The sequence below is a fragment of the Ochotona princeps genome, chromosome 2, assembly GCF_030435755.1.
Source record: "Ochotona princeps isolate mOchPri1 chromosome 2, mOchPri1.hap1, whole genome shotgun sequence".
NCBI lineage: Eukaryota > Metazoa > Chordata > Mammalia > Lagomorpha > Ochotonidae > Ochotona > Ochotona princeps.
This window is the reverse complement of record NC_080833.1, coordinates 40,680,681-40,794,985: the sequence shown is the minus strand read 5'-3', so window position 1 is coordinate 40,794,985 and position 114,305 is coordinate 40,680,681. Positions and strand designations below refer to the sequence as shown.

At 48.0% G+C, this 114,305-nt stretch overlaps 2 protein-coding genes across 4 annotated transcripts; one reads left to right on the top strand and one right to left on the bottom strand.

Moving 5' to 3' along the window:
• Nucleotides 1-20,891: 20,891 nt before the first annotated feature.
• On the top strand, nt 20,892-56,003 carry TTC39A (tetratricopeptide repeat domain 39A). Of its 3 annotated transcripts, none has more exons than XM_058654970.1 (18): nt 20,893-21,215; nt 28,041-28,145; nt 38,285-38,416; nt 39,047-39,123; nt 39,978-40,045; nt 40,869-40,933; nt 42,404-42,503; nt 43,043-43,108; nt 44,570-44,678; nt 45,121-45,188; nt 45,272-45,331; nt 46,102-46,263; nt 49,660-49,751; nt 50,452-50,572; nt 53,034-53,145; nt 53,817-53,931; nt 54,790-54,906; nt 55,515-56,003. In XM_058654970.1, the coding sequence occupies exons 1-18, from the start codon at nt 21,178-21,180 to the stop codon at nt 55,636-55,638; spliced, it is 1,731 nt and encodes a 576-aa protein (XP_058510953.1). In that variant the 5' UTR covers nt 20,893-21,177; the 3' UTR covers nt 55,639-56,003. The 3 variants fall into 3 exon arrangements, with proteins under 3 accessions (XP_058510959.1, XP_058510953.1, XP_004588724.1); XM_004588667.4 differs by lacking the exon at nt 20,893-21,215 and adding an exon at nt 27,652-27,798; XM_058654976.1 differs by lacking the exon at nt 28,041-28,145 and having other exon boundaries at nt 20,892-21,215; nt 55,515-55,721.
• A 7,635-nt stretch (nt 56,004-63,638) lies between these two features.
• Nucleotides 63,639-100,441, bottom strand: RNF11 (ring finger protein 11). The gene is made up of 3 exons (XM_004588664.3): nt 99,847-100,441; nt 67,862-68,031; nt 63,639-65,536 (listed from the first exon to the last, which is right to left on the bottom strand). The coding sequence occupies exons 1-3, from the start codon at nt 99,967-99,969 to the stop codon at nt 65,365-65,367; spliced, it is 465 nt and encodes a 154-aa protein (XP_004588721.1). The 5' UTR covers nt 99,970-100,441; the 3' UTR covers nt 63,639-65,364.
• Between the last annotated feature and the right edge of the window lie 13,864 nt (nt 100,442-114,305).

The following is a 114,305-nucleotide window of genomic DNA, read 5'->3' as shown; positions in this document are numbered from 1 at the left end:
TTCAGACATGGAGTCAAAGGGCTGTATATCTCTGCATGCAGACCTGAGATGGACTCCAGTGAAAGGACTGAATGTGCCCTAACAGGAAGCGGATGGACTCCGTGACAGTGTCCATGCCAACACTGTCGGGAAGCACTTCAATAAGAGCATGATGGACTTGTGGCTGTTCATGAAGGACATCCATTGTAAAACTAGAGGAGAGATTGAGGAGTGGGAGGGACCTTGGGGAAGGGCACAGGCAACCCCAGAACCTGGGGAACTATATCATAAAACATGTTAAAAATTTTTTAAAGTGAAAATAGCTAATTCATGTTGAGTGTAAAGCATTGTACTAAGCATTTTAGGTGTTTTTTTGTTTGTTTTCTAATTCTCTTATCTTTTATTTTAGAAATGGAGAGACAGGCTCAAAAAGGAAATAATGTCCTTCAAGTCATATAGCTGATTCATAAGCCAGAAGTTGAACTCTGGTCTCTGATTCTAGACATGATATTCTACAATGCTCTGTTTCATTTTAGGATTTAAGAAATGGGGCCGGCACAATGGCTCGATCAGCTAATCCTCCCCCTTCAAGCACCAGGATCCCATATGAGTGCCAGTCCATGTCCTGGATACTCCATTTCCCTTCCAGCTCCCTGCTTGTGGCCTGAGAAAGCAGTAAAGGATGGCTTTGGGCCCCTGCACCCACGTGGGATACCTGGAAGAAGCTCTTGGCTGTTGGCTTCAGATCAGTTCAACTCCAGCCACTGCGGCCACATGGGGAGTGAACCAGCAGATGGTCTCCTTCTCAAGATCCTGCCTTTCCAATAAAGTCTTTTAGAAAGAAACGATAGGAACAGAACATCGTAGTAACCGTATTGTGAGAACAAAGATCATTAAGCTGTAGGCCTGATCCTAAGTCCTTAATATATGTTTACTTAATCTTCATAACAGTGAACTTGAAAGCTTAGGAACTATTCATTTCACAGAGGAAGTCTTGACAATAACTCATGGTTATGCTGCTAGTAAGTGGCCGAGCTGGGATTTGAACCCAAGAGGCTTCTTTAGAGTTTTAAAAATCAGAAGCCAAACTGGAACTACAGCACAATAATTCACATCGCCTCTACTCTTGAGGATTAATGGAATGAGTACACTACATTACACATGTACATTTCATCTGTTAAAAACACATACTTTTTTGAAGACTTCAGATCTATCTGCTGGCTTACTCCCCAGAGGAGGCTAGAACCCCAGAACTTTATCCAAGTCTCCCACATGAGTAGAGGCCCAACTACTTGAGCCATCTGCTGCTGCTTTCCTAGCAGCATTAGCAGGGAACTGGATTGGAAATGGAGCAGCTGGAACTCAAACAGGTGCCCAACAGATGCTGGCACTGCAAACAGCCACTTCACTCACTATACTGCGGATGTTCCAGTTCATTTGTCCCTTTGATCAGATTTAGAACAGTTTTGACACAGGAAACCATTTAGTAATAATTAAATATTACTAATATCACCATAAGTGATCCTAATTATATAGGCAGAGTAGCCCAGCCAGTCCCTGAGTGATGCTGATCCAGGGAACTTTGAGAACTAGTTTGTTCAGGACACTACATCCCATGTCAGAATTCCTGGGATTGAGTCCTGCTCCACTCCTAATCCTAGCTTCTGGCTGGATGGCTCAGCTAGTTGGATCCCTGCCAACCATGAAAAAGACCTGGATGGAGTTCCTGGCTGTTGCTGCAAGCATCTGGGGAGTTGGCCAGTGAATAGCAAGTGGCTCCTCCCTTTCAAGCAAAGTAATGAAGGTGTTTTGTTACTGTTTTTAAGATTTACCTTCAAAGAGTTAGAAGGAAAGATAGGGAAAGATTATCTGCTGGTTCACTCCCCAAGTGGCCATACTGGCTACATGGCTAATCCAAAGCCAGGAGCTCAAGATCCCAGGCCATCTTCTGCTGCCCTCCAAGGTCACAAGCAGGGCGGTGAGTCAGAAGTGGAGCAATTGAAACTAGAACTGGCGCTCAGAGGGATGCTGGCACTGCAGGCAGAGGACCAGCTTGATAATGCCTCCATGCTGTCGTGGAGATTTTTGTTAACTGCCAGATAATCTGGTTCCAGAATCTATATTTAGTTATACTGTTGATAAAGATGTACGTTGAGATATTTTTCTGCATACCTCGACTTAGAGTACACCTTTACTGCCAAACGGCTGTGTATTGCTGCAGAGGACTAAAGCTATGCAATGTCATTCTCGTTGCATATTGACCTCTAAGACCTGTTGATGGAACCAGAGACAGAACATTCATGTGAGGGTCTTGCCACTAGAGTATAGTAAGGGAGATGGACAGCTCCTTAAATAAAATTCCGCACCACTGTGTGCTGAGGCTTTCCCTGTGTGTCCCAGCACATCCTGGGATAGTAGTTCTCTTATAGAGGACAGGGAAAGACTTTCCCTGGGTACAATACTCTGCTTCTGGGGCCAGCACTGTGGCATAGGGGGGTAAAGCCAGTTCAAGTCCTGGCTGCTCCACTTCCCATCCAGCTCCCTGCTAATCACTTGGGGAAGCAGCAGAGGAAGGCCCAAGTGCTTGCGCCCCTGCACCCACGTGGAAGAAGCAGATGAAACTCCTAACTTTGGTTCAGCCCAGCCCTGGCTGCTGCAGTCATTTGAGGAGTGGACCAGGGAATGAGGAATCTTTCCCCCTCTTAACTGCTTTTCAAATAAATCTTAAATATATACATACTGTTTCTTGCCATCAATAGCAAAAACATAAAAGATGATTGCTTATAATGTTTGGAAGTGCAAGTCCCACAGGCCACACTGCTTAATATTATGACTCTGTTGACTGGAAAAGGCCACCTGACAGTCTCAAGAGGGGGCCTCGTTACCAAGATCTAATGGTCAAGTTTAAAAAGATCATCAGTGAAAAAGAGCTCCTGTTAAGCAGATTCACAGAGGTTGATACGGAAAGCAGAATGCCATTTTCCAGTGAAAATAAAGTTGTGTAATGTACGGAGTGCACAGCTGATTAAAGCAGGGCTTCCCTGCCTCACAGGAACCTGGATGCCTCCTGCCTGCAAGTCTTGATCTCATACACCCCGTGATGGGATTTTACATGAATATGTTTAACCAGGTTACAGTGTGGTTTGGCTGGTTGAGCAACTATTATGTCTCGGGTGATATTGCATATCTTTATTTTGATCTGTTGTAAATTTTTCAGCAAGTTAATGTGCATCTTTTTGTTTTTAATCATGAAATTCACTGATGAATATGAACTGGATCAGAAGATGCAAGGTCTGAAAGTCACTTATATTTTTTAAACATTCTTTTTAAAAAGATTTCTTAATATTTGAAAAGGCAGACTTACACAGAGAAGGAGAGACCGAGAGAGGTCTTGCATCTGCTGGTTCATGCCCTAAATGGCCACAGCAGCAGGAGCTAAACTGATCTGAAGCCAGGAGCTTCTTCCAAGTCTTTCCGTGTGGGTGCAGGGGCCTCAAGGACTTGAGCTATTCTCTGCTACTTTTCTAGGCCCTAAATAGAAAGCTCAGAAATTGGCCTGGCGCGATGGCCTAGTGGCTAAAGTCCTTACCTTGAACGCACCGGGATCCCATATGGGCGCCGGTTCTAATCCCGGCAGCTCCACTTCCCATCCAGCTCCCTGCTTGTGGCCTAGGAAAGCAGTTGAGAATGTCCCAAAGCCTTGGGACCCTGCACACGTGTAGGAGATGGCAGAAGTTCCTGGTTCCTGGCTTCGGATTGGCGCAGCACCGGCCGTTGCTGTCACTTAGGGAGTGAATCATTGGACAGAAGATCTTCCTCTCTGTCTCTCCTCCTCTCTGTATATCTGACTTTGTAATAAAATAAATAAATCTTTAAAAGAAAGAAAGCTCAGAAGTGAATCAGCCATGACACAAACAGGTGCCCATAAGGGATGTTGGCACCACAGGCGGAGACTTAGGCTACTATACCATGGCACCAGACCCTGTTGCTATTTGAAAATATTATTAAATAAAAAATTAAGTTGTTAAATGTTATATATCCAAGTGGATTATATGACAGATTAGCTCATGGAGGGGAACGAGCATCCGTAGAAAGGCCCCATTGGTTTGTCTTTTCTCCCTTAAGTGTATGGTATGTGTTCAGCTGCTTGGGACTCAGGGCCTTAGTTTCAGATACTGTACTTCCTCTGGAGTCAGAACTAGAGAGGACTAAATGTAACTGTTGTGAGAAGGAGAAGGGACAGCTGACAAAGGGCCGTTTATAAGCCTAGCTCTAAGCGCTCACTATAGAAGGATGTTCGAAAAGTTCACGGAAAGGCTGGTGTGGCACAGCGGTTTTAGCCACCACGTGCAGGGTTGGCATTGTATATAAAAGCACTGGTTCAAATCCCAGCTGCTCTGCTTCTGCGCCAGTTTCCTATGAGTGTGCCTGGGGACACCACAGGAGATGGCCCAAGTGCTTGAGCCCCTGCCACCCACGTGGAAGGTCTAGGTGGAATTCCGGGCTCCTGACTTTAGCCCAGGGGCTGTTTGTGGATATTTAAGGAGTGAACCAGCAATTGGAAGATGGGAGGGTTGGGGAGCCAGGGAGGAGGGATGACTCCCCCTCTAACTATGCCTTTTAAATAAATAAGCTTTACAATTTTGTGGAAAATGAAAGATGAGTTTATTTTTGTGCCAACATTAAATGTATGTTCACAAGAAGCTTTCAAAGAGTTAATGAAAAAATCTGTGAAAAGCTTGTATGAGTTTCAATTTTTCTGGCATTTTTTTCCTTGTAAATCTCAGGTGAAGATAGTGCTTATATAGTTAATTCACTCCCCAAACACTTGCAACAGCAAGGCTGGCCCAATGCTGGGCCAAGGGTCAGAACTCAAAGTCTCCCAGAGAATGGCAGAAACTCAGTTTCTTGAGCTGCCTTTGTGGGCAGCCCTTCTCAGGATGCTAGAATCAGGAGTGGATCTGGAGCTGCAGCCCAGGCACTACCATGTTGGATGTGGGCTGCCAGCTGGTGTCTCTAATTGCTCTGCCAAATGCCCACGCCCTCGGTGTTTTTGCAAACAGTATAGAGAATGCTCCCAACCGCTATTTAGTCCCCAGATACCTGCAACAGCTGGGATCAAACTGGGCCTGGATCAAAGCTGAGAGCCAGTCATATGACCCAGATCTCATGCATGGGTGGAAGGAACCCAATCACTGGCACCAAACTGCTGCCTCCCAGCGTCCTCATTAGCTGGAAGCTAGAACAAGGAAGTCTGCAGTGGAGCATGGGCACCCTAGCAGCTTAACTCCTGAGCCGAATGCCTGCTCCAACCTGTCTTCCAATTCCATTTTTCTACACACTTTTTAAAGTGCTGTGTGTGTGTGTTATTTAATCTGCACAACACTCAGATTGAAAATACGAGATGGCAAGGTGGGAGCAACTTGGTCAAGATACACTATCTGTCCCAGAAAGGGTAAGCCAGGTTCCACGCAGGTGTCTCAGCTCTGAGACGCTGTGTTTCCAGCACACAGACTGACTGGTCCTGAACCCAGGACAGCCCTTTGAGTACAAGCAGTGGCAGCCCTAGGCCCTAAGCAGGAAGCCCTGTCAGCACAGAGCAGGCCGTGCGCCCCCTCCAAGGCTCTCCAGAACACAAGAGACCCTGAACCAAGGTGCATGTCACCCTAGAAGCCTCTTCATAGTGCTTGGAAATGTCCATACCAAGACAGCCCCACATTGTTCTCCTCCCACCTCTACTTTTAAAAGAGATTTACTTATTTTTATTGGAAAGACAGGTTTATAGAGAGAAGGAGAAATAAAGAAAAGAATCTGCTTGTTCATTCCCCAGGTGGCCACAACAACTGGAGCTGAGCTGATCCAAAGCCAGGAGCCAGGAGTTTCTTCCAGGCCTCCCATGTGAGTGCAGAGTTCCAAGGCTTTGGGCCATCTTCTACATTGGTCTCCCTTAAAAAAAAAAAAAAAAAAAAAAAAAGGAAAGAAAGAAAAGAAAATAAAGAAAAATAAAGAAACAAGGTTTACTTATTTTGAAAGATGGCTGCAACAGTTAGCATTCCTCCAGGCTAAAGGCAGGAGGAGCCAGAAACCTCATCTAGGCCCTCATGTGGGTGCAGGGGCCCAAATTCTTGGGCCATCTTTTGCTGCTCTTCCCAGACAGGTTAGCAGAGAGCTGGATTAAAACTGGAATAGTCCAACTTGAATCGGCAGTCATATAGGATGCCAGCATTACAAGCAGTGGCCTCCCCATTATACAACAATGCCTGCTTCTCTACCTTGTTCTCTTCTAGAGTGAGCCTGTAGGTGACTTGAGTCATGAATTAGAAGACCCTTCCAGAGTTCCGGCACTGAGGCATGGCAAACTAAGCTTCTCCCTATGGTGCCAGCATCCCATATGGGTAGCAGTTTCAGTCCTATAGGAGAACCAGAAGAAATTCCTGGCTCCTGGCTTCAGAACGGCCAACTCTGACCGTTGTAGCTATTTGGGAAGTGAATCCACAGATGGAAGTTATCAGTGTGTGTGTGTGTGTGTGTGTGTGTGTGTGTGTGTGTGTGTGTGTCCTTCTCTCTGACTCTCAAAGAAAAATGAATCAAGAAAGAAAGAAACAAAGAAAAAGGAAGGCAGGCAGGCAGGAAGGCCCCTCCAAACACTGTGGCCAATCCCATGCTCCCAGCTTTGATTGGTCCAGGACAGCATTTGAATCAAAATTCTGGCCCTGGAGGTGGAGCTGGTTATGGGTCCAGACCCTCATTCTCTTACAGAATGTCACTCTCTCCCGTTCAAGTGCAGGAACTGATGTTCTTGAAGAAAGCCATGATTACTTTCTGCTTCCCAAGAAGATTCCTGGCCTTGTAACAGGAACCTGGCCCTGGGAGACTCCTAAATGTGGGTCTACACTCGGGTGCTACTGTCTCCCAGCTGGGTGGCTGGTGGGATCTCCAGACCTCCCTGGCTTTCCATGGGGTTCACCGCTGTTCTCACAGTGTTGTAAGACTGGGAGATGACAAGGACTCTTGGCCTCTGTTTCATGGCAGATATTCACAAACATCTGGCACACCCATGTCTAAAATAGCAAAAAAGTCAATTTAGGAAATATCAGCATATCATTAAAGGTGATAGACACCAATTACCTGGGGAGTTCATGTGGATAAAACACCTTCTTTCCCTTTGGCTGAGAATAAAGCTGTCAGTGTAGGGGGTACCCCTAACAGACCCTGTGTCTGACATTGCCCTGCCAGCAACTCATTTAAGTCCCTACACAACCCTTGTCACAGATGCTGCAGCTGTTATTTCACTCATGAGCAACCTGGGACAAAGAGGTTAACTTGGCTGAAGTCACAGGTACCTGGCATGTGATGGGACCCCAGAGTTGGGGCGGAAGGGACAAATGGAACCCTCACCTTTGTTCAGAGATTCCAAGTAAGATAAGTTTGGGAATATGGTTCCTAGGTACTCTGTGCATTCTCTTCAGAGTCCCAACTCTGCTGCTTAACCCGTGCAATCTTGTGCAAATTCTGGAGCCCCTCTCTGCCCCTTACTCCGCCCTAAGAATGGAAAGGTAAAAGGACTTGAGTGACGACACTGTCTTGAGAACTAAATGACTTGGTGCATGTAAAGAGTTTTGAAAATACCCAAAAAAGTTCTGAACAGTTGAAGAGCCCTGGATTTGAATCCCAGCCCATGGGGTTATTTTAGGAGCATTTCTAAACTTCGGACACAAATATTTCTAAAATAAAATTGTCTGGATTGGAGATGGTAGAGTGTTATGGTGCCTCATGTGGGGCCTGCCACTGCATAGAGTCCCTTACGGGCATCTGCTGCTTGCCTAATGGGGGGCCTCTTCTGAGAAGTACATTGTTAGATGATATAGTCCCTGAGCACCATGGAGTGTGCTGACAGACTGAGGAGATGTGATCTTAGAAGACCACGGTTGCCATGCAACACGTGGCTATTGGTTCCTTTCTCGTGTCCTCAATACCCAGTGCCAGCTATGGGTGGCAGCAATGCCAGGCTGTATGGCAAACACGGGCATGAGACAGTCCTAGTACCATCGCAAGACACTGAGTTAAAACAGAAAAATGTAACCCCGGAGCAACCCCTCCTTTGAAGGCTTCCTGGAAGAGGATGGGCCTGGAGGTTGAGTGGGACCTGCTGTGGGCCTACAGGAAAGCAGGCTTCTGAGGCCCAGCGGGGTCTCGACTGCGTGCCTGGGGGACAGCAGGCTCTCCGCAGTGCCCAGTGTCACTGAATAACAGAAGGGTGTGGGCCCTCGTAACTGAAATTTCCAGATGTTGAGGCTCTTAACCTCATGTGGTCAGATAGACAGCATTCTCAAGCCCTTGTCCATCTGCCAAGGCCATGCCCTGGGTGCTCCGAGAAAGGAAGAAAGGCCAGCTCTTCTCTGCCTGTGAGTGAAGAAACTGCCTGGGTGGTTCCTGGAGTGAGACTCCAATTGCATGACCGCCAGCCTGCTGTGGATCCCTAGTGGGATGGGAGGGCAGCACGAGACGGGGCAGTCACGCCTGGGTTTAAGATCTTGCTCCACAGCATGCTCTCAGGGAAGTTTGCTTAGCTTCACTTTCATCAACTACAAAATGGGAATAAGCGAGATGAAGATATGCCAGAATGTGGGTCAAATGCCTAGCTCGGGGCTTGGCACCTCAGACACCTGACTTGTCAACATCCTACATGTTAGTGGGACAAGGTTTACCTTGTGCACGTGCCCAGGATACACACCCAGGCCTGAAGAACACAGAAGGGACCCCCTGCCCTTGTCCCATCTTAGCCCTTGCCATCGGAGGAACCTGTACGCCAACCCCCAAATCTGTGCTTAACGGGGAGCAGTCCCTCCCCAGAGCCCCCTCCAGACACCCTTGTCCCCTTGTCCTGAGTGGGGCATCCCATGCAAACCTGCACACTGGGCTGCCCTGGTTCTCTTTGCTCTACATCTTGTCCCATTTGTCAGAGATAATTTGAAAGAAAAACCGAAAACAAACACGACGGGGCTCCAGAAAGTCTGTGCTGGAGTCAGGCTGCGACTCTTTCTCCTCTACATCCCCCAGAGATCTGGGAGTCAGAACTGGAACACTTCGAGGTCCTGGCCCAGTGCCTGGCCTGACCAACCTGAAGCCTCCACTCTCCAGCCTGGGGAATTACTGGCTTCCCACCTGCACCTCCCTGCCAGCACCTCCCAAACAGCGCCCCTGCTCTTTGCCTTGCACTTGACCCAGTGCCTTCAGGCCCACACAGCCCTGGTAAGGAAACCAGAGGGGTCGCTGGCACCTGTTTGTCCTATAGAGACTCTACTACAGAAACCACCCCCGGGCTGCCCTGGGACAGACAGGAGGGATTCGGAACTGTGGCAACCCCAACCTCCGGCCCTCTATCCAGGAACCAGGAACCAGGAATCCCAAGCCCTATCTGAACACCTCTGTGTCCAACGCTGGCTCTGCGTGAGTTCCCAGTCCTACCTGATTCTGGGTGGAAATAGACTTTCTCTGGGACACCCACCGACGCCCTTGCGAGACCGGGAGGCACCTGCCTGGGAGGGGAGGAGCCGCCAGGCCGCCCCGCCCCGTCCAGGTACTGGTTCTGTCGCCGCCGGCACGTCTGTCAACCCTCCCTGCTCCAAGGGGCCACCCGCAAACCGCAAACCCGGTCCCTGGCCGAATCCAGCCGGAGCCCATGGCCTTTCTCACCGCCTGGAAGGGGACAGCCATCAGGAAAAGCGATCTCAGGTAGGGGGCAGGGACTACCGGGAGGCACGGAGGGAAGGAAGGGACCTGCGGGGTGAGGGAGACGCACGACCAGAGGGAGGAAAGGACAGCTAAGAGGACACTGCTGGAGGCTGTTGCATCCGGACTGTTGTGCGCTGAGGGCCCGGGAGAGAAGCAGGCTGGCCTCCCACGTCGTATCCCCCAGCAGAGACATGTCTGGGGTCAAGGGCTGCAGTGCCCCAACCCCCACCTCAGGCTCCCATCCCACCTGGACCCGCAGCCCGAGGGCTCAGCGAGAGCATCTTGAGTGACTGTCACTTATGGCAAGGCCAGTAGTTGGGTTTGGGCGCGCAGCTGGCCTGGACAGCCCAGGGCAGCCAGGTTGTCTGCTGAAGGGCTTGTGGATGCTGCATAGAGCAGAGGGCAGAGGACAAAGGGGTCTCCAAGATCCCACTTCAGTCTCTGGGGGAGGCATTCTGCACCTCCCAGCTTCTCCACCGTCAGCCTTGTAGCCCTCTCTGTGTTGCCTCCCCCGCTGTCCCCACCTCATGGATGAGCTGGTGCCCCCAGGTGTGCTCTGTGACAGACCCCAGTTGTGGGGACCCCAAGCCTTTCTCAGCGTCCTCACTTCCAAACCTGTTCCTCCTCCTATGTCCCCACCTCGAGGAATTTCTTAGTCATCCACACAGTTGCCCAAGCCTGAAACTTGGGAGTCATCCCTGACACTCACTCCCTCACCCCACCCAGGCCTCCCAAGACCTGCTCTTTTTACCTCCTGGCTGCCACTGGAAGAAAGAGTTGGAGCAGACAGAGAGCGCAAAAGAAAGAGACCGAGTCAGCGAGATTCCATGCTTCCCTGGGCTAGCTCAGCCTTTCCATCGTCTGCTTCCCCACACACCCATTCTAAAGAGCTAGCTCGGCTGTGTCATTTACCTGCTTGAAAACCCCTCCAGGAACTCAGTGCGGTAGCCTAGTGGCTAAAGTCCTGGCCTTGTACATGACCAGGATCCCATATGGGTGCCGGTTCTAATACCGGCAGTCCTGCTTCCCATCCAGCTCCCTGCTTGTGGCCTGGGAAAGCAATCAAGGACAGCCCAAAGCCTTGGGAACCCTGTGCCCATGTGGGAGACCCGGAAGAGACTCCTGGCTCCTGGCTTCTGATTGGCGGAGCTCTGGCCTTTGCGGCCACTTTGGAATTGAATCAATGGACAGACGATCTTCCTCTCTGTATATCTGACTTCCCAATAAAAATAAATAAATCTTAAGAAACAAACAAACAAAAAAAAATCCCTCTAGGGCAGTGGAGGCTAAAGTCCCAGAGCCCAGGGAAAAGGCTCATTTTCCAGCCTGACATCTGATCCCAACTCTGACTCAAGGTCATGGATTGCAGGACCCCAGCATCTTGGTTTCTGTCTCTTGGATCTCTGAGCCAGTCAACCTGTGGAACACTTCCCGCTCCAGTAGGGGCGCTGGACACTGCCGAGCCCTGAGTATCACTGCAGAAGCACAGGTCCCTGAGCTCAGGGATCGGTTCCAGTGGGGAGAGAAGGCAGTAGGTGCGCAATGCGTTGCCAACACCCAGAACAGGAGGCCCGCAGAGGGGGTGGGGCCTGGAGATGATGCCTGGGCGCATCCAGGAGGCAGGCAGGTGCAGCAAAGCAGATTTCATTGTGGTTTGGGAAACTACTAGAGGCTTCAGGCAGACCAATTACAATTTTTAAAAAATTTTATTTATTTTTATTTGACACAGAGAGAAATTTTGCTGGTCACGTCTCCAAATGACCACAGTAGCAGGAACTGGCCAGGCCAAAGCCAGGAGCCTGGAACTCCATCTGGGTCTCCCATGTGCATGGCAGGGGCCTCCAATGTGCTTGGGCCATCTTTTGTTGACTTATTAGGCACAATAACAGGGAGCTGGACTGGAAATAGTAGCCAAGGCTGGTGCTGTGGCTTAGCAACTTAAGCCACTGTTGTGGAGCCGGCATCCCATATGGGGACTAGTTTGAGTCCTGCTGAGCCACCTCCAACCCCGCTCCCTGCTGGCGCTTACCCCTCTGTACCATAAGGCTAATCCTGGATTTCAGCTTTGATGGGGACCCATGAGAATGATTTCCCAGGAAGACAAGATCTCCTGAGTAGGTGGTAAGGACTGGCTGTGTCCAGGGCTGTTTCCTGCCTGCCCAGGACCCTTTCTATGTTTTATGTGGCACCAAGGAGCTGAGTTTCCCATGTGTGTGTGCTGCTGATGTCATAGTGAGGTACTGGGCAGGAGGCAGCCAGACCAGAAGGAAGCAAGGCCTGATGACCCAGGAAAGCGATGTGGGCATGTGGAGCAGTTAGGACATGAACTGGCACCCATATGGGATGCTGGCACTTGGAGGTGGATTAGCCTGTTTAACCATGGTGCCAGTCCCTAGACTGGTGATTTAAGATCTTGAGTTTTGGGGTGAACATTCAGTCTAGCAACTCAGTTGGCTGCATTCCATGTGGGAGCACTGGGCTTGCAGCCCAGTTATGGCTCCTGATTACAGCTTTCTGCTAATTGCAGGTCTTGGAGCATGGTGGTGATGGCTCAAGGCCTTAGGTCCCTCTGCCTTTGTGGGAAGCCCCGACTGACTTCCCAGCCCCCAGCAGCAGCAGCAGCAGCCTGGCACAGCCTGGGTGTTCAGGCATCTGGGAAGTGAATCAGTGGATAGGAGGTCTCTGTCTCTGTGTGTCTCTCTCTTTGCCTCTCAAATTCAAAAAAAAAAAAAAGGAAATTTTATAAAATTCCAGGAATCTATGATACTAAAGCTTCTAATCTCGGGTCCTGGTCTTAGCCCAGGAGAGACCCCAGTGTAAGAGGCACAGGGTAGCCCCTCATATCTGTCATCGCTGCAGACCCTACTGTGGGGTGCCTCCAAGTAATCTTTATTCTGCTCTGTTAGCTATCAAAAGATCCAGGCCTGGATATTTTGGGTCCTCTTTGAGGTCAATGAGAAGTAGATGACTGGGTAGGTGCTAGCATGAGATAGAGTGGGTTAATCCGCTGCTGGTGCTGCTGGCATCCATTATGCATGCTGGTTCCAGTCCCAGCTGCTCCTCTTCTAATGCCTGCTAATGCATCTGGGGAAGACAGCAGAAAAATAGCTGAAGTGCTGGGGCCTAGGTGGGAGACCAGGATGGCGCTGCAAGTTCTTGGCCCAGCCTTGGCTAGGGTGGTCATTTTGGGAGTGAACCAGCAGATGAAACATCTGTCTCTGTCTCTCTCTCTCACTCTCTGTGTAGCTTTGTCTTTCAAATTAATAATGCTGTAAAAAAAGAGAGAGAAAGAAGAAAGAAAGAAAGAAAGAAAGAAGGAAGGAAGGCAGGGTGGAAAGAAAAAGAAGAAAGAAAGAAAGAAAGAAAGAAAGAGAGAGAGAGAGAGAGAGAGAGAAAGAAAGAAAGAAAGAAAGAAAGAAAGAAAGAAAGAAAGAAAGAAAGAAAGAAAGAAAGAAAGAAAGAAAGAAAGAAAGAAAGAAAGAAAGTTAGCTCCTGGGATTCCCACTGTGTCTTTGCCAGCATGCCACCTTTGCTGAGGTGTCTTGGAATCTGTGACTTCAGTCAATTTTTCCTTCCCTGAAATTCTTTGCTGCTCAGTGGAGTTTTGTGCTGTGGCCAGCTGCATTCTCTCCTAACACTCACCTGCTTCTCCATTCGGTGCAGGCCTGGGTGCTGGAGGCTTCCAGCATCCACTCCTGCAACTTACAAATTAGGGAAAAGTACTCCAGGCCTCATAAGCTGATTTCTTAAAATTTCATATATTCATTTGAAAGGCAGAGTAACACCCAGAGAGAGAGAGAGAGAGAGAGAGAATCTTCCATCTGTTGGTTCACTCCCGCAACAGCCAGAATTGGATCAGAATGAAGCCAGGAGCCAGAAGTTTCTTTCCAATCTCCCACATGGTGCAGGGGCCCAAAGACTTGGTTCATCTTCTGTTGCTTTCCCAAATCCTTAGCAGGGCATTGGATCGGAAGTGGAACAGCCAGGGCATGAATCGGGGCCCAGATGGGATGTTGGCGCTGCAGGAAGAGTCTTAACCAACTATCCCAACTGTTTCTAACACTCAGGATTGAAATCAGGAAAGTCTCAAGGGGTTCACAGACTCTTTTCCAGCTCCCCACCACCCTGTCTGGGGCCAGACTGCATGGTCTAAGGACCCGGTATGAGTTAGCAAGTAACAGAAGACTTGTAGCTGCAGGGCCTTCCTGCAGAGCACTTGGGCTCTGGGAATCCTTTGTGAGACCACCACTTCTGCTGAGCTCAGTTCCTGCTTTTGCCTGCTGCAGCCTCAGGGGCTCCCTTCAGTCCTTTGTGGAGTGGGCTCAGGGCAGCTGGCATGTTCCCATCTGCCTTGTGCGGCCAGGGCTCAGACTGAAAGGTCTTCCAGCATGGAGGAATGTGGGAATCATCTGCTGGTTCACTCCACCCATGGCTTCACCTCTGGGTGACTGGAGGACACACCCAGCCGCCTCCCTGAGCACAGGCCGGGCCAGTTTAAGGGGCTTAACCTGACTCCACAGCATGGCACTCAGAGCCTCCACCTCCTTGGCCTGTCCCGCTCCCAACAAGCCCCTGCCCCTCTCCCCCTCCACTCACCTCCAACCCAGCCGCAGGCTTCTGTGATCATCCAGAGACCCCAGTACTGAACCAGGTCCTTACCTCTCCCCAACTCAGGTCTGCCCAGGGGTGACGAGTGCGGCCCTGGCTCCCAGCAGGGAAGGTCAAGTGCAGACCTGAGTTCCCTGTTCCTGACACAGTATTCTCCACCTCCCCTGAAGGCAAGGTGACTTTACTAACTCCTCACCTCACATCTGCTAAAATACATGGACACAGGGGTTCCTTTTTGAATGTGGGATGAATACTTCTGTGTTCCGGAGTTTTCATTTTTTCACCCACCTTCTAGTAAATCCATTTATGCTGCCACAAGCATTTCCTGGGCACCTGATCTGTGAATAAGCAAGGCATATAAGTGCCACGTCATACTGTGAGCTCTGGGGGGAAAGGCAGGGCAAGAGTGGGGCAGGTCTCACCAAGGAGGTGACTTTGAGCTGGAAGGAGGTGAGGGGTCAGGACCTACAGGAAGAGCATTCCAAGCAGAAGAAGTGGTGAGTGCCAAGGGACAGAGGTGACAGCGTGCCTGGCAGAACTGGAGATGAGCAAGGAAGCCAGTGCGGCTGCAGTGGGAGGGACTGCAGGGACAGGAGGGCTGTGCTAGTCATGCTGGGCCTTGGGGGCTCAGGGGGAGCTCAGGTTCTGCCCTGAGCCATGCAGGAAGCTGCTGCAGGCTTGTGGTGCGCACTGGTCTCCGTGAGGAACCAGACACTAAGGGAGCAAGGATGGGGCTGAGAAAGCCGTCAGGAGACAACTCAGTAGTCTGGGCACACAAACTCTGGTCAACGCAGCCAGCGTTCACTGGGATCCACTGAACTAACCCTGGAGCAGGTGCAGGAGGCAGCTACTATGTCCCTAAATGCAGAACCTAGAAGTGCCTCTTCTGTGGACACCCTCAAGTGGCTCCAAATCTTCATGGGGTCCATTTGTTTATTGAATACTTCTATTAATTCTGTTATCCCTGCTCTATAGATGAGAAACTAGAGCCAAAAGCATCAAGAGAAGCCACTGTGCCTTATGCAAATGAAGGGCATTGCTACTATGAAGTTTCAGTCACTCACATCCCATATCAGAGTTCCGGTTCAAGTCCCTGCTGCTCCGTTTCCCATCCAGCTCCCTGCTGTTGTATCCTTGTAGGCACTGGCTTGAGTGCTTGGGCCTCAGCCACCCATGTGGGCGATCTGGGTGGAGTTCCAGGTTCCTGGCTTCAGGTCAGCCCAGCTCCAGCTGTTTGTGGCCTTTTGAGGAATGAACCAGTAGGTAGAAGTGCTTGCACACTCTCCCTCTCTCTCCCTTGCTTTCTCTTCCTATCTTTTAAGTAGACAGATAAACGTTAAAAAAAAAAAATCCTTGCAACTACGGATACAACTGGTACCACTGCAGTCCTATATCAGAGACATTTGTGGCGCTGGTGTCAGAGTGGAGTCACAGCTCTCATTCTGAAACCTGCTTCAGGGCCTGGCACGACAACATAGTGGTTAAGGTCCTCGCCTTGAACGCGCCAGGATCCCATATGGGCGCCGGTTCTAATCTCGGCAGTCCTGCTTCCCATCCAGCTCCCTGCTTGTGGCCTGGGAAAGCAATCAAGGATGGCCCAAAGCCTTGGGACCCTGCACCCGCATGGGAGACCCGGAAAGAAGTTTCTGGCTCCTGGCACAGCACCGGCCGTTGGGGCCACTTGGCGAGTGAATCATCAGATGGAAGATCTTCCTCTCTGTCCTCCTCTCTGTATATCTGCCTTTCCAATAAAATAAATAAATCTTTGGGAAAAAGAAAAAAGAAAAGAAGAAACCTGCTTTAGAAACTACTCCCTACTCTAGCTAAAGCCAAACCCATGATGAGGCTGGGGGCCCATCCAGAGCTTCTGGCTCTGCCCAAGCTCTGACCCCTGGCAGGATGACAGTCCATGTCGGACACCCCTCTCTAGACCTCTGACCCCGTTTTGGTCCCCTGTGCCTGTCCCCGGGGTTCCCAGAGAGCAGATTTGTGGAGAGAAACCCACATCTTAGAGTGGAACACACCAGGGCAGGCAGGGCCCTGGGCTTCTGTTCCAGCCTCCTCGCTCCCCTCACATGCTGTGGGAAGGGGAGACGTGGGACAGAGTGGGGCAGTGGCTTGCCCAAGGCCACAGAGCCCGTGCAGGCAGAGTCCCTAAGGAGGAAGGAGGCTCAGCCCAGGAGCAGGCCTGGTCCTCCTCGAGGGGCCCTGGTCAAGGACTAAGAACTGTAACGTCACTGCCCCGGGGGACGGGGCTTGGTGGATGTGCCTGTTCACTTATGAATTATTAACAAGCCCCAAACTGCAAGCTGCAAGGGTGGAGCTCACTCCGTTCAGGAAAACTTGCTGTGCAGTCAGCAGTCCAACTGAGTTCTGAAGTGAGGTGATTTGGACTGTCAGAGAGCATGGGGAAGGGCCAGGGTGGTTTGAGAAGGAGGAAGGCAACAAACTAGTCCCCTGGGCATTGGGGATTATTATCCCCAGTTTACAGAGGGGGAGACTGAGGTCCACAGGGGGCAGGACTGACTTCACCCCTAAGCTTTCTCCAACAGAATGGCATCACCTGTCACATACACGCACCTTCCCTCCTATTGTATCTGTGAACCCTCCCACTGCAAACTCCCTTCCTTTCTTATCTCCAGCCTCTTCCCCTGTAGGATAAGAAATGAAGACCAGGGTTCAAGTATGACTAGACCTGGGTCTGAGATAGCCTTGATTGGAACCTCAGTTTTCACATCTGAAAAATGGGAGGGGATGCTACTACAGACATTCTGGAGCATTCTGAGGAGGCTTCATATTGCGAAGCTGCAAGATGGCATTGGCAACAGCTGTCGTGGAGGTCCTGTGGACATGGACAGGAGGGGCCACCTGGGAATTTGTTTCCACAGGCTGGAAAGGAAATGAGGGAGGAAAGCAGCCTGGTACCCGCCCCCCCGGCAGGATAGAAAGAGGTTCAAGACTCTGCATGCTGTCCCATGGGATTCAGCTGTTGGCTCAAGGTGGGGACAGGCAGGTGACCTATGCAGGGTCACCTAGGCTGGGTGGCAGAAAGAATGTTGGTGACTCACAGGCTGCCCTGGGCTGAGGCTGGAGCAGGGGTCCTGGGGCCAGGGTGGGTGCCGGGGGACAGGTATAGGCACCTGCCTCCCTGTGGGGGTATAGGGGGAGCTCTAGCTCCCGAGGCTGCTCTGCTTCTTACCCAGCTGACCAAGCTCATCTGTAACATGGGAGGAGGGTGGAGCCAGTGCCCTGCCCTACGGCTGTCAGAGTACTGACAGTGTGGTGTCACACACTAGGTGACATTCTGGGCAGTTCACAGAGAGGAAATCTTTCTTTCTTAAGATTTATTCAGTTATGGGCCTGGCACGGTAGGCTAACAGCCAAAGTCCTCACCTTGCATGCCCCGGATCCCTTATGGACACCAGTTCACATCCTGGAGGCCCCGCTTCCCATCCAGTTCCCTGCTTGTGGCCTGGGAAGGCAGTCAAGGACGGCCCAAAGCCTTGGTACCCTGCACCCGTGTGAGAGACTCGGAGGAGGCTCCAGGCTCCTGGCTTCGGATCAGCTGCGCTCTGACCGTTGTGGCCGCTTGGGGAGTGAATCATCGGACGGAAAATCTTCCTCTCTGTCTCTCCTCCTCTCTGTATAATTTTCATCTCCCACATGAGTGCAGGGTCCCAAGGCTTTGAGTTGTACTTGATTGCTTTCCCAGGCCTCCAGGCCACATCCAGGTCTCCCCCATGAGTACAGAAGCAAAGCTCTTAGGCTGTCATCCACTACCTGCTTTCCTAGGTGTGTCAATAAGAAGCTGGGTTGGAAGCAAAGCAGCCTGGATGTGAACTGGCACCCATATGGGATGCCAGCTGTTCCACTCCTAATCCTGCTCCCCTCTAATGCGCCTGGGAGAGTCACAGGCAGTGGAAAATGGCTGGGTATTTGGACCCTGTCACTGACGTGGGAGACCCAGATGAGGCCCCTGCTTCTGCCTGGACCAGTGCTGGCTGTTGTGGCCATTTGAGAAATGAACCAGAGGATTGAAAAAAAAAATCTCTAACTCTGACTTTGAAATAAATACTTCTGAAAAAAAACGAAAACGGAAACTTAAGTGAGGCACTCCAGTGTATATGTGTGACACCCCTGGTGGCGTGTAGTAAGCTTTCACAAGCCAGCCTGGTTGCATTGCCTCTGAGGGAACGTGTGACATGTCTTGTCTGGTGAGTGATGAGTCAGGCACGGGGACACAGCGAAGAAAGCCAGCTCAGCTTCATCCGCGAGAAGCTCCCGGTCTGGGGACACAGCCGGTCACTCACCATCACATTGCTGCCCCTCACCCCCTCAGCACACATGCCACAGGCAGTGACAGTCCAGGGGGCTGGGGGAGGACAGAGGCCACCCAAGAGGATGGCCAGCTTCCTAGAGGTGGCGGCTTCTGAATTGAAGCCCGCAGAGTGAGCAGGAGTTCTGGCATACAGCAGGCTCTCCACAAACATAAAGATGGTCCTTGGAGTTCATGCAGTTTAAAGTTGCAGGATCCCCCTCTCATCTGGACCCTTCGGAGCCTCTGGGAGGAAGGACCCAGGCAATTTTATATTGTATCTTTTTCTTTCATCTTTGAAAGTAGCTATACATATATTGAGAGAGATCTTCAATTCACTCATTCACTCCCCAAAAGGCTACAATGGTTGCAGCTGGGCCAGCCTGAAGCCAGGAGCTTCTTCCGTGTCTCCCACATGAGTGCCGGGGCCAAGGACTTGGGCCATCCTCTGCTGCTTTCCCAGGTCATAAACAGGAAGCTAGGTAGGAAGTGGAGCAGCTGGGATTAGAACTTGTGACCACATGAGATGTTGATGCCCTTGGCAGTAACTTTACTCACTATGCAACAGCCTGTTGATAATTTTATTTAAAACATACGTCTCATTTATTTAAATGACAGAGAGACACACAGAGAGAGGCATAGATAATGAAATGTTTCATCTGTTGGTTCACTTCCCATATGGCCATCATGGTCCATGCTGGGTCAGGCTGAATCCAGTAAGTGCATCTAGCTCTCCCACTTGGGTGTCAGGGGCCCAAGCACTTGAGCCATCCTCTGCTGCTTTCCCAGACACATTAGCAGGGAACTGGATAGGAAGTGGAACAGCCAAGGTTCCAACACAGGTCCTCCAATATAGGATACCAGTGTCACAGTGGCAGCTTAACCCACCACACCACCACACCAGCTCCTGTGTCAGCAAACTTGTATTCCTTTTTGAAAAGAGGCCCACCACTTTTAAAAGTCTGGACCCACCCCTGGCTAAATGAGGGAATAATAAGTGCCAAGGGGCGGGGCAGCTACGTTCCAGGCTGAGGGAAGACCCCGTACAAGTGCCTGGAGATCTGATGGTGTGTGGCATGTGACAGCGCTCACAGCCTCATCACCCAGAACTCCTCCTCGGCACACACACTGCTCACCAGCGCCGGCTGTCAACAGCGCGCCCCTGCCCTTTCCGGTGGCCATGCTGGACCCCTTCTCAGCAACTGCTTTAACCTGGGTTAAATAATAGAAAGCTCAAGGGTTCCTACTTCCCCACCCTCGCCCACACACCCAGGCTCGCTCTCACTGGTCCCTCACAGATGCTGGTGGAGACATCCTGTAGCTCGCTTCTTGCAGTTCTCTCCTGTCTGGGTACCAGTTTCCCAGAGGCTGGCTGACTTTTGCAAGTGAGCATCCAGCCTCTGCACAGAAGCTGGCTGCTGCTCTAAGCCATCTGTTTGGATACAAGCAGTGATTCCCCCCGCCCCCTCCCCCTCCCTCCATACCACTACCTGGCCTCTGGTCTGAGTCCTTTGCCCAGCGTGGCTGTTCTTGCCAGCTGCGCTGCCTCCCCCTCTTACCCCCTCCTGGAGTTGGGGGCCAATCCAGGGGAGCTGGAGTCCCTCCCCCTTTCTTTGTGAAGGGCTAATGGCAGCCACGAGCTCTGATGAGTCACAGCTCAGAGCATCTGGGGCCTAGAGGTGGCAACAGGTTAACTCCTCATGGACCAGTGACGCTGCCTGCCCAGAGATCAGGCTGTCTTCCACCTGGCCCACCTCTGTGAGCAGACGGGGAGTGTTCTGAGGTGACACGCGAAGTTGGGGAATAAGGAGGCAAGGGGTTGGATCACGATTCTGGGGTCTGGAAAACTGGATTCCAGTCCTATCTTGTCACGTTTCAGGGGAGTGGTCCTGAGGGAGTCCCACAAACTCCACGCCTCAGTTACCCACATCTGTAAGGTGGCAGAGTGTTAACCGCCAGGCAGCTGGGAGGACTGTTACTTCCCGCCTTCTGGCAGGCACTCGTGGGCAAGTGGGTGGAATGGAACCCACGCCCCATATCCGAGGCTATGTTTGTGTCTGGCAAGGGCGTCCCCTGAACGCAGTGGGATGATGCACAGGTCCGGGCGGGGGTGAGGGTCAGATGGGCCCGGGGCGTGGCAGGCCTGAGAGAACTTTCTGGACCCTGATAGGGCGGGCGTCTGCGGCAGGCGCGCGCGGTCTGGTCCCGCCTGTGTCCGCGCAGGGAGCGTCCTGGCCCGGGCCGAGCCGCCCTCGACCGCCCTCCAGCGCGGGCCGGACAAGCGGGGAGCCCCGGGCGGCGCGGGCCGGGCAGGGTCTCTCCCGCCCCCGCTGGGTCCCGGCCCGGAGCCCGCCCGCTCGGGCAGGTGGGCCGACCGAGGCCCGGCCCGGCCCCGCCGCCTTCCCCGCCCCCGGCGCGCCCCTCCCCGGCCGCCGAGTCCACGGCTCGGCTGCACAGCGGCGGCCTCGGGGTTCCGGCGACAGCACCTGGACCGCGCGGCTGGCGTCCGGCGGGGACAGTGCCGCGCGCCCCCCTCGGCGATGACCTCGGCTGGCGCCCCGGGCGCCCAGCCCGCGGGGTAAGTGAGCGCTGGGGCGGCCCGTGGGGGCGCAGGCTGCGGCGGGGCGGGCTCCGGGCTCTGGGCTCCGGGCCAGGCCTCCCCCGCGCGGCCCGCACTGCGGCTTGCAATCCCTCCCCACCCGCCAGGCCCCCTTAGGGCCGGTAGATGCTGCGGCATGGGAGGGGCCGCCGAAACCGCCCCACAGAGATTGGGACGCAGGGACCCCGGGTGGGTCTTTCCCATCCCACCCTCCGACTTTCTCGGAGCCACCTCCCTCCGCTTTCCTCTTGGCTGTGGGTGGGCCCTGTTATATCATCACCCTGTTACAGCTGGGGAAACTGAGGCATTGCTCTTTGAGTAACGTGTCTGTGATCCCCCAGGAGGTATGAGTTTGGGTAGGGGTGTGAACCCACCACTGTTTGATGTCCATCATCTTCAGGGTCTAAGGTATGGCCAGTGAAGCCCTTGAGGCTCAGTGAGAAGCAGGTGGGAGAGGGGAGCGCTGGCACTGTGGACCCTCGAGAAGCCAGCAGCCCCACACTGGGTCACTGCTGGCAAGTATGGGCAAACTGCTGGGAACCCTGGTTGCCTGGCAGTTGCTGGGCAAGAGATCCGGCCCAGGTGAGCTGGGAGGGGTGCCCATCCTGCCCTGAGTCTCACCACCAGTGACAATATTTGCCAAGGGCCTGAGCCTGACACATGAACAGGGAGGTAACGAGGCTGGTGCCAGCTGGCAGCTGGAAGCAGCGGCAGGGCCTGCGTGGGCCCCTGGCAGGTGGAGGGTGTGGAGGCTGAATTGCCTCAGGCTGCTGCCTGACCGTCTTGGGGCCAGGCCTCCTGGGACTGCCCCCCATCTGTGTCTTTGAGACCACACAGCTCCATCTAACCCTGGGAGCAGAACTCAAGCAGAGAGACACTTAGTCACTCAACACACACCAGCCAGGTTTGCCCTGGGCCAGCCCTGAGCCTGGTGAACAAGCAATGCCTGAAATCTCTACCACTTTAAAAATTACGAGATAGTTTCAAGGCTTTGGGAGAATAAAGCAAACACTTGTAATGAGGTGAACTCCCTTATCACTCAGCTTTGTCAGATACTAACATGGCATCCTGTGTATTTCCTATTCTCCTATTGAAGAAAGAAACGGTGGCAGAGGCCACGGAAGTCCTGTTGAGAACCCCTGCCCCTGCCCAGAGACCAGCTTGCCACCTCTGTGTTGTTACTGTGTGCTGTAAGGAAGGTGCACCTTTCTCCTACAATGCTTTACAGCATGTGTCCTCCTGCACCTGGCCGCTCCTCACTCTACGACAGGCTTCTGAGCTTCACACTTCTTGGTCCTACAGCTCTGCTTCCTACTTGCCTGGTACATGCTTTCCCACCCCGAATATGTCCTTCCTGAGGGACATTGAGATGGTCTTGGATGGTTGGCATTTATGTATTTGTTTCTTCAGGGTACTCCCTAGTAATGACATTGCTGGAAGGTAGGACATGGATATTTAACTTTGAGAAATTTTATTTGAAAAGTGAAGAGGCAGAGGTCTCCCATCTGCTGTCCCCAAGGACTTGGGCCATCACCTGCTGCCTAGCCAGAGTGTACAGCAAAAGCTGGCCTCACTTCGCTCCCATTTGGGTGTGGGATGTGAGTGTCCCAAGCAGTGTCTAACTGCTGTGCTGAATGCCCGCCCCATGCACTCCTTTTTTTAAAGCTGCTGGGTTTCATTAGAAAGTCAATGCAGCTGTATGAGGAGATGATGATGGTGCAGTGTTAGAAGTCTGAGTATATCCTCTGGTGTTTTACACAGTCCCAGTCATTCTTTGCAAGGCTGAGAGGTGTCGGTTAAAGGCTTTTCCCAAGGTTATCCAGCATGTACTTGCTGAGCTGAAGGCCATGCTACACTGATCTGTACCGTGTGACGTTGCTCTGTGCGCGGTCAAGGGACACTCCAGAAGGAGACTCACAATGCTGTTTGCAATTTGGAAAGGTCTTTTTGGGAGGCAAGCGTTTGGGTCCATAGCTAAAGACGCCACTTAGGACACCCACCTGGACTCCATGCTGAGGTGCCTGGGTTCCAGTTCTGGCTCGGTTCCAGCTCCCTGCTACTGAGTCCAAATTCCTGCTGGTGCACGCCCTGGAGGCAGCAGGGGGACTCAAGCCCAGGTGCTTTTGATGCCCATGTGGGAGACCCGGATGGAGCTCCTGGCTCCTAGCTTTGGCCTCGTGCGGCCCTGGTGGTTGCACGCCTTTGGAGAGTAAACCAGTGGATGGAAATCCATTTCTGTCTCTTCCTCTGGGTCTCTGCCTTTCAAATACATTGAAAATAAAACACATTTGAGATAATGGTCACTTTGGAACCCACAGGACACATGACTATGCTCTGAGCCAAAGTGCTCGTTGGCATGGTGGTGTGGGGACCAAAAGCAGGCTCCAGGCTGCCTCTGAGGGCCTTGCAGCTTCCCTCGCTGAACTCCCTGGCCTGGACTCAGGTGGGTGGGACTTCTGTTCCCACCAGGAACTGAACATCTCCCAGCTCTGTCCAGCTCCGCCCAGGAAGCTCTAAGGTGGATTATGGTAGGGAAGTGGGAGGGATGGACAGAGTGGAGTAGGTGCAGACTACCTGCTACCCCGTCCACCCTCCAGCTGTCTTCCACTTGGGCCTCAACTGTGGGAGGGATCTAAGTGGGGGGAATCCCCCCCCACACCATTCCAGAGCTTTTGGGATTGCCCATTGCTCTGTTTCCTCCAGTGTGGCTCCTCCTGTCCTCCCAGGCACAGCAGAGAGGCCACCATCGCTGTAGGAGCATGTCGCTAGAGCCCAAGAAGGTGCTGTGAGCAGAAAGGCCTTGAAGACACAGGGCTAGCCATGGTTCAGGGAGTGGCAGCCCCAGCCAGGGCAGGGGAAGGGTTGGCACTGTTGCTTGTGCAGAAAGCATTTCATCCTGCTGCCAGCCTCCTGTCCTGTCTTCACTGTCTTCACTGCTTCAATCAGAAGCAGATAAGAGCTCCCTGGGGTTGGAGGCTGAAGTGCAACAATGCAGCCATCAGTTGAAATACAATCCACAGTGAAATTCTCTTGGTGGTAGGGCCGTTGTTCATGCTGTTATTAAGTCAAACAAGGCTGAGGTCCCTAGTCAGGGCTGGCAGCACTCTGACATAGTGGGTAAAAGCCACCACTTGCAATGCCAGCATTCCATGTGAACATGGGTTTGAGTCCCATGTTTCCCATGGGTTTCTGATTCATCTTGAAAAAGGAATGGAGGCTGGCCTAAGTGCTTGAACTCCTATGCCTGCCTGGAAGATCAGGAAGAAATTCCTGGCTCCTGGCTGTGGTCTGGCCTAAGCTCTGGCCGTTGCAGCCATTTGGGGAGTAAAGGAGGATTTCTTTCGCTGTCTCTTCTGTAGCTCTGATTTTCAAATACATAAAATATTTTTAGATGAAAAAGTTCCTAGCCAGCCGCACTCCGCACCCCCACCTCCATTTAGCTGGTCCTTTACCCTCCCTGTTTTTCAACCCTCCCAGACTTCTCATACTTGCTTATTTCATGTCATTGCCTCCACTACCCTTTGCTTCTTGGTCATTCTTGTTCCTAATTCCAGGCTGTGTTTTCCTGATGACTTCCTTGAAGGTCTAGTCTAGCCCTCGGGCCCCCATCCCAGCCCTCATCTTGTGGCCTCCACCGTCTCTGACTGCATCTGTTGCTCTTTAAGGATGTAAGCAGACCCAGGTCTAGGTCCTCCCTGTCCCTGAGCCCAGCCCCAGGCCTGATTCAGAGCTGGAGGGGGAGGTAAGAAGTAAACTCAGCCAAGGCCTGCTGCCCCCTACCTCCACACACACACACACACTTGGGGAGAGACAGGCCAGGGCTACTAGGGGAGGGAATTCACTGTTCTGCCCTAGCATTCATCAGGCTGAATGGCTTTTGGTCCTGGGAGACAAGCAGGCAGACCTCTTCCTTGGTCGGGCAGAGTGTGTGTGCAGACCCGGGAGGCAGGTTCTCGGCTTTGGAGTCGTTTGCAGATGCCATAAGCCTAAGCTGATGAGCACTTACCCAGGCAGAAGCTTGGGTTACAGCTCACACTGGTCATGTGACCTTGGCCGAGTTACCTGTCCTCGGTGCCTCAATTTCCTCATCTGCGGTGTGGGTGACAATCCCATCTTGGCTAGCAGTTTGAGGACTCCAGGAGAGAGTGGTAGGTGAATGCCAGAACAATTGGCTTGCATGGCCTCTTCACCAATGCATCCTACAGAGCTGCACAGCTTGGACAGTAGGCACAAGGCTGTGCCTTGGGCACAAAGGCAAGTAGATGCTGTCCAGCCTCTTGAAGAGAGGCAGGGGCAGCTTTGGAAGGGGCTTTCTAGGCCATGGCAAGGGGCTTGGGCTTGACCCTAAGAGAGGTGGGAAACCAGTGGAGGATTGTAATATTTATTTGAGAGGTACAGAAAACAGACAGCTCTCATCTGCTGCTGTACTCCCCAGATGTCCTCAGTGGCGAGAGTTGGACTAGGCTGAAAGCAAGAGCCTGCACCGAATGCAGGTCTCCCAAGCGGGTACCCAAGCACTCGAGCATCACTGCTGCCTTCCAGCACACACATTAGCAGAAAATTCAACTGAAGGGGGAGCCAGAACTCAAACCCACATATTTTGATGTAGGTGCAGGTGTCTTCACTACTGGGCCAGACACCTGCCCTAGGGAAGAATTTTAAGTGCAGAAGTAACATGGTCAAGTCTGGGTTTTATTAAAAGTAGTAAAGATACGTTTGGCCATTGAGGGGTTAGACAAAATAATGTTTCTCCCTTAAAAACAGTAGCTGGAGGCTGATCGCATAAAATATAATCCCAATCTGCTACAGAACTAACAGAGTCTCTCGGGCTGAGAAGGAAGATGCTGGTAAATGAGATAAAACCACAGCAGCCATAGGGATTTTTCAGATTCTAGAAACCCAGAGCTTCATGTCTTAAGTGGTTACTCAGGGTCTAGGCCTTGGGCTTGCACACAATGTGAGTTGGAACTTGGGACAAGCGTGGACCTCTGCAAGGGCTACAATCTAAGCCAACAGGAGGATTAGCCACAAAGATCCAGCCAGCCTACAAAGGGAGACAACGGTTCTGGTAGAGGAAAAAAAGACTTGTCTAGAAAAGTTAAATGTTGGTGTCTGCCTTCATACACTTTTAAGAGTTTTATTTCATGTACGTTTTTGGATCTGAGTACACAGTGCTTTTCCAGTCCCCAAAATATCAGAGAGTAACTTAATAGCTTAGTTGGTCTGTAGCAGTAGCGCCCAAGGTAAGCCAGGCAGGTTACTAAGCTTTCTGGAAGCCTGTGTCCTTATCCACAATGCCTGTAAGCACAGGCAAACATGAGTTCATGACATTACAAAATGCACATGAGCTAACTAATAGAAAAAAATGCACATGAGACAGGGCCCTGTGAGCAGCAGGCATCAGAAGCAAGGAACAGAATGGAAGTTCTCCCAGATCTACAAGGATAGGTCGATGCCATTGAGAGTAGAAATAATTGTGCTTCAAATGTGCACAGGAATTGGAGCAGGGAACAGAAGATGGCTCCAAAAGCTGAGCAGATTTGAAAGAGAATGAGTGGAATCTTAGGAACTGAAAAGTATGTCATTGGCATGAGAAGGAAACAGGTTGGCAGGCGTGGTAGGGAAGTCCCGGCCAGGACACTGAGCAGACAGGGCAAAGGAGCTGCAGATGTTGGGAAGCAGAATTAAGGGGATTTAGTGAGGAGTGGGTGGCAGAGGTCAGGGAGAGGGAAGGATCAAGGAAAACTACCAAACTCCTCCTGGCTTGAGAAACTGGGTGGAGGAGTTCGCCTTATTAGAATGGCACTGGTCAGGGAAGAGCAAGGCTGGGAGAAAGAGCCCGAGTTCAGTTCCAGAGAAGACACATCTTGGAGGAGGAAACCTTAGGGCTAAGCCTCAGTGTGCGGGTAGGAGTTTACCTAGTGGGAAAGGGGTTTAGTCTTAGCTTACTGTTTGGGGAATAAGATTTCCCTCCCGTGAGGTCCTTCTTCCTCTTTCTGGAACTTTCTTTTGCTCAAGAAAAACTCCTTGAGAACAGGCATTCTCAACCAAAGCATCAGATAGGTCTTCTGGGATGCTTAGCTTCATCTCATGGTTCAGACAGGAAAGCTGAAGCCAAAAATGGTTCCAGTCTGGGAACCGTTCCTTCATTGAATGAATGTTTCTTCACAAACTGCTTGGTGCCAAATGTTAGGGGCTGGCCACACAGCAGTGATCCCAGCAGGGAGTCCTGCCTTCTGGGAGGAGGCAGACGATAAACAGGAAAATCAGCAAAGCATAGCTGATGGGGGTGAGGTGTTGCAGAGACGCAGTGGGGAAGGGGACCCTTGAGTGGGTAAAGCCCTGTGAGTTTACTCTGACAAGCCCACCGCCTCCCAAAGCCCATTGTGACAGCATCTGGGGTTCTAGAATGCAGGCTGGGAGGCAGGAGGAGGCCTAGAGAAGGAAGAGTGTGAGAGGGACTCAAGTGAGACGTAGTGGGTGGGCTGTGTACCCCACCCTGGGGGCAGCAAAACCCTATGGGTCAGAAGGGCCAAAAAGACTGCCTTTTCCAGTGTGAAGGGTAAGACGACTTGTTCACAGACTGCCTCGCCCTCAGCCCTCTGTGGTTTTATAGATCCTCTCCCTCCCACCCTTGGAGACAGCAAGGCATGAGTCCCAGTTGTCCCTGTACCCAATGTGGACTGGGTAGCCCCAAGAAGCTTGTGCCAGCGATTGAACTGGGGAGGTGGAGCCGGGCTCTGAGGCTCTATTCAAGCAGGATGGGTGGGAGGCTCCTGAGTCAGGCCCCTGTCTCTCCCCCAGGACTCCTGGGAGCAGCCTCCATGAGGCCCTGGACCAGTGCATGACGGCCCTGGACCTCTTCCTCACCAACCAGTTCTCAGAAGCACTCAGCTACCTCCAGCCCAGGTGAGGCTCTGGCCCGGGAGGGGGTGCAGGCTGTGTGTGTGTGTGTGTGAGAGAGAGAGAGAGAGAGAGAAAGAGAGAGAGAGAGAGAGAAAGAGAGAAACTGTGTGTGTGTATGCATGCACACATGTGTACAGGGCTGGGGTGTGTGGAGACCTGGAGGACCAGTGGTTTTGTGTGAGAAGGGACCCTGTGTAGCTAACTCACCATGAGTTTAGAGAAATTCTAGGAAAATGACTCAGGCTCTCTGTTGCACAGCCTGTGCACAGTGAGACTGTCACCAAGATCACTGCCCCAAGGTTCGATTCTTAAAAATATTTGTTCTTGTTTTATTTGAAAGGCAAAGAGAGCCACATGAGGGACCAATACACAGAGGTCTTCCATCTGCTATTCATTTCCCAAATACCATCCATAGGTAGGGCTGGCCCAGGCTTAATCCAGGAGCAACTCCGTCCAAGTCTGTCACATAGGTGGTCAGGACCCCAGCAATTCACCCATTGCCTGCCACCTCCCAGTGTTAGCATTGGTGGGAAGCTAGATTGGAATCAGAGGAGCCAGGACTCAAACCGCTCTGATACAGATTGTAAGCATTCTAGGCAGTCTCTCTCTCTCTCTCTCTCTCTCCTTTTCTGAAGATTTATGTATTTATTTGAAAGGCAGAATTACTGAGAGAGAGATCTGTCATTCACTGCCTCACTAAATAGCTGCAGTGGCCAAAACCGGGTCTGGTCAAAGCCAGGAGCTTCTGATCTCCCACATGGGTGTAGGGGCCCTCCTCTGCTGCTTTCCTAGGCACATTATCAGGGAGTTGGATGGAAAGTGGAATAGCCAGGACATAAACTGGTGCCCATATAGGATGTTGATACCATAGGCAATGGTTCTACCTACCGTGCCCCTTTCTGATTCTCTTTGCATTCACTCAATGGCCCATGGGACATCAGTGGCATGCAGCCCTGTAATTGGTTGGATTGGCTTTTGGGTGATTTGGCAAAGAGTTGGCTCCAGGTGTCAGCAGATGGGGTGGTTTGGCATCCACAAAGAAGAGTCCTTCAATATTGGGCCTGGAGACTCTGGAGACAGCCACCCGGGTCCTGAGGTTGGGGCAGGGCCCATCCTGTCTGCTGCCTACCTTTCCATAGTTCCCTCCTCTTGGCCTGAGCTGGGGGCCTGTGCTGCCTTACTTGTCCCCAAGCCCTGGGGAAAAGCAGCTGCCGAGTGGAGCTGGGCTACCTGTTCTGTCTCTTGGCATTGACCAACCACTTTTTCTCACGGCTCAGCTCGTGCCAAGGGGTGGGAGTCCCTAGGGTGTGATGATCAGAGGGAGACCCCTGGCACCATCCCCATACCTTCCCACCCACTCTCAGGGGATCTGGGTATGACCTTGGCCAGCCAGGCCTGTGTCAGGCCAGCCTCCCCCACCTCCTGACCCCATCTCATCCTCTACAACCCAGCTCAGGCCAGGCTATACTTGGTGCAGCTCTAAACTGTCTAGCAGATGTGGAACCAGTAGCTGGAGTCAGAGCGTGGAAGAAAATGTTAGAACCAGATGCCATGGCTGCTCCCAGAGCCAGAGCTGCAGCCAGCACAGGGTCCTAAGAGGGCTTTTCCCTGGTCCCCCATGGCAGATGGGGTAGCGGGGGACAACACCCAGAGAAACCAGTCTTCACCTAAGCTACCTTTCCCAACCCAAGGAAAGAAGTGTGGCTTTTCTATCTCAGCCCACCCCATTCCAAAAGAAGGGATTCCTCCCTTACTCCCTGCTTGTTGAGCTTAAGAGCTTTCCTCCAGGCTGCAGTGGCACCCTGCCCCCTCCACCTGTGACAGCCAGAAATGACTCCAAACATTGCACAATGTTCCCAGAGGTGAAATCACGTCGCATCTTGTGACAACCCAGAAGTGTTTCCAGGAACTGCTGAATGTCCTCTCATGGCTGGACTTCTTTGAGAAGTCTGGTCTAGAGAGAATCTTTCTCACAGCCTCCTCTCCAATTGCGGCCTTGGGAACGTTAGAGCTACTGGGGTTCACCTGTGCTTGCCACTCCTCTTGGTGGGGCATGCTTGTTTAATGTTCCCATTGCCTCATCTAGTCAGTGAGGGCTGGAACCCAGGAAGTGACCTGACTTACCACACCCCCTGTCCCTGACACACCACTGCATGTCACTTCTTTGGGTGTCATTGGCATCGCGGATTCTGATTCGTGGCACCTAACAGTGTATCGGTCCCTGAGCACTGTCCCTGGAGCTAGAAGCCGCTGCCCTTGTTTTTTGTTGTTGTTGTTTTTGTTTTGTTTGTTGTTTGTTTCTGTTTTTTGATGACTAATTGAGTGTGCTTAACAAGTGACAGAGCTGGGAATCAAACCCAGGCCCATGCTGCCCCTCAACCCATGCTCTGACTGTTTGTGCTTGTGGATCCCCAATGGAGCCAGGGGCTGCCAGCATGGGGAAGGTGGCAGGGCTCATGCCTTTCCAAGGAGCACATGTAGAAACATAAAGGCTGTGCATGGAGACATGTAGGGGCCGGGATGCAGGACGTTCCGTGTCCTGGGATTTCTGAGGGCAGAGGCAGGAGTCTCATGAGAGGTGGGGTCCAGGCGGTGATGGGGGCGAGAGGAGGGGGAACAGTGTTTCTGAGCAGTGCAATGACTGCCAAGGCTTGGTCCTGCAGCCCAGGTGCTGCATGCTCGAGCCCTGCATGGTGCCAGTTGGGTGGCCCCCAGGCTGCCATTCCTAGCCAGGAGCCACAGCAAGTTGCAGGTTTGGCATCGAGTGCTTTGACAGAGCTGGAGTTGGTATGAAGGAGCTGAGTGGAGGGGACCAGCAGACAGCGAGAGGCTGGGGCAGCAGGAAGCAGGAAGGGAGGAGGCTATGGAGGAGAAGGGGGCATCCCAAGGACTTGGGGGCAGGGCCTATCTGTGTGACAAAGACAGGGTCTAGGTATGTCCCCGGGGCAGGTTGGTTGTGAAGCTGTCACTGGTTCCTTCAGCAGCACCTCCCAGGCACCCGCGTGTGGCTGGTGCTGTGTCAGGTACGGAGCCTGCAACACTGAACAAGATGGGGGCTGCAGCAAGGACACAGTGAAACCAGCACCAAGAACATGTGGTAAAGGGGCTGGCCATCAGGCTTTCTGCGCTGCAAGTGTGGTTGCAGGGAAGTGCAGGCCACTCATTCAATACAAAATTAATTTAAGTCAAAAGGCCAAGGTAGCAGACTAAGCCAAGTGTGGGATCCGTGTTGAGCAGCTTTGCATTACTGCTGCTAAGAGGGCTGAAAGGAGCCTCTTATTTCAGCTCACACTTTTGGAGGTTCACGTCCAAGATCCAACTGATTCGGGCATCTGGTGAGGCCACAGGGGGACAGACAGACATGTGGCCAGCAGAGACACAGGGCACACCCCTGCATGTGTCTCTCCTTATAGACATCAGGATTCCATCCCAGGAGCTCCCCTCAACAGCCCATCTCAACCTAACCACTTCCCAAGGCCTCGTCTCCAGGCACCATACCTGGATTGATTTCCACCTCTAATTCACTAACACAAGGTTCTGGGCCCCAAGCTGTTTACAGGGGGACCTCTGGGAAACACCCTATTATCCACTCCATAACAAGGCCTCATGCTGCCGCACAAACTACCCACATGCAAAGCTGGACCTAGCAGTGAAGTTTATGAGATGGCTGGCTGAGGAGCCAGCCGGATCAGTAGAGTCATTTCTGGACAGAGGGAATGGCTTATGCACAAGCCTGGCAGGAATGAAGGTCCACTACATTGGAGCATTGGAGACAGCCAGGCTGACTGAGCTGGGAGAGCTGAGGCCAGCCCCAGCCGGGAGGAGGCAGGGTGACACAAGGAGCCCCTGGAAGCAGCTGGGGCTGGAGAGGTGGGCCATGAGGGGAAACTGAGAGGAGCAGCATGACAAGAACACTCATGGTGATGAAGGAGTCGGGACTTGGGGAGGGAGAGGAGCCACCTGGGCAAGTGTGAAGCCCTGGGCTGGGACAGGGTGGAACAGGGTGGAACAGGAAGGAGCAGTGGGGTTAGGCCCAGATGGTAGTTACAAGGCAGGATAGGCTGGCTACCAAGAAGCTGGCCTGCCCCTTGGATGCTGGCTGAGAAAGAAAGGGCTTGAGGCCACTGGTGCAGCTGACCTGCAGGTGGCCAGGAGCCTTTGGCCCCAACACTGTTCTGCTGATGGCTTTTCTGGAGCCCTCCCTGTCCTGTCCGCAGGTCTGGGGCCCAAAACATGAGACCCCAATGGACACCATGTGCCAAAACTGGGTTCAGCTCAGCAGGGAGGGACCTGGGTGCTATGTGTGGAAACCAGAACTCATGGGGTGCAAAGTAAATAGAGTTTCTGATGTTTGGGATGGCATGCCTCTATGTCCCATTTTCTAGTCCAGTTCCGAGTTGAGGGGCTTCCAGGTGGCAGTCTGGGGAGGGGCCAGGATTCATAGCTACAGGTGCACGCTGGGGCCTGGGACCTCAGACCAGAAATTCCACTTTGTTTGCCAGTTGCTGGGTGGGGTAGTTCCTCTTCCTGGGCCCAGCAGCAGCAGCAGCTTGGGTTCTGCAGGTGGAACAGGGCAGGTGCAGCTGAGCTGTGAGGCTCAGACATGCAGTGGGGGCAGGAAGAGGCAGGAGCTGAAGATTGGGAGATGAGTCAATGTGCTGCTTAATTTTAGTGATTTTTAAATTAGTTTTATTTGAAAGTGAGACAGACAATTTTATTTGAGAGTGAGGGAGACAAGAGAGCCTCCATCTGCTGGCTGCCTCCCCAAACACCAACAAAAGCCAAAACTGGGCCAGGCTAAAACTACAAGCCCAGGCCTTAATCCTGGCATTCTGCAGGGCAGCAGGGACCCCCTTGAGTGGACACCTGCTGCTTCAAGGTATAGAGTAACAGGAAGTTAGAATTGAAACTGGAGTGGAGACTGAAACACAGGCACCCTGATATAGGACTCGGATTCTAGTTTTTAAGATTAATTTATTTTTATTGGAAAGGCAGATTTACACAAAGGAAGACAGAGAAAGATCTTCCATCCTCAGGTTCACTTCCGAGAGAGAGAAGGTGGGGGGGTCCTTCCAACCACTGGTGTGCCCCTCAAATGGCCATAATGGCAGAAGACGAGATGATCTGAAGTTAGGAGCCTGGAGCTTCTTCCAGGTCTCCTACATGGGTGCAGGATCCCAAGGCTTTGCGCTGTCCTTCGCTGCTTTCCCTGGCCACAAGCAGAATCCTGGATGCAAAGTGGAACAACTGGAACACAAACCACCACCCATATGGGATGTTGGCACTTGGAGGTGGAAGATTAGCTAGGCCATTGTGCCAGTCCCAGGATATGGATTCTGAAGGTAGTAACAATTTCCTGCTACAATCAACCACCCCGAATATACTTTTTTGCTTAAGATTAAAAAAAAAATTAAAAACAAAGTTGCTGAGAGGAGAGACAGATTTTCTATCCACTGGTTCAATCCCCAAATGGCTGCAATGACCAGAGCTGGGCTGATGCAAAGCCGGAAGCCAGCAGCGTCTTCTGGGTCAACTGGATGAAAAGGGTTATTTCCAGCAGAGGGAGGACTTTGACGTCCTCCACGACTTTCCCAGGCCATCAGCAGGGAGCTGAATTGAAAGTAGAGCAGCCAGTACTCGAACTGGTACCCATATGGGATGCTGGCACTGCAGATGGGTGCTTAGCCTATTGTGCTATTGTGCCAGGCTCCAGAATACACATTTTAAAATCACCTATAGGGCTTGGCGGCGTGGCCTAGTGGCTAAGGTCCTCACCTTGATCCCATATGGCCGCTGGTTCTAATCCCGGCAGCTTCACTTCCTCTCTGTCTCTCCTCCTCTCAGTACATCTGACTTTGTAATAAAAATAAAATAAATCTTAAAAAAAAAAATCACCCATAAACGAATGTTTCAAACTGGAAGCAAACCTACTTGACTTTTTATTTTATTTTTTTTAAGATTTATTTATTTTTATTACAAAGTCAGATATACAGAGAGGAGGAGAGACAGAGAGGAAGATCCTCTGTCCAATGATCCACTCCCCAAGTGAGCGCAACGGCCGGTGCTGCGCTGATCCGGAGCCAGGAACCAGGAACCCCCTCCAGGTCTCCCATATGGGTGCAGGGACCCAAAGCATTGGGCCGTCCTCAACTGCTTTCCCAGGCCACAAGCAGGGAGCTGGATGGGAAGTGGAGCTGCCAGGATTAGAACCAGCACCCATATGGGATCCCGAGGCGTTCAAGGCGAGGACTTTAGCCACTAGGCCATGCTGCCGGGCGTAACTTTTTATTTTTATCTATGCATACTAGCTGGATTTTGCTGCAATATCTTTTTCTTTTGTCTTGGATTTATAATACTTGTTGCTTTACAGATTGGGATTTTTTAAATTTACTTTGATTTGGAAGGAACTGAGACACAGACGTGGACTTTGCACCCACTGGTTCATCCTCCAGACGCCCACAGCAGCAGTGGTTGGGACAGGCTGGGAGCAAGCAGGCCAGAACTGAACCCAGGCTTGCAGCATGGGTGTCAGGGACCACACTACTGGGGGCATCACCTGCTGCCTCTCAGGTGTGCACTGGCAGGGAGCTGGAGTCTGAAGCAAAGTGTAGACACTCTGATGTGAGATGTGGCCTGCCCAAACAGCATCGCAACCCCTGTGCCAGAGGCCTGCTCCATGGAGGAAGCCTCGTGGAGAGATGTAACCCTCAGCCCAGGCAGGGCAGAGGACTCTCTCAGTGAGCACTGCTGTGTGGCTTGCCCCTGAGAAGGTCCTGCAGAGGCAGGTGCTTGGCCTCATAGATGCCTCCAGGGACACTCCCATCTCCCATTGGAGTGTACTGTTGGAGTTCTGATTGCTCCACTTCTGACCCAGCTGCCTGCTCATGCACCCGGGGAGGCAGCAGGCCATGGCTGAAGTTCCTGAGTCCCTGGCACTGAAGTGGGAGAACTGGATTGTGTTCTGGGATCCTGGCTTGGCCTAACCCAGTTCTGGCTGTTGCGGGCATTTAGGGAGGGAACCAGCAGGCAGACAATCTCTGTGTGTGTGTACCTCTCAAATACATTAAATACATAAATAAAATTTAAAAACAAACAATAAAAGTTCTAGATCAAAAGGATGACTATATTCATTTTATGGGGGAGAACATTAAGCTCAGAGAGGCCATGAAACGTACCAAGGCCATACATCTGGGGCTAGCAAAGTGAATTTTTTTTTGAAAGGCAGAGGTACAGAGAGAAGAGGAAGGAGAGAGAGAGAGAGGATGAGGGGGTCCTTCCAACCACTGGTGTATCCCCCCAAATGGCTGCAATGGCTGAAGGTGGACTGGTCCAAAGCCAGGAGCCTGGAGCTTCTTCCAGGTCTCTCACATGACTGCAGGGGCCAGAAACTTGGGCCATCTTCTGCTGCTTTCTCGGGTGCATTACCAGGGAGCTGGATTTGGAAGTGGAGCAGCTGGTATTTGAATTGGCACCCATATGGGATGCTGGCACCACAGGCAGAGGTTTATCTTGCCATGCCACAGTGACAGCCCCAAAGCCAAGATTCAACCTGCATGTAAGGGACTCTGAAGTTCAAGATCTGCCCCCACCAGCGGCAGCCAGCTCTTCCCACAGTTGCTGCCCTCTCCCCCGTGAAGCCCCTGCCACAGGCTTAGAGGTTTCCTGTCCACCGCTGGGGGGGCGTGGCTTTTATTCCCTTCAGAAACAAAGGTGGAAGCAGTTGCGGACACTTGTGTAGAGGAGCTTTACCGAGGGGTGAGGCAGGGATACGGGTCAAGTCACGTGACTGTGTAGTCACGCTGTCTGTAAAGTTTAGTCATCTCTCCCTCCCTTGACAATCCCAGCACTGTAAAGTTTAATCATCTCTCCCTCCCTTGACATTCCCAGCACATGCCTGGAGCTGGGCGTTTAGTAAATGATTAACGAGGGCTCTGGGGAGGGGAACAGAACACCCACACCTGCTGTGCTGGCCCGGGAGAGAGCCATCCATCTCCTGCTCCCTGGCCAGCACAACCCAGGCAGGTGGCATTGTGTTGCTTGCCAGAAGCCAAATCCTAGGCAACTTAGCCAAGTGCAGAGAGGATGGGCATCTGTTAGACTAAGCAGTCACCTTCCCTCCATCCCAGACACCATTCAGTTGAGCCACAGGGAGGCAGGGTACTCAGCTCAGGGTGCCCATGGCAGCAGCGCGGTGTCGCAAGCTCTGTGGCCAGAGAGTGGAACACCCCCAATGTCAGCCTGGTGTAGCACAGCCCCAATGGCAGACACTTGGCAGGCAGAGTCCCCTCTTCCCAGTGGTCTTGGAGGCCCTGGAGGGCCGTCATGAACAAGTTGGATGTTGAGGTCAGGGAAGGGAATTGCCAACCGAGGGAACAACACGGCCAGAGGCCTGAGAATGTGTTGGGTGCAGTGGCTCCCAGGTAGGGATGATACAGCAAGAAAGGAGGTGGGCATGCCCCCTCCCCACCTGGTGGAGCCAACAAAGCACCCAGTGAGTGACAAGGTCAGATGATGGGATGCTGGTGGCTGCAGGTGGCTTGTGAGAACATCCAGGCAGTGGAGTTGGGGTAGCCCTGAGGGTGCAGCATTGGATGGAAAGGCTCTCACTGACAGGACATTGGCACCCTGTTGGCCATGGAGACAGAAGCTGAGGCAGGCCCTGCTACTGGGAATGGCAGTCTAGGACTTTGCTGTGCTCACCACAGCCATGCTGCTGCCCTCCTGCCAAACAGATGTGGATTTGGGGAATCACTAAGCATCACTCGGCAGGAAGAAGAGCTGGGGAGGCTGGAAATATGGCAGGTTAAGAATCTGCTTGTGGTACTGGCATTCCACATGGGTGATGGTTTGAGTTCCAGCTGCTCCATTTCAGATCCAGCTTCCTACTAGTGTGCCTGGGAAAGCACTGGAGGACAGGCTAAGTTGTCGGACCCCTTACATCCATGTGGGAAACAAGGAAGAAGCTCCTGACTTTGAATGGACTCAGTTCTGCCACTGCAGCCCTTTGGGGAGTGAACCAGTGGATGAAGATCTCTAACTCTTCTCTCTGTCATTCTGCCTTCAAAACAAAATAAAATAAATCTTAAGGGAAAAAAAAAAAGGCCTAGGAACAGAATGTGAGATGTGACAGCACAATTGGCTAAATTCCCCCCTTGCAAGCACTGAAATCCCATATTGACACCAGTTTGTGTCCCAGCTACTCCACTTCCTATCCAACTCCCTGCTTATGGCCTGGGAAAGCAGCAGAGGACGGGACCCAGCACCCGTAAGGGAAACTTAGAAGAAGCTCCTGGCTCCTAGCTTCAGATCATCTCAGCTCCTGCTGTTGTGGCCATTTGGGGAGTGAACCAGAGGATAGAAGATGTTTCTGTCTCCTTTTCTCTGTGTAACTGCCTTTCCAATAAAAACAAATAAATCTTTAATAAATAAATAAATAAATAAATGAATAAGTAAATGTGAGATCCAGAACCCCTGGAGTAGTTTTGTTTTGTTTTGTGTAGAATTTAAATTTGTTTATGTGTTTTTAAAAAGATTTATTTACTTTTTATCGGAAAGTCAGATTTACAGAGAGAAGGAGATACAGAGAAAGGTCTTCCATCTGCTGGTTCACTCCCCACGTAGCTGCAATGCCTGGAGCTGACGATCTGAAAACAGGCGCCAGGGGTCTCCCACGCGGGTGCAGGGCCCCAAGGCTTTGGGCTGTCCTTGACTGCCTTCCCAGGCCACAAGCAGGGAGCTGGATGGAAAATAGAGTAGCTGGAATTAGAACCAGCGCATGTATGGGATCCTGGGGTACGCAAGGCAAGGACTTTAGCCACTAGGCTATTGTGCTTGGCCCTATTTGTGTATTTGAAAGGTAGAGTTACACAGAGGGAAAGAAAGATCTATCTCTTGATTCATTCCCCAAATGAAGCCAGGAGGTGGACCTTCTTCCAGGTCTCACACATGGGAGCAGGGATCCAGGGACCCGGGCCATCCTCTGCTGCTTTCCCAGGCACTCTAGCAGGGAGCTGAGTTGGAAGTGGAACAGCTGGGACTTGAACCCTTGTGTACGGGTTGCTAGCACCACAGGTGACAGTCTTACCTGCCTTGTCACCACTCCATGCCCACCCTGTGCTCTCAATGTCCCTTCTCTCTGACAGAACCAAGGAGAGTATGTACCACTCACTGACGTACGCCACCATCCTCGAGATGCAGGCCATGATGACCTTTGACCCGCAGGACATCCTGCTTGCCGGAAACATGATGAAGGAAGCCCAGTCGCTGTGTCAGAGGTCAGGGCTTGGGGTGGGGCCAGGGACAGAGCTTGCAAGAGCTGCCTTTCTGTCACTCTGACCTGTCCTGACACCCAGTGCTGCTGCTTTTGGATAAAATGTTGTGTCCCGCAGTGCCCGGGAAACTGTCTTGATACAACCTCGGGTAGGGCCTGTCCTGGACCTGACCTCCCTCCTCTTGAAGTTGGGTGTGATGACACACGTCCCTGAACTGTCCTGGGCACTGCCTAAGTACACCAGTCACTGAGGCAGGGTTGGCATCTGGCACAGTCACTGCTGAGAGAGCTGGGGTCCAGACACCAGCCGACTCACCGTTCACCTGGCAGCCCCTCGCTCCCTCGCTGGGCACTGGTGACTGAGGAAGCCATTGGACCTGTGCCACTTCACTGGCCACACCACCCGGCCAGGGAGACAGGCACAGACTCTCATGGCCTTGAGACTCTGAGCAACAAAGTGGCTTGTTTTTTGTTTTGCTTTTGTCAAAATTATGGCACTGTGACCCTTCTGACCCCCAAGCCTTTGTGTTGTCCCCTTAGTGCTGCTGCTATAGGACTTGGGTGGCAGAAAGGTGACCTGGGCTGGGCACGTGCTCACCATCCTCAAGTGACCTGCAGCCCACTTCCACCCTAGGCACCGGAGGAAGTCTTCCGTGACAGATTCCTTCAGCAACCTGGTGCACCGGCCCGCCATGGACCAGTTCACGGAAGGTGCGGCGTCAGCAGCAGCCTCCCACCCACTAAGCCCAGGCATCTTCTCCTGGCCACCGGCGGTGGTGGGGGTGGGAGGATGGGGATGCGTCACCCTCCCTGGCAGTGCCTGAGGGTGGGGAGGGTCAGGCTCTGGCCTCTTCACTGGGACCTGGAGGGGTCACACCTGGGCCCTTCTGCAAGTGCTGTCTGGCCAAGGAATAGGGGGTAGGTAAGATCTGCTTGTATGACAGGGACCCCAGTAGAGGAAAGGAGGTGCTATCCCCAGGCCCTGGACTTGGCTGCTCAGGCCAAGGGGAGTTTAGGATTATGTTATATCTGTGCTCGTGTGTGCCTTCAGAGAGAGTGTGTCCCAGAAGCTGACTCTGAGACAGGGCAGCTGATGGCAGTGACAGGGAAGGTATGGGCTGCTGTGGTCTCCAGGGTGGTGTCTTCGTGCCCTAAGCACATGTGGCAGTCAGTCCTGGAGGTCCCAAACTTGAGCAATTTGGGACTCTTTACCGTGGGGGAGGATGTTGTAGTCTGCTGGAGAGCCCTGAAGATCCCAGCAGCCAGTGCTGCACCTGCTGGTGCAGGAAGCTCTGCATGTGGCCTCAATAGCACCCAGACAGCCCCAAATCCATCCTCCTTAGCGGGAGGGAGCTGGCCAACATCCCTTGGGAGAGACAGGAGTGAACTTGGACCTGGCTGAGCACTCCAAAGGAGCCCCACCTACGTTTGGGGTACAAGTGGGGACAGGTGGCAGTTCAGGCTATCCTTGCTTGGGAGGAGGGTTGAGGGGGGCAGCAGGATCGAGCATGAGCTACCCACCTAGCATCCCAGGAGGCTGCAGGGCTGTGGTCTTCTCCCCACAGAGGAGATCCACGCGGAGGTCTGCTACGCCGAGTGTCTGCTGCAGAGAGCGGCCTTGACCTTCCTGCAGGTAGGAGCTCCTGCTTGCTGGGAGCCACAGTTTTAGCAACTGCCTCACCACATTCCCAGCCACAACCATCCACAACTATCTGCTTGAGGGCTGAGGCTCAGGAGCCCGCTGCCCCTGACACTGGGCAGGCTCTGACAGGCTTCCCTCCTCCCCCATCACTGAGTGCACTCCAGTTAAGCACCCCCCACCCCAGGGGAGGAAACAGTGGCTTGCCTTGCACTTGGTTTGGTCAACAGATGCTTGTGGCACCTACAATGTAGCAGGTGTGCAGTTGGTATGCATCACACACATTACATGTTGTCTTCACCTACCTTTTCATGTATTATTTAATCAGCACCTTGGAGGCCTGCAAGGAGAGTGCGTAGAGGATCCACTGGCCTGAGGTCACATGCCCAGCAATTGCTAAGCTGGGATGTGAACCCAGGAAGCAGTGGCTTAACCTGTTGTACCGCATACAGGCAAGCCTGGTGCTTTAAATTACAAATTGGATAAATACGCACTCTGTAAAAACAACAACAAAACTTCCAAGCAATTCTAATTTCCAAAATCAGCATCCATCCTCCTCTCCACCAACACTTCCTGTGACTCTGCTAACCAGCCTGCCTGTGTGTGTGTGTGAGGCTGGGAAGGAGGCTTGGGTGTGCCCTGGGTAGTTGTTGGCCCCAGGCTGGAGAGGTGTAACTTAGCTGATTGCCTCCACTCCCCAGGGGATCCCTTATGAACTTGGGCATGGGGGGCTAGATGAAGGCTCACCATCTGGCGTGGGTTGCTCTCGAGCCCACAGCTACCCTGGGATTGGCGCTCACTCGTGTCTCTTCTGCAGGATGAGAACATGGTGAGCTTCATCAAGGGTGGCATCAAGGTTCGCAACAGCTACCAGACCTACAAGTAAGTGGCCTGGTTGGTCGGCTGGTACTGGGACCCTGGGGCCACGACTAGTCAGAGGGCCTGGTTTTCTGGCCACAGCCATTCATCTGGGTCCCTGAGGGCCTGCTGGGCACCTGCCTTGTAAAGGGGGAGGTGAAGATACAGACTCTGCAGAAACAGCTGGCTGCTGGAGGAGTTAGGGAGGGGGTATGGGACGAGTCCTTTCAGGAACTTCTCCTGAATCCTTGCAGGAATAAATCTGTGACCGTCTCTCCCTCCCCCTGCCCCGTGGTGAGACTTTCTCGGAGACACTGGGAGTTTGGGGGTAGCTGTTGCTGGGGTCGAATGCGCCACACATTCTGTGCATGGCACTTGACCTGGGGACCCCTGCTGGGATTGTCCCAGGAAATCCAAAAGTGTCCCTGCCCCTCCACTTTCCTGCTGGCACGATGTCTCCACAGCACACACCTTGCCAGGTCACCTCTTGCCAGCTCTCTTGCTGTTTGAGTCAAGTCCTAAGTCTTCGCCATGTCACTCTGGGAGCTTTGTCCTGCTTTTCTTACTGTAACTCCCACCTTATAACACCTTGGACTCCCTCGGGGCCTTTGGACATGCCACTGTCCATTCTGTTAGAAATACTCTGTCTGCCCCTGACCACACCTCATCCCTCAGGTTTCAGCTCAGAGGCCACCTCTTCCAGCCAGGCCAGACCCCAAGGGGTCTTGAAGGCTCTCCCCACCCTCCACCTTCCATATCTATAGAGGTGTGCTTGGGAATAAACTCGTGTTCCTCCCTACTGTCATGGGGTGCTGGCCCAGAGAGGCCCCACTCAGTGCTTACCAAGAGCCCCAGAAATGCTCATGGCTCACGAGAGAGGCAGGTAATATCTTTCTCCTGCCCCAAGTGGGCCAGGAGCTGGGCTCTGGGCACTTCGTGGCCAGGAGAAAGCAGCTCAGATCCCAAAAGGTTCTAGGAAGGCTTCCCATAGGAGGGGGCATTTGAGTTAGCTCAGTGGTTTTTACCTGGGGTTGACTTTGCCCTCTAACAGAGACCTGGCACAGTCTGGAGACACTTTGGTGGTCTGGCTAGCTATCTGATGGGCAGAGGCAGGGGCATTGCTCAACACCCTGTAATGCCCAGGGTAATCCCTCTTGTCCGCGAAGAGCCATGAGCCTAAGATACCAGTGATGCGGGGCTCAGGTGCCCCCTCTGGACTTCATAATATCTCAAAGGCCCTGTGGTTGCATGAAACAGCGCATGCATTGGCGTGTGTGTGTGTGTGTGTGTGTGTGTGTGTGTGTGTGTGTGGTGGCAGCAGCACAGCATTTGGGGAGGCAGAAATTCTTCAGGTGTCAGCTCTTGGAATGGCAGCTGTGGCTCCAGGGGATTCACAGGCCAGTCCGGGGCGGGGGCCTTCTTGGGCTCAGCTGGGACAGCCCCAGCCCTCAGCCTCCAGCGTGAGGCTGTACCAGGCACACCTCTTTCCCACAGGGAGCTGGACAGCCTGGTCCAGTCCTCTCAGTACTGCAAAGGAGAGAGCCACAGGCACTTTGAGGGAGGAGTGAAGCTCGGCGTGGGAGCCTTCAACCTGGTGAGCGGGTCCCCCTCTGCGGATCTGCTTGACCCAACTCTGCCCTGCATTTGCCTGCCTGTACATTGCCTCTGCGGAGGCCTGGCGGGGCAGGCCAGGTTTCCCGTCCCATGGATGAAACCTAAGGTTTGCCAGCCAGCCATCAGGGGTCCTCCCTGTGGAGTGAGCCTTTGAGGTACCTGAATTTACCACACAATCTGTGCTCTGTTGCTCCATCACTCCCAAATGGCTTTGTTCCTAGAGAGCTAGCGCTTCAGTGCCGTCAGTGTCAGGGAAGGAAGGAGAGGCTTGCCGGGGGTGGGGGAAGTGCTTGGATCTCAGAGAATCCTAGGAGTGACCAGGTGGGGGCACTGCGGGGTGAGAGTGGACCTGCAAGGAGGGAGCACTCAGGGGGGTCAGAGCCCACACTTCCCCTCAGTGTCTGGGTGCCTTTCCCGAGGTGTGTGTGTGCGTTTGGGGAGAGAGATAAGCGGACCTGTTCAAAGAGCAGGTCTCAGGGTCCTCTGCACCCCTTACAACCCCTCACCCTGTCCCTACAGACACTCTCCATGCTTCCCACTCGCATCCTGCGGCTGCTGGAGTTTGTGGGGTTTTCAGGAAACAAGGTAACCACCTGCCTCCTGGCACCCAGACAAGCTGGGCTAGCCCAGGTGGGCCTGAGCTGCTGCAGGGCTTGGGTGCCAGTCCCAGCTCAGGCCCCACAGTGTCTGCGTGCCTCCCAGGGCGGGGTGGGGGACCCAGGGGTTGGGGGTCCAGGGATGGGTGTGTGTGTGAGAGAGGGCAACCTGTGCGGGAGTCTGAGATCACCTTCTGGGAGCCTGACAGGTGTGAGGAGCCTGGCCCTGCTCCTGTCAGCCACCCTCTCATGTCAAGACCTTGACCGAAGTCTTGCCCCCCGGACTAGTCCCTGTACAGCCTCCTCCCCTGGGAGATGCCCGCAGAAACCCCAGTGCCCATCAGGTGTTAGGAGAAGCAGAACTCAGCAGCCACAGGCGTCCTGGTTGAAGTTACCACCCCCGGAGAGCACCTTGGTAGAGGAGACTTTGTGAAGTGAGACAGAGTATTGGTGCATTAGCGTGGAACTGGATAGGAAGTTGAACCAGTGCCCACATGGGATGATGGCATTACAGGAGGCCACCTTCCTGGCTATACCACAATGCCAGACCATACAGATCTCTATATTGCTGTGTATAAATTACTGTTCTGTTAGGTGACTTGTAATTTATTAAAGAAAATGTTGTTACACATTTGGCATGAGAGGAGCCTGATTATAAAAGCAAACATGACAAAGCCAAGGCCTTTCATGAGAGCCCAGGGGGATATGGGTCAGCCAGGGTCAAGCCCAGGTTCTCTGCTGGGGCTGAGAAGGTAAAAACCCTCCCCTTGCTGGGACTCTGTTTCCTGTATGTGGGTCCTACAGTCTTGGTTACTGTCTGCAACTTGTGGCCTGAGCCTTAGGGAGCATGGGCTGAGGCCCTGAAAACCCCTTCCTATTTCATTTTGAGAGGGCCCTTGGGTCAGAGCCAGTGTGGCATCATTTACCTGGCCAGCTGGGCCTTCATCTTGGTCCTAGAGGCAGTGGAGGGGTGAGGCAGGCTGGAACCCTGCTTCAGAAAGGACAAGAAGGCCTTGGAGGGCAGATGGAGAGCACAGACAACAGGGGTCAGTGGGGGCTGCTCTTCCGGAAGCTGTCCCACTCCCAGCCCTTCTCCCCCTCTCAGCCCTGTCTGTGCCTGGCACCTGTGGTTAGGATTACCCGCTTCCCAACAGCCAGTCCCAGGCTGCCCAGGCGCTCAGGGCCATCATAGGGCAGCCCAGCAGGCACACACTGGGAGGCGTGGGAGAAGAGATAGGTGACACTGAGACCTAGCCAAACGTTTGCACTGGCCTCTCCAGCTGTCTCCCCTTGGCCTTGGAAGGGAGCTGAGGCTGCAGCCTCTGACGCTGGGGCCACACAGCCTGGGAGCAGCTGCCCCTGGCCTCCAGAGTTCGGGCCCCAACTCCAGCGCACCTCATTGCTGCCGAGTACCAGCTCAGGCTCTGCCCATGTCCCCCTGTTCCCCCAGGACTACGGGCTGCTGCAGCTGGAGGAGGGCGCGTCGGGCCACAGCTTCCGTGCCGTGCTGTGCGTCATGCTACTGCTGTGCTACCATACCTTTCTCACCTTTGTGCTTGGTAGGGGCCATCATGGGAGGGCCAGGGACTCCGGGGGTTGCCTGTCCCTAATGGCATGGGGCTGTGGATCACAGCAGAGTTGGGTCTGGTGTCTGGGGGTTTCCCTGCTCACCACCCACTACCTTGCAGTGTGACTGTGTTCCAGTCTCAGCTTGCATCTATGTATTAGGGTGGCTGTGCCCTCCTTATAGGGCTATGGACACCCACCCCGTGGGCCTGGGCATAGCCAGCGGCGACCATAGGCCCCTGCTTACCAGGGCCTGTGATATGCCAGGGACATTTCTGCAGCATCTTAGGGAATCTTCCTTTCATCCTGGAGTAGGAAACATCATCATCCCCATTTCACAGAAGGGTCCACAGAGGCCCAGAGAAACACCTGGTAGGCTGCTGAAAGGGTTGCAGTAGCTGATGGTGGTGACACTGTCCACCCCTGACCCTCTAGGTACTGGCAATGTCAATATCGAGGAGGCGGAGAAGCTCCTAAAACCCTACCTGAACCGCTATCCAAAGGTGAGCTCCCGCCATCTGCATGGCACCTCTGGGCCTGCCAGGTTGCCAGGGACCCACGGGGACCCACATGAATGTCGTTGCAGGGCGCCATCTTCCTGTTCTTCGCAGGGCGGATTGAAGCCATTAAAGGCAACATAGACGCAGTGAGTGATGGGGCTTTCTGGGGTCTCACAGGCCAGTAGGATGTTAGATTTACATAGATGCCTCCCCACCTCACCCTGGAACAGGGCTGGCTTCTTGGAGAGAGTGGGGGGCTCAGAGGACAGCCAATAAAAAAAGAGGGGCGACTCCCACAGTGGCAGCCTGGGAAGATCCTGGTGGGGGGGTGTGGTGGTTGGTAGGATCTTGACTAAGAGATGGAGATCTGTAGGATTTGCACCTGTGAGGGAAGTGCCTGAGGAGGGCAAAGGGCAGAAAAGGGCCACCTGTTCAGGTGAGGCTACTCTGGACTCAGGTGAGTGGAGTGCTGGTGTCAGGGCAGAGAGGGCCAGGAAGAGAGAGGCTCACAGTGCTGGCACCCTAGCATGAAGCAGGGGGCCAAGACAGACCCTGCAGCATGGATTTGTGGGTTCTCTAGCCCACCTTCCTAGTGATTTCTTCAGGCAGCAGGGCGGACAGCCCCAGCTCAGCTAACCTCATGGAAACTGTTGGAGCCTGTGGGGTTTGCTCAGTGACATGGGTGTAATTCTATTGCTGGGTTGTCCATTGACATTTGTCCCCTCCATTTGTCATTCCCTCCTTCCATCCCAGGAGAGGCAGGAACTGGCCTAGGTCCGGAGGTCAGCCCTCGTAGCTCCCCACCCCCATCTTAGCCATCCTGCCCAGAGGCGGCGCAGGGGGCGGGACAGGGTGTGTTTGAGAAGGTGGGGGTGTGAGGTAGCAGACCCCAGGCTAACCCAATGGGTGCTTGCAGGCCATCAGGCGCTTCGAGGAGTGCTGTGAGGCGCAGCAGCACTGGAAACAGTTCCACCACATGTGCTACTGGGAGCTGATGTGGTGCTTCACCTACAAGGGCCAGTGGAAGATGGCCTACTTCTACGCCGACCTGCTCAGCAAGGAGAACTCCTGGTCCAAGGTGGGCAGACACGAAGTATCAGGACATATTGGGAGGTCAGGCCAATCCACACCAAGAGGTCCCCACCAAAGGGTCAACTACCCCACCCAGCCAAACACGGTTGTGTCAGCTGGGTCTAAGAGGACCCAGTGCTGGAAGGCGCTGCAGGCTGGGAGTGTGGAGCAGAGACTTGTCAGATGTGATGATCAGACACAGGGACAGACATGGCTTGGGCTGCCTAGACCAGTGCTGGGCTGTAGGACCGTCTGCTCCAAGCGGGAGGAGGAGATGTGGCCTGTTTCCAAACAGTCCGAGTATAGGAGCTACCGGCCACACATAGGCCCTGAGCACTGGCCATGTGCTGCTTGCAACTGGGAAGCACTGTCTTACATTTTATAACATTTTATAAATTTTCATCATTTGAGTTGAACTCCACATGGGGCTGAGGGCCACCATATTGTACTATGCAAGTCTGAAACACAAAAGGCTCACTGGCTTAGATGAGTGGAAATCCTAGGCACGGCTGACTTCAGGGAGGGCTGGCTCCAGGGATTCAGATCCTGTTTGTCCTAGGCTGTGCTGTCCTCTGTGACACCTTTGTTGCATGGCAAGGTTCTTCTCTTCCTGTGATAGGGCAGCCAGGTGCTGTTCCTCTCCTGCCCCTTCTTTGCTTTCAACCAAAGTCCACAGTGGAGCCTCAATGACCTGACCTAGGTTGCATGTCAATGCCTGGGATGAAGGAATGGAATGATTCCTTGAGGTTTGGAAATAGGGGGCGGGGGGCTTTCCAGAAGAAAAATGAAGGCAGACACCTAGAAGTAGCATGGGGGTAAGATGGGGAGAGGACTACAGAGATGCTAAAGATAAAGAGATGCCCGTTCATGCTAGGTCTAACTCACCATGGTAACTTACAGAGTAAGTACTAGCCATTGTGGTCATAGCTCATCAGGGAACACCTGACCTGGTGTGTCTACACACAGAACCCACTTGCCTGTGGCAGACACTGCTAAACTCTCCCAGCATTCTCTAGTGAACCTGGCTGTGACCTCCCGGCTGCTGGGGGGGGCCATCTGCCTCGGCATTGTCCCTGCGTCCCATCCCTCCTGCTACAGTGCTGTGGCTTGGAGACAAAGACAAAGGGGACATTCTGGCAGTTGGGGAGGGACGGGGCTTTCATGAAGCCCTCGCCATGTGTGTAGCACTGTGCTCCCCTCACACTCTCCCAGGGAGGCCCATGAGGGACCCCCAAGCTAACAGAGGGTCTGTGACCTTGGGCCACATAGCTGTGAGTGACAGATGGCAATGGAAGGACAGTTCCATGGGCCTCAGAGGCCTCCCTTAGGGGCTGTGCTTGCCCTGGGACCACCCAGCTGTTGCAGAGGCTTTGTAGGCCTGTCCATAGGCCCTGGCTTCCGTTCCTGCTCACCACCAAACCCTCACCAGAACAGAGCTGCTGTGCATGGGTTTGTTCACCCACAAGGCAGAAAGGATGCCTGGGGAGACCACCAGCTGCTGTGAGAGGCAGGGTGGGCTTCCTGGAATCAGGCACTCCGGTCCCTCTCCCTGGAATGTGCCCCTCAGGTATCCTTGTGATCAGCCAGGTAGTAACACTCTGAGTTCTGGGGCCTTGGCTGTTCCCCAGCTCCAGCACTTGGGCACCACAGTGTCAACTAACTGCCAGTTCTGAAGCCACAGCCAAGGCCAAGGCCCAGGCCATGTACACTGTCCCGCCTTGCTGTTAGCCTGGACTGCTCAGAGTGGCTCCTGCAGGCCTCCGAGTTTTCACCAGTGCCGGCAGCTGGAGTGGCTCATGGTCCCTGCTGTAATTGGGAGCCTAGGAGCTCCAAGGGTAGTCCCGGGGGACCCAGCTGAGGAGCTGAAGGAGGAGGAGGCCTGGGAGGAGAAGGAGGCCGCCGAGGACACGAGGATGCGGAGGGAGCTGGGGCTTGGTGCTGTGGAGAGCCGCTGCTGGCACTTGCTGTGGCTCTCTTGAGGACAAGGCTGGGCTTGGCACAGATCTCAGAGGAGTCATCAGGCAAAATCAACCACGGATCGCTCAGGGGAGAGATGGCGGCCATCTTCCTTAGCCACAAGCCAGAGACATAACTTGGGGTGGCCACAGCTCAAGCTCACTGCATCCTCCCCAGCCCCCGGTGGCTCAGGGAGGGCGAGCTTTGAGAGAAATGCCCCAGAAGGGCATGGCTGGGGTGTGAAGAGCCAGGGCTGAGGGGAGCCCTGAAGGAGTAAGGGGGCGGGTCAGGGCCGTAGGGCTGCAGAGGGCGAGAGGGAGCCCTTGTGGTTTGGGCCTCCCTAGTGCCCGCTCCTGTACCAGGCTAGTGGCAACAAGAGCCCTAGTCAGGGGAGGGTGAGAAGCCCACCAGCCAGCCTGTGTCCAGACTCGGTAATGTCAGGGACCAGGTAGCGAGGGTGCAGGGCTGCTGGGCCCTGGGACGATGGGCGCACAAGTGCGCTGGGGATGAGGGGGGTTAGCTCCGAGGCGTGCGTGGAGATGAAGGGGAAGGGAGATGGCTTGTCACAGCCCGGAACAAGGGATCCCTGTGGGGCTGGCTGGTGTGAGGGGGAGCCTTCAGGACCACAGGCCTGCAGAGAGAGGATGACCGTGAAGGACGGCCTGCCGTCACACGGCTCGCGACTTCCCGTTTTCCCTCCTGTTTCAGGAGAGGCTGACTGAGGAGCCGGTCTCCAAGGTGGCTGCGGCCTTGTGTCTCCGCAATAAGTCCCGCTCCCCTTCCGGCTCCTCCCCGGGTTCGTGGGGCCCGCAGGTGCCCTTGGCTGAGGCCGGGACTGCGTGACACCAAGCTCGGCCACTGGAGGGCAGCACGGAGCCAGGCTAACCCCGCCGGCATTTCTGGGGCCGGGGCGTGGCGAGGGGTGACGGAGCGCCTGGGGAAGGGGCCGCCGCCTCTGGCTGTGAGGTACCAGGAGGCTGAGGCGGGCTCTGCCCGGCCGTGTGTGTGGGTTGAGGTGAGGGCTGTGTATGAGTGTCCGGCTCACAGATGCTTGCACCCGGGGCTCTCATGCCACCTCTCACACGCCCATCCGTGCCCACCCTAGCCTGGCTTGGATTGTTCCGTCTGCGACTCCTCTCTGTGTCCCTCACAGGCCCACTACGAAGTTTTGAGCGCCTTCCCTGGTCTAGTGCCTTGCTCCACCAGGCCTTTGCCTGTCGCCCTGCACGGCCTCGGAGTGGACAGGGCAGCCGCCTGACATGGCTCCTCCTGGGCTGAACTCCAGCTGCAGCCTAGGCTACTAGGTTCTCTTCACCCTCAGCATCTGTCCCCGGGGCCTGGAGCGGATGAGCCCCTCCGCTGGGCTGAGGGTGCTGAGGGTGCTGAGGCCCGAAGGCACTTCTGAGGCCGGGCTGGGCCGTCCTGACTCCTGCTCTGTTTTCCATAGGCCACCTACATTTACATGAAGGCCGCCTACCTCAGCATGTTTGGGAAGGAGGACTACAAGCCTTTTGGGGATGACGAGGTGGAGTTGTTCCGGTGGGTCCCTGCAGTGTCCCCATAGAAGGCCTACACTGTGACCCATTCCTGCCGGAGGCACCCTGAGCTCCCTGCCCTGGGATGGCTGGAGGTGTCAGTGCCTCACTGCAACCCCTTGCTTCTGCAGCCATGCCCTTTGTGAAACCCTTCCCATCTGCTCCCAGGTGTTGTTCCAGTTTGGACAATATCCTCCGCTATCAGGCCTCTGGCAGCTGGTCTGCAGGACAGGGATGGCCACTGTGGGGGGCAGGTGCTTAAACCTGGCATCCTCAGAGGAGTGCAGTAGAGTCCCAGGGTTGGAATCCCAGGACCAACCAGTCCAACCACTGCCGCCTCTCAGCTGTGTTGCCCGAGACAGTATACCCTCTGTCAGATGGGAATGACAGCCTCCACCTTGCAGGGCTGCTTGTGAGTCAACTAGACAATGCACTGAGAGAGAGCCTGGCCCGGAACCCAGAACCAGTGGCTGCTTCGTCTCCCATCTGGGCAGTGGGGCCAAGGCTGCTAAAGGCGGTAGGGCCAAGCTCAGCTGGGGCAGCCCAAACCCTCGCTAGTCTGGGCAAAGTTGGCCCCCACATGCAGTCCCATAGCACAGTGTCCTCCTGACAGGGGCCATGCAGCAGCTGGGTGGGCTGAGGACCCTCAGGCCCTCACGGCTTTTACCTATTCCCTCCTTCCTTCCGCCCCATCTCTTCTACAGAGCTGTGCCAGGCCTGAAGCTCAAGATTGCTGGCAAATCTCTACCCACGGAGAAGTTTGCCATCCGGAAGTCCAGACGCTACCTCTCCTCCAACCCTGTCTCCTTGCCCATCCCCGCCCTGGTGGGTAGGAGGGTCTGGACTGGTCCTGCCCTCTGGTTTAGTTTAGACTGTAAGAGTCTCCCCTTTGGGGGAATGCAGTGTCTTTCATGCCTTTGGGGGAACCTGAGAGGGTTTCACAGTTCTCCGGGGGTTGGGGTGGAGAAAGTCAGAGGAGTTCCAGCTAGCTTGGCTCCCAAGAAGATCCTGACCCATGTGGGCTGGTGCTGGAAGACCAGTGAGCAGGCTGCGGGCATCTGCAGGTGGAAGGAGCTGCACTCATGGGCAGTCCCGCCCCTCTGTCCCCAGGCGGGGCCCTTGCCAGGCCAGTTCCACAGCCTGTCTGATCATGGTTATGATCGTTGTTTGCTCTGTCCTCTTGCCCAGGCCGGCCCTTTCTGAGGGCAGGCACCCCCTTACAGTCAGCTCTGAGCTGACAGTAGCAGGAAGAGCCAGTGCTGTGACTGGACATCTGTGTTCCAGGCCCTTCCCCCACAGTGCCTGCTGCCTCCTGATGAGGACATCACCTTACAAATGGGGGTGGTGAGGCCTAACAGAGAAACAGAAAGAACAACCTAAATGTTGAGGTCACATAGTGGATTGGAGAGTCAGAATCAGAACTTGGTGGTCTGGCTCCGGAAGCCATGCTTTCAGCCATGATTCCTTGCAGGATTTGAGCTGGTGTTAGATAAGGTTCCAGCTTGTTGGGAATCCTTGCTAGTCCTTGAACAGGCAGGCAGGTCGGCTCAGGCACACCTGGTTCCGGCCTGGCTTGCCCTCTCACCAGCTGTGTACCTGTAGATAGGTTCCCTTTTGCTGTAATGTAAAATTAATTAAGAATTAATATATCCCTTGCCCATTTCATACAGCAGTAATTTTCTTAATGGAAAATGGAGATATGAGAGCACTTAAATACTTTCATGGAAAATTCATACTACATATAAAAAAGTATTCAACAGGTTTCAAGATTTTTTGTACCAAAATAAAGATTTTTAATTTCTTGAAACTTTTTAAAGTACCCTCACATATACTGTTCATTTTGTATAGCAGTTAGTTATGAGAGTCAGCTGCTAAGGTTTATTAAATATTTATAAAAGTTTAATATTTACATATAATTTTTGGAGCTTATGTCATGAATATTCCAAAGTAGTTAAATGATATTTTGTGGATTAATATATACGTGCTAAGTATTATCAAATGAGCAAGGGAGTTTTTAAGTGTTATTTTACTTATTTGAAAGGCAGAGTTACAGAGAATCTCCCGTCTGCTGATTCACTCTCTAAATGGCTGCAGTGGCTAAGGCTTGGCAGGCTGAAGCCGGGAGCTAGAAACTTTATCCAGGTCTGCCATGTAGGTGCAGGGGCTATGTTCCACTGCTCCCCCAGGTGCGTTAGCAGGGAGCTAGACAGAAAGTAGAGTGACTGGGACATGCACTGTGCTGATCTGGGATGCAAGCATTGCAGGTGGCAGCTTTACTCACCACACCTCAACACCAGCCTAAGAGGGGAGCATTGCAGGAAGGACAGGGGTGACAATGATACCAAGAATTTGGGGGATTTCCCCAAACTATAATAGGCAAAACACTACTTATACCCAAAATTATTTCTGTGAGTAACATTTGGGAAAGACTGGTCTAAACAAAGCTTATCTAGCATAGATTTTCTTAGAGCCATTATTTGCTGTCTCAGAACCACAGCACAATTTGAGAAATATTGGCCTAAACTTAAATTCTCTTCCTAGAGCATAGTAAGAAAAAACCATAGCAGTGTCTTTCCTAGAACTTCCAGGATGCAAATCACTCTTACCTTTATTTCCTGGTTTGGTAATTTAGGAACTGCTTAGTTAAGTGAACAAGTTACTATGGGTGAACATTTAATTTAGTATTCTGAGCTTCCTGGCAGTCAAGGCAAAAAAAAAAAAAAAAAAAAAGGTGGTCAGGGTATGTTTTATAGTCTGCGAGACGGTAATCTAAATGAAGGAAATAGACTAGGAGCTGCCATTATTGAACCAGTTGCTTTAGGGAACTAGAAGAGAAGGGAACACAGACTTAAGTTCTATAATCAGCGAATTAAGGTTCTTGCAGGATGTCAGGGTGCCTTATCTGCTGGAAGAAGGAGGAGTTCTTGGAGAAAGGGGGCAGGATGGGAAGAGTTTTGACACAGGCAGCTGGGGCAGGGGGCGAAGCAGCGCCCAGGGAGACCTGGAGTGAAAAAAGGATGGCAAGTTGTTGGCAGCTGGGCACACACCAGTCAGGACCTTGGCCCATCCCAAGTTGTCACTGGAATAAAGTGAGAACCCAGTAGTAAGTGACAGAGCTCCCCAACCCCATAACCTCATAGGCTAGGCTGCAATATGTCACAGAAGATTAGAGTTAGAAGGGCCTTCAGTTGTGAGTCTCCGAGCTGAGTACTCTCATTTTACAGATGGGACAAGGGAGGGCCCAGCCGGACAGGAATCCCAGGGCTGACCTGTCCCCTCCCTTCAGGAGATGATGTACATCTGGAACGGCTATGCTGTGATTGGGAAGCAGCGGGAGCTCACGGACGGGATGCTGGAGGTCATCACCAAGGCTGAAGAGATGCTGGGAAAAGGCCCAGGTGACTCACGCAGGCCCTCGGACCTGCCTGGCTAGCTCAGGTCTCCACGGTTACAGGTTCCTGTTGCCAATTTGGGCCTTCCTCACTGTACCCCACCAGCCATCCTTTGTTTTTCCAGGCTGGCTTCAACGCTAGTCCCTCTGACTATCCTTCATCAGGGTCAGGGTTCCTGTGGGTCTTCATGCTCTCTGGAGTCCCCTCAGTCATTCCTGACCTCACTGTGCTGTCACTGCCCCCAATGTCTGTTTTTCCTGCTCAAGGTGACCTCCCAAGAGTTGGGAGTGTGGCCCCGGCAGTGTGGGATTTTTTTTTTTTAAGATTAATTTATTATTGGAAAGGCGGGTATACAGAAACGAGGGGAGACAGAAAGATCTGTCCAATGATTCACTCCCCAAGTGAGCGCAAAGGCTGGTACTCACCGATCCGGAGCCAGGAGCTCTTCCAGGTCTCCCACGCGGGTGCAGGGTCCCAAGGCTTTGGGCCGTCCTCGACTGCTTTCCCAGGCCACAAGCAGGGAGCTGGATGGGAAGTGGAGTTGCCGGGATTAGAACCAGCGCCCATATGGGATCCTGGCGTGTGCAAGGCGAGGACTTTAACCACTACGCTATTGCGCCAGGCCCAGTGTAGGGGCATGAGTAAACCTTGTCTCCTCTCTTCACGCCTGTGTCCAGAGAACGAGTTCTCAGTGGATGACAAGTGCCTGGTGAAGCTGTTGAAAGGCCTCTGTCTCAAGTACCTGGGCCGCGTCCAGGAGGCCGAAGACAATTTCAGGAGCATCTCTGCCAAGTGAGTGCCCGCATGGCTGCTCCTGCAGTCCTGGACACTTCTCAGGGCCTCTCCAGTGGCTGGCTTAGCCAGCTGCTGTCCACCCACAGTGCACCAGGATTGGCTCTGGGCTGGGGATTCTCGCTGGCCTAGGCGGGAACTGTTAGTTCAGACCCAGCGCTCAGCACCACCAGGCTGTGGGACTACAGGAGTGCATGTGTGCTGTTGAGTGAGTGGTGCCCCCCACTCTGAGTATGCAGCTCAGCCTCCCTGCCCTTGCCCTTGGGCACAGTGTTCTGGCCTAGGACATTCAGGGCTGCCCTTAGGAGAGACTCAAACCTCAGGGGGAGATGCTGGGGTAAGCTTTCCGGGACGGGCATTGACATGGGTAGCTGATCTTACAGAGGAAGCAGCGAGAGAGCTGCAAGTGGGGCAGGCACTGCATGTGCAAAGGCTGGCATGCGGGAGGCACCCGCATCCCCCACTCCCATGCACTGGGGGTGATGGTGACAAGGTAGGGGCCCGGGGGCTGGAGATGATGTGTGAAAGGCCAGAAGTTAAGCTCACTAAGCTCAACTCTGTCCTGTAGTGAAGGATGACTCTGGGGCAGCACCTGGGTAGGCCCAAGGGAGCCAGACCTTCTGGTCTGAGGAACCATCCACCTGGGAGGGAAGCAGGGTGGTCCCGAGGTAGGAGTGAGCTGATAGGCAGCAGTCCTGGGGCACAGGATTTGGGAAGGCTACACTGGCCCTGGGGTCTCCAGGGCTAGGGGAGGGGGCCTTCTGAAATGACTACAGGCACGAGGAAATCCTCCCATGAGGTTCGGAGGGAAGCTTGGTTAGAGGACCTGAAGGACCATGTCCCCCCTCTATTCTGCAGTGAAAAGAAGATTAAATATGACCACTACCTGATTCCCAATGCTCTGCTCGAGTTGGCCCTGCTGTTCATGGAGCAAGGCAGAAATGAAGAAGCCATCAAACTTCTGGAATCTGCCAAGTAAGGCCTGGGTCACCTCCGTCTGTCCTCAGCTCCCTGTGGGCACAGGTGGCTATCTACGCCGAGGCCGCATCTATGAACCCAGCTCGCAAAAGGCATCATCCCCACTTCACCACTGAGCAGTTGGATCCCAGAGACAGGCAGTGAGCTGCCCAGGTTCATGTCACCAGGCCATTACAGGCCTGGCATGAGGACCCAGGCTTCCTGCCTTCCAGGCCAGGGATCCTTACTCCCCTTACAGGGACTGGCCTTGTGGTACACCAGGTTAAGCTGCTGCATGGGCTGCCTGTATTCCATCCCCAAGCTGCAGCTCCAAGCTCATGTGCCTGGGAAGACAGTGGATCCCATGCTCCTGTGTCCCAGCCATTTGTGTTTGAGGTCCTTCAAGCTTAGGGATGTCACAGAGCTGAGAGTGGTTCCAGAGGGCAGGGTACCCAGGGTGAGGGGCTAGCCTTCCAGGCTGAACGCTGTGGGGCAAGGCTGGCATAGGCAGGAGCTGAAGCTTTCAGAAATCTCCCATGGCTGTGGGGCCTCTCACAGCTCCAGTGGAGGGAGAAGGGCTCTCTGGCCCAAGCCACATCACCAGGCGTGTCTCTACTTCCTTCCAGGCAAAACTACAAGAACTATTCTATGGAGTCAAGGACACATTTCCGGATCCAGGCAGCCACACTGCAGGCCAAGTCTTCCCTGGAGAATGGCAGCAGACCCCTGGTCTCCTCGGTGTCCTTGTAGCTCTGTGCGGCACTCCCGGCAGACAGCTGGACAGCACTCCTGGAAACATTTCAGAAGACCCCCTTCCCCTGCCCTACCAGCCTTTGGGGACCACTGGTGCTCCATGGGGATGGCACACTGTGGGTATCAGTGCAGAAGCGAAACTGACATTTTCACCAGTGTGGCCAAGGGCCTTTTGCCAAGGGCAGAGCAGGTGGAGCCCTCTGCCTGCCCTATCACACATACGGGTACTTGTTTTTCACTGTGACGTCTAAGAGAATGTATGAACAGTTTACATTTTCCTAAGAAATATATTGATGGGATCAGAGTTGGCTTTAAAAAAAAAAAAAAGCAAACCACCAAGTACATTTAAATCTATGTTTTCACCTATGTGAGCCGAGTTCAGTGTCTACAGAATGCCGAAGGCCTACATGTCTGTCCAACTTGAGCAAGCGTCTCGGGCGTCCATGCTGTCATGGCCCGGACGCCAGACACAGCCTCTCACCACTTCTTATACTTCGTTCCATTCCCTTTATAACTTTCCAATCTCACAAACAAGCAGCTTTTTTTAGTGAGAGGAAGTTGGGAGACCCATTGAAAGATTGGTTTCCTCCAGTGGGGAAGGGGGATACTAAGGCCTCATGGGCGAACCATTTGGGCCTTCTGTGCCAAAGCCAGGAAGGTGGGGAGGTGAGAGAGGATCCTGGAACCCATCTGCGTCCTTGCTGTGGACCACACTGAAACACTGGGAACAGTCACGAAACAAAAACTGTAGTTCCCTGAGGCATCTGACTGGCTGACAGCTCTTTCTTTTCTTAGAAACGGACCAGTTATTCTCGGCCTACTGTAAATGTTTTAGATTTTTCAGTTAAAATATATATTTAAGTAATAAAGTTTATTTACTTCAGAGATCACACAGCATCCATTTGCATAAAATAAAATTGACTTGTTAGGCAATGCAGAAAGTCTTGACCAGAAGCTACATAGTCCATGGATGTTTTATTCAGACAATAGGTTAATGATGAAGAGATTAAACAAATGAATCTGGTTTATGATTAAGACAAAAAAGATCAAACTGCCATAGGCATCATTGTTGCAGGGAGAGAATGCTTGTAGTGGGCTTCTGCCGCCTCCACCTCAACGCACCGGCCTGAGGATAGCCCTACCTGCGTTTGCCTTCGACAGGCAGCTGACCAGGCTGTCCAACCCTGACGCTGCCATGGCTTTTTGAAGTGACCAGAAAAAGCTGACGGCCTTCTAAAGCTGAGCAATTTGGACTGGATTAAGGCTCCTTCCTGCTTTCTGGTTTTGATTCTAACTCCAGGTTGTCTCTGAGTTTTCATCTGCAAAAAGATGACAGATAGACCTTCCTACTTTTCTGCTAAAGCCTTATGTCCCCAAGCATTTCAACTGCAAAGAATAGGCTTCCTTCAGCAGAGGCTCTCTAAGGTAGCCACAGGACACTGAGAGAGCAACGATCTTCATTTACAGCAAGTCTAGCTCCTGCCCCACACCTGTGAACCCAGTCATCAGGGGAGCAGTGAGTGTAATGTGATCAAAACAGGCCCTTGGGAACAGAGTCTCTCCCTGGCCACAAGCCTCTGGCTGGCTGGCTTCTAGCAGTTGCTATCAGCTTTCCCATGTGTTGGCTGGTTTCCCTATTTTCTTATCTCTTGAGTCAGACTGGGAGCATTTCCAAGACAGTTATTGCGACTCACAGCAAAAAGCAAAGACCTGGCATCAAACTAGGACCCTAAAAGGCCTTCCCCAAACCAAGACTCAGCTGGGGGCTGGCTGAGATATTCTCAGAGCTGCAGAATGGCACTGGGTTTTCAGAAAGTACTGGCCTGCTGAATGCTAGAACCATTGAGAACAGGAACCAAATCCAGACATTTCTTCCTCTGGAATCACATCCACGCTAATGTCTTTTGGGAGTAGACAATAATCTTCTCCTTGTTCACTTCACATTTAAAACCGAGCAGAGTGCATTTTTGACATTTCTTCTGTACTTGGCACAGTCCCATAAATGCAGCTGTGAGGGTGCCTGTATCCTGCAATCGAAGCAGCAGAGGGGAGCTCCCTGGGCCACTCTAAACCCGCTTGCCAAGGCTGGCTGGCAAGTGCCTTTCGTCTGAGTACTCACATGGCTTCTTTGAATCTGGTGTCACATTCGTTACTGACCAATACGGCTGACTCACAAACTTGAAACCTCTTGTGAGGGTTTGAAAACCCCATTTGTAATTGAACCGTTTTTCATTTGCTTCCAGTGTATAGTCAACTATTAAGTGAGAAAATGGATTCCTCTCCAAAGTTGTTACTAAAGTTCTCTGCTAGAAAGCTGATAGAAGGAATATCCAAAAAAAAAAGAAAGAAAGAAAGAAAGAAAAAAAGATCTTAGCTAGCTAACACTGGATTTGTTTTGGTTTCTTCACATTAGCACACATTTGGAACACCAGACACCATCTGTTGGAGGGAGATTAAACATTAAGTGCTGACCCCTCTACCAGCTGCTCTTCCAACACTTCACATGTATACAACCCTCATAATTCTACAGTGAAGTAGGCACTACTGCTGCCATTTAACAGATGAGAAAACACACACAAGTTAAATAACTTGCCCAAGATCACACAGCCTTTATATAGCAGAGAGATTTAAAGACGGATAGCTGAACTCTCAAGTCCGTACTTGCTATGTTGCTGATAAAACTGTAAAAATAACAGTTTAAACTTAGATTCAAGTTACACTGACTCTTGGGATAGAAAAGCAGTAGCTAATAACACTACGACAGAAAATTGTGGTAGGGAATACAAGGAGTATATTTGTGTCACAGGGGGCCACGTAGTTTATGCACCAGAAAGGTCCAACTTTGAGCAATGGTATTGTTCATTAAATGATGGTGAAGATACAAGGACTGAGTTCACCTAAAGGTAGAGCTGGGAAGTGAAGGCAGGAAGTGAGGCTTTCCCAGTAGAGCCTCAGGTCTGCACTCAGGCTAGAATGTAGAAACCATGCCAGAAGAGGTTTGTGATAGTAAGGGGTAGGAACACTGGAAAACCAGAAGGGAGAGGTGGCTGAAGACATTCAGCGCCCTCCTTCCCTTGTTAAATAGATTTGAGAGGCAGCTGTGGGCGAGAGGGTGCAGAGACCGAAATCACGCTTCCATTTGCTGGCTTACTCCCCCAACAGCTACAATGGCCAGGTTTAGCTGGACAAACACATCACATCTGTGGATCAAAGTGGTGCATAGCCCAGATTTTTGTCATTGCTAGGCTGAAGTTGACCTTCTGCAGCTATCTCTGGACAAGAGGCTGTAAGCCAATTCACGGCATGAGAATATGAGAAAAGCCTGGTCTAACAATCTGACTTCTATATACTATTAATCGCATGGGATAACATCTGGACTGTGTCCAAAACTGAGTTGGATCACCTTCGCCTCTGAGTAATCAGTTCACTCTCAGATAAAGTGGGAGTTAATGTTTACTGTTTCACAGGGGTGCTGAGGATGAACTCATAGCACAGCTTTGAGGCCTGCAGCCACCTAAGACCTGCATGCCTTGCAGGCGTGGGACCTGTGGGAAACATGGAGTCCGGCTTCTGTGTTGTTTCGCTGACCTGGGTTCTCTGCATGGCTGGCGACTATGTTTAGTCATGTCTTAAAGCAAAGCATGCAGCAGCTTCTTTTAACTCCAGGAAAAGCAGTTTGGCTTGGCTCAATGTTTATCCCTCAGGCAATGGTTCTCAAACTGCAGGCCCCCCAAACCAGCTGTTAGGATCAGCTGTGAGCTTGTCAGACATGCAGTTTCAGACCCTCTCAGACCTAGAAGCTGTCGGGCTGAGACACAGTGGAGTTCTTGCACATGAGGTCCAAATCAGTGACAAGGCTGCCCATGCACAGCCTCACCTTTGCCCTTTTGCCACTCCCCAAACTCTGTGAGGTCCCTCTCCTTCAGAGAGCCACCCGAGGATGGCAGACCCGTTGCCATCAGAAATGCTGACTCCTTCTTCTTCCTGCCCCATCTTTTCCATCCTTTCATTTAGCCTGTGTGTAATCAATGCTCTGCTCTCACAGAACTTGTTCTGATAGGGAAGACATAAAAAATTAAACAAAATAAAACAATGGGACAATAAGTCAGCTACCTGAACATGCAGAGAAATACAGGGCAAAAATACACAATGGAGAGAGTGAACACATTCCTAAGCAATTTGGGATCAGCATGATAGCAAGCTGATTTTCCCCCTAAGATTTACCTGTTCAAAAGGTACAGCAATAGATGGAGTTTCCATCGGCTGGTTTACTCACTAAATCCGTGCAGCCACGAGTTCCATCTGGGTCTCCCATGCAGGTGGTGGGAATCCAAGCTTTTGGGCCAGTGACAGCTGCCTTCCAGGTACACGAGTAAGATGGATGGGAACCATGGAGTAGCTGGCCTTCCAACCAGGCACTCTGACCCAGGATGAGACCATCTCAAGAGGCAGCCGAAATGCACTGTTCCATAGGCCCAGCATGGTGACTTACTGGCTAAATCCTTGGATCCCATGTGGACAATGTTTGTGTCCCAGTTGCTCCACTTCCCATCCAGTCCCATGCTGTGGCCTGGGAAAGTAGCAGAGGATGACCCAAAGCCTTGGGATTGTGTACCTGTGCGAGAGACCTGAGAGAAGCTCCTGGCTTCAGAGCAGCTCAGCTCCAGCCATTACAGCCGTTTGGGGAGTGAACAGAAGATCTTTTTGTCTTTTTTCTCTGTGACTCTGCCTTTCCAATAAAAATAAGTCTGGCATACTTCCCTATGCCAGAATGCCTGCTTTGACAGAAGCTCACAGCAGTTCAGATGCTGGTTTGGGTGCCCATGTTGGAGTCCTAGATGCACTCTGCACCCAGAGGCAACAGGTGATGGCTTACATACTTGAGTCATTCTGTTTTCCCAGCTCCTGGCTTCAGCTTGGCCCAGCTTGAGTTTTTGTGGGCATTTGGAGGAGCAAAATTGTGGATAAATCATCTCTCTTTCCAAATACATAAAATCTTAGCTACTGAAGAAAGGATTACATACACATGGAAGTCAATTTCCAGTACCAATTGCTTTGATTAGTCTGAATTGCTAGTAAAAATAATGTATCTTCCTTTCCCCAGTGGTAAGACTTGAAAAAGAGAAGGCTCTCAATCAGCTGAGTGATCATCCCATACTCGGTGGGACTTGGCATTTCAGGCTGTGTAGGAAATCAGAAAAGTTGGCTTACCTGAATCCATAGCTTTGAACAGGACGTTTAATTTCAAATATATCACCAAAACCATTATCTCAAAGTTCATGAATTCTAAGAGTAGAATTTGCCATGAGGGTTCATCTGAAATTCTTTCCAGAGTAGGGTGTGTTGTCCAAATGGAAGCAATGGTCAATCAGTCATTGCTTTTGTCAAGGTAACATGGCAGGTACCTGCATTTGGCGTAGTGGTTAACATGGCACTTGACACCCACATTCCATATCAGAACACCTGAATTTGAGTCATGGCTCTACTAATTCCAGCTTCCTACTAAAAAGCAATTTGGGACATTTATATACTTGAAGTCCTCACATGGGAGTTGTGCACTGAGCACTGGGTTCCATGCATATGGGACTGATTCAAGCCCTGTTACAGGCATTTGGAGGGTTAACCAGTACGCATCTTTCAGGAAAACTTCTTAAAAGTGGATCAAAGCCAAGGATGGAAAATTTGTAGGCAGAACATTTTTACTTTATATTTAGCAAACATTTAATAAGCACCTAAGTTGTTTTTTGCATTTAACAGATCAACAGCTGACTCTAATCTTTCTTGTTTTAAGATTTATTTAGTTTTTATTGGAAAGTCAGATATACAGAGAGGAGGAGAGACAGACAGGAAGATTTCCCGTCCGATGATTCACTCCCCAAGTGGCCACAATGGCCAGAGTTGAGCCGATCTGAAGTCAGGAGCCAGGAGTCTGTTCCTGGTCTCCTACGTGGGTGCAGGGTCCCAAGCCTTTGGACCATGCTCAACTGCTTTCCCAGGCCACAAGCAGGGAGCTGGATGGGAAGTGGGGCTGCTGGGACATGAACCGTGCCCATATGGTATCCCAGTGTGTGCAAGGCGAGGACTTTAACCACTAGTTTACTGCACTGGGGCATGACTCTAATATTTTTAAAAGCCAAGCTACAACAATGATGTATTCCTGAAAGGAACAGGGAAATGAAGCCATCCTCAATGTATAGGGAGGAAATGAAGCTGAGACACAAGACTTCAAGGAGAAAATACTTGAAAATTGGACTAAGAGGGGAGAGAAAACGAAGAAATTCAGCTATGTCTTTCAAGTGGATAATTCAATACAGTCAGTCAAATACTTGCCTGATGGATACTGGTCTAGAATACTCGAGTTCTAGACTGTTTATCTTTTAAATGGAAAAAGAAAAAAAAAAGTGGAGGAGGAGAAAGAAAAGACACAAGCCATGTCTTGCTCACAGTTAGTGAAGTAGATACTTGAGTTCGAGAACACCAATGAACAGATATTAAGGAATGAAAGCGGTACTCCCTAGAGGCTAAAAAGCTATCAATATTGTCCTCTCTGCTATCCAGCACATAAAGACATGATATTTAAATTCAGATAAGTAATCTAACATTACTCTAGGAGATAACTAAAAATTCAACCTTTCTTGCTTTCACTAATTTAGAAATTAAAGTTTAAAAAACTAGTTGAGGCTATTACATTGGCTAAGACTCAACTCCACGCTCTGTCACTGGTTGAGAAATGAGTATGCCCGATTCCTTGTGGGTTCAGCAACAGCCAGCACATGTCATTTGAATTATGCCTGAGGAGACTTACCTTCTGTCCTATTTCCCATGCTCAGTCTCAGGATGACAGGCTGCTGTTTTTGACTTCATTGTTTCTCCTTTTACAAAATGTTTGCTTCCTTATGCAGTTGTCTTGTATGTATACAATTTGTCACTGCAATGTGCTCTTCTCTGTGAAACTGCTGTTTATGTCTTACCAGGTAGACATCAATAGCAGTGAGTATTCTAACACTGATTTGAAAGATTTCCTGTAAAGAACACTTAGAAAATGTAAAAATGTGATCTAAATGAGATATCTGAGAATACTTCAAAATGATGAATTTTGCATTTAAAATAATTATTGTTTTAATTTTTTTCTTGAAAGCCTAAACACATTGTGCCCATATCTAGATTCTTATTACTGGACATTTAGCAACTAGCGAATTTCTAAGCTTGGACAAAATGTCAACTTCCTGGGAGAAGATACTTGTGCTGGTGATTGAGACATCAGTTAGCAGTCCCTGTGTCCTGGACCCAAGGTGTGTGGGTTTGATACTGGCGCCTGGCTCCTGACTTTCTGTAATGCAGACCTTGGGAGGCAGCAGTGAGGGCTCACAGGGGAGTTACATGTCGCCACTCAGAGGGGAGACTTGCATTCATTGCTTTTAGTTCTTGGCTTTGGCCCGGCCCAGCAGACCTTTATGGGCATTAAGGGGGTGAACTAGTGAAATGGAACGAACCCCCACTACTGAAATTTCTAAAAACTACTCAAAGTATATACATGCATATACCTACACATTTCAAAGCAATTTAAAAATAAGTTTATACATAAGTTTTAAAGGGTTAAATTTTTCGGGGAATATTCTTATGTAATTAACTCTAACTTCAGCCCTTTATAGCTGTCTTGTAAGTTTATTTAACAACTTAGTGAAAACCAAAATTGATGATTTTTTAATATCAATGTGAAAAACAAAGTTAAACACAAAATTCCTAAAAAGTAATCATCTCACTCAATATTGATTCCTTCATTATTATCGCCAAACTTCTGTAAAGCAAGCTTTCTAATAAAGAAAGACTAACTGCAACATGAAAGATGATTTAAAAAAAAGTTCATTTACCAATTTTAACAATCTAGGGAAAAAACCGGAAAATCGACTATAATACCTGATAACACAGATATCATATTGTAGTAGAAAACATAAGAATAAAAAATTATCACTGAAAATATTGCACAACTTCAGGGGTTTCCTCAAAATTTGCTTTATGTAATTGGGTGGATATAAATTAATGAACAGAAATTTAAACAAGATACATGAAACAAATTAACAGAACCTGATAATCTAATTTCATTCAATCTTTTGCAAATTCACCTTTAAATCTTTCCATCATGAGGCTCACAAGGAATTAACTAACGCATGGGTATTACAGATGAATGTCAAATCTTCAAAGTACTTATAGTGAAGTCCTCTATAATGTAATTTATAAAGAACATTCAAGAAATTTGTCTTTTGAATGTAGAAAACTGTTAGAGTCAAATATTCAACTCAATATAAACTAGTAACTTCATTGTTGAGACAGCTTCTCCTTTCACTAACAAATGATTTTTAGATGTAGTATCACTGAGTTGAACAAAGAAGTCACTTTTGAATACATAAGAAAAAATACACACATGCTAAATAAAACATCACTAACTACATTACTAGACCATCTCTACCTCTAACACTTCAAAAGCTTAGAGATTTAGAGTATTCTTACATTAACTGCAAGAAAAATTCTTTTTGAAATCACAACTATGAAGTCATGTGGTTATACAAATTCTGCATTTGTGTGCAAAACATGAAACACATTTATCTTGATTTTCCCTGCTTTGTCTCATCAGTTAGCTAGCAGGACTTAACAAATATCTTCCCAAGAAACAAAAGACTGAGATGTGTTTTATATAACTTCAATGACCTCAGCACTACAGGGAGAAGAGATGCAGTATCCTTTTGCTATGGTTCAAGACAACAAGGAAGGAGGTCACAAGAAAGAACATTTCAAAATTGTTAACAACCGAGAAACTATTTCTTATTTAAGTTTCACCATGATGCCACATTCACTTTTACATAAGCACTGTGGCATAATTCAATAAATCAGAAATCTTAATATTTAAAATTTACCTTGACTTTCAATTATCACCATATTAACAACCAAAAGAATGAGATAAAACACATAAGAAATGGTAATATTATAACCCGACTTTACTAGAATTGGTTTCTTGACACCATTAATTTCAGTTTAACAGAAAAGGGATAGTGCATCTCAGTTTTCTTACAAGCTAGGAGACCACTTTGAATTCTGCATTTCCTAACTGCAAACATAATACAGCACTTATAATAGGTTATAAATAAACTGATTTTCAAGCATAGAGCCAGCCCCGACAATAATAATACACTATTTAAAAGGACCTAAGGCAATGAGTTCCATTTCCAATGGAAAAAAAGAACTGTGCAAACAAGCTTAAAACTACTTTTTTTTTTTGTGCCAGTGTTATAAAATGTAGCTTTTAATAAAACCTTGACCCAAATGCCAGCAACTTCAGAAAAGAATCTGAGTGGGGTCGGGGAGAATGTTAATTCACTTAGGAAAAATAACCACTATCTTTTTCCTAATCTTTAACACACACAGTTTAAACATATACAGCTGCTGTAACACTTTACACAATTCCTATGTACTTGAGCAATAATAAGATCTAAATACAATTATATTTTAAGCACTGGGTCAAGGCTTTACATAAAAATACCATCCTAATTTCCCCCCTAGTTTCTAAAATATCACATACTTTCCCCCAACATCTGCAGCCATCCAGGAATTTTTAGGAAACTTTTGTGCATGATCTTAATTCCTAATCCCTGGCTCTTTGGGCTCAGTGACAAAAGATCAAAACCACCAAACTGATGGTTCACTTGAAGTCAGATGAGAGACCCTGGCTCAATTAGTCTCATAGGATGAAAGCAGTGCTGCATCCACTGGCTCCATGCAGGAGGGGCACGTGAAGGATCTCATCAACCAGTCGTCTATACAGTCCAGGTGGTAGATGTGCATGCACGGTAGAAATCGAATGGGGTCCCCATACACAAAGTCCATCATACAGATCACACACCTGTTGAGGGTGAGGGAGAAAAATGAGAAGGCATTTTTAGAGAGGTGGCCTATCAGAATTCCCTTTAAAACCCTTTTGCAGACAGTGTTAGTCTGACAAGACAGAATGGTAACATCCAATTGGCCAGTCATTACAAATGCCTGGAAATGTTCCTAGTAAGTGTTGATTCATGCATATTTTCTTATTCTAGTTCCCCAGCAATTTGCAAAGCTTAAAAGCAATCAACACAGCAAAGGAAAGAAATCAAATCCACTGTTATGCTTCTAAAATGGTATACAAATGGTATACATTAGGGAACATCTGTAGGCATTTTTAGGTATCTACCTTGTTCCTTGTACTGAGTGTTCAATGTAATCCCAGAGTAATATAATTCTCATTTTCATAACAACATTGCAAAAACAGAAGCACTAATCCCAGCCTACTTATCAAGAAACAACCCAGTCCGCAGGGTTTCAGAAGGGTCTAGGCAGATTCTGCTCTGAAGTGTTAGTGCTGAACTCAGCTGTGCGCTTCAGCCAACCATCCACAAATGAAACCACACCATGTCTCTTCTGGTGAGGCCAGTGGCAGCACAAAAGGAGAACGGGTGTTCTCATCAGGGACCTCATCGACAGTATATACCATTTAGAAATATTCCCATAAGTAAACTTTTCAATTCATCAGGCTTCATAGAATTATTTCACAGGTTTATAAACAGACCCCAGCTGTAGGCAATGGCTTAGGTTGCACTGTGCCTAGACAAGTGCTATACTGCCTGGGTAATGCCAAATTTATGTTAATTATACCAGTGCGCCAGCATACTCACATATTCGTATCTTTTTAATGATGGCATGCCAACAGTGTCTGGGGACCCATATGAGAGTGTATTTTGGCCCTGGGTAGACAGAGAGGGCCCTGGGTAGATAGACAGGGCCCCAAGTTGGAAGGGCACACCACCAGAGGACCGGGCATGGGGACTGTGGATTGCTCAGAGAAATGGGTCTGGAGATATGTAGGAGGGAGGACTGCTGAGGGAGAATGTGACAGGTGAGGAGTGACTTCTGGGGGACTTCTATCAACCTGGATACACTTGCAGGTAACGAGGAGGTTGAGACAGGGCAGTTTAGAGGAGGGAAACTGGAGGATGTCTGGGGCCAAACCAATACATCAGCCCATGTTGGAGACCTGAGCTGGGATTGTTGGCATCAACCACCACCTACTGGCACATACAAAAGCCATGGCTGGGGGCCTGCCCGGCAGAGCTCAACCATAGTACCCACCAGGGAGTAGGCCATATTGATCTGCGCCATGACACTAACCAGCTCACAATAGAACTGGGTCTGGGGGCAGATTCTGTGGAGGGTCATTTGTCACCCCTGTGGGACTGCCATACTAGCTAGTTGCTTAAGGGCTGGGGGTGGTAAGGGTGGTGATCTAGGCATGACCATGAAACTCAACAAAACTCATAGGTATTGGGTTTGGGAGCAGGCTAAGGTAGTTCAGGCTGTAGCTCTGGCAGGCACACCAAAGAATTGAGCCCCAACATCCACCAGCATACACAAAGGCCAACACTGGGGGACAGACTGCTGGGTAAATTAAAGGCCTAGCACCTGTTGGCAGAACTTGGGAAACTCCCCTAGTGGGCCATCACTCCCGCTTGTGAGCATGTGAGTCAGGGCTGGGTGCTGGTTAGGCAGAGTTGCTTAACTTGTTGACAGCTGTGTGGGTTGGCTCTGGGGGTCAGAGGAGGATGTAGACTGGGCAGGGCCAGGCCAAACCAAACCACACTGGCATATGAGGGAGCCAGGATAGGCTGCAGGCCAAGCCAAGCTAGGACAGGCTATCACACCTACTGATTTGCATGAAAGCCAGGGATGGGGAAAGGCTGGGAAGGACTAGGCTGCAGCACCCACCAGCAAGAGTTGGGACTGCGGGCGGGGTCAGACCAGGCCAAGCTGCAGCATCTGATGGTAAAGGCCAAGCTAGGAAATGGGTTATACTAGGCTGGGTCAGAGTATCCCAGCATGTGCAAGATCTTGGTCTGGGAGATAAATAAAACTATACTGAGCATTTTATACATAAAGCTCTAGTGAGAAGGAATATAGCCCTATGACAACCATCTTTAATGGGTATAGAACCTTGAAAATATTGACAAACTTTTTCAAAAACCCACTGACAAGCCCATCAGTGATGTTGGCCTCAGTTCACATTCACATGGCTGGAAAAGATTGCAATTATCAACTGTAATCTAAATGGAGAAGCAGCAAGACTATAAATACAACCATTTTTTAGGTATGTCTGCCTTCCAAAGTACAGAAGGAAAAGTATAAGTTTATAAAAACTTACTCCCGGATCTTTTTCTCTGATCCATCCCTTCCAGGGTCATACACTCCTTTCGGCAGATGCTGTATAAGGCCTATTCTTTGAGCTATCCTGATTTGTTCCTCTTCAGTCAGCTGAGTGGCTAGCCGAGTCTGGCTGGGTGTTGGATGATACACTGGAACAGGAACTTGTTCCTAAACATTTAAAAGTTGAGAAAAAGCATTATTCTTAAAAATGTTTTCTGGAAATGATGTTTTCCTTTCAATGGAGGTAAAAAGTTGTATATGGTGGGAAAGGGTGGTTCCAGGAGAGACACGGGCTGGCCTGCTATGCAGACTGTGTCTTTGTCTTAGCTATAGGAACAAATCATACACAGATACATCAAAAATTTACATTTATTTTTAGGACCTACTTTTAAAGGATATAAAAACAAATAACAAAGACTCACATGGAACGTTAATTTAGAAAGTTTCACATGAAGACCCTATTACCCATGGATGCTCATTCTGAATACACCAACAAATAAACCAATATAAAGAGATCTGACATGCAATTTAAAAAAACTACACTGGGCCCGGCAGCGTGGCTAGCAGCTAAAGTCCTCGCCTTGAACGCCCCGGGATCCCATATAGGGACCGGTTCTAATCCCGGCAGCTCCACTTCCCATCCAGCTCCCTGCTTGTGGCCTGGGAAAGCAGTCGAGGAAGGCCCAATGCCTTGGGACCCTGCACCCATGTGGGAGACCCGGAAGAGGTTCCTGGTTCTTGGCTTCAGAACCGCACAGCATCGGCCATTGCGGCGGCTCACTTGGGGAGTGAATCATGGGATGGAAGATTTTCCTCTCTGTCTCTCCTCCTCTCTGTATATCTGACTTTGTAATAAAAAAAAAAAAAAAAAAAAAATCTTAAAAAAACTACCTTCAGTATGCCTACCAGTATGCACATTACTAACTTGCCATTAGACCTACATTTATAATCCTGAAATTCATTTATTATGTATTTTAACCATTGGGTTTGCTGCAAATATTTTGGGACTAAAATACATATTCTGTATGACCAAAAACTGAGTGATCCTTTAGTTTTTGATCATCAAAAATCTTGTTTGGCACATTGCTTCTTCAAGGTTTTGTACCCAGTAGGTAAACTTTAAAAAAAACACATTTATTTTTATTGCAAAGTCAGATATATACAGAGAGAAATATCTTCTGTCCAATGATTCATTCCCCAAGTGACCTCAATGGCCAGTGCTGCACCGATCTGAAGCCAGGAGCCAGGAGCTCTTCTGGGTCTCCCACGCGCGTGCAGAGTCCAAAGGCTTTCCCAGGCCACAAGCAGGGAGTTGGATGGGAAGTGGGGCTGCCAGGACTAGAACCTGTTCCATAGGGGATCACAGTGCATTCAAGGAGAGGACTTCAGCTGCTAGGCCACAGCGCTGGGCCCGTAAACTTTGTAAGGAACTTTCACAGTTAAGTAAAAAACATTGTTTCTGCACTGCCATTCATTAGCTATATGACGAAATATATAAAAACTAGTACAATGGGACCAGTACTGTGGCAAAGAAGGTAAAGAAGCCATGTACAATGCCAGAATTCCACATGGGTGCTGGTTCAAGATTCAGGTGCTCCACTACGGTCCCAATTCCCTGCTAAGGGCCTGGGAAAACAGAGAAGAATGCCCAAGTGTATGGGCCCTTGCACCCACAGGTGAGACCCAACGAAGTTTCTGGTTAACGGCTTCAGACCAGCCCAGACCAGCCACTGCAACCATTTGGAGAGTAACCCAGAAGAGAAGACCACTCTGCCTCTCTGTAATTCTTTCATATAAAGAAATCTTAAATCCAAACCAAAAAAGCATCTAGTGTCATGCGATATTTAAATTAGAATTCTAAGTATGAACAATGCCTGCTAATATGCACCCCTGGGGTTAACAGGTAATGACTCAAAATTTGGGTCCCAGCCATCCACACAGGAAGTAAGAGCTCCCCGTTCCTGGCTTCCAAGTTACTGTAGCGGTTGCTGTTGCTACAAGTATTTGGGGATTTCAGGATGGGAAACTTTTGTCTCTTTATCTCCCTCTACTCGTATCTCTCCTCTCTTACTTACTTATTTCAAAGGCAGGGCTTCAGAAGGGAGAGACTGAGATGGATCCTCCATCCCAGAAGGGCCAAAACAGCTGGAATTAGGCCAGTCTGAAGCTGGAAGAGCCAAGAGCTTCTTCCAGGTCTGCCATGTGCAAGCAGGGCCTAAGCACTTGGTCTATCCTCTGTTGCTCACCCACAAACATTGGCAGGAACTAGATCAAAGCAGCCAGGAATCACAAGGGGTGCCAGTATTTTTTTTTGCAGGTGGCTGCTTTACCCACTATGCTACAGCACAAGCCCCAAAAAACAGATTTTCAATTTTCTTTTCTGATTCTATGAAGAGGGACTGGCACCGCAGCTCAACAGGCTAATTACCTGCCTTCGAGTGCTGGAATCCCATATAGGCACCAGTCTGTGTCCTGGCTGCTCTACTTCCAATCCAGCTCCCTACTTATGGCATAGGAAAGCAGCAAAGGATGGCCCAAGTCCTTGGGTTCCTGCACCCACATGGGAGACCCAAAGGAAGCCCTTGGCTCTTGGCTTCAGATCAGTTTAACTTGGGCTGTTTCTGCCACTTGGTGAGTGAACCGGCAGATTGAATGATCTTTCTTTCTGTTGTCTCTCCTCTCTGTAAATCTGCCTTTCAAATAAAAAGAAAAAAAAAGGGCCTGGCGGTGTGGCCTAGTGGCTTAGGTCCTCGTCCTGAACATGCCCCGGATCCCATATGGATGCCGGTTCTAATCCCGGCAGCTCCACTTCCCATCCAGCTCCCTGCTTGTGGCCTGGGAAGGCAGTTGAGGACGGCCCAAAGCTTTGGGTTCCTGCACCCTTGTGGGAGACCTGGAGAAGGTTCCAGGTTCCCAGCTTCGGATTGGTGCAGCACCGGCCGTTGCGCTCACTTGGGGAGTGAATCATCGCATGGAGGATCTTTCTCTCTGTCTCTCCTCCTCTATATATATCCGCCTTTCCAATAAAAACAATAAATCTTTAAAAGAAAAAAGACTCTATGAAGAAACATATTAATAGATACTAAGAGGGAAAAAAAATCTTTTAAATATTTGAGTCAGAGAGACAAAGGAGGCCTACCATCAACACGCTCACTCCCCAAAGGCTAGCAGCTGCCAGGATTGAGGCATGCTAAAGCCAGGAACCAGCAACTTCACAACAGCTTCCTATGTGAGTGTCAGGGCCTTATCTGAGCTATCACTTGTTGCTCCACACGGCGCACACTGGTAGAAAGCTAGAGCTGAAGCAGAGCCAGTAATCAAACTCAGAAAGTCCAATATAAGATGTGAGTTACTCAAACAGCCTCCTAAGGTGCTATGCCAAACACTCACCACAGAAAGTTCATTTATCGGTGTATTTGTCATTTTGGTAGTTTTGTTTGTTAAACTAAAGAAACCCTTCTCAGGACCTTCTAGATACTTCTAGATATGATTCAACAATCTGATTTTGATTTACATGCAACTTTTCACAAAGGGAAGGAAATGACTAAGGCATCCTGATATTTAAAGATTATGGCTTCAACGTTCTTACAACATACCCCTCATTTTTCATATTTTATCATATCTGTCTTACAATGGTAAGATGTCCTTGTTATCATTAATTATTTAGTAACCAGAAAGACACTGAAAGGAACAGACAGCATGAAAACGGTAAATTTTAAAAGATTTTTGGGAGGCGGTTCCTACTTTCTGAGACTCACTGTGCTTAAACTCATTGTATAGACATAGTTATGTTGAACACCTGTTTTTCTTCTGAGAGTCTGAATTTTGGTTGCAAACTAAGCAGTGGGTGCCCATTCAGTACTTTCATGAACACCGAGTGTCCAATGAGTTGCCCATATAGACAACCCTTCACAGGAGCACAGTAGAGAAATTAACTACATCGGATCGGCGCGCATCGACCCGTTGCGGCTCACTTGGGGAGTGAATCATCGGATGGAAGATCTTCCTCTCTGTCTCTCCTCCTCTGTATATCTGACTTTGTAATAAAATGAATAAATCTTTAAAAAAAAAAAAAAGAAATTAACTAGGTCCTGGAATGTGTTGAATCACAGGACTCTTTTTTTTTTTTTTAATTTTATTTTAAATTCATTAATTACATTGTATTATGTGACACAGTTTCATAGGTACTGGGATTCTCCCCACCCCTCCCCAAACCCTCCCACCATGGTGGATTCCTCCACCTTGTTGCATAACCACAGTTCAAGTTCAGTTGAGATTCCCCCATTGCAAGCATATACCAAACATAGAGTCCAGCATCTTATTGTCTAGTCAAGTTCAACGGCTTCTTAGGTATACCCTCTCTGGTCTGAAGACAGAGCCAGCAGAGTATCATCCCGATCAATTAAAAGCTCCAACATACCATCAGCAAAAATTTACATCATTATGGAATTAATTGACATAGTAATGAGTAACCAATATGGTAAAAGTAAATGCTATTTCTTATGAATCACAGGACTCTTAACCTGAGAGTAATTTCCTCTGCACCTCTCCCTTTTCTGGGTTTGCTTTGTCTTCTTTTATTCTAACAACTCATAACTGTGAATACAATTACATGCTAAGCCCTAGGAGTTTTCCAAACTTAGGAATTGTCTTAAGGACCAAACTTAGGAATTGTCTAAAGGACCCCCCAATGCCAGCGATGGAGTTTGTGTGCACAGCAGTTGTATTTCATTCCTAGCTGAAAAAACAATAAAAAGTAAAAAAAATACTGAATATCCTAAATATCCTATGTCCCAGTGCCTACGTGCAGCTCTGGCAGTAAGAAGTGTGCCCTTTTCAGACAATGTTCAGAGTGCTTACAGCACCTGCAAAGACTTCTGTGCCTCTAAATTTTGTAGTGTTCATTAGGAATGATCGCTGGTGGAAAAAGTGTGCTTTAGTGTGATAATGGCAACTGTCTAGTACTTGCTTTACATCCATTTTCTCAAAGCAAATTTTAAAAGAATCTGAAAGAATTTAGTACTTATGTTTAAAAAGTTTTGTTTAGTTATTTGCAAGGCAGAATGAGTGAACGAGAGAGAGAATGAATGAATTAGAGACAGGGAGAATATTTCACATCAGCTGGTTTACTCATCTAATGGCTGTAATGGCTGGGGCTGGCCAGGCCAAGGCCAGCAGCCTGGACTCCACACAGGTCTCCCACATGGGTAGGACCCAAGGCCTGTGATCATCTTCTCTTGCTTCCTCGAGCACATGAGAAGCGGCTGGATTGCAAGTGGAGCAGCAAAGACTCAAACTAGGGCTTATTTGGGATGCCAGTGTTAAAGGCCATGGCTTGACTCATCGTACCAGAACACCAGCACTAAAGGTAGCATTTTTTAACATTTATTGTACATTAAAGAGAAAAAGAAACACAGAGATGACCATGTCAGAACACAGGCAGAAAGAAAAAGGCGTCAGGAGATATTTTGAATTTTAGTTTCCTACTGTATGAAAATAAAATTTGTTGCTTAAGTTACCTAGTATGTGGTATTTTATTACGGTAATTATAATAAACTAATTAAGATGTGATCTTTCACAATTATTTATTCCATCTATTGGTTCACCCCCCAAATGACTGTAATGCTTAGGGGAGGGATTAAAGGCAAGAGTTTGGGGCCTGTGTGATAGCTAATCCTTCACCTGCAATCGCTGGATCCAACATGGGCATAGGTTCGTGCCCCAGCTGCTCTACTTCCCATCCTGCTCGCGGCTTAAGGCCTGGGGAAACAGTGGAGGATAGCCCAAGCCTTGGCTCCTGCATCCGTGTGGGAGACCTGCAAAGAAACTCTTGGCTCCTGGCTTCAGATCCAATCAGCTTTGGCAGTTATGGCCATTCAGGGAGTGAACCAGTATGTGGAAGATCTTTCTCACTCTGGGTCTCCTTTCCTCTATAAAGTATGCCTTTCCATTAAAAATAAATAAATATTGAAAAATAAATATTGGAGAACAGATAGATAGGCATAGGCATAGCTTAGACTCAGATTCCAAGATTATCTAGCTTCAATGCATGCTTTACCACCAGGCTTTCTAAACAGATTAACAAGTAAGTTAAATAAGAAAAGAGAAAAGTTGGGGCTAACACGGTGGCATACAAAGCTAAACTTCCACCTTCAGTGCCAGGATCCCATATGGGTACTGGTTCGTGTCCTAGCTGCTCTACTTCTAACCCAACTCCCAGCTAATGTTCTGTGAAAGCAAGAGAAGATGGCCCTAGGCCTCGGGCCCCTGCATCCACATAGCAGACCCAGGAGAAGCTCTTGGTTCCTGATTTTGGATCGGATTAGCTCCAGCTGAAGCTGCCCTCTGGAGTGAACCAGCAGATGGAAGAACAACACCCCTCCTCGCTCTACTTTCAAAAAGAAAAAGGACAAAAAAAGGAAGAGAAAGATCCTAAAGAAAAAAGAGTTGACAAAGCCAGTTTCTCAAGATCACTATAGGATGCCATGATAGGATAATCTTGGTTATACATTTTAACAGCCTTGCCTTACACTCCTTGGTCAGAGTACCACCCTACTACCACTCCAGACTGATTATTCCTGGCCTGAGTGGCTCTAAAGGCTTTGTCCTACACATTCCACCTGCCTATACTAAAAACTATGTCCATGCTGACAGCTAAGATTTCTAGATAAGAATGATTAAACTGTACCTTTCCAGTCTAGATTTTCCTTTAAACCGCACGCTCTTTAACAATGTCTCAAAATCACTTCAAACTTAGATGTGCCTATCTTGTCTTTTGAGTTCATACATACACATCCATGGCAGTTCCCTCTCTAAGGCTCTCATTTTCAATATATCACCAACTTGCAGTGAGTTTTCAATATTACTATAATTTATTTCTTCCTGTGTCCACTGACAATATTCCAGCTCTTATTTCTTCCCAAGAGTGCAGTATTCGCTAGCAAAATTTCCATGTCAATGACTCACAATTAGAGTAATCTTTTCAAAACAACTCCAATCCTAAACCCTGGCCACATCCTTCCTTTCCACCATTAAAATTCCTTTTATAGCTTCCTACTATATATAGGTCAAAATCCTAAGCAAGGGGCCCGGTGCGATAGCATAATGCTTAAGGTCCTCTCCTTGAATGTGCTGGGATCCCATATGGGTGCCAGTTCTAATCCCGGCAGCTCTACTTCCCATCCAGCTCCCTGCTTTCGGCCTGGGAAGTCAGTGGAGGACAGCCCAAAACCTTGGGACCCTGCACCCGCATGGGAGACCCGGAAGAACTCCTGGCTCCTGGCTTCGGATTGGCACAGCACGTGGGGAGTGAATCATTGGACGGAAGATCTTCCACTCTGTCTCTCCTCTCTGTATATCTGCCTTTACGAAACAAACAAAAAAATCCTAAGCAAGGCCTTAAAAAAATCTTAGAAAGAGAGTGGTATTTAGTGTATATTATACTAGATAGGCGCAAAGCACTTGGGGATTGGCTACTTTTTTTTTTAAGTTCTTTTTTCTAAGATTTACTTATTTTTATTGGAAACGTAGATAAACAGAGAGAAAGAGATACAGAGAGAAAAATCTTCCATCCGCTGTTTCACTCCCCAAGTGAATGAAGCTCCTCAACTGGAGAAGCAAATAAAGATAAAATAATTTTAGATTTTTTTTTCATTGATGCAATTCATTCATCCTCAATGCAAGTCTGAAGGCAAAATAAAACATTTAAAATCCTACAAGAATTGAAGGAAAAGCTTCTGCCTTCAAGAAAAGGGTTAACTTTGGTTCGGCATTATAGGGGTGGAGGCTTGAGTCCCAGCTGCCTCACTTCCAGCAGCAGATTGTTGCTAAGGTCACTGGGAAAGCAATGGACATGGTCTAAGTATTTGGGCCACTGTACCAATGTAAGAGACCTAGATGGAGATGTAGGGTTGAGGAATGAGAAAATGTATCTCTCTCTATGTAACCCTGACTTTCTGAATTAATAAATCTTTAAAAGAAAAAAAGAAAGACAAAATGAAAGTTATGGTAAAAACAGCACCATAGAAAAGAGCTAGAACAAAACACAACATAGGATGAGGCAGACAACAGAAAATACACGGTCACACCAAAAAGGCAAGGTCTGATTTTCAGATGAGAAAAATCTCAGAAGTATCCCAATTATTTACTAATACATGGTGCAATAACAATTATGAGATTGTAAACGTTGTTAAGAATATGTCAGGCCTCACCCATGGGGGAAAAAAAAGCACATATCAGGCCTTAATCTTAAAGACTTTACAAACTAAAAATGAAATAGAAGTAAAACGTGACCAGCTGAAAGGTACTGCAGTAGAAGCTGGATTCAATCTGGGGCACATGATACCACTTCAGGAACTAAGACAACGGAGTGATGGAGTGGGGAAGGGCCTAAATAATGTGCTTATGCTGGAAATAGCACAAGTCTGGTTTGTGGTGAAGGAAAAATAAAGTCATGGCTAAAGAATGCAGCTTGTCACCAAAAGCTGTATCTTTTCCTCCAGTAAGAAATAAAAGCCAACTCTTCTGATCCTGACAGCCTTACGAGCTGTTGCTGGCACCGCCCCCTCTCCAGCTGCAGTCTCCTACTGGGAATGTTTTTCTTATTTTGGCAGTTTCATTTAAGGCCAAAAAAAAAAAAAAAACAAACAAAACATCCCAAAGATTACTATTTATGTGTTTCCTAAATAATTTCAAACAGTGGAATAAAAGCCAACATCACATCTATGATATTGAAAAATGTGATTTTTCTATTTAATGAGACAGTATACAAAATACAGTGGTTGGGCCCGGCGGCATGGCCTAGCGGCTAAAAGTCTCACCTTGAATGCCCCGGGATCCCATATGGATGCCGGTTCTAATCCCAGCAGCCCCACTTCCCATCCAGCTCCCTGCTTGTGGCCTGGGAAAGCAGTTGAGGGCGGCCCAAGGATTTGGGACCCTGCACCTGCGTGGGAGACCCGGAAGAGGTTCCAGGTTCCCGGCTTCGGATTGGCACAAAATACAGTGGTCTATAAGAGAAAAAGAGCACTGTTTCCTGAAAGCTGAAGTGGCCTTTGTTTTTGTTTGTTTGTTTTTTGCTTTTAAGATTTCATCTAGTTTTTATTAGAAAGTCAGATATACAGAGAGGAGAGACAGAGACGAAGATTTTCCATCCACTGGTTCACTCCAAGTGACTGCAATGGCTGGAGCTGAACCGACCCTAAGCCAAGGAGCCAGGAGCCTCTTCTGGGTCTCCCACGCAGGTGCAGGGTCCCAAGGCTTTGGGATGTCCTGGGCTGTTTTCCCAGGCCACAAGCAGGGAGCTGGATGGGAAGAGGGGCTGCCAGGACATGAACTAGTGCCCACATGCGACCCGGGAGTGTGCAAAGCGAGGACTTTAACCACTAGGTTTTAGCTGCTAGGCTACCATGCTGAGTCCTGTTTTGTTTCTTAATGATTTGAAATTGCTAGCTTTGTTTTTATAAAGTAAATATCAGCTAAGCACTTACTAGTTTCTTTGGGGATCCCCCCAATCGAGCTTCCGGACTCAGAACCCTAACCATCAAAAGACAGAAGACAGAATAAGTCAATCAACCACCTCAACTATATGTTTGCAATGAAAATACTGGGCAAATGGAAACACTATGATGGACTATGTCAATCAGTGGATTCTTCAACAACCTCATTGTGCTTGGAGTGGTGAGAGTGGCAGCAATTCATAATTGGTGAACTAGCAAAACCACTTGAGCAAGACCCTCGGAGCATGCCCCACATCTAGGACCTGGGGTGGGTGGGAAATTGGGTGGGGCTTCTCCCTTAAAATCCCCTTTTACATCAGCTATATTAAGGAAACAATACGGAACCAATTGTCTTGCCCATCTTCCCGTAGTGCTTGAAACTTTTTACCCTAATTATGTCAAGACTGTCCAAAAATTAATTTATTAATTTTAAAAAAATAAGCACTTACTATAATGAGTTGTAACGCATCCTACAATGGGGTAAACTAGTGAGTATTATCACTACAGGCAACTCAACATAAGTTATTACATAAGCTTCTTCATCCTTTAACAGATAAAAATCAAGACCTCATTATGAGCCAGGTACCAACTATCATTTTACTGAGCAAGCAACCATATTTCAGATGATGTTTTAGATATACAGGATATAGCAGAAATCAAGATAGAGACTTGGGGCTGACATGATGTGGTGGGTGGGTTTGGGCAGCTAAGGTCTTCGTCCTTGTGATGCTAAAATTCCTTTTAATATGGAAATATAAAAACAGCCAACAAAGTAACCTCATCCATATCTACTATCCCTAAATTGCTCCTAACCTGACAAATTTTGGGCCAGGCACACATTCCAATAGATTCATAAATTAACCACATTTCATAACTTGCCCTTCATAATCTTTCATAGGTAATTTTAACTAAAATAGTTTCCTAAATATGACTCCTTCTTTCCTAATTAGACATAAGAAATAAAGCCTCAGGCCTGGCGGCGTGGCCTAGCGGCTAAAGTCCTCACCTTGAACTTGCCAGGATCCCATATGGGCGCCAGTTCTAATCCAGGCTGCTCCACTTCCCATCCAGCTCCCTGCTTGTGGCCTGGGAAAGCAGTCGAGGACGACCCAAAGGCTTTGGGACCCTGCACCCACGTGGGAGACCTGGAAGAGGTTCCTGGTTCCCGATTTCGGACTGGCGCAGCACCAGCTGTTATGCTCACTTGTGGAGTGATCATCAGACGGAAGATCTTCCTCTCTGTCTCTCCTCTCTGTGTATCTGACTTTGTAATTAAAATAAATCTTAAAAAAAAAAAAAGCTTCTGCCTGTGGTGACAGTATCCTATTTGGGTGCTGATTCAAGCCCTGACTGCTTTGAGTCTGATCCAGCTTCCTGTTAATGTACCTGGGAAAGCAGCGAAGATGGTTCAAGTCCATGAGCCCTTGAAGCCACTTGGGAGACCAGAAGATGCTCCAGGCTCCTGGTTTACTTGGGGAATGATCAAACAGAGGGATGATCTCTCTGTCTTTCTTCTCTCTGTTCCTCCCCTCCTCCCATGACTCTTCCTTTTAAATAAGTTATAAAAAATAAATTCAGGTACATAGTTGAAAGGACCTGTTTTCACTTTCCTGCGGTATATACCTCAAAGAATGCTGCTGAATTTTTCGTAGAGCCACCCAAATGTTTTGCAATGAATCAGCACCAACTTGCTGGTTCTCAGCTCAACTATAGGTTTCAATTTCTATATTATTCCCCAAACCCAACTTTTTAAAAATCTTTTTTTTTTTTACATTAACTTGAAAACCAGAATTAGAGATGGGGGAGGAGGGCAGACCTTTGATCTATTGGTTCACCCTCCAAATGGCTGCCAATCGCTTAGGCAGCAGGGGCCCAAGTACTTGGGCCATAAATGGTGCCTAGATATAGGAAGCTTGTCTGGAAGAGGGTAGCTTGACCCATGGTGTCACAACAAAAATATTATTCATTTCTGTATACTTGCAAGGCACAATAACAGCCAGGGAAAGACAGATATTTTCCATCTACTACTTCACTCCTTAACTGCCCAAAACAGCCAGTACTATGCCAGACCGATATCAGAAAACAGGAACTCCATTCACGTATACTGCAAAGGAATCCCTGGGAAACTGGCAGGAACTTAGTTACTTGGTCATTATCTGTTGTCTCCCATGATCCATGGAAATGGAACTGAGATGTGAACCAGGTACTCTGACAGGAAAGCAGGGTGTCCCACGCTGTAGCATCATCCACAGTGCGACAACATAACACCCATCCCCTTCTTTTTGACCACTACAATCCTACTGGGAACACACTGGTATCTCATTTAGGTTTAAGTACTGTTGCTTTTCAAGCAAGGACACAAAACATCTTCCCTCTTACTTGGTCTTTTATGATTGAGTTGTGCATAAGTTTGTTATGTGACAGCAATTCCTGATCAGCAAAATGATATGCAGATGCTTTCTTGCAATCTCTTGAGTATCTTTTTACTTTCTTGATGGTAATTTTTGAGGAACAAGTCTTTAATTTTGGTAACTATCACAGGAGGTGGAGAGTGGTGAGCCAGGAACTGGGGCTACACAGACCGTGGTGGAAGCCTAACATTATAGCCCGAACCTGGAAATCGCTGGAGGGAGTGGCTTAAGTGACTGCAAACAAAGAGCCGTGTACCAACCACAATAAGGAAAATCAAATTGTAGACCTGCGGGTGACACAGCAGAGAAACCTGCCCCAAGAAGAATCTGGTAACCAGAAGTACAATGACCAAGAGTAAAGGAACAGACAGAGGCACAATGAATATTACTGAAGACTCCCCTGCAAAGGAGCAAAAGCCTTTGCCAACTCCAGAGTTAACTGAGGAATACATCAAGAAAATGGGGGATACAGAATTCAAAACACTTGTTACAAGGCTTCTTATCAACAACGAGAAGCACATAATATAGGAGTTCAAGGGATTTAAAGAATATGTCACACTGGAAATGAATCAAATGAAAGCTGACATTACAGAAATTAAGATAATAAATCTTACACTTGGCATACAGTATCCAACAGTGCTAGTTACTATCACATATCCAAAGTTGAAAACAAACTTGAAAATTTCTTACATCACTCTGCAAATAACTGAGTTAGGCTTCAAAGTTTCTACTTCAGATTAATTTTTCTGTTTGAAAAACAATGGTAGAATCTATAATCCCTTAGAAATTAGGCACTGTTTTCTTACACTTCCAATCCATACAACTTTCTTTTTTTCCCCCTTAACCTTAAGCAGAATATGATTTGAGTCTATTAAAAGTACTGGGGGTGCCCAGAAGCCAGCCACCACATGCTTGTGGTGAGCTGTGCCCGGGCCTGCCTGAGCTCTGGGGGCCACTCCCTTCGGGATGAGTACACTGACCGAGTGGGGAGGTCTCTGGGGTTGGGCTACGTAGGCCCACCTGCCACTCTCATTGGGTGGTGGACGGATTGGGGAGGGGCACGACCTTGGGCCTGGAGGTTTAAACTTCATGTAGCCTCTTGGCAGTGGGTGGGTCTTAGGACGGGGTGTTTCATCCCTGAATCCCAGAAGCCAGCCACCACGTGCACATGGTGAGCTTTGCTGCTGGCCGCCCGGCCAGGCAGCTCTGGGGTTTTGGTTCTTTGAATCGCTGCTTAGGTAGCTCCAGGTTGAACCCCCTGAGCTTCTAGGACGTTAATCAATCGTAAAGATTCCCAATGACAGTTACTCATCCTTTGAAGAACGTGCTAATCACTTAGCAATGCTGAGCACCGAACACCAGTTCATGCAAAAGCTAAGGCTTGGGGCTTGTCCAGCAGGATCATATCCTATTACCTGATATGATGATGGATCAAGAGATGGGTTACATTTGGCAAGGCCATGACATTAACAAGCACTCGAGAACCGTACCCGGGTGTAGATTCTGTAGTGGATGTATGGGTCAAATCCTGTGGAAATCCTAGCCCCACTGGTTAGCTGAAGAGTTGGGGTGGTGATAGACTAAGCTAGGTGTGACCAAGGAGCCTGCCATCAATCACAGGTAAAGGAACCCACAACAGTCTGGACTGGTCAAGGCAGCAGCACCTGAATGTGCATCCTCAATAGGGTGTGGGTGGGCTGGGCTGCAACATTCACCAGCTCATACAAGGCCAAATGGAAGGCCAGAGTACACCAAGCACTGGCCTAAAACCCAATGGCACGTATGAAAACTGGGCCTGGGAGGGAATCAAGTGGAGGAACCTGTGCAACTCCTCTAGCGAGTTATAGTTCCCGCTGGTGAACATGTGGTCCAGACCTGGGGGTCAGACAAGCTGGGCAAAGTAGCTCCAATGGCTGGCTAATGCACCAGTTGGTAATGGAACGGGATGTACCGGGCAGGACTGAGCAAACCTTAGCCCACAAGCAAAACTAGAAACCAGGATGGAGCACAGGTCATGCTGAGCTAGGCTCTTGCACCTACTGGTCTGCATGAGTCGGGGACGCTGAGCCACAGTGTCCAAGGCAGAAGCCGGGACAAGTGAGGGGCTGAGCCAAGCTGAGTCAGAGCAACCACTGGCATGCGCATGATCTATGGCTGGGAACAGGCCCGATTGGGGAGCTAAGGGGACAACCCTAGCTGGGTTGAGGCTCCCACCAAGGGGCACATGGGCTGGAAACAGTTGTAGTATCCCTTGGCACAAGTGTGGACTGGGACTGGACCCACCAGGCTGGGCCAGAACCCAACACCGTCTGGTGTCATGGAGGACCAGGGTAGATGTGGGACAGACCAGGCTAGGTCTCAACCCCTACTGAACCATGTGTGACCTGTACGGGGGTATGGACAAGCCGTGGCTGGGCTGAAACATCCAACAGCAAGGACCAGTTTGGGTTGAAGGCCAGTCAGGAAAAGCCACTGTTCCTACTAGGACAGGAAGTAAACTGAGTAGGGCTGGCTCATGGAGCCCCTGGTATGTGCAAAATCTGGCATTGGGAGAGGTTCTGATGGAGGAGCCTGGGCAACTCCTCTGGCAGGACACAGATCCTGCGGGAAAGCGCAAGAAACATGAATGGAAACAGCCCAGAGTAGGCCATGGAAAGTTTCCCACTGGCATACATTTGGCATGGGACGAGGGCAGACCAGGCTGAATCAGTTCACGTCATCCACTGGCAAATCCCAGCACCAGAACAGAGTGTGGGTCGGGCCAGGTTCGGTTGCGACAAAAACCAGTCCACAATACGGAATGCCAGGGTGAGGTTGCCTGTACTGGATGTGACCACAGCACCCATCCAGCACACGTGAGAACCAGGAAGGGAGGGGGCAGAGCCAGCAGGGGAATAAGGGGTGGTTCCCTTGCTGGACAGCTACTCCCACTGGAGAGCGTGGGCTGGGATGGGGGCAGACCAGATTAAGCAGGGCTATAACACCTGTCGCCTCATGTGGACTAGATCAGGGAAAAGCCAGGCTGGGCGGATTATTCCTACTGGTGCAAACAAAATTAGAATGGGTGAGGGTTGTTTGGGCTTAGCCACAGCATCAGCTGGCAGAAGCTGGCACTGGGGGCTAATTCTGTCAAGTCAAACCACAGAACCACCTGGAGAGTGCATAATCCGGGAGTGGGAGAGACCTTGGAGGGAAATAGTGGGCTCTTCCCTCTTGGGTTACCACCCCCCCCCCCCCACGGGAGGGCACAAAAACTAGGACAGAGGCTGGAGTGGCTAGACAGAAAGGCACCCAACAACACCCGTGAGTGCTGGATTGTTGAGCTGGTTAGATGGATCTAAGCTTCAATACCCACTGACATGTATGAGAGCCAAATGGGATGCGGGACAGACTGGACTAGTCTGCCACACATACTGGCAAACCAGGGCGGGGCGGGCCTGGTGGGGGTTATTGTGGGTCATTCTGACTAGGCTGCAGCTCCCACTGGTTTATGTGAGGGCCAAGTACGTGCTGGGCAGAGCCAGGCTGCTCTGAAACACCCATTGGTTCCAGTGGAAGTCGGGGCTGAAAACAGAACCAACCCAGCAATTGCAACCACCAGCTGATAGGGGCGATGGACTGTGCTGGGCCCTGTACTTGCTAGTACATACAAGAATCAGGCCTGGGATCACCTCAGACAAAGTTTCTTTGGGATCTCTGCAATCGAACTGCCGGACTCAGAACCCTAACCAAGAAAAGACAGAAGACAGAATAAGTCAATCAACCACCTCAGCTATATGTTGGCAGCGAAATACGGGGTAAATGGAGACTCTATGATGGATTATGTCAATCAGTGGATTCTTCAACGACCTCATTGTGCTTGAGGTGGTGAGAGTGGCAGCAATTCATAACTGGTGAACTATCCAAACCATGTGAGCAAGACCCTCGGAGCATGCCCCAAATCTGGGACTTGGGGTGGGTGGGAAATTGGGTGGGGCTTCTCCCTCAATATCCTCGTTTACCTCAGATACATGAAGGAAACAATATGGAAATAATAGTCTTACCCACTTTCCTATAGCCCTTGAGCCTTTTTACCCAAATTAACTATGTAAAAATTGTCAAAAAAAAAAGTACTGGGGGGTGAAGCAAGCTAATCCTCCACCTGTGGTGCAAGCAATCCATATGGGTACCAGTTCTAGACCTGGCTGTTCCAGGTTCCATCCAGCTTATTGTTCCAAGGGCTTAGGATCCTGAAGCTCTGGGCTCCAAGTTTGTACCCTCCCTCTCCCTCTCCTACTTTCAAGAGAAATAAATCCTTAAATAAAAAAAAAGGCCAGCACAATAGTCTAGTGGCTAAATTCCTTGCCTTGTGCCAAGATTGCATATGGGTGCTGCTTCATGTGCCGGTTGTTCCACTTTCCATCCAGCTCCCTGCTTGTGGCCTGGGAAAGCAGTCGAGGATGGGCCAAAGCCTTGGGACCCTGCACACCCGCGTGGGAGACCTGGCTTTGCATAAGCTCAGCTCTGGCTATTGCAGCTACTTGGGGAATGAACCATCAGATTTAAGATCGTTCTCTGTCTTTCCTTCTCTCTGTAAATCTACCTTTCTAATAAAAATGATAAATCTTTAAAAAAGAAACAAAGTATATTGCCTTTTCTCTGTGAAAAGGTGACTTCATGTGACTTTTGACTGACAAAACATGTTATCAGACTTTAAATCTTTGTCAAACAAATTGATAGAAATTATACACTCTTGTTCTCAGATTTGTGACTACCATGAAATTTACTTTTATCTAAACATCTTCATTTGATCTTGCCAATTTTCCTGCTGGCATATGGTTATTTCACTTTGTATTTGCTGATCTTTTCATTTAGTACATCCAGTAAGCCTTTGAGTATACTATAAATTAAAATGTTACCTCAAAACAATAAATTGAATATTATGTTAGGGAAAAAAACTGTTACTTGGTTTACCTCCCAAAAATTCTTAAAAAATAACAAATTAAACTTCTTTGGCACAGTCATGTAACAGCAATTCCTATAAAATACAGAAAACTGTAACTTGTGTAGAATATGCATTGGAAACTAAGGTGCACGTATAAAAAAGATCGCTAATGAGCTTCACCAATTATCAAAACTTTTAATTGATACCTAACATCAACTTATAATCAGTGACACACCATGAGAATCTCAACAACCACAAACCTTTCATGCATATTTTACAAGAAGTGATCAAAGAAATTATTAAGTCACTACTTACTCACCTTACCAACATTTAATTCACTGAAAACAGATAGATTATCTTGTATTTAAACAATACTGTTTCAGCAGTATTGATAACCATTATTTTTAAAATCAAAAATATTAAGAAGCTAAGAAATATTTTATCTGCTGAAATGTGGGAATAACTAGCATAAGTGGTTTAGAGTGACAATGGATCAAAAGACAGAATTTCCCCTAATCAGGTTGATTGAATGAAAGGGTACACACTGCAGAACATAAAAATGTAGTCCATTTATTCAGCAGAGTTCCTACTACTGTATGTCAGGTCCTAAATGCTTTCACACATTAATCTTTGCAAAGATCATTCCCATTTTGTAGGTCAAAGAACAGCAACTTAATTAAAAGCCTGAGGTGGAAATGAAAAATGTTTGCTTGGTGAAGCATTTCCATCTAGGCACAACTGATATCTCAGTTCATACCATTCTTTGTTTTTTTGTTTCTTTTTTAAGATTTATTTTATTTTTATTGCAAAGTCAGATATACAGAGAGGAAGATCTTCCATCGATGATTCACTCCCCAAGTGAGAGCAACGGCGGGTACTGCGCCGATCTGAAGCCAGGAGCCAGGAACCGCTTCCAGGTCTCCACATGGGTACAGGATCCCAAGGTTTTGGGCCATCCTCGACTGCTTCCCCAGGTCACAAGCAGGGAGCTGGATGGGAAGTGGAGCAGCCGGGATAAGAACCAGCGCTCATATGGGATCCCAGCGCTTTCAAGGTGAGGACTTTGGTCACTAGGCCACGCCGCTGGGCCCATATCATTCTTTGTTGTAAGGGACTACCTGCGCATCACCAGGTATGCCAGCAGCATACCATTCCCCATAAGCCGACAAAAATATCTCAAGACAGTGCCAAATGTCACCCTGCTCAAGAACCACTGGCTTTAGGTTTTAGAACAGCCAAATGGGACACTCACAATTCATGGTCTCATATGAAAGTGAGATACAGGCTCCATTAATCTAGTAATTCTCTGAACAAGCAATCCAGCTACTGTCGGAAAACTGTGTGGCAGGGGAAGGAGGATCTAGGTGTCAAGGGTAGATACACCAACTCCTACAGAGGCAATGCTAAAATACATCTACATCATACTGCAGTAAAATGATTGGTATTAAAGATTCAAAATTCATTTGAAAAGATTAGATATGGAATCCTCAATCACTTTGTGCAAAAAGAGCAATCACCAAAGACAGGAAAGCAGATACTGTGCACAGTTTGCTAACTTCAGAATTTTGCTGAGAGTAGGGCCATTTACATTCAAAACATGTCATGCATGAGTATCCGACCAGTGTAATCAGTGTAATAAAGCACTAGTGTGCCATATGAAACTCATTTTGTTCGATTTTTTTTTCAAGATGCACATTATTGTAAAGGAGTCTCATTACTTCAGGTATCACTACACAGACTTCATTCCAGCATTCTTCTTTTGAACTACTCTACAGTCAGCGGGCCCCAAGGACTACCTGTTACTGTCTTTGAGCTGGATCTGGTCTTCCATACCTATTATTATTACTATTATTGTTGTTATTATTTTACAATCCTACACCATGCTGTTATTCTACTGTTCACATTCAATTTCTCTAGCTGCCCTGCTTTACTGCTAAACCTGTTTCTTCATCTTCAGTAAGTGGAGTTATTCACTTCCATAGAATTATTATTAAAATAAAAACTTCTATGCTCCCAACAGGCATTAAAGAAATTTAGAACTATCCATTCTAACAAGTAAAAAAAGCTGAACAAACTAGTGTTAAAAAAAGTCAACTCTAATTAGAATAGCTAAAACAGAGACCCTGGTTAAAATGTTTAGGGGCCAGGCACTCAGTAAGCTGAACTTCCATCTACAGTGTCAGCACACCATATGGGTGGTACCTGTTCTAGTCCCAGGTGCCTCAGTTTCCAGTTCAGCCTCCTGCTTATGACCTGGGAAAGCAGTAAAAAATGGCTCAAGTCCGTTGGCCCCTGCACCCATGTGCGAGACCTGGAGAGAGCTCCAGGCTCTTGGTTTGATTTGGTTCAGCTTGAGGGCCATTGTGGCCATTTGGGGAGTGAGATCTTTCTCCTTGTAAACACACCTTCCAAATAAAAATAAAGCTTTTTTTTGTTTTTTTACTAAAAGAGCTTATGCATATAAAAAGATACTGTTTGAGACTCTTGTATTTCATATAAAGCGACTGATTGGAGTCTCAGCTGCTCTCCTTCCAAGCAAGCATCCTGCTAATGCCCCTGGGAGGCAGCACATGATAAACCAAGTACTTGGGTCCCTGCCATCCACATGGGACACTCTGGATGAGCTGTTTCTGGCTACTGGCTTTGCTTGGGCCCAGCCCTGGCAGTCATAGGCATTTGGAGAGTAAGCAGAGAAACTGAAGCTGGCTCTTTCTCTGCCAATCCTTTTTTCAAATAAATAAACACATCTTTATAGCTATTTACATAGACACAAATCAAATGATATACAGTGGTATAATTAAAATGGATAATTTCTGATACATGCTATAACATAGATAAATCTTGAAATCACACGAAGTAGAAGAGATGGGCTAGAGCCAAATTGTAGAATAGCATGTTAAACCTTTTCTTAAGATTCATTTTATGTTAATTGGAAAGGCACATTTACAGAGAGCAGATACACAGAGGAAGATTCTCTGTCTGTTGGTTCATTCCCAAAGTGGCTGCAATAACCAGAGCTAAGCTGATCCACAGCCAGGAACCAAGTTTCTTTCAGGTCTTCCCTGTAGATGCAGGGTCCATGCAGCCGTCCTTTCCCAAGCCACAGGCAGGGAGCTTGATGGGAAGTGGAGCAGCTGGGACATGAACTGGTGCCCATCTGGAATCCCTGACGCATGCAAGGTGAGGATTTAGCCACTGAGTTATCATGCCAGGCCCTTAAACTTCCTTTTGACAATGGCATTCCATAAGGGCACTGGTTCAAATCCTGGCTACTCCACTTCCAATCTAGCTCCTAACAATGTGCCTGCAAAAGCAGCACAGAATGGCTGAAGTGCTTGGACATCTGCACCATGCGAAAAAGAGAAGTTCCAGGCTCCTGACTTCAATGTGGCCCAGACACAGCTATTGTAGTCCTTTGGAGAATGAACCAGTGGTTGGAAAACTGTCTCTTCCTCTCTTTGTAACTTTCTGAACAACAACAACAACAAAAAGACATCAGCCACAGAAGGCCTGTATTACTATGAATCCACTTCTGTGAAATGTTCAGAATAGATAAACCAATAAAGACAGGAAATGAATTTATGCTTGTCAGGAATGTGAGTAAAATGGGGAGCGGTAATAGCTGTAGAATTTCTTGTGTTATAATGAAGATTCTAAAATTAGTTGGTAATAGTTGTATAGCTCCATGAAGATAATTAAGAAAACTACATATTATACTTTACTCAGGTGACCAAGAGCAGGTCTTCAGTCCAGTGGTGGAAGATCCATATCTCATACTGAGGTACTTGGACTCAGACCCAGCTCCTCTTCCAACCCCAACTTCCTGTTCATGTGTAACCTGGAAGCAGCAGGTGATGGCTCAAGGGCTTGGGCCATCCTGCATAGGAGACGCAGATAGCCAGTTGCTGCTGGCTTCCTGTTCCACCCAGGCCCAACCCTGCTATATTGGAGGAATGAACCAGGAGATACAAGGTCTCTGTCTCACTGCCTCCCAAGTTTTTCTTTTCTTTTTTTTTTCTTTTAATTGGACAAAAGACATCATAAAAGACGATATCTAAAAGGCTAACAAGCATACATAAGCATTCTCAGTCATGGCATTCACTGGAGAAATACAAATTAAAATCACTGTGTCAATCTGTATCCCAGAATCCCTTGTGGGGGCTGCTTCATTTCCTGACTACTCCACATTCCATCCAGCTTCTTGATAACATGCCTGGGAAAAGCAGTAGAAGATGGCTCAAGTGCCTGGGCTCCTGCCATCCAGGTAGTAAACCCAGATGAAGCTCCTGGCTGTTATAGCCATCTCAAGAGTGAAGCAGCAGACAGATGACCTCTGTCCTTCCTTCTCTCTATAACTCTAAATAATTTTTTGATATGAAAAACAAATACATAAACACTGAAATATAATATTCACATATCAGAATGCCAAAAGTAAAACAGATGTATGACTCTGGACATCTATTAACAATATGGGGACAGAGTTTAACAATATGTTCTATATATTTGAAAATTGCAAAATAGCTTTAAAAAAAATAAGACTTATTTCAAAGGTAGAAATATTGAGAAGGAAAAGAGAGATGTTCCATCCATTGGTTTACTCAACTGACAGCAACAGCCAGAGTTGGGCTAGACCAAAGTTTCATTCACTTTCATTCACTGTCTCCCATGTTGAGTGTAGTGACCCAAGTTCATAGGCCATTTTCTGCTGCTTTCCCAAGCACATCATCAGAGAACAAATGGGGAGTGGAACAGCACCTATTTGGGATGCTGGCAAAGGCAGGTAACAGGCAGCATCTTAACCTGCTATGTCACAATGACAGCAATGAAAGCAGAGTTTAAATGTTCTTACCACAAAACAAATGGTAAGTATGTGAAATGTAGGATTTGCTAAATGACTTGATTTTGGTAATTCAGTGTTTGTAATCCCAGCTGCTCCACTTCCCATCCAGCTCCCTGCTTGTGGCCTGGGAAAGCAGTCAAGTCAAAGCCTTGAAAGACCCAAAAAAGGATCCTGGCTCCTGGCTTTGGATCGGCTTATCTCCAGCTGTTGCGACCACTTGGGGAGTGAACCAGCAGACCGAAGCTCTTTCTCTCTGCATCTCCTCTCTGTATATCTGCTTTTCTAATAAATCCTTTATAAAAAATTCTTGAGTATAAGCTGTTTCATATACATTGTTTCATATACATGTACATATATTAATCTTGTCTACTTAACTGAAATGTCTGCTCCTTCAGAGAACTAGAACCCAGTTCTCCTTTCCCTTTGGTGTCTAACACACATACGCTGATACAGATGAAACTAGGAATCAAGCATCCGTTTATTATCCTTAAGGTCTTGGTATTTAGTTTATGGTAAACTGCTGTTTAAATTGTTTTACAAAATTACATGTAATTTTAACTGGTTCAGTCGGTTATAAAAGCCTCACATTTCTCAAAGTCATTCAACTTCGTTGAGTTTTCAGAAAATTTTAATAATTTTAGAAACATATTGGGAGGGTTGCTTTCTCCATTCCCACACTGTCACATCCCTTAGTTACCTTACTGGAGGCTCTCTAGATTAAGAAAATAATTACTCACCAGACCCCTGAGAGCATGCTCCAGGTTGACTATTTAATTAAAAGATAGGTATATGCATTCATATAATTTATCTTGAAGCATTCCTAGTCAAAATAAAAACTTGAGGATTAAAAACATACCATAAAGCCAAGCTGAATATAAAAATCAGTATGTCAAGTAAATTCCAAGAAGTGATTCATATTACTTTGTTTTGCTTCACTTTTCACTCTCAGCAATCTCTTCCTCAGATTCTTCACAATCACTCTGATGATTTGTATCACCACCTTACACTTTCATTTAGATCATTATTGCCACCTGAATAGTGACCCAGAATTACAGGTTACTGGTTAAGGACTCGGCTTCTTTTTAAAAGCGAACAATACCATTTTTATTTCCTATATTTTTGGGTGTGTGTGCATAGAAACTATGTTAGTGAAAAATTATTAGATTGCATAGGTGATTGAAATACAAAACAGGAAAAACAACTAGTATCCAAGTATTAGATTCTGCATAGACTTCCAGCTAAAGAGACTAAAAGATTCAATCTTTTGATTTTTAATTTTATTCACTTATTGAAAAGGCACATTCACAGAGAGGAGAAAAGATCTTCTATTTGGGCCCAGCACGGTAGCCTAGTGGGTCAAGTCCTCGCCTTATATGCTCTGAGATCCCACATGGGTGCCAGTTCATAATCTGGTTGCTCCTCTTCCCTTTCAGCTCAGCTCCAGCTGATGTGTACGCTTGGGGTGAGAACCAGCAGATGGAAGATGTTTTTCTGTCTCTCCTCTCTGTAAATCTGACTTTTCAATAAAAATAACCCCCAAAAATTAAAAAAAAAAAAAAATCTTTCATCCACTGGTTCACTTCCTAAATGGCTGCATCAGCTGATCCAAAGTCAGGAACCAGGAGCTTCTTCCAGGTCTGCCACAGAGGTGCAGGGTCCCAAGGCCTTGTGCCATCCTCTATTGCTTTCCTAGGCCATAAGCAGGCAGCTAGATGAAGTGGACAAAAGGGACATGAGCAGGTGCCCTATGCGGTTTGGCCACTTACACCTGGGGATTAGGCAATAAGCAATCACAATTTCTTTCAATTTTTAATGTTTTAAAATATACATAACAAATGCACAATCTTATCCATTTTTACATGTAGTGTAAAGTGGTATAAAACACATTCAAAGGCCAGCTTTGTAGTTCAGGGATTAAGCTACCAGCTGGTATCCCATTGGGACACAGGTTTACTACCATGCCCACAGATCCCTGCTAATGCCCCTGGAAAAGCAGAAGATGGCTCAAGAACTTGGGCACTAGCCACTCACAAGGGAGACCCAAACGAAGCTCCTGGCTTCACCCTGGCCCAGCTGTGGTCACTGTTGCTAAACAGGGAATAATCCAGTGGATGCTGTTCTTGCTCTGGTGTGTCCCTCTGTCACTCTGCCCTTTAAGCAAATAAACAATCTACAGAAAATATTTAAAGGTTGTCATTGTGGCAGGGCAGGTAAGGCTGTAGCTTGTGACACTCCCACCCTCCAGGGGTGCTACAGCACAGGGGGTTGTTAAGCTGCTGAGCTTCCAATCAAACTTCCTGATAAGCAGCAGCAGATAGTGGAAGTGCTTGGGCCCCTCCCACCCACTTGGGAGATGCAGGTAAAGCTCTAGATTCTTGGCTCAGCTCTGTTCATTACAACCATCTGGGAAATGGACCAGTAAATGGAAGATCTGTTTCTTCCTCTTTTCTCTCTGTAGCTCTGGCTTTCAAATAAATAAATATTTTTAAAAAGGTGTTTTGTTTATTTATTTGTTAAGAAAAAAAAACACAATGGGCCCAGTGAAATGACCAGTGGCAAAATCCTCGCCTTGCAAGCACCAGGATTCCATATGTGTGCTGGTTCGTGTCCCACCTGCTCCACTTCCTGTCTGGCTCCCTGCTTGTGGCCTGGAAAGGCAGTAGATGGCCCAAAGCCTTGGAACCCTGCACTTGTGTGGCAGACCTGGAAGAGGCTCCTGGCTTCAGATTGGCTCAACTCTGGCTGTTGTGGCCACTTGGGGAGTGAGCCAGCAGATGGAGGATCTTTGTCTCTGTCTCTCCTTCCCTCTGTAGATCTGACTTTCCAATAAAAATAAATAAGCTTTTAACAACCAAAAGCCACACTTACAACGCTGTATAACTATTACCACTACCCATCTCCAAGACCTTCATCCTGTGAAAACTTTATACCCACTAAACAATAATTATTTACAATCTATTGTAGTATTGAAGCATGATAAAAAAATACATTTCTAATTGATTGTAGCTGTAATTATCCTTGACATTCTGTTTGTTTTCAGAATTTATGTGAGGCAATAGTAAAGAAAGATGACTAAGTACATGCCACAAGCTAAAAGCCATGCATAGCGTACAGCAGCCATTCTGTAGTAATTTTCCTACTAATGAGAAATCAAACAAAACATATTAGGCATTGTCAAAAAATCCCACTCTACCACAATGAAACTGTTAAAGACTGAAATTCCACAACAGAAGTTTCTACTAAGTCTTACACTTTTAAAATATTTTAAGAAAATCAAGTTCTCAAATCATACGCACCAACTAACTCAGCCCATATCTTCTCACATTACCCTATAATTAGCTCTAGAACAAAACTGACACAGACTGTCCTACACTTAAAGGAGCACACAGCCTTAAATTCAGTGGATAACCTTAAAGGACATCCAGAACAGATTAGCACCGTGTAATTCTTACATATGTAGCAAATAATTGTTGTTTATTTATAAAAAGACAACTAAGCAATTAGACCTCCACAGAAAACAAAACTGAATCTAAACAAAAAAGAAGAGAAGAGATTAACTTTCCCAAAGCTCATTCATTTTATTAATTAAAAACAAGAAGCCAAGAGGGCCAGAATTGTAGAACAGTGGGTTAAGCCGCAACTTGACATTAGCATCTCATACAGGGATACAGGTTTGAGTCCTGGCTGCTCTGCTTCCAACCTACCTCACTGCTAATGGGCCTGAAAAGAAACTGGGACACCTGAATGAAGTTCAGAGTAGCTTTAGTCTGGCCCAGACTTGGCTACTGTGGCCTTTGCGGAGTGACCCAGCACTCCCTTCCTTTCTGTTGCTCTGCCTTTTAAACAAACTTAAATAATAGCCCAAATGCTAACACAAAGAATTCATGGAAACAACCGCAGAGAATCCAGCAGTCGAAGCTTCCTAGTTTTACAGCAAAATGTAATACCTGATTTTCACATTTACTCCAGAATTGTGCCAGCTATCATAGTCATAGGTGTTCAAAGATGAGTCAGACTTGGATCCTAGCTGAGGAAATGTGACACTGTCACAAATGATTACAACTGGAAGGTTAAAGTGTCCGAGGAAGGTAAACAAAGTGCTAGGTGAGTTCAGATTAAGAAAATTTACCTTGGGAAGATCAGAATTCTTCTATTCACAATTCATGAGAGTGATAATTAAAAGAGCATTCTGGGGGCCCGGCTGCGTGGTCTAGAGGCTAAAGTCCTCGCCTTGAATGTGCCAGGATCCCATATGGAGGCCGGTTCTAATCCCGGCAGCTCCACTTCCCATCCAGCTCCCTGCTTGTGGCCTGGGAAAGCAGTCAAGGATGGCCCAAAGCCTTGGGACCCTGCACCCGTGTGGGAGACCTAGAGGAGGTTCCTGGCTCCTGGTTTCGGATTGGCGCAGCACCGGCCGTTGCGGCTCACTTAGGGAGTGAATCGTCGGACGCAAGATCTTCCTCTCTGTCTCTCCTCCTCTGTGTATATCTAACTTTGCAGTAAAAATAAATAAATCTTAAAAAAAAAAGAACATTCTGGGCAAAGGGGATAAAATAAGCAAAGACAGAAAAAGGGAAATACATAAATTACACACACACGTATACACGGAATACAGAAACTTCAATCTGACTGGAGTAAGGGTTGTATAAAGGAAAATACAAGGCAACAGTTAGAAAAATAACAAGATCCAGATCATAATTTTGAATGCTGAGAGATCTACAGGGATTAGCCCTACAGGGTCATTAAGAAGCAAGGGATTTGGGGCCCGGCACTATAGCGTAGTGATTAAAGTCCTTGCCTTCAACACACCAGGATCCCATATAGATACCGGTTCTAATCCCCGCAGTCCCTCTTCCTATCCAGCTCCCTGCTTGTGGCCTGGGAAAGCAGTCGAGGATGGCCCAAAGCCTTGGGACCCTGCACCTGCGTGGGAGACCTGGAAGAGGCTCCTGGCTTTGGATTGGCTCAGTTCTGGCCGTTGTGGTCACTTGGGGAATGGAAGATGTTCCTCTCTGTCTCTCCTCCTCTCTGTATATCTGACTTTCCAATAAAAATAAATAAATCCTAAAAAAAAAAGGCAGCAAGGGATCTGATCTGGGACAGGATTCATCTAGCAGCAAGAGCGAACTGAATGGGACAGAGAAGACATCATTTTTTATTCTGAAAACTAATGAGGGCCTCAATTATGATGTTGAGAGAATAGGGGAAAGCACAATTCTAAGTCAATCAAACATTCATTGAGTATCTACAATTTATTAAGATGTCATACTACTGCAGTGAGGGTTTTTTTAAAAGTTGAATGTTTTGTTTTCATTGAGGAAATTATGATCTGGAAAAACAAATTAAGACTTTCTTAAATGATTTTTTTCTTTCAATTGGAAAATCAAATATAGAAGCCAGGAGCTAAGAGCCTCTTCCGGGTCTCCCACACAGGTGCAGGGTTCCAAGGCTCTGGACAGCCCTCTACTGCTTTCCCAGGCCACAAGCAGGGAGCAGGATGGGAAAGCAGGGCTGCCAGGATTAGAACCGGCGTCCATATGGAATCCTGGCACGTTCAAGGCGAGGACTTTAGCCACTAGACTACCACACCAGGACCATCACTAATTAATTAATATTAAAATCTTAATAGGTCCAGAACAACAGCTTAATTGCCTAATCTCCCTCCCCCCACAAGTGCCAGGATCCCATATGGGCATAGGTTCCTGTTCTGGGTACTCCACTTTCCTTCCAGCTCCCTGCTTGTGGCTGAGAAAGCAGTAGAGAATGACCCAAAGCCTTGGACCCTGTACCCATGTGGGAGGCCTGAAGGAGGCTCCTGGCTCCTGGCTGCGGAACAACTCAACTCCAGCCATTGTGGCCATCTGGGGAGCGAAAGAGTAAATTTAAGATCTTTCTGTCTCTGTTCTCTATAAATCTAATCTGCCTTCCCAATAAAAATAATCTTTAAAAAAAAACACCTTAAAATTTACTTAACAATTATTTCAAATTAAACATTAAAAAAAAAACCCTGGGCTCAGCAGCATGGCCTAGAGGCTAAAGTCCTTGCGGCTAAAGTCCTCGCCTTGAGCCGGGGCGCCAGTTCTAATCCCAGCAGGCCCACTTCCCATCTAGCTCCCTGCTCGTGGCCTGGGAAAGCAGTCAAGGATGGCCCAAAGCCTTGGAACCCTGCACCCGTGTGGGAGACCCAGAAGACGTTTCAGGCTCCCAGCTTCTGGATCGGCACAGCACCGGCTGTTGCGGTCACTTGGGGAGTGAATCAACAGACGGAAGATCTTCCTCTCTGTCTCTCCTCCTCTCTGTATATCTGACTTTCCAATAAAAATAAACAAACAAATAAAGAAAGAAAGATGACTTTATTAACAACTACAACAAAAACAAACCCTGACAAACCCAAAAAGGAAAAGTGATCAGAGAAGGCTTTATTATGATTTTTAAATAAACTATGTGAAATAATTTGAGTGATCTTGATGAAAAGCATAATTTTCATTTAAAAAAAACCTCTTCAATATATGAAAATAACTTCTTAAGATTTCAGGAGAAACATTAATATTTACAGCTCAGAGCACTTAAAAAGAATTTTTAATGGGCAGGTAACTTTTATTGTGCTCTTAGGCTAGAACAAGTCTTAAAAAGGACTTTGAAGAAACGTATCCAGTCATGGTGTGAAACATCAAAAACGTTTTATTTGTAAAGAAAGTTCCTCAAAGAACAATCTGATAAACTCTCCTTCTTTTTTCACATTTTACATCTAAATAGCATATCCACAGGTCCTTCTGACTCCAAAACCAGTACTATGTTATTTTCTTCTGATTTTAAAAGCTCTAAAGTATCAGTCAAATAATATTTAAGACAGGGGGAAGAATGGGAAATCTTCAATATACTATATAACTGCCACAAAACTGAGAAATCCCTATCTATGCCTAGTTATTTGTTGTTCAAGTCTATCAAGTTCCTTTAACAGAATGTTGCCCCAGAATTAGCATATCACAGGGTTCTGAAAGTGCTAATCACGATACCTGAAGCTGTTCATTCACATAAATCTCTGTGGCTGCCTACTGGGTCCTTTCCTCAGCCTTTCATGACTCTCCCTGCATTGCCAACAAGACAATCTTCCAATTTTTATGCATTCAGAAAGAAGTAGGTATACCTGGACCAGTACAGTTGGCGTGGTGGGTAAAGCCTGCCTATGACAACAGCTGTGCATATAGGCACAAGTTCAAGTCAGCTGCTCCACTTTAGATCCAGCTCCCTGCTTGTGACCTGGGAAGGCAGAGGAAGATGGCCCAAGTACATGAATCCCGGCCACTCACATGGGAGACTTGGAAGAAGTTCTTGGCCTCAGCCTGGTCCAGTTCTAGCCACTGAGGCCATCTGGGGAGTGAACCAATGGATTCATGATTCACTCTTTCCTCCACTCAAGCTCTAATTATTTTAAATGAATAAATCTTAACAAAAAAACTGGGCAATTGCACTAAACTCATTTCTACCCTGTACTTCAAGAAAAACACTGATCTTTTCATTGCCAATATTTTAAGAATAGGGATTAAGCACATTATCATAAAACAAATAACTTGAGGTGATAAAAACTAGGGTTAAAAAAAACCCACATAATTTTTAAAAACCCTAAATAAATAATTTCCACTTAATATTACAAGAATTTAATGTTTCAGGTTAGACTAGGAATATACACAGTTTTGGGGTATTTTTTGGGAAAAAATTGTTTAAGGATTTATTTATTTATTTTATTGGAAAGTCAGATGTACAGAGAGGAGGAAAGACACAGAGGAAGATCTTCAGTCTGATGATTTACTCCCCAAGTAACTGCATCGTCTGGTGCTGCGCTGATCTGAAGCCAGGAGCCTCTTCTGGGTCTCCCACGCAGGTGCAGGGTTCCAAGGCTTTGGGCCTTCCCCGACTGCCTTCCCAGGCCACAAGCAGGCAGCTGGATGGGAAGCGGGGCCACTGGGATTAGAACTGGCGCCCATATGGGATCTAGGCTATCGTGCAGGGTCCCCTACACATAATTCTAAGATGTTGAATTGCAATTGCCTCCAAATAGATATTGCACAGAACTAACTTTTAAGCAAATATAACACTAAATCTGTCAGATTCCAATAGGAAACAACTAGATCCTACTTTGCAGAGCTCCTGGCATGTGTACACTGTACAACTTAAACACAAAAAAGACCTCACATGCTTATTTGTGTAATCAGCCATTTCTTTTCAAATATCTCATTGTATTAGAACTAAAGCAATGAACCAATATTCCTATAGCCTTTATTTTAATCATATATGGTTCCTTGAAAAAAGTTACTTTGTCAACTGAAAATATTGTAAATCACTTACCTTCAATTAATGTTTGAGATCGCCTGAAATAACTGTTCTAAACTGTTCTTTAGGTGGGCAATTTTAAGTATTTTTGCTTCATCTTTCAAGTAATTATTTCTTCCAACTGATACTAAATTTTGTATCAGTATCTGGGTCATTTACTTCAGAAAAGGGCAACCACAAAAACAGCCACTGTCAAAAATACCACATTTCCAAAAGCCTGTACATGATACCAAAAAGTCCTCATTACCACCTTGCCTTCTGGAGAGGGCAAATACACTTCCCATAAATCCTAAACTTATCCTAAGATTAAACTATCTTTTAAAGACAGTAACAAGTCAAAGATAATTCAATTTGCTTAGGAAAGGATTAGGGACCACAGGGGACTATGAAATAAAAATCTTTATCTCTAAAAAAATGTTCATGAAACTAAAATAAGCACCTTCGTCATATAGTCTATAAGAGGTGGGGGAAATAAGAGCAGTTTACCGGCTTCAAAGATACTTGGACCAACATCTAACTTGATCCTTGGGACAACTAGGAGGAGCAGGTGTGTAAATGGAGATCACAGTAAGCTGGAAACGCAGTCCCTACTTTCATGCAACTTAGAGAGGCAGAGAGCCCCTCAGCATGCAACAGACATCCACCTGAGCAAAGATTTACCACTAAAGTGTCATGGGCCCTGATTTACAAAGTCCAGCAAGTTCAGTCCCTTGGATGTAGACAAGGGATTCAGGGGAAGAGAGAAGGAAGCCGCACAACTTCAGATCCCAAAGCTGAGTCCTTAAGGCGGATTAGGTGTCCACCTGGCCGGCCTGGGGTCGGGGGGAAGGGCTGCGAGCAGACTGCAACTGGAGCAAAGGCAGAGGTGAGAAGAGCCAACATTTGGTGGTCTGGAATACAGAATGCCAGAGATGTCATGAAGGTCTTGGGATGGCACAATGAAGACTGAACCCTGCAGGGCTTTAGTCAGAAAACCAGCATATACGTGATCAGGTTTCTCTGGTGTGATGAGAGACTCGCTGACACAGGTATGAGAAAGAAAACACTAGATAATGAGGTCACCACATGAAACAACAAAGGAATTTTTAGCTTTTAAAAAACTATCCCTTCGGGAAGAAAACACTGAGGACTATTACTCTGGGTGGGGGGAGGGAGGAGTAGTCAAAGAAGTTTTTACTTAGTATTTAAAACTGAAAAGCAGAGGAAAAGTTTCCCCAAGTATTATGGATTCTAACATCTGCCAAGTCACACTTCCTCACTAATCTTGAACACAACTGAGGCTGAGGGTGGTACCAAAAGCAAGGAAACCTATTTAAGAGAGTCTCGGATACACAAGGAACCAAAGTCAGATATAAGGTTTTCAAAGTTCAAGATAATCAACTTTTTATTAAGTCAGCACATTTAAAAGATATGTCATAGGGGTGGGGCAAAGGAGGAGGGAGTAAAACTACGTGTATAAACAAATGTATAATAGTCGCTGGGACTAAAATCACCACTTGGAGAAACGAACACCTACCAGATCCTATTAACAAAGATGGGGTGTGGGGGGGTGATCACATGAAAATATAAATGGGCTGGGTGGGGGCAGCCACTTCTCCCCAACCCATAATCCAGCTGGCAATGCGATAAGCAAATCATACGATGTAGACATAAAGACAGGAAAACAACTGTCACTCCCAAACTTCCACAAGTGAACCCCCCACTTCCAAGATGCTGGTTAAGGGAACAGGGTCACATATCCTAACCCCAGAACTCAAGGACAGGGAGGACCCGGCTCGGCGTACCCCAGCGGAGGTGAAGCAACATCTCTGTTCTCGAACGGGGAGCAGAAGCCCTCAGCCCCAGCCCTCAGCGGGTCACGCTCGCCCGGCAGGCCTCGCGAGGCCAGGGGCAGACACAGCCGCGAAGCCCCCCTCCATCTCGGCCAGAGTGCCCCTAGCAACTTGCGCCCCTCCTTCGCCAACACACACCCTCCCCTACCTGATATGGCGGCGGCGGCTCCTGATCCGGCTCCGTCCCCTCGCCGAAGCTGGCCCGGTCCGACTGAGACTCGTGAAGCAGAGAGATGTCATCCGAGGTGGGGGATTTGAGGCAGTTCCCCATCTTCCGGGGCGGTTGTGTGTGTGATCTTGGAGGGTTCGGGGGTGGGGGGGGAGAAGGAAAAGAGCAGTAAGTAGCGGGGGTCGTTCGCAAGCTCCGCGGGTCGAAGGCCAGGCCCGGAGCTCAGGCGGCGGCAGCTCCCCCGCCCCCCGGCGCCGCCGAGGGGCCGCTCATGCCAGCCCCCGGGGGTGGAGGCTCAGGGCTGGGCCGCGGGCTCGGCTGGGGTCGCGCCGGGGGCCTCCGACGAAGCCGCGCCGCCGGGGGGGCGGGGAGACGAGACACTTCCCCACCCCGCCCCCCCGCGGGGCGGCGGTGGCGGCGGCGGCGGCGGCCACGGGGCTGCCGAGCTTAATCTAGGTCAGGAGCGGGAGGCGCGGCCGTCGCGGCTGCCTCAGCTGCTGCCTCAGCTGCTGCTGCCCCCGCCGACAACCGCGCCGCGGACGCGGGCCTCATCCTACTCCGCCTCAGCGCGGCGGCGGCGGCGGTGTCTAGAAGGGCGGCGGAGAGCTGCGTCATCCCGCCGTGCGTGCCCTGGTCCCGCCCCCGGCGCCAGGAGGCGAGGGCGGCCCTAGCGACGCCGCTGGCCTCTCCTCCCCCTCGACTGGCAGCTGTTCCTGGGGCTGCGTCAGTTTCTGCTTCTGGAGCTGACAGCTTGGCTCCTCGCCCCGCGCGCGGAAACCCCTGATGTCCCGCGCGTCCCTGAGGACGCGGCTCCCGCCCCGCCGAGATCCCAGCTCTTACCTGTACACGCCTCTGACAGTCTTGTCACCACCTTCTGCAAAGCGGTCTGTTTATAAAACCCTATTGGAGTGGTTAAAATGTGAAATGGTCCCTCCCTTATCCCTTCAGAGTAAAGTGTCAAACAATTTGGAAGCCCAACAATTTTAAAATCAAAATTATGATCATTTAATTTTTTTTTTTTACAGCAAAAAGGTTATATGGAATTTGAAAGGAGTTAAACAGGATATTGATTCTGTAGAACAGAGACTCCAAAGTGAGATTGTTCCGGTCCATGGTGGCTTAACACTTCTGTTTCCAAGAATCGTTTCTGGTCCTCACCCAAACGAACCTGCTCTCTTCTGGGCCCTCCTAAAGCAGGAGAGGACAGAGGAGGCGCAGAAGGACTCCTGTTTCTGAAAGCGTCGGATTCACAATTTCTGAAGGAGCAGAGGATTCATGGAGGGGCCGTCAGACTTGAAGGCCACTCATTGAAAGGTTGTTTAGGAAACCTTTGGAGTCTTTAAACAGGAGCATCACTTGACTATATTTACATTTAATAAAGAGATAAGTTGGTCAACTGTGCAATTGCTGTATTGGACTGGGAGACCGGAGAGTCGATTGCAGGAGCCTGGGCAAGAGATGGTGGTGGCAGGGACCTTGGTGGTTGGGAATGTAAAGAGAAAGAGCTCCCTAGCTGTGGTATAGGAGGGCGGCGATTGTTGAGGTTGGGAGAAATCCTGGTCAGTGTAAAATCACTTAAAATTTGTTTATTGTACATCTGGCATTGTGGTGTAGCAGGTTTAAGCCATTACCTACAGTGCTGACATCCTATTTGAGTGCCAGTTTAAGTCCTGGCTTCTTTGTTTTTACTTTTTAAATTTTTGCTTTAATTTTTGAATTTATCATACAATTCTGTGTAGTCTAGAATTCCCCTCACCCCAATTCCTATCCCCCAACTAATTTTCCCCATATTGTCACAACAGTACATTTCTTCATCAGGAGTTACAATTCCATCAGCCTGCTATTTAAGTGTGCTCCGACATTGCTGGTACAGACAATGCCGGACAGTCCGTCATCCCATTGTCTGGATATGTCCTACAGTTTCATTGGGAGTTCATCTTTTGTTTAGAAGTAGCAATGCATGTGGCATTGTATCTTCACATCTGTATTATGGTAGTCTCCATTATTCCACCACTATACATTTTAATTTGCATGATGGTTTTCTTATATTAAAGAGAAGATATGGTATTTGTCCTTTGGAGATTGGCTTATTTCACTGAGCATAATGGTCTCTGAGATCATTTGGTCGCAAATTGTATAATTTCATTCTTTTTAATGGCTGAATAATATTCCATGGAGTAGACGTACCACAGTTTCTTTAACCACTCCTCTTTGGACGCACATCTGGATTGTGTCCATGTCTTTGCTATTGTAGATTGTGCTGCTGCAAATATAGGATTACAGATCCCCTTCTCATATGTAGTTTTAATTTCTTTTGGGTATATTTCTAGGAACAGGATAGCTGGGTCATATGGCAGGTTTGTTTGCAATTCTCTAAGCACTCTCCATGTTGCTTTCCATAGTGGTTGTACCAGCCTACACTCCCACCAGCAGCGAAGGAGAGTACCTATCTCCCGACATCCACGCCAGCAAGTGTTGTTAGTTGAGTTCTGCGTGTAGGCCAATCTGGCTGGAGTACCTAAATGTGGTTTTCATTTGTGTCTCTCTGATGGCTAGTGAGCCTGAACATCTTTTCCTATGTCTGTTAGCCATTTGAATCTGTTCTTTGAAAAATGTCTGTTCATTTCCTTTGCCCACCTTTTCACAGTTGTTTTTTTTTTTTTTTTTCTATCCCTGGGTTTCTGAAGCTCTTTGTAAATTCTGGGTATTAGTCCCCTATCATTTGTGTAGTGTGCAAAAAATTTCTCCCATTCTGTTGGTTGCTTCCTCACTTTGTTAATTGCTTTCTTTGCTGTGCAGAAGCTTTTTAGTTTGATGCAGTCTTGTTTGGCTTTGACTGCCTTTGCTTTTGGCGTCTTATCTAAGAAGTCTTTACCTGTTCCTATTTCTTGGAGAGTGCTTCCTATGTTTTCCTTTAATGGTTTGATGGTTTCTGGGTGTAGATTTAGGTCATTGATCCATTTAAAGCTGATTTTTGTATAATGTGACAGGTGTGGGTCTTGCTTCTTTATTCTGCAAGCTGCTATCCAGTTGTCCCAACAGCATTTGTTGAGGAGACCAGGCTTTTTGCCTGGATTGTTTTCAGTTTTCTTGTCAAAGATTAGTTGACTATACATGTGTGGGCTCTCTTATGGTGTTTCTATTCTGTTCCACTGATCTTCTCTGTTTATGTACCAGCATCAGACTATTTTGATGACCACTGCTCTGTAATATGTCTTGAGGTCTGGAATTATGATTCCTCCAGCTTGATCTTTATTTTTCAGGAGAGCTGTGGCTATTCGTGGTCTCCTGTGTTTCCAGATGAACTTTTGTATCATCTTTTCTATTTCTGAGAAGAATGTTGTTGGGATTTTGATTGGGATTGCGTTAAATCTGTATAATTTTTTTGTAATATGGACATTTTGATGGTGTTGATCCTGCCAATCCAGGAAAATGGTAAGTTTCTCCATTTTTCAAGATTTTCTATTTCCTTTTTTACCGTTTTATAGTTTTCATCATAGAGGTCTTCCACATATTTAGTTAGCTTAATTCCTAGGTATTTATGATTCCTCTCCTCTATTTTAAAGGGGACTGTACTTACAATTTCTTTCCCATTCATGGAATTATTTGTGTACAGTACTACCATGGATTTTTGTTCATTAATTTTGTACCCTGCTACACTGCCAAAGTCTCTTATGAGTTCCAGTAGTGTCTTGACTGAGTTTTTCAGTTCTCCTGTCTAGAAAATCATGTCATCTGCAAGTAGAGATAATTTCAGTTCCTTGTTTCCAATTTGGATTCCTTTAATTCCTTTTTCTTGCTTAAGAGTTCTGGCAAGGACTTCCAATGCTATATTGAAGAGTAGTGGTGACAGTGGACATCCTTGTCTAGTTCCAGATTTTAGTGGGCAGGCTTCCAATCTTTCACCATTTAGAATGATGCTGGCATTGGGTTTTTTGTAAATTGCTTTGATTGTGTTGTAGAATGTTCCTTCTGTGCCTATCTTGTTTAGGGTCTTTAACATGAAATGGTGTTGGATTTTGTCAAATGTCTTCTATTGAGAGGATCATATGGTTTTTACTTTTCATTTTATTGATGTGATGTATTACATTTATTGATTTGCATATGTTGAACCATTTCTGCATGCCTGGGATGAATCCCACCTGGTCTGGGTGAATGATCTGCCTTATGTACTGTTGGATCCTATTGGCTAGTATTTTGTTGAGGATCTTTGCATCTATGTTCATCAAGAGTATCAGTCTGTAGTTCTCTTTTTCTGTTGGTTCTCTCTCTGGCTTTGGTATTAAGGTGATATTTGCTTCATAGAAAGAGTTTGGAGGAATTGCCTCTCTTTCTATTGTTTGGAAAGCCTTGTGGAGTGTTGGGGTTAGTTCCTCTTGAAACTTTTGGTACAATTCAGCAGTGAAGCCATCTGGTCCAGGACTTTTCTTGGTTGGGAGGGCCTTAATTAATGATTCAATCTCTGTGCATGTTATTGGTCTATTTAGATTGTTCATTGCCTCTTGATTCAATTTTGATGGATTGTATGTGTCCAAAAATCTATCCATCTCTTCTAGGTCTTCTGATTTGTTCGCATATATTTGCTTGTAATAGTTCCTAATAATTCTCTTTATGTCTGAGGTAGCTCTTTGATTCATTGGTCTAATGTACAGTTTTCTTGGTCTTTATTTGGTTTATTTCCTCCTTTATTTTGATTATTTCTTTTTTTCCTAGTAATCTTGGGATTGTTTTGCTGTTGTTTTTCTAATTCCTTCAACAGTAGGGTTAGCTCATTTACTTGATGCTTATCTAGTTTCTTAACATACACATTGATTGAGATGAACTTTCCTCTTAACACTGCCTTGATTGTGTCCCATAAGTTTTATATGTTGTGTTGATGCCTTCATTTGTTTCAAGCAATTTTTTAATTTCCTCTTGGGTTTCCTCTCTAACCCGTTGCTCATTTAGTTACGTATTATTCATTCTCCATGTGTATGCAAGTCTTTTTGGGTGTCTTGACTTCTTGGTCTCTAGGTTCACTCCATGATGGTGTAAGAAGATACATGGTATAATTTTGACTTTTTAAAATTTGCTGAGGCTCGTTTTATGGCCTATAACATGGCCAGTTCAGGAGAAGGTTCTGTGCACTGATGAAAAAAAAAATGTATTCTTTATCTGTAGGATGAAAGGTTTGGTAGATGTCAACTAACTCCATTTGCTCTAGAGTTTGGCTGAGTTCTGTTGTTTCTTTGCTGAATTTCTGTTTGCTTTTTTTTTTTTTTTTCATCTGTCCGTTGATGTTAATGGGGTATTAAGGTCACCCACTATAATTGTATTGGAGTCTATTTCTCTCTTTAAGTCCATTAATGCTTGTTTCACTTAGCTAGATGCCTTGGCATTTGGTACATATACATTTATTATGGTGATCTCTTCTTGCTGAATGGATCCTTTGATCATTATAGGGTGTTCTTCTTCATCTCTTTTAATCTTTTTTACATTGTCTGTATCATCTGATATAAGAATGGCTATCCCCGCATGTTTTTTCTTACCATTAGCTTGGAATATCTTTTTCCATCCTTTCACTTTCAGTTTCCTCTGATCTTTGTCAGTGAGATGGGTTTTATTTTATCTTTGTCAGATAGCTGGGTTTTATTTTTTTGATCCAGTCCTCTAATCTATGGTGTTTGATTGATAAGTTTAAGCTATTTAGATTCAATGTTAATATGGGTAGGTGGCAATTTGGTCCTGTCATTTTAGAAATGGGTTATTTTTTGATTAAGTCTTCTGTTAGCCTTTTATTGGGATGTTCTCCGTATTTGCCTTTGGTTTTGGTAGTTGCTATTCCTTTTCTTTCCCAAGAATATCTTTGTGTATTATTTGTAAGGCAGGTTTAGAAGAGGAGATGGATTCTTGGAGTTTTTCTTTATTGTGGAAGAATTTTATTGCATGTTCAAAGACAAAGGAGAGCTTTGTAGGATATGTTATTCAGGGCTGAAGATTTTTCCCTTTTAGAGTCTGGAATATGTCACTCCATTTTCTCCTGGCCTGCAGTGTTTCCTCTAAGAGGCCAGCTGTGAGTTCGATTGCGTTTCCTCTATAGGTCTCTTGATTTTTTCCCACATGCACATTTAAGGATTTTTTCCTTATGTTCAGCTGAGGAGAGCTTGATTATCATATGTCCTGGTGAAATCCACTTTTGATGAACTCTGTTGGGAGTTCTGTGCCCCTGCTGTATATTGTTTTCTAATTCTTTCTCCAGATTAGGGAAGTTTTCGTTTATTATTTCTTTTTGTTTGTTTCTTTTCTTTTCTTTTTTTTTTATTGTTTCATTGAACAAACCTTTAATCCCAATTTCTCTCTCTGCGCCTTCTGGAACTCCCATAATTCTTATGTTGGGCCTTTTAATCATATCTTTTAATTCTTGGATACTTTTTTTTTAGCTTGGCCTAGCTCTGCTCCAGCTTTTTGTCTGTTTCCCCCGGTGACAGAAAATATCTTCCAATTCTAAGATTCTTTCTTCTGCTTCATTATTCTGTTTTTGAGATTCTCCACTGTACTTTTAATTTGCTCCACTGTATTCTTAACTTCTGAAATGTCAGCTTTTATTTGGTTCATTTCCTGTGTGACAAATTCTTTAAATTCTTTGAACTCCTGTATTATGTGCATCTCATTGTTGGTCAGAAGCTTTAAAATGAGTTTTCTGAATTGTGTCCCCCAGGTTTTCAATGTATTCCTCAGTTAACTCAAGGATTGACGAGGCTTTTGTTCCTTTAATGGGGAATCTTGAGTAGCATTCATTGTGCCTCTGTTTCTTCTTTTAACTTTTGACACTGCAATCCTGTTTGGTGGAATTTTCTCCTTAGAGCAGATTTCTAAGATGTATTACCTATAGATCTACAAGTCAATTTTTATGTTCAATCAGTGTCCTGGATTAGGAAGATACAACTGTCTTAGATAACTGGTTTGTCGGTGGCGCTGATCTTACTTAGGCACATAAAATGGCACCCGATGGGGCACTGCCAGAGAACCAGGGCTGTTGGCCTTCACATCCCAGGAGCACACAGATCGTGCAGGACATTAAGCTGGTGCTGTCCTCCCCATGGGATCAGCTGGGTGTGACTAGCTTGGGAAACATGCCCACCCGGCATTTGATCCCTGTGCTATGAGCTCCGACCTGCCACCAGTCTGCCCCATGGAGTCTTCAGTTCCCTTTCCGTTAATTGCTGGGCCAAAGTATTTGGTGGGATTAGCCAGTCGCAGCCTGCCTTCACCTCCTGAGCTCCCCGTGCAAACCCAAGCTCCCATCTTTCTGCTGCAACGGCTGATCTGTGGCTGCCATTACATCCTTGGTTGTTGCTAGAGTCTGGATCACAGCTCACTGGAGGCTGGTGGGGTTTCTGTTCCTTGTAACATCACTCTACTATTGTTGCCTCCTCCCTGTGTCCAGGGGGTCTCCAGGTACCCTCCTGTTGACTGCCTGACCCCTATCTTTTTCTGTAATCTGCTCTCTGTGCTTTACCCTGTCTAATGATTCTCCATCATCTCAAACATGTCTGCACCTTATGCCGCCATCTTGATTCCCCCCAGGATATTGATTTTAGGAGTAATAAAATTCACTGAGACAATACTGAATAAGCAGATTTTCTTATTATGTAGAGAACGAAATTGAGCGACCCAATAAGTCACCATTGTTAGACTAGACAAAGTGTGATAAATGGAGAGAATACTGTTTCCTAGTAGTGATATGACTTCTTAAAATGAAATTTCTGTTTTTCATGTATAGAATGCAGGGCTTTTCTCTTCTCCTTTCTTAGGGCTGAGTCCTGGAGGAGGGCTAGGAGAAATGACACTGATTCCACTAGCAAAAACTAATACTTCGCTTCTTCATTTTCAATCCTGGAAGTTCACAATCCAACTATCCCTGCTAATGTACCTGGGAAAACATAGAAGATGTCCCAGTTGCTTTGGCTTCTGCACCCATGCAGGAAACCTGAGAGAAGTTTTAAGTTTCTGGCTTTGACCTGGCCCACCCCTGACTGTTGCATACATTTGGGGAGTGAACCAGTGGATGCAAGATACTCTCTGTGTTTCTCTTCTTCTCTGTAACTGCCTTTAATAATAATAATAATAATAATAATAATAATAATAATAATAATAATAAATAAGGCCCTGCACAGTAGCCTAGTGGCTAAAGTCCTCATCTTACATGCACCAGGATCGATCCCGTATTGGCACTGATTCTACTCCCAGCACCCCCACTTCCCATCAAGCTCCCTGCTTGTGGCCCGGGCAAAACAGTTGATGGCCCAAAGCCTTGGGACCCTGCACCCGCATGGGAGACCCAGAAGAACCTCCTGGGTCCTGGCTTCAGATTGGCTCAGCTCACTTGGGGAGTGAGTCAGTGGACAGAAAATATTTCTCTCTGTCTCTCTGCCTCTCTATATATCTGACTTTCCAATAAAAATAAATCAATAAAAATAGCAAATCTTTAAATAATAAATAATTTTTTTAAGATTTACTTTTTCTGGAGACTCGCAAGATGGCCGACATAGGAGGAAGACTGTGAGAGAGCTCACAGACAGAGAGGGCTAGAACGCGACAAAAGAGTAAGTGGAGCAGCATAGAACTACAGGGAGAAGAACGTGAAGTTCCCTGGACAGTGTGGAACCAAAAAAATCCACACAACTCGGAAGAGCAACCAGGGAAAAAACAAAAGAAAGAGCAGGGGAGACGACTTTCCGCTCCTGACCTGCTGAGTCACCTCTGAGTGCAGACACTGAAAGCCGCCGACCGATCCGGAGACCGACCCGCAGACGCAGTGGCCGTGAGGACCAGCGGTGATTGGGACCCGCTGGCATCTGCTCACCCTGGTCACCAGGACCCTGAATCACCGGGACCCGCCGGCATCCGCCCACCCTGGTCGCCAAGCCCCGCCGGGACCTGCCCCAGCCGCAGCCTCCAGGTTCCAGCCCCCTGCACCCGCCGAGACCAGCAAGGGACACAGCAGTGGCTGGGAGACGCACCTGCGGCGAGAATTCCGACCAGAGGAAGAGGCAGACTGCAAGAACCTGAGGTTTGAGAGAGTTGGGTGGGGACAGTGGTGGGTTGGAGGCTTCGGGAGTTGGCCCCCCAGGGGCATGCACAAAGCCTGAACACAATTGGTGCTCCTCTCCCCGCCCCTCCCCCACCCCCAGACTCCTGCGTCTAGAGACACAGGGCGAGTGCCTTGAAATTGCCAAAACTGTGTCTGGGAGAAAGGCAAAAGGCACATTGGATATTCCCCCGTGCCTTTGCGGTCTGGCACTCAGCTGGGCGGTGCTATACCACAGGAACCCAAGCACGCCATCTGGGCTGGGCAGTCCCGTGCTAGCGCTGGGGCGGTCGGTCCCCTGCAAGCGCTGGGGTGGGCGGGCCTGCACAGGAGGTGCTTCCAGAGAACACCTGGAACACCCCACGCCCTATAGTCCAGTGCTCCGAGCCCTGTGATCCCGCGCACAGGGGGTGCGCACAGAGAGTGCCTTCACTCCCCCACGCCCTGTGGTAGCATACCTGTAGGGGACGAGCTGAGAGTGCGCTTTGAATCCACTGGGCCCTGGAAGTGGCGCCCTGAGGTCCAGTGTTCTGGAGACGCACCAAAAGTGCCTTGAAAATTCCCACACCCTGCTACTCCACGCCTGCAGACTCCAATCTCTAGAGGATAGTGCTTGGAGACCCCTCAGCACACTGGTGCCTAGGTCTCTCAAAAAAGAAACACTAACACAATGGGAAGAAATACCAGAAAAGGTAATGATCCAGATGAGAGTGCCAACACCCTACCAATACAGGATCGAAAGCCAATGTCTATTTCGGAGATGCGAGATGAAGACATAGAAGATCTACCAGACAAAGAATTCAAAAAAATAATGTTAAAATATGTCAGAGACAATGAGAAGAATTGGGAGGACTTCAAGGAATTCAAGAACCACATAGCCTCAGAAATACAACAAATGAAAACTAAAATCCTTGACTTAGAGCACAAAATTGAGAGCCTAACCAACAGAACAAATACAGCAGAAGAGAGGATCTCTGAAACAGAAGACACACAAAACGAACATACCCAGTTCATGAAACAGCTGGAGACAAGTCTGAACAAAGCCAATAAGACCATACAAGAAATGAAAGACAACCTCAGAAAATCAAATATTAGGATTATTGGCCTTCCTGAAGGAGCGGAAAAAGAGTCAGGAATGCAAATGGTGCTCGACGAAATTATACAGGAAAACTTTCAAAACACTTGGAACATGAACCCAGCCCAAATCCAGGACGGTCAGAGGACTCCCAGCAGATATGACCCAAAGCGATCTTCACCCAGACATATGGTGCTCAAGTTCCACTCCAACGAAGACAAAGAAAGAATCCTAAGACAAGTACGAAGCAGAGAAAAGATCACATACCGGGGAAAACCAATCAGGATCACTGCTGACTTCTCTGAAGAGACTTTACAAGCAATAAGAGAATGGACAAAGATCTTCCAAATCCTGAATCAGAACAACTGTCAACCAAGACTATTGTACCCAGCAAAGATCTCATTCGTATTTGAGAACGAAATCAAATACTTCCACAGCAAAGAGAAATTAGAAGAATATGCCAGCACAAAACCAGCTCTACAAAATCTCCTTAGAAATGCACTAAATCCAGAAAAAAAGGAGGTGAATCATAAACAAAGATGGCAAACAGGAAGATCTTCCCACTAAAGTCCACACAAGGAAGGGCAATTACACAGATATCAACACCCACAAAAACAAGTATGGCAGGGCAAAATCACAACCTCTCAATTTTAACTCTTAACACAAATGGCCTGAACTCACCATTCAAAAGGCATAGATTAACAGAATGGATTATCAAACAGCACCCAACTATCTGTTGCCTACAAGAGACACATCTAACCAGAAGAGATTCGAAGAAGCTGAAAGTGAAAGGTTGGAAACAAATATTTCATGCCAATGGACGAGAAAAAAAGGCTGGGGTAGCTGTCTTAATTTCAGATGATGTGGACTTCAATCTGACACACATCAAAAAGGACAGGGAAGGACATTATATATTGGTGAAGGGACTGATCCATCAGGAAGTAATTACCATTGTGAACATATATGCACCAAATTCAAACGCACCTAGCTACGTGAAGCAATTACTCACGGACTTAAGGGGAGACATAGATATGCACACAATAATAGTGGGTGATCTTAACACCCCACTAACAACTATAGACAGATCAACAAAACAAAAACTCAACAAAGAAACAACAGAGCTCATACAAACAATAGAACAACTGGACTTGGTTGACATCTATAGAATTTTTTACCCTAAGGCCACAGATTATACATTTTTTTCAGCAGTGCATGGCACCTTCTCCAGGATCGACCACATGATAGGACACAAAGCAAACCTAAATAACTTCAAAAAGATAGGAATCATACCATGTACCCTCTCAGACCACCACGGAATGAAGCTGGAAATCAGCAATTCAAAATGTCCCAGGAAATACAGAAACTCTTGGAGGCTGAACAATATGCTATTAAACGAACAATGGATCAGAGAAGAAATTAAAGATGAGATCAAAAAATTTATGGAAACCAATGAAAACTCTGACACAACATTCCAAAATTTGTGGGACACTGCCAAAGCAGTGCTACGGGGTAAACTCATCGCAATTGGAGCTCATGTCAAGGCCCAAGAGAGGCGCCAAATACAGGAACTAAACACAAACCTCCAGGAATTGGAAAAACAACAGCAGAAGAGCCCCACACACAATAGGAAACAAGAAATCATCAAAACAAGGGAGGAAATCAACCAGATAGAAATAAAAAAAACCATACACAAAATCAATGAATCAAAAAGCTGGTTTTTTGAGAAGATAAACAAGATAGACACCCCACTGGCCCGACTGACAAGGAAAAAACAAGAGAAGGCAAGAATTACCAGCATCAAAGATGAAAAAGGCAACATAACAACAGACACCGCATCCATTAAGGCCATAATTAGAAATTACTACAAAGCACTGTACTCCAACAAATCAGAAGAGCACCAAGAAATGGAAAAGTTCTTAGACTTCTACCACCTGCCAAAACTTAGCCCAGAGGCAACAAACGACCTGAACAAACCCATAACTGAAGTAGAGATTGAATCAGTGATTAAAGACCTCCCAACAAAGAAAAGCCCAGGCCCAGACGGCTTCACTCCAGAATTCTACAAAACATTCCGAACAGAACTGACCCCAATCCTCTACAAACTCTTCAAAACAATAGAAGAAGAGGCAACCCTTCCAAACTCATTCTATGAAGCCAACATTACCTTAATGCCAAAACCAGACAGAGAACTAACAGAGAAGGAAAACTACAGACCTATCTCTTTGATGAACATTGATGCTAAGATTCTCAACAAAATCCTAGCCAACAGAATTCAAAAACACATCAGACAGATCGTTCATCCAGATCAAGTAGGATTCATCCCTGGAATGCAGGGATGGTTCAACATTCGCAAATCCATAAATGTGATACACCACATCCAAAAACTGAAAAACAAGAATCACATGATAGTATCAATAGATGCAGAAAAAGCTTTCGACAAAATCCAACACAACTTCCTACTAAAAACCCTAACCAAGGTAGGCATAGATGGAAAAATCCACAACATAATTAAAGCCATATATGAAAAACCCAACGCCAGCATCATACTGAATGGAGAAAAACTGGAACCCTTCCCACTGAGATCTGGAACAAGACAGGGATGTCCACTTTCTCCACTACTATTCAACATAGTCCTAGAGGTACTCGCTGAGGCCATAAGACAAGAAAAAGAAATCAGAGGAATCCAAATGGGAAACGAAGAAGTTAAACTCTCACTATATGCAGATGATATGATTCTTTATGTAGAAGAGCCAAGAGACTCAATACAGAGACTGCTAGAACTTGTACGAGAGTTTGGTAGAGTGGCAGGGTACAAAATTAATGAACAAAAATCAACAGCCATAGTGTATGCGAACAGCCCCAAGATGGAAAAAGACTTAACCAGCAAGATACCATTCAAAATAACAGAGAAAAGTATGAAATATCTGGGAATAAATCTAACCAAAAATGTAGGAGACTTATTTGAAGAAAACTACAAACTACTTAAAAAAGAAATTGAACAAGACCTCAAAAGATGGAGTAACATCCCATGCTCCTGGATAGGTAAAATCAATATCATTAAAATGTCTATACTGCCAAAAGCAATATATACATTCAACGCAATCCCAATCAAATTGCCCAAAACATTCTTCATGGAACTGGAAACAATGATCCAAAGGTTCATCTGGAAGCACAAAAAACCACGGATAGCTAGAACCATCCTGAAGAACAGAAAGTTAGCAGGGGGAATCACAGTTCCGGACCTCTGGACATACTATAGGGCAGTGGTTATCAAAACAGCGTGGTACTGGCACAAAGATAGAGAGGAAGATCAATGGAGCAGAATAGAAACACCAGAAGGAAACCCACACAGATACAGCCAAATAATCTTTGACAAAAAGACAAACGACAATCCAGGCAAATGGGAAGGTCTGTTCAATAAATGCTGTTGGGACAACTGGTTGATAGCCTGCAGAAACAAAAAAATAGATCCACATCTCTCACCATACACTAAGATCAGATCTAAATGGATAACAGATCTAAACCTACATCCAGAAACCTTCAAACTTTTGGAAGAAAATGTTGGAAACACACTGGAACACTTAGGGGTAGGCCCTCACTTCCTAAAAAAGACTCCAAACGCAGTAGAAATCGAGACCAAAATAAACAATTGGGACCTCATCAAACTAAGAAGCTTCTGTACAGCTAGAGAAACAATCAACAAAGTAAAAAGGCAACCCACAGAATGGGAGAAGATCTTCGCACACGACTTAGGTGATAGAGGGCTGATCTCCAGAATATACAAAGAGCTACAAAACAACCAAAATGTCAAAACAAACAAGCCACTCAAGAAATGGGCACTGGAAATGGGCAAACACTTCACAAAGGAACAAACCCAAATGGCAAATAAACATATGAAAAAATGCTCAAGTTCCCTGGCAATAAGGGAAATCCAAATTAAAACATCAATGAGGTACCACCTAACACCAGTAAGACTGGCCCACATGAATAAAAGCACCAACAACACTTGTTGGCGAGGTTGCGGGGAAAAGGGAACCCTACTCCACTGCTGGTGGGGCTGCAGGCTGGTACAGCCTCTATGGAAATCAGTATGGAGAATATTCAAACAACTCAAATTCAACATACCGTATGATCCAGCAATAGCACTCCTAGGAATATATCCAGAACACTTGTTTTATGAGAAACCAACATGCACTCCTATGCTCATAGCAGCACAATCAGTAATTGCAAAAACATGGAAGCAACCAAAATGCCCATCAACAGAGGATTGGATAAGAAAGCTATGGTTCATCT

What these genes read in the sequence shown, in the direction of transcription:
- TTC39A (XM_004588667.4), top strand. Translation starts at nt 27,755, where the DNA reads ATGGGTCAGAAGGGCCAAAAAGACTGCCTTTTCCAGTGTGAAGG. An exon ending in GCGTGGGAGCCTTCAACCTG is followed by an intron (nt 42,504 to 43,042) that starts GTGAGCGGGTCC and finishes CTGTCCCTACAG; the next exon opens with ACACTCTCCATGCTTCCCAC. An exon ending in TTCAGGAGCATCTCTGCCAA is followed by an intron (nt 53,932 to 54,789) that starts GTGAGTGCCCGC and finishes TCTATTCTGCAG; the next exon opens with TGAAAAGAAGATTAAATATG.
- RNF11 (XM_004588664.3), bottom strand. Translation starts at nt 99,969, where the DNA reads ATGGGGAACTGCCTCAAATCCCCCACCTCGGATGACATCTCTCTGCTT. An exon ending in AGCCGCCGCCGCCATATCAG is followed by an intron (nt 68,032 to 99,846) that starts GTAGGGGAGGGT and finishes TTAAATGTTTAG; the next exon opens with GAACAAGTTCCTGTTCCAGT. An exon ending in TCAGAGAAAAAGATCCGGGA is followed by an intron (nt 65,537 to 67,861) that starts GTAAGTTTTTAT and finishes CACCCTCAACAG; the next exon opens with GTGTGTGATCTGTATGATGG.